The sequence below is a fragment of the Drosophila teissieri genome, chromosome 3R, assembly GCF_016746235.2.
Source record: "Drosophila teissieri strain GT53w chromosome 3R, Prin_Dtei_1.1, whole genome shotgun sequence".
In the NCBI taxonomy this organism is placed as follows: Eukaryota; Metazoa; Arthropoda; class Insecta; order Diptera; family Drosophilidae; genus Drosophila; species Drosophila teissieri.
In genome coordinates, this window is record NC_053032.1 from 18,249,250 (window position 1) to 18,380,838 (window position 131,589).

A 131,589-nucleotide genomic window follows, 5' to 3' on the forward strand; every position below is an offset into this window, starting at 1 on the left:
GTTAATCTGCTCGCAGACGTTCCACGCGTTGCGTGTCTCCTGCTTGAGGAAGCGCGGCAAGGAGACGGGGGTAGAAGGTCCTGGCTGGACAGGACTGGACAGGACAGGACTCATCATCATCGTCGCCGGCAACAACCGCAAAAAGGGGGGCAAGGACTCGTGTCACGTAGACGAAAGTAAATCCACTTTCACCCTTGCTTTTCAGCAGTTGTGTTCCTCCGCTCGGCGCCTTCTGCCCCAAAACAGCCTCCATAATTCGTCACTTTCCCTCGCCTGCCATAAAAGGCAGGTTTTTATGGTTTCACAAATTTTAGACAGGATACGCCGGAAGCGTTTTACAATTTATAAAATTACATTTTGGCTCATTAATTTTACTTATTGTAGCGCTATTTCGTACGCTCTCTTCGCCAATTTGTTTTGGCCCCCAAAAATGGTTTCTAGCGTATTTTGCACATCTCCGGCTGATATATTACCGGGTTCAGACAATGGCTGACAAATGGCTGAAAGCTGAAGCGACGTCGGGAGGATTTACGCTTATTAATTACACCAGTCCATGCTCATCTCCGGGCTAAGGAGCTGTTTTCAGCGGAATTTTCGACAGTTACAAATAGTCGAAAATAATACGAATAGCCACAGTGGTCGGCTTAATGAGCTGCACTCGTAAATCACAGTAAATGAATATTGAAAACTCAGCAGCCATATTATTAACAATTTCCCAACAAATCAAATAATATTTGGCAATATTTGCGAATAACTTTGCCTCTAATACATCAATTGTGCTTGGAATAATATTTAATTTTCTATTTATTGCCAGAACCCTTTACAAACAATCAAAGTTTACCTATGAAAGCGTTTAAAATTTCACATTTCTATTGATAAATTGTGTAATCAATTTATTTGCCTCCATCTCTTAAATTTTGTTGAGCTACAAAGACAATTTCCAATTTATATTGCACAAGCAATGTTCAAAGAATAATTGACTTTGCTCCAGGGAAAAATGATCTTGTAAGAAATTACTCTCTGCAATCAAACACGATTTTATTAAATCAATTTGGCAAAACTCCTTTGCCAGCCAATTTGAACGTTTACAATTGAAAATTCATTACAACCCTCAAGCATATTAAATGTATCTATATAACTAACTCTGTTGGGCAGCCGGAAAATAATGTATGTAGTGCTGGCCACTTATTAAATGAACAGTTTTCGGGAACCGCAGTCACAAAACCCCAGACCCTTCGCAAAAAAAGGCAGCAAACCCAAATGGTCTGCAACGGCGGCCACTCGCACTAATTAAACAAATATTTAATTATAAAATATTTTACTGCAAAATGCAAGCAGACGCATAAAATTTATAGGCAAACTATTATGCGACGCACACGCCCAAACTCATTTGCCAGCTCAGCATGGACAGAGGAAAACCCACCATGTCCCCCAGGTGCCGTGCCCACAAAAAATCCGCATGCACACTATATTTTCCAACTAAAAGCGCGCAAAAGTTTTTAAATTTAATTAAATTAGAAGCAATTAGCGGAAAAGCTAATAAAAGTTGGCCCAAAACTGCAGCAGCCAGTGAATCGCGCGGAAGTTTCGCCAAACTTTCAGATTACATTTACATGGTGGGTTGAAGGATTAGAGCTTGGCTGGAGTCCTTTTTTATTTTGTTTTTTGGCCAGCCAAAAAGGCAGAGGCCTTGCCAAGTAATTGAGCAAGGAGCCGCAGTGATAATTGAGTATCACTAAGTGTCATTAAGTGCTCCACTCGATGTCCTTCGGTGCGTGCAGGAGGCCTTGCTTTAGTTAGTTTGCCTAGTGCGCCCCCATGTCCTTTTACGGCCTCCCTGTTTGCCGGGTCGCCGCTTGGCAAATAACTAAATGTGTTTACTAAACCACTTACTAAACACTCAACAACTGCCCACCGCTCAGCGGACGTGGGAACGCATTGTTGCTGGATGCCAGGATGCGAGTGCAACGTGACCAAGCGGCTAAAGTTGGGCTATGGCAAAAGGAATAGGACCCCAAGTGCACGCAGAGAAAAGATGTGTCTTATGGGTTTTAGGCTCCATGCATTTTACTTGATATCAGTAGCTCTAAATTGGCAATTTAATTACTGCATTCAATTAAAAAATTTTCAATACTTTGACAAACCTATTTGATATATATTTAAGTTCTCCAAAAGTAAAGACTCAAAGAGTGTTAAGTGTTTTTCCATTTCAAAGCATTTTACAACATAAGTAAAGTTACCTGGCTAAATATATTTTATATCTTAAAATAGCATAGGGATTTATTATAGCACTGCAATTATGGATAGATATCCTATTCAAAGTTGCAACATTTTTCTTCGGTGCATTGTGGGTGGGGAAATATTGAGGAGACGCACCACAGACGCGTCTACTCGGCCGAAGGAAAAGCGCAGCAAAGGGAAATCGTTTTCATTTTTCATAATGCTGTTAACTATAGTATATATCCCTCAATGCCCTGAGTGTGTGTGTGTGTGGGTGTGTGTTTTTCTGTGTGCACCGCCCGTCACCACCCCCCGCTCTGCTCCTTTGAAGCCTGTTCATAGAACACGCACGCAAAATATAAATGTTAAAAATAAAATGTGAAAAAGCAAACAACACAGAATCAAAGGCGTCAGTGGTGCAGATGTGTGTGTGTGTGTGTGTGTGTGTGTGTGTGTGTTTGTGTGGGTGTGTGTGTGTGCTTGGGGTTTTTGTGTGTGCCGAGTTAGCCTTTTTTCCCCCTTTTAGCCAGTTTTTGTTGTTTTCTGCTGCCGATGCTGCAGCTGCGGCTGCTGCCTGGTTTTTCCTGCTTTTTCTGTTTTTCGCAGTCGACTGCGAGGCAGCAGCCAATGGCAGAGCAGCAAGTAGGTGGAGCTTAAAAAAAGACAAAAAATTTCCCCAGCGAAAAAAGCAAAAACTGGGGGCGTCAGGTGGGTGGCTTCGACTTTTTGCCACGTTTTTCTATACGAAGCCGAGCGCTTTGTGAGAGTGTATGCATGCGCTTGTGTGTGTGTTTGTGTTTGCTTGTGTGTGGGAATGAAACTTCCGGAGTGGGGAGTTTTTCCGGGACGAAGAGGTTTGCAGGCGGGGAGGCTGTGGAGCTGGAATGGCAAGGCATTCATGCTTTTCTTGTGCCGTGCATATTATTTGATTTTATTTTATTCAAACTCCTCTGCTTCTTCAGTCACTCGGCGAGAGAGAATCCTTCGGCTGGCTGGCTGGCTGGCTCTCTCTCTCTCTCTCGCTCACAGGACTCGCTCTCTCTTTTGCGCTCGGTTTCCGTTTAGTGGGTGGTGGGGCGAAGAAAGTGCAATGGCAGATTGCGTAAATTGTTTGCATCCTGGCCACAAGGAAGGCAAAGATGCAGAAGAATCTTCAAAAGAGAGAAGAAAAATGAGAAAGAAACGTCAAGGATGCAAAAGTATAAAATGAGTTTTATCAACCAATTTCTTTATTTATTGTTAAATATTATGATATTCAACGTGAACAACAAAAATGAATAATTTAATCGAATTAATTTAAGCACTTAAGGCTTTCATTAAATCAAGATACTTTACCATTCAATGGAAATGAGCGTGAATTTAAATTAAAGTTAAAATGTAAATGTATCGGTTACAGCAGTTAAGCGGGGCAAATTAAATGTTGAAATTAAATGCTTCAGGCTTATCTTTCCCAAAGTCAATAGCCTTTATAATAAAAACCATTGTATTATAAAAATTTATATATAAATATATATATTTCTTGTTAGTTACAACTACTTTAAATTATACAAACGTTGGTCTTTAAATTATACAAAAGGAATGAATAAAAGGTTACAAAAAGGACGAAGCTTAAGTTGCATTAAATATTTTTTGAACTTTAATAGGTATTTATGAATATTTTCGTAGGAACTTAGTAATCTCATGTAAAATGAAAAAAAAAGTAATATAAAAAGTAAAAGACAAAAACATCTTGACACCAAAACCGAGAAACAAGATTCTGCAAAAAAGATCCGACTTGACGTGCAGTTTAACCTTGGACTCCTTGACATCAATTCCATTTTTCCCACATAGAAACAGCATTTTCCAAAACCCAATTAGAGGGCGATGGCGAGAAGGCTGAGCAAACAACCTCAAAATGCGTAAATTCGCCACGAACGCAAAGTAAAACTCGCATTTTGTCGCAACTGTACTGTTTTTATCCTTTTTTGTTGTGCACGCTGCTTTTTCTCTTTTTTCGTTAATTTTGTGTACACATTTCGCATCCTTTTCGCCGTGCGGCAGAGGAGAAGGCGTCAAGGGAAATGGCGAGCGGACTGGCGGCCAACTCCAAGTCATCCTTAAATGTTAATTTTGAATTACGAAATTTTCCATGTCAGGACTTCCTCCCTCTGCACGACACAGGACCCCCACCCCCCCAAACCAAAAACAGGAAGGGGGGAAAACTGGTAGACAGGGCAGCGTGAATAATTTAGGGTCTTTGAGCGATTCCCCAAAAAAAGCGAAAAATACAAAATGCGGCATATAAACAGATAAACAAGGAGCAGGCAGGCAGTTCAAAACCCTTTTGGCGAAGGACCCAAGCGAAAACCCTTAATGCCCAAATAGAGCTTAAGGTCGGACGGTCGGGGGGAGGGGGGGTGGTGTCAGTGGGTGGGTGGGTTTTGAAAAATAAATGAGCCAAGGGGAGCATCGCATTTTCTGTATGCAGCAATTTGGATGCTTGTTGTTGCTGCTGCTGCTGCCACTGCCACTGCCTTTGTATGTTGCGGCATTTTATTTTCTATATGCGAGTGAAAGGGCGAAAATGAGAAAATAAGTGGAAAAAACAAAATGGCGGCTCTTTTTTCTCTTTTTATGCGTACTAAAAAGCGCCCCAGAGTCCGTTGGCCAAAGAAAAATGCGAAAAACAAAATGCAGCGCTCGTAAGAGCGAGCAAGCGAGAGAGAGAGAGACAGCAAAAAACACTGAGCGAAAATCGCGAGTGGTCTGAGCAAGTAGGGAGATGGGAGGTGGAAAACAAAAGCATGAAAAATGCCGTGGAGGAAAAGCTCATGATTTATGATTTAAATTTCGAGCGCGTGGTGTGAAGAGCAAGCATCCTAGCCAGCCACTCACCCACATCCCGTGCTGCCGTTTCAGCACTTTTCACGTCAAATCCAGCTCTTTGGGGCGTTTTTAATGGCAAAACACATTAAACCTATCTGTTTTTCGCTTCAGTTGTTTTTCACACACTTTTTTAGACACATTTTATGGCCTTAGTATTTGGAAAACTAAGAAATATACCTGAAATATGTGCGCTTATGATGGGGCATTAAAATCGAAGCAACTTTGACGTTGAAACTAAAAACTTGATTTAAGAAATGCTCAAAATCTCAGCTCCGATGGAATTCTATGCAAAAATATGCAGCTGTATTTTTTAAAATTTAATTGGCAGTTATAAGACTTTATGTCGTACCAACCATGTATTTATTATTAGTACAAAAATGTGTTTGAACCTGGCAACACTGCGCACATCCCTCGCCGGCAAGGATATCTGTGGGTGTGTGCGTGTTTCCGCTGCTTTTGATGTGTGTCGCCTGCAGACGCAGGACAAGGGCAGCCAAATACTCCTTTAATTGCCGACCGCCCAACCCCACCGCCCACTTCCACGGCCACGCCCCCTGCCGCCGTACGAACTGTCGCGTTTCAATTGAAGCTGTTTGTTTTAATTAATTACATTAATAAGTTTTCCTTGTTTGTGCCGGCTCACATTGTCATCATTATCGCGGCAGCTTCATCAGGTAATCGGCTCCACCTCAAGAGATAACCGACGTGGAATAATACCCCATGAATTGAGAAGTGGAAAACGCATTAAAAAATTGCTCGGCAAATAACTTATAATTACGTGGGGTACCCGGCAATCTTAAGAGCTGGCAGTTCAAATAATAAGGGATTGCGAAGAATTTAAGCCAAAGATGGCGCATATTCAGATACATTTGTATCTGTATCTAACAGATATTTCGCAGCTGCAAAAAGCGCGGCAAAGGTGATTTCATTCTGTTGCCAATTTAATCGTTTGCATCTGCACACAGTGGCTGTAACGTTTTTTGTTTTCTGTTCTGCCAGGCGAAATTGAATTGAATTTAAAGTGAAAACTGAGGTTTCACCTTTTTGCATCTTTATGCGGTGGGCTGCGAATCCAAAATGGCCGACCGGCGAACTTACCCCCTTTTTTCGGTAGCTTAAGGGTTTGTTTAGATTTTGCAGCCCATTCCACCCCTTTTCGCTGTTCGCCACAAGGGTTGGGTGTATTTGACGAAAAAGCAGCTGGGAGTTGCAATTATTTTTGCCGTGAATAATAGAAACCGCGGATCCTCGAAGGCAGCTGCAGCTTATTGTTGGGGATTTAGGGCTAGAGCATACCCTTCGAGCATTTGCGAGGCCTTTGATTAATAGTACTTTTTGCGCAGGATTGCCATTTCCTATCCATCAGATACTTAAACACAAAAGTTGGAGCTTTGGCACACGCACGGATTACCCATCTCTTTGCACATTTATCAGAGCGTATGGCCATATATATATTTTCATTTTAAATGCAGCCTGCGTACGCCAACGTCAAATTACAGACGACATTACATAAAATTCCCGCAAAGCCCCCCCCGCACACACACGCACACTAACACACACCCATCAGATCTGCGAGTCCTGTCAGTGTCGGCCGCTCCAGCTGCAGCTGTGTGCGTGCGCTCGTCGTTAATTTAAAATTTTACCATTTTTAGTTTAAGCCGACAGGCAAAAAGTTGGGGGAAAAGCTTCAAACTGACAGCCAAAACGAATCGGGAAAGTCCTACAGAAAGAGGAGGCTAAATCAAATACGCTTATTTCGCTCGTTTCGTATTCTTTAATTAATAAAACACTGGGGTAACTCCAATTAAGACGCCATTTTTCCAAACATTGCTCGTATTCATATTAATTTTTAATTGGATCTAGCAGACCATGGGGTTCACATAAGGTTGCTTGCAAGCTATCCAATTGTAATTCACTTAAGTCGGAAATTAGATTTTGTTTGTAATTTATAGCAAGATCCGTGTTAACACTAATTTGAACAATAAGAACCTTGTTTAATACCTATTTAAATAATACAAAGAGAAATTCTATCTCTGAGTTTATGTAAAGGGAAATATGCTTGGAAGCTTCAAGAATTTTAATGTTTTGTGAGTCTGTTTTATAATAATATAAAAAGCCGAGAAATTCTATCTCTGAGTTTATATATGTAAAGGGAAATGTGCTTGAATATGCTTCAAGAATTTGAATGTTTTGTGAGTCATCTTCATATTTTCCGATATTATTAATAGTTCATGTCATATCCTTGTCAATTTAGCGTATACTTCTTATCTAAAGTCCATAAATTCAGTGAGAAATACCTCCTAGCGAAGTGACATCAACTTCAAAATGTAGTGTACGCCCGGTTCCAATAGATATCCTGAAAAATGGCCCCAAACGCACAGGCACGCACACACACGCACGCACCCACACACATGCAAGCTGGCGAATAGCCAGGACGATAAAGGTTAGAGGGAAGCACTTCACGCGGGGGGGAGGGGGGAAGTGGGCCTGGTCGAGATCCTGATCCTGGGATGCCAATGGGACTGGGACAGATAGCCACAGAGGAAAAAAGCGCCAACCCAAAAACCAGTTGAGTAAATTATGTACTGCAACAACAAAAGACACATCCACATCGGTAATGTAAGCCCACCACACACGCACAACCACACACTCACAAGGACACACACACACATACAGCGACATGGCGATATGGCAGTTTACGAGTATGTGTGTATATGTGCGGAAAAAAGGTCTATGTACAGTAAATTATATTATATGCGGCGATGTGTGTGCACTAAATAAGGTAATTTGCGTGTGCGGCCGCCCAGCGGCAACCTGAAGCAGCAACAACAAGCAACAACAAGCAACGTCAACAACATCGGAGCGGCAACAACACAAATTCATTAAAATGAAAAATGAAATTCAACATTTTTGAAGTGTGATGGAAATTTGTTGCTTTTGTTTCAGGGGCCGCACACAGCCCTGGGAATTTTGCCCATCCACCTGCTTAAATTTCTACCATTTTCACTCAAACGTCAAATGTGTGTATGCACCTGACACTTTAGTTCATTTTTCCTGCCTCGCAATAATTTAAATTTAATTAAGAGCCTACTAATATATAAACTTAAGTCTCACAAATGTACTTCATTTTTTGTTTCATTTTAATCTAAAGCTTTATATTTGCAAAGCATAGTTCGTTAATTGTATTTACTTCAACATGAGTATAAATGCGCGCTTCTTAAATTGATAAATTATCAGTAATTTTTACTACACAACAAGATCTAGCTTTGTTTAAAAAAATATTTGAGAGCGGGGTAATCAGGCTTTCAAAATTACTCTACATTTTCCCTTCAAATATACCTTCAAATCTAATGTAAAATATAATTTTCTTATCATTGTTTAACAATTATTGCATTATGAAGAGCTAAATCTAATTTAAGATTGATCCAGTCTGAAAGCAATCCAAATATTGCCCCAAAATGAGTACACACTCTCCCCAAAATCCATCTGATGAAACGTATGCAGTAATCATCGATTAACCGTCAATTAAACTGCAAACAGCTGATTTTCGGCCTGCCATCAGTTTTCAGCCAAAAAGGATACAACGAAAACATTGGGACACTCCACATACACATACACACACACGCGCACATTTCCCGCCCGTGACGTCATAATGTAAACATCATAAAAGTGTCAAAAAAAAAAAGAACTTAAAATGCGCCGCTGCAAAAGTGGCACGCGCCAACAAAAAACAAATTGCAATTAAATAAAATAAAAATAAAAATGCGCTGCAAAGAATGCGGATATAAAATAAAAATACAAACGAGAAAATGGGGAAAAAAGCAAATGAGGGAAAAACGACGACAACTCAAATGGCAACAATGACATTGACAATGTCAATGAACGGCCAAAAAAAGGATAAAAAATCCCGCACACACATATGCGGAAAACAAACAGCCGAAAAAAGAGAAACCCACCGAGTGGGTGGAATGGGTGGCTGAAGAAGAGACACGTGCCGGAGAGCCAGAAAACGCAGTGCAACCGGCAATTATCATAAGCAGCAGATGCAACAGCCTTCCATACAAAAATATATACATATACATATGTACGTGCCTGTGTGTATGTGTATTTATGTATGCATGCGGATGTGTGTGAGTGCCAGCCGAAAAAAGAATAAACTAAAAATGTCCTGGAGAGGAGAGACGAATGCCAGACTGTGGCGGGTCATTCATTTTTTTCACACCAGACGGAAAATGGGGGGCGGCTTGGGGGGCTGGCGTTTAATTTAATGCCAATTACGTGTATGAGCCGCATTAACACACATACACTCTCGCACCGAAATGCATACTGCTGCAGCCCACACATACACGCACACAGATACTTTCGCCGGGGCGAATTCGCCAAAAAAGCTACAAAAAAAACCGTCGCCAGCCGAAAAGTATGCAGTGAAAAATTCGAAGAGAGAAATGACTTTTATATGAAGGGTCCTTTATCCTTTTTCCTCTTAAGTTTTCAGTTTATTGGTCAGGATGGTGTGTAACTCATTCCATACTAAATATTAAGTTAAATATTAAATTAATTATTAGTTCACTATTAGTTTCTATGGAAGGTTCACATATAAAAAAAATATGAACACATTGAGCTTTGACGTTTTCAATTTGGCGTTTACCCGTTTTCATTTAATTGAATTAAATTATTCGTGTAGTTAAATAAAGACTGATTTTGCAATTTGGGTTTTTTTTTATGTCACCAATTAAGAGTGATATTGATTTTTTTTATAGAGTCATTTTATACCTACTACCCCTTCCAAGTTTTCAATGAAAAAGTCTGCATGCTAACTGCTAAGCACCGATTAACATCTAACTATATAACTAAGTTGTAGCAATTCATGACGTTAAATACTTAAATGCTGATTAAATAAATCCAGATTCCCCGATATAGCCAGGAATTTATCAACCGATTTGCGCAAACAATTGCCATGCCAATTGGGTCCTTGGTCCTTGGGCGCGGGAGTTAATTTCTGTTTTCCCGTCCACAGTTTATTGCACTTAATGAGTGGAAAGTGCGGTGGGGACACCGTGCGGGGAAGTGGCCCGGTGTCTGCCGCTCGTCTGCCAGCTGTGATGATGCATGCGGAAGCGCCGGACTCCGGTTACTCCGGCTGCACCACCCGCAAGCCAACGCTCAACATACAATGGGAATGGGGAAAAGCGAGAAAAATGAGCGAGCATCGCAGCAGTGGAGGAGGATGCACCCGCCGGCTGGCCAGTGTCCTCGTCCTTCACCCAGAATTATTTTTGTACACTTTTTTTCGGGCGCGCCCCACCACCAGCAACAACAGCAACAATAACAACAACAACAGCAGCAGCATTGCCACAACATGAGCAGCGCCCGGCGCCGCCGCTCTTTACATAATATGCAATTTTTATTTGGGTTTTTCCCAAAAAAAAAACCGAAAAAATAAAAAACAAATAAAGCGCAAACACGACGGACGTAAAAAGAAATAATAAAAAACAAAGTGGAACCGCCTGCATTACGCATGTGTCCGTGTGTGTGGGTCAGCTGGATGGGTGTGTGCGTATTCCATCAATGCACGCATTAATAAGCCGGACTGTCCCGGATCCCCGGATACCCGGAGCTCCGAATCACTGAATCACCGGACTCTGTCCCGGCATACGCATCCGAAACACGGAATCTGGGCGCCGGGTGCCGATGCGGCAGCGAAATCGAAAGTGCCGGGTAGCCAAAAAACAAAAAACCAAAAAAGAAGAAGGCCAAAAATAAATCAGAAAAAACGTGTAAAAAATGCAGTGGCAGCGAGCCGAAATGAGGGAAAGGTTGGGGAACCCCGAAAAATAAATATAATTGCAGCCCAAAAAAAAAGCAAATGGAAATTGTGCACTCGCGAAAGAGAGAGAAAGGCGAAATCGAATGCGGAGAGCCGTCGACATTAATCGACTCGAAATTGGTTTAATTCATATTTAAATGGAGCAGCCCAACCGACCAGCGAATCCAGCGAGTCCTGCGAATCCTGCGAATCCAGTGCAGAATCACGGGGGTCAGAAGCAACAGTTGAGTGCCGCTCGCGCTCTTTTCGGCTTTCCGTTCAATAATTCAATTAAGCTTTATTTATGGCAAATCAAAATTGACCGTTCAACTGTTGCCCTCGCCACGCGACTAATTCGCACCACCCGGCCTTTCACCCACAGTGACCCACTGCGGTGGCCATCAGGTGTCCTGCGTGGAAATTATTGTTCGCAATTGCCCAAATAATTGGCCAGGCGGGGTCAGCCCTTCGGTTCCACCCATTTCATTTATGATTTACGATTTGAATATTACTCTAATTGTTGCTCCATTGTCGAATCGCAAATGTTTGCTGGCATCCTTCTAACGTATTTTCGGTTTCTAATTCGTTTCAGGACAATGGTGTGCAGCGGATGTATCTGGGCAATCATGAATGGAACGGAAAGCAGATCAAAACATATCTATATAAATACTGGAATATAATAATAAACGACTTTAAGCTTGAATAAGATCCCGCATTTGTTTGCATATAATTTAAACTTCCTTGGCATATTATTTCATTAAGAGCTGTCCTCGTTTTTCTTTGCCTTTTCCGCTCTTCCGCCCTTTGGTTCGCTGGCTGCGCAATTTTAATCAGCAAAAGGCATTCATCTTGTTCGCCAAACTAATTTTTTATCTTGCCAGCCAGCCAGTCCGCCGGCAGGAGCCACTGAGTGGGAGCGAGCCAGGCAGAGTTGAGGTCCTGGCACGTCTTTCAGCCAGCGAGACAAGGCAATGCTCTACGTCCTGGTCCCCAAAGAAATGCCAGCAAAACACAGCAAACACAGCAAAAAAAAAAAAAGAGAAGTGAAACAAGGCTGGCAGGACGAACAGGATGCGGCACAAGTAAATGGTGGAAACTTTTAACGCCCTCGTCCTGGGCCCTGGTTGCTGAGTCCTGGGTCCTGCGAATCCTGGATCCTGGGTCCTGCGGTGCCAGCTGCTGCAGCTGCTTCGCATTCGCATTTATTTAACTAACAGTAAAAAATTACTTTTGCCCAGGACGTTTCTCTCCCAGGGAATTGTCCGACCAACTATGTTGGCCAAAAGTGGCAGCCGGAATGGGAATGGCAACGGGTATGGGCATGGGTATGGCTATGGATGTGTGGGAGTCGTAGTGGCAGTGGTCCCCGGCGAGGACATTCGTTATGCTTAAGCAGAAGAATACGAAACTGTACTTGACAGGGCCCACAACCAACCCTGCAGCTCTTGCTAAACTAATAGCAAAAAGGATCCCTTCGGGTTTCTATACATACATATATACGGAGAAATATAAAAATAAATGAAAAAGCTGGAAAAAGTAATGGCCAACACGGCGCATGGAGACCATCATCTTGGGGGGAGTGCAGGGATGTGTGTGTCCGCATGTGTGCCACTGTCTGTGCCTGTGTCTGTGTCTGTGTATCCTGCAAGTCCTGGTCCTTGCTCGTTGGTGCTCAGCTCGGGGTTGTTTGCTGAATGCTCTCGGGGCGAAAGGAAAATGGCGTCGCCTTAATTTATTTTAAGTGGTTGATGGTTTTAACTTCGAGCCAAGGATGCCCGTACAAAGGAGCCGAGCCCTTAAAGCCACTCGTTTTCCGGTTTTAGAAACGAAACGGGCGTGGGCGATATAAACCACAACAAAACCGAGAAAAATCAACCCGGCCATTGGATGGCATTGTGCCGTGTTCTTTGTCCAGAACCCGAGGACTCGGGACTTGGGGAACCCAAAACCTGCTCCCCAGATCCCAAGCCCCGGCTTTGTCTTTTCTATAAACCATTATGCAAATAGCCTCAGTGGGTGCCCCATAAAGCCCCAAACTGCAAGAACAAGTCAAATTTATGGGCGACTTAACAATTTGCCGGACCCAAGCAAGAGTTCGCCGAGGACGAAGACCCCGAACACGGAGCAAAACTGCAGGGGAAAATCACGAGAAATTGCAAAAACGATTAAATATAGGCTGGCAGGCAGGCATCCAGGAGCCACAACATCCTGCAAGCCCTGCAAACGAAAGCAAACGAATGCAAATTAAAATCTTCCCCTTAAGTCGACGGCTTCAGGAAGCCCAGTACCGCTCCACATCCTCGCCAGCCCTCGGTGGCGCCATAAAAAGTATGTGCTCGTTCACACAGACGTTCCACTTGCCAGGACCTCCTCGTCATCCTCGCCGTCATCCCCAATCCTCGTGCATCGGGCGTTTTATGCATAGGGGAGTCATTATATTGAATTGAACGTTAAAGCGCTGATAAAATGTGCAACAAAAGGACCAAGGGACAACCGGCGGGCCAAGGCAAAGTGAAACGTGAACGAATTGGAGTCCATTGACTCACCGCCTTGGTTGCATAACCCAGCCAACAGCCATCCTCGTTCTCGTCCTCGCCCATCCCCCCCAGACTTTAGCCCATCATCGTCGTCGTCATCATCATCGCCATCGCCATCGTTTCTCTGGGCAGTCGAAAAGCCAGTAAAGCAATTGAGGCCTCAGACACTTAAAATGTAAGCCAAAGGCCGACTGTCTGCCTCTGTGTCGGTGTGCTCGCCCAACTGTAAGTGTGTGCAGCTGCACTGAAAAGAACACTTAGACATAAGAAAGATAACAATAAACAAATATCTGTTAAATGTTTAAACTGTAACTTGTATATTCCTAATATCATTTGAATAAACGTAATTTAAATTTATAAACGTTATTCTACTGATTATATTTATCCTTTTCATTTCAAATGGCTATAGTATGCTGTCAACTAAATGCAACTCTTTTTTCCAGTGAATATGCCATTGTTGTCCGACGATGCTCGTAGATGTCAGCCATAAGATATTTCCATAGACACGCAGGCAGCGAAGGAGCAGGAGGAGCAGGACACCCGTATAGCAGCAGCCACGATTGAGTTGCTAGCTTCGCCAGACACCAGGCCAGACTTCCAGGAGCATGGGGAGCAGAAGGATACTGGCTCAGAATACTCGAAAGTAGGCTGCTACTGCAAACGGGTATCTCAAGAAGCAAAACATGAAAATATAAAGAAACTAACAATAGGGGCAGCATATAAATGAGCTCTTAATTACATACAAATGATTACATTACTAGACCTATTTTCTGATCAGTTTAAAAATAAATCTGTTTTTGGTATTCAATTTATAATTTCCTATTCATCTAATTTAATAACCCTTTTAATATTAAGTGACCAAGTACCTTGACTTCCGTATTTTACTTCGTAGTTCCAAGTGATTTTAGACTTAAAACTTGTTGAGATGACCGTTTGTATCACCCTACCGATTTCCATTTGCTCCCTTTCCCTCGAGTGGTTTACTGCCCGCTCCAGTCGTCGTATCGAAGTAACTGCCTACTTCCTCGATGTCCTCGAATGCCTTCCAGCTGGGGTGGCCCCTCGTCCTTCGCTTCATATCCTGTCAGGAGCTGACTTTTTCCTGTTGCCGCTGCTTCCTTCCTTCCTTTCTTCTCGCTCTTATCTTCGTTTAACTTTCTACCATGTTATGGCCCGTTATCTGTCTGCCCGTGTACGTGTCCTTCGTGTCGGTGTGCGTTTGGTTCCTGTGTGTGTGTGGGTGTGTGTGTGCTTCCTCGTCTCTTCTGTTTGCATTTTTGAGCAAATCAAGTGAAATTACATTTTTCTATGCGATGCTCTTAATGTTATTTGCATACGTATCCTGCAGGCTACAATATTTACAAATGAATGCAGTCCGGTGCCGGGCGCTTGGTCCTTGATTCTCGGTCCTTGGGGCGCTTGGTCCTTTGGAGAATCAGACAAGCGGCTGTTGAACCAACCACCTTAACTGCCCAACATCGCAGCCACCCAACCGCCCAGCCGAACTAACTACGTTTGCGAAAATTCTTTCATATCCTTTTCAACCATCGTTACGTGCCCTCAAAGTGCCATTTTGTCACTGGGTCCTTTTTCTGCTACTTCCACTTCTTCTCGCACTCATTCCACCAGCTGTCATTTGCATTTGCCTTTGCCCCCTTCCCATCCCCATCCCCTTCCCCTTAACTGGCATTAATATTTGTTTTCGTTTGATAATTTTCTTTTGCTGCCTTTTATACTTTTAAGTGCACGTCCTGCCATTTCCAGGACCCTTTCTCCACCTCTCAGCCATTTTTCCAACTAGTTTCTATCTGCGTCTCTGTCGCTCGCCTCCTTGCCTTGGCCTCGTCTTATTGGACTGCGGAGTAAGTGGCAGCAGCCAAGTGCAAAAAAGGACGACAAGGACGACGAAGAAGCGGAATGCCGGGGAAAAAAACCAAGCCACATTTAAATGTGCTCCGCCCCTTTTCTATTTTAAAAATGCAAAGCATTTGCTTGGCTTTGCTTTGCTTTGGCCTGCCTCCTGCTTCTGCTCCTGCTCCTGCTCCTGCTTCTTGTCCAGGACCTTCTCTCTTCTTCTTCACGGCTTCGTCCTGCTGCTGGCTCTTTCTTTTAATTTATTTTATATCGCTGCCTCCTTTTTCTGCGCGACGACGAATGCGAAGCCAAAACCGAACGCGATTGCAAAAGAGGTGGAAACGAAGGACTTGGCTTGAGGTCGCCTTGACTCGCCTTCACCAATAAGATTTTCGCTAGGTAACATGGAAAAAAGGACATCGTGGAATGGTCGGGCTATATGACAGGAAAAGGAGAAGGCAGGCGGACAACGAGTACACTTAATTAATTGTTGCTAAGCAATTTTATTCAGTTCAATAAGGTTTCACTGAGAGTACCTCTATAAGCAAATAAGACTATTTTCAAACTTTCGATTTATTATATAAAATAAGTAAATAAATTCAGATTAGGGCAAAGAAAACATTATTTTATGTTTAAAAGTTTAATTAATACCATTTTTTAATCGTAACTTGAATAAAATACTATTATTTATAATTTGATTTTGTTCAAATATTTTTATTAATTAACAGTCTTATAAATTAAGTGGGATTAATTCCACATAATTGAATAATTATTTTAAAATATGTAACTGTACCAGATAATGTTTAAAGTATGTGAATAAATACCTACAGTTTGAAAAAAAAAAGTTGCATTTTATCCATTTCGCCAAGAGAACTGTGCTCTCTCACTTCTGGATAACTTAATTATCCGGAGTGCCACCACCTGGTGGTTGAAAGCTGAACCCTTAAAGCATTTATCCGAACTGACTCGGGCAGCCAAGCAACAGAGGGCGCCACTTTTAAAAAGCAAAGGAAACACTGAGGGAGTTTGAAGGAAACTGAACGAATTCTGAATATGCAATATATTGTCCAAATGGGTGTTCTTTTGTACACACATTTTAAAAAATTTGGTAAATATATAATTAATTATACACCCAAACCGATGATGTATCTTGTGCATTAATTTAAAATAAATGGAAAAAGCCGGTGTGTCTTTTCCTCACATTGATTTTATAAAATCGTCATAATATATTTATTTTATTTTAATTGTAATGTGAGACAGGTGCGCAAGCAAAATGTACTACTTTTCAAAATATCCTTGCCGAACGTTTTACAAACCCCTACAAGGTAATGATGCCTCTGCCAAGCTGTAGCTGTCCGTTAAAACCACCCTTAGATGCCGGTCAATCCTTTGACCCGTCCAAGTCCAGCCACTGACCAGTTTGAAGCGAAGGAAATCATGAGAAAATCTGAGAAATCTGCGCAGCATCTTCGGAGGTTTTTACCCTTTTTTTGGGAAGCTGAACTTGCAGTGCTTGGGCCAAAGGGCCAAAGGTTACTGACCATCAGGACCAGTTCAGGTCCCAGCCGCTTCCAACCAGTTGCAAGATGCAGAGCGGCCAGCACATATGAGTGCGGAGCCTGGGAAACTTGCCGGATGAGGAGCGGGATATGCTGGTCCAAAGTCTCGACAGGAACAACTCGTAGACCAATTAAATGGAATGCCAACAAAGAATGCCTTTTTTTCTCGTTTCACTCGTTTTAGTTTTGCGCTATAAATAAATGCATGCATTTGCCTCCTCACTAGCCCCATTCAATTGCTTTCTATCTCTTTTGTCCTTTTCGATGCCGTCGCTCTAGCTGCGGAAAGTTTTTGGGCAGAAAATATTCTAATGAGCTACAAAGTTCCACCTCCCGAATGAATCTGTGGAAGGATCAGAGACATGGCTGAGCTTCCTGCCAGGACTGAGACAGCTTCCGCTGGTGAATCAAATGGAACTTCAAGTGGATTGGCTATGCAGGCTGAAAATAAACAATTGTTGGAAAATTACAAATGCTTTTTTAAAGCAGCAGAGACTGTTTAATTTAATTTAATTTAATAAATCGAGCTGTAAATCATCAATAAACCTGTTTAGATACTTATTCACTTTAATTTTTGGTATTACATTATATAGCGTTGTAAACTTGGATCCGTGGAGGCCAAAGACAAGTTGGTCGCAATTAGCTATTAATATTAAAGCAAGTTTCAGCGCTCAGCAGCTCACGTGTCTTCGCTCGAGGACCTCTTTCCTTTGGCTTTGCCATTACAGGACACCAAGCGAGGCGACTAGGACTGCGCGACTAATTAGTTTTGGGGCTCTACTACGGATAGCTCCATCCCATCGCAGACCCATTCAAAGTTTGTTATGCAAAATACGGCGCGTATCTGGGCAAGCAAATGAAGCTCATTCAGCCACGCTTTGGATATCCTGCAAGGATGTGGCCAAGGCAGCGTCAGAGATTATGGCCAATTGCCAGCCAGGAATATTTGATAAGTTGCAGCATCAGCAGCAGCAGCAGCAGCAGTAGCCGCCAAGCTCCGTTCGAGCAGCAGGTCCAGTGCATAAAGTATCATATTTAATATTTATGGCTGTCCCGCCGCGCGACCTCCTCGTCCTGTTCGCCCAGTTCGTCCTTCCGCAGGAAGGCGTTTGCCTAACTGCACAATTTGTTGAGAGCCCCGACCACTAATATCGAACTCGGCGCCAGCCAAGCCAATAAATCGAGCTGGCGAACCCCAAAACGAAACTCCAACCTGGACTGGAGTTACAGTGGCAAAAAACTCTTAGATTGGAAATTTAAGAAATTTAAAAGAAAATGTTTTAAAACACTTTCATGTACTATAATTTCCATATTAAATATAATAAAATTAGTAAAGACAGTCTGCTTGTTTTTTCATATTTTATATTCAATAGTTCGGTTGCATTGTCGGTTTCTTTCAGTATACTATCCCCAAAATGCACCACTGGCTGTTGTTGCTCGGTGGGTTGGCTGGTAATTATAATTCGCCCAGCTCGTGAGCAAAATAAATTAAGAAAAGCAAAGTTCTGCATCGGAGTTTGGCCAGGACACTGTTTTGCTTTGCGCCGCTCGAGGCGAACGGCATGCTCCACTTTTATGCAATTTGCCAGGGGCGAAAATTCTTGCCTTAGGTGCAGCAGCAGCAGCAGCATCAGCATCAGCATCAAGGAGGCTGGAAACGGAAAAGCCATGTCCTGGAAATTGCATTTTCGCCAGGCAGCAAATAAAATTGCAACAAGGACGACAGCGTCGAAACTTTTATTGAACTTGTGAGTTGAATATTCGAGCTGCGCTCCAGCAAAGTCATCCCAATATTCCACATCCTTTGGCCGCCTTCTCCGTGGCTCTGCTCAAATTTTGCCAAGGCACAACATTTTTCGATGCTGGTAAAAGTTAACTATGAAAACCAAAGGAAGTTAACTGTTGAAATTAGTAAAAATGCAGAAAAGTTGATGAATTTTCTGGGGGACATGGAGCGGATTTGATGGGCGCCAGGATATGCAAATAAGCGAGCTAATACTGTATTCTTTATATCAGTTAAACATTTCAATTATGTTTATGGCAGAAATGGTAGAAATGTTACTGAAGATAAGCATCTGTATACTCGGTACATGGTGGATTTTTCTATATATTACTTTTATATATATTTCAAGGATTCGCTCCTGCTTCGATCTGGCCACAAAATGCTGCCAGGCTTGGGCGAACGGGTTTGAGTTTCGAAACTGCAGAGTACGAGAAGCTGGCCAAGGCAAGGCACCCCATTGACATTTTGCCCAAACTTGATGTTGATGTTGAAAATTTTCATCAAGTTGCATAAAAATAACAACGAAAAACAGAATGTTCCTTCTTGCTGGTTTTTCTTGTTGTTGCAAACAAACTGTGAGGAAAACTCATCTAAAATGCATAAAATTTGAGTTGATGAACTGGCAGAAGAGTGGAGTGGAGTGGAGAAGCTGTGGAGGCGATGGAGCAATCAACAGCAAGCTGCTGCCAACGGCAAGAAGAAGGAGGCGGCCTCCGATGACTTATGGCCAGGACATGCAGGATGTGGACGAGTGGCGTTCAAAGTTATTGGCTAATGCAAGGCTGCCAATTGAGGCGAAACGAAGGCAGGACTGGCGCAAATTTGTGAATAATTCAGAAATCAATTTCAAATGGACCCCAGACAAAAGATGAACAAGAATCACACACTTTGCGCAGACAAAAGAGTACGGCCAACTTGGAGCTGGAGTTGAAGATGGGGAGGTTTGAGAATGGAACTGGAGATGTCCAGACAATGGCCAAGAATGGCAAACAATTGAACCGAACATGGCAGCTACATGGCAGCCCAACAAGAAGCAGTTAGAATCAGACGAGCTCCGAGCCTTGGCTTTATAAATAAATAAGAGCGCTGGAAATAAATGCAAAAGGATCTGGCTGACAGGCGGAAGGACATGTGCATATATTTGAACAATGCAGCAACGGCAAAGGCAAAGGCAGCCATAAAAGACAGCAACAAGAAATCAAGAGCAAGAAACAAGGATGCACAAGGACCAAAGCGTGCGAAGGACAACATCCAGAAGACACACACACACACACATATTTAAAGCCAGGAGGAGTGATGCTGTCTGGCCATAAGTAAATACACTCTAGCACACACCGAGCTGAATTTCTTGTTTTATTTCGGCATTTTATTGTTGGCAAATTCCTCCCCAGCCCCAGAGCCTTTGCTCCTTTTTGCACAAGACGTAGCCAAGGGCAATGACAACGGCGATGGCCATGCCAACAGCAGCGTCAAAATAAACCTAAACCTCAACCAAGATGCAGACTCCAGAATCCAGAGTCCAGAGTCCAGACTCCACTTCCTCACCCTGCAGTTCGGCTTTTCCAGGCGAACTTCGTTGTGTTGCCAAATTAAAGTTTTCAATTAAAATTTGGCCATTGTTGTCATTTGGCTGCCTGCCCTCCTCAATCTTCCCAGCTTCTTGTTGTCATAGGATAGAGCCGAAAACTGCCAAGGGGCGTGAGATGCGCTGAAGGACTATCTACCACTGAGCCTGCAAGGACAATCAAGAATAAGTTCAAAACTTCCGAAATCTGATTTGATTACTGTCAACTCACTGAGCAAAAAGTGGCAAAGAAACAGCAGGTTTTGATTAAGCAAAGGAACATCTCTCCATGGTTTACTAATTATTGAACTATTTATATATATTTAATAAAATGTTGTTATATGATATGATAACATTCACGAAACTGTATCAATACTAATCAATTGAATCAGACCTTCCAGTAATGAATGAAGTTTGTGCCTAATTATGGTATACTCTTATTTTTTTCAGTGCCATCTAACTGCGAGACAGCTCTATCTCGGCTGATTAGTCAGCGAAACCCACGCACAAAAGCGCGTCATTAATATCCATAAAGGCCGGGACGACTTCTGCCCAGATGGATCACTTTAAATCAGAGGGACAAAGGCTGCATTAGCTCCGTTTGACGGGTCGGCGTTTCGTTAATTAGCGGCTCTTTCATCAATTTTAATATAATTTTGTAACATTCAACGGGGGCCGCAACCGCAGCCGGCCAAGAGAAATGGGGGTCCTCAAAAAGATGCCATATACGAGTATGTATTTATATACTCGTACAAGTATAAGGCAGATATGTTGTACAGCATAGTTCTTTACAGTTGAACAAGCTGGTCACTGGTAGGTGGATAGGCCTGCGGAGTTGGGGATCCTGGGGAGCAGTGGGAGTTATGATAACATTCATTTGCCTGTGAATTTCCCAAAAGGCGTGTTACAAACTTTGGGGCGCTGCTCGAACTATCCGCAAAGAGGGAGGTTTGGGTCCAGAAAAACACGCATGGGCAAACATAAGATGTGTGGGGGCGAGGATGGCTGGATGTGAGAAGACCAGGACCAGGGTCGGGTGTATTTCAGTACAAAGGATTATTTCGTCTCGACCAAACATGCAATTAATTATAAGCTTAAGGCCTTGGGTCCCGTCCCTTTATGCTTTACGGCTCGTTGCATGTTGTTGTTGCTCCTGTTGTGGCACTTCCACATGGGGCTTGAAAACTTGAAAGATAATAACCTTAGCTTACAGCCAGACGGAAACAAGGACATTGTGCCTGCGGGGTGAGCGACAGCAGGAGGAGGAGCGGGAGCACTACAACTATTATTTATTCCCAAAAGTTTAAGGCAACATCATTATCTTTTATGCACAACGGCATATCCAGCTCCTGACAATCCCGTCCAGTCCGGCAAGGATGTGCCCTTCCAACCCCTTTTCCAGCTTCCAGCCTGGGCTCCTTCAAGAAAACGTTCCTGGGGTTCAAACTTCTATCTGGGCGAGTGTGTGTGTGTGTGTGTGTATGTACACTCTTTCATTAAAACCCACTCGCACACGCCCGCATAAAAGTTGCTGCGGCCATATTCCTGGCCAACAACCCCCGAACTATATCCTTTTTCAGGGACCTGTGGGTGGGCGGTCGAAATTCTGTGTTTAGTTTCACAAAAACTTTTCAACACCATCAGCTCAAGACATAAAAACTTATCGCCTGCCAGCCTACCCACCCTCTAAGCCTTTTTCCCCCCTCCCACCAACTCTGGAATCGAGTTTGCGTAGAGTCCAACCCCCAATTTGATAAATTTTCGGAACGAAGAGCTCTTGGAGCTGGTCATTGTGGTTGTTCCTTGGATATTGGACAACTGAATATCATACTTTATTCTGAAACCATGGAACGGGGCCAAGAGCCCTCGGATATCTTAGCAGACGTCACTTGGACTTAAGGGTTGCGACAATCGATTGATGAATTCAAAAATAAAACCAAAATTTATCATATGAAAATTTAATTTAAAACAATAAATTAAAGCATATTTTCCAAGTTCAATATTGAAGTAATAAAAAGGTTTCTGAGACAATAGCAGCACTACTGTGTTAGGGAAACGTTCAAAAAACCATGTGATACCTTGAGTCATGCAGCATCTTAGAATTTTTCCAACCCCTTAAGGCATCTTTCCTGCTAGCCGGTCAGAGGTCAAATTGACCAAGATTTTCTCACACTGTTTTGGGCAGCTTTTCAACTCTTTTCTCCGGCCGGCAACCGGACAGGCAGGTTTTTGGGAACCTTCGAGCAGCCTCCTCTTCGCCTGTGGGAACGGATGCTGTCCAGTTGTGGAATCACCTCCGTGTGGGAAAGAGCATCTTCGAGGAAAGCACTCCTAGCAGTGGCAGTGGCAGTAACAGTGGCAGTTGCAGTGGAGTGGAAGCAGCCAAGACTAGCTGTGAGTAATGGCAGGGTCAAGCCTTATCTAATAGCCGGGGCCAAAACGAATTGCAGTGGCAAAAAAGGGGGGCATCCGTTCGCCTCCACCCACAATTCGTGTGTTGCAGAAGAACTATTCAAACTTTCGGTCATGGCATAATACCTCCAACAGTTGAACAATCCAACAATCCAGCAATCCGGCAGTGGCCAGGACGAGGCACGTAGCCGGATTTAATGTCCCGCAGTGGTACTTGAGAAAAAGTAGTTGGCACATTTGGTAAATGGCCATGGGAATGGGCGGCAATCGGGATGGAGGTGCTGCTAAGAACTTTTACTTTGCAGCTGAAAAGTAATGGGAGATCCTGAATGGCTCCTCTCCGTCTCGCTCTATTCGCAAGAAACTTTTGCCAAAGCAAAAAGTTTGCTCAGCAAAAAGAACCTACATATATATACATACATATATATATGGATATATATCTATCTATGTGTACATACGAATCGTATATAATGTAATGCAATAAAACGAAAACTGTTTTGGCCTCGGCACCCAACCCAAAACCAAAAACTCAAACGGAGGGCCTTGGCAAGAAAACTTTCTCGTGCAGAGGGAGCTGAAATTTAATAGAAAACGTTCTTGTTGGAATTTTCATTTATAAATATTCCGGAGACGAAGTGGAGGGGGTGACGGCAGGACGAGACTCCAACTATTTGCAGCAGCAAATTCCAAGAAGTTTTAGCCAAGCTTCGGTGGCAGAAGTGGCCGAAGTGGTAGAAACGAGGGAAATGGGAGAAATGGGAGAAACGGGCCAGGAAATGGCAAAGGATGAAAGTCGCATCTAGCATGGCTTCTAAATACATTCATGTACATAACATTTTGTCGACTGGTAGTTTTTTGCAACTCTTTGCTTATGATTTATCGCAACCATCAAGAAGAAGCCCCCAGCCTCAATTTCGTCTAAGTGGAAGGCCAAATGGGGGACACTCGACAAAAATATCAGTTATATCTGGTATATGCTTTTAAACATGATGGCACAAAACTAGCAACATTCTTAAATATATTATTTGCACTATGTTGAACAATATTCCATATTCATTTCGAGTATATATCTGTAGAAGGAAGTGTAACCTAGGATAGATCTTTTATCGATCAAAAAACTCACTTTAACCGTATTGAAATAAATTCATTGAACTAAAATTAAGTGCTTAAATTCCTACATTTCTTTGAAAGCAATGGTGCATGCTCTCAAACATGTAAAGAAACATTTCGCTCAGTGCACAGTGGGCCGATTAGGTGGGACACACGCAATTTGCATGCTGCTTTGGGGGATTGGTGGGTGGTTTTGGGCGCACATACTCCACGGCCGAGTGCTTTTCATGTTCCACTTTTGATGTTCGACCGCACGCATTACGGATCTGCCTTGGACGGAGCAACTATTCCGGCATCTCGCCGCCTTCTGCGGAAACTTTCCCCTCGTCAAAGTCAGCTTAATTAATGAACAGCCTCCCACCCAAAATCGAGGTGGTGGGGGGTGTGGTGGCAGTGGAAAATCAATATTCAAATGCCCGGATGCGGAATCCTTTTTGTAGCCCTCGTGGCGACATCAATTAGAACACGTCATCTTGGCCGCCTCCGAGACTTTCGACCAGCAATGACGGTACAGTCACACACACACACACATATGTACACCCATACACCCATGCCCATGGCCAGAAGTAGAAGAAGAGGCGTGGCATGGTCGAGGGGTGAGGGTCTGAGAACTGGTTTTTGCGCTTGGTGTGCGAAAACTCACCCCCGAAAACGCAGGAAGATGCTGCCGGCTGAACAACCTCCGCCCCTAAGCGATTCTAATAAGAAAGCGGCGCCATTTTGAATTTGAGAACAACCCCCGGTTCTGTAGGAGGATAATAAGTGCGGGCTGAGTAAGCGTGCTTCTTATTTATGACATTTTTATGCTAATGGAATCTGTCCTCATGTCCGTATGTGTGTATGTGTGTGAGTACGTGTGCGTGGTGTGTATGTGTGTGGCCCTCGAGGATTAAGGCCTCTGATAAGAAAACACTGCGAATCCTTAATATACTCGTTCGTCTGAACGTGTGTGTGTGTGGTGTGTGGTGTGCTGATTGTTGCAGATGGCGGCAAAATAACGGACATTTTATGGCGGGTATTAAAATATTCATTAAGGAATATGGAGCAGTAGAGAAATGCAATCGAGAAAATAATTATATAAATTATGCAAGGGCGAATCGCTGAAGGGAAATTAATTAAGAGTAAGGTATTTGGCATGAGAAGAATAGGGTAAAATTCAATTTATATAAGACAAATTAATTCTAAGAAAACTAATCTTTCTTATCTTACTACTTAGAACCAAAATGTATTATCTTCAGCATTTTACAAGATTTTTTTAAAAACTCTAGCAATAAAAGTAATAAAGGAAAAGGAGATATCCTGCGCATCTTCTGGCATTTAATTCGGCATAAAAAGTCTGCAACATTTCCGTGCATTTATTAAAGCACAAGTCTTGCCATTTCCTCACATCCTTTATTAACATTTTTATTAGTTGGAAGGGAAATTTTCAACTCCCGAAGCAAAACAAATCCCAACTCACAGCGTTGAGGGGACAGAGCCATTAGGCACTTGTGTCTTTATGGCGCTGATAAACTCTTTTGTAGGAGCAATACTTGCAGCTGACATAATTATAAAAGGAAACAAATGTGTCACACACGGACACACAATCGCAGAAAAACACATACACACTTTCCGAGGGACTCTCGCAGGACCCACAGATACAATTACAGCAGCAGAAACAGAAACAGAAGCAAAAGCAAAAGCAGAGACACATATCTGAAGGGTTCAAGCTGAAACAAAAGGATTCTTCTTTGGCACACAAAATCGTTAATGATAAAAATACAAAAATGGGTAACACACATGTTTAATGCCAAATGTGGCAGCCGGGCAAACACTGCTACATTAAGCTTGGGCGGAGGACGAAAAAGGACACGTACACAGACACACGCAAAGGACTAATGAAAGCACGGTGAAAAGGGCGGTGAAGTGAGAAAAAATGGAAGAGAAAAAATGTTAAGGATGCTAGCAAGGAAATCAAGCAAAAGGCCAAAAGATTACTTTACTTTACATTACTTTTATTTTAATTTCAGTATTTGAATAATAACAAAAAATGTAATTCATATAATCAACTTAATACATTTAGTTCAGCTTCTTGATACATTTCTTTCAGATTTTCCTTTCCCACAGTTGGTTTCAAGTTCTCCAGTGCCAGCGGTAGGATCCAGAAATCCCAACCACATTCCAGCCACGCCCCCATTTAAAGGCTGACTCGATCCAGGGACCAGACACAACCGGAAGCCATTTCCTTCGCCAGGCTAAATCAGCCAAAAATTCCCAATTAATTTGCACATCAATTTTCAGGCGTAAATAGAAACCGACTACGTCGCCCAACCCCTTGACCAAATTAAATTGCCTTGCGAAGCATCAATAATGGCATAAAAATTGATTACATTTGCTGGGGACAGCAGCCAGAAGTCCAGTAGTTATAGTTGAGATCCAGATCCACTGTTGGCTGCCCAGGAAATGGGCTAGAAGGAGCTGAGGCTTAGCCCATTCCAGGCCACTGGTCCCAAGCTTTCCTCCCTCCATTTTCTTGCACTAACACCAACTATTAAGAGGGGGGAGCGGGGGGAATATCCTTGAGGCCCAAGCGTGTCACAGTAGTTGTGTATCCGTGGATGAAAATGGGTCTTACGCTCGAGCACTGAGAAATAAGTTTTGGATTTGTTTTAGATTAAAATTAAATATTTATACAGAAGATAAAAACTAAGTCTATTTATGCACAATATCTTACTATGAGAAATTCTTAAATAAATGTGTTCTCAATGAGTAACTGTTTTTGTAAGCATCCAATCTACCTTATTCTCTGTTTAATCAATAAGTTATATAATATTATATATAAATTATATTATATTCCAATAAACGCTTAATAAAGTGTGAACTTATCAACCTTGCCTTGTTTTTAAAAGAGCCCCCGATTTTTTTGACTGCACTGCCACTCTGGAGATAGTTGCCATAGAACAGGCAACATCATTTAAACTTGCACTGATGAGGGTGAATACAAAATACAAAATACGAAATACAAAGTAAAAAAATGTTTCCGTTTCTTGTTGTCCTGTTTTGATGACTCTCTCTCTGTCTGCCTGTGGGTGTATAAGTATTTATGTGACCGTGTGTCTGTGTCTGTGTGTGTGTGTGTGTGCGTGTGTCTGGGCCAACTAATAAATATGAACGAAATGAAACTGCCCAAAAATTTCCACACAATCACACATTATGCACACCCTCGCACACACATGCACACACATTAGCTGTATAGTTTTGCCTGTTGGCTTTCAAGTTGACTGCAAAATCCGCAAAAGAACGCCACACGCACACACCCACATAACTGCCCCCCTTAAGAGTCTGTGCCTCTGTAAGTGTGTGTGCGCATGCCAACTTTCGCTTCATAAGTGGTTGCCTCACATGTCCCTGCACAAGTATGTGTATGTGTGTGTGTGTGTGTGTGTGCGTGTGTGTATGGGTGCTGAAAAATGAACCCATCATGGCCGAAAAACTACAGCCGGAAATTCGGTTAGCAAGTGTTGGCTCCCAGTTTCCAGCGTGGGTGTCCTGTATGTGTGTGTTTAATGAGTGTCCTTGTTCTCATACCCTTCAAGTGGAAGACTACGCGCCGATCAACACCATCCGCACTATATTGATAGTTATTTTCTGCACCAGCAAGGGGCACATTGTCATCAATGCCAAGAAATATGGGATGCCTATATTAACTATCTATCTAACAATACTCCATTGAAGGATTGTTATCATTTTAGGTAATTAAAAATAATGTTTAAATATTCAAAACGCATCATATGTAATAACATTAAATACAAGTTATAATGAAATGTAAATCAAAATATAAATAAATATAAGAAAAACTTGAATATGTTACATATGTTTCAGTCAGAGCGTAGCATATTTTTCCATGGACAAAAGGAAGAAAAAGGGATTTAAAATGGATAATTAATCGTCAAAGGTCGGCTACAAAACCTAACTCATTCCCCAAGCATACAGATTCAGTTACATAAAAGAGTATGCCATCTTTCCTTGTCCGCAGTTTAACTTGTTTCATTCTGTATTTTTTTCTTGAAGTCAAATTATGGTAACATAAATGTGGGCGGCAGGCAGGCCAACAACATGGCAAAGGATAAGGATGAACCAAAAAAATGGTTGGCCAACCAAAAATGAGGGTCTTCGGAGCTGGGCAGAGATAGGAACTTGTGTGAGTATTTTTAGGCGCCTTTTTGATCCAAACAATGCCAGCCGACTCGACTGCCCTCCTTCCCCCCGCCCATTTGGACCCCCTTCTTCTTAAAGGCCAGCATTTTCTCTGGAAAAGCCGTTTGTTGAATTTATTTTCCCCATATCTGTTCGTGTGGGTTGAGCAGTGTGTTGGTATGTGTGTGTGTGTGAGCGAGTGTGTTTGTGTGTATCTTTTGCTGACTTTTCAGGCACTCAGACGCTCGGCCTGGATACACACGGTCAGGACACTTTCACAGGATAAACTGGCACGCACAATCCTTCTTGGCAAGGACCTCCTTTGTGTAGGCCCTGTCTGTGTCTGTGACGGTGTCTGTGTGCGAGTGTGTTGTTGTCCTTCTTGTGCCCGTTGTCCTTAGCAGGCATCCCATCCTTGGCCGCATCCCCAAATCCATTTTCTCTCTTTCGGTTTTTACTTGTATTTTATATGAAAACTTTACAACATACAAATTTGCATATATAGAAGTCCCCTCGTCGCTGTGTATGTGTGTGTGTGTGTGTGTATGTGAGTTTGTGTTAGTGTTTGTATGAGCGAGGAAAATGTATGCAAATTTCAAGTGTTTCCTCTTCGTTATGAACCCAACTTCAATGCAAAATTAACAGAAATATGCAAATTTTCTTTTCGTCCACTCCTCCCCTTCTCAAAATTTTAGGTGGCCAAAGGACCCGAGCCTAACGGCAGCCTTCATCTAAAGTTTAGGCATTTTGTACACAACTGTACCACAAAGTTTCCTGCAAGAAAATAAATGGAGAAACAGTCTTCGGGCGCCAACATTTTTAGATATCAAAAACTTAATATAAATAAATTATCGTTCGGAGTTCAATGCTGAAATAAGTTGACATGCAGATGAGGCATAAAGTAATTAGTTAATATTAATTAGTTGATATAAAAGTAACATTTTCATTTACCATATTATTTCTTACATTTTTTCAAAAAAAAACTTCTTAGATACTTAATATTTAAAAAGGCCCTTTTATAATTGCTGTCCATACTATAGTACCTAAATCTAAGAAAATTAAGATATTATTAAACATTTATTTCATTTTAAAGAGCTGAACCATTTCTTTTAATTAAAAATAATTCCTATTGATAGATATATATTTATAATTAACTTTATTCTCGGAAAAGTGTTTTTTCTTCAAAGGAAGTTTTACTGTATTGACGGCAATTTCAATTTGCACACGGGGCGTATCATTAACGACAGCCAAACGGTTCATTCACAATAGACCGCCAAACCTAGTCGTCCTGGCACCTAATGTCCCATTTCGGAATGCTCTCTCACACTCGCAGACATGGATAGATGTCGTGACCCCACCTCTAACCCAATGACCGGGACCAACCCGGGCCAAACAAGGGTTAACAGCAATTTAAATAATAAAAGTGCTCGGCTCCGGGATTCGGGGAAACGGAAAAGTACAAAAAAAGTAAAGCGGCGCAACCCTTAACTTGTTGCTATGCTCGAAAGATGGCATCCAAAATGAAACTAGCAAAGATGCGAAAAAAAATAACGGACGAAAAGGAGTAAGGATTCACCGTCGGTTGGCGACCAAGAAAAAGGTTGACCCACAAGCGGAAAGTTCCAGCTGATGTGGGTGATGGATTACGGATGGATGCATTGATGGTTGGGAGTCTGGGGCGACGGCCTACGCCAAATGGATTACATGGGGAAATCTGGGTTAGAAGAGCCTTTCGCTTGAACCGCTATTGACCTGAGCTGGTCATAAATTTAAAGCTGACAAATTTCGTTGCCGCAAGCAAACTTGTTTCCATTTCCAATGCGAGACGCCTAGGAACTGAGTGTGGAAAAACATGTTCAAATGAGGAATTTTTCCCATCATCAGGGCCAGACAATTGCAGTTCAAATGGTCAAGGATACGCCAGGAAGTAACTGAAGAACCCTCGGACCCTCGGAAACCAGTTTGGTCCAGCGGCTGCTGCTGTTGCTGCTGCAGCTTTTTTGAGCCCGCCAGGTGTGCCAACTGATGCTGCTGGCTACAGATCTCGATCCTTGGAACCACCCCGCGATCCCAGACCCACCACCACCACCAAAGGGAAACGCGAGCGTTTTCCGATCTTTTGAGCGTTGCTTTTTTCTACAATAAACTTGTCCAACGGGTTTTCATTGTTGCCAACGGCGTCCTTTGTCCACATTCTGGCAGACAATGGACAAAGCTCTAGCATCCTGATTGCGATCGGATCGCCTGGCGTCGGTTCGACCGATCTGGCGGGTATATAAACTGCGGCTGCTGCGCAGAATCAATCAGTTTCATTTCAATCTTCAAACGCTGAGGATCAACAGCAGCAGCAGCAGCAGTAGCAGCAGCAGTAGGAGCCGCACAGGAGCAACAGAAGCACCAGGATCGAGGACTCCTCGCAGCGCCATGACCAGGCGGCGCTAAGGAGGCTGTTGCAGCATCTCCACACCGACAGAACAACAAATTCAACCAAATCCACCGCAGCAAGCCCAACAAAATTCAGTCGAAAAAGTTGCAAAAATTCAACCGCCGAATGTCAGATTAATTTGTATAAAAAAAACCCAAGTACCAACAAGCCAAACAACAAACGAACAATTTGCGAAAATTGTTAATGTGACATTTACACATTTTCGTGATATGGTTAAAGTATAACAAAAATACCCAACACAAAAACCCAGAGCCTAAGTTTAAGCAAAAGTTAAACCAAATTCAAAAATTCAAATCAGCGAAATATCAAATGAAATCAAAGCAAAATTGAAATATTTCCACAACACACAAACACGATACCAACTTGGATTAATAATAATTGCAAAAAAACCAAAAGCAAAATTCCAAAGTAACATCGAAATTCACAACGGAAAGCTGATAGCCAAGAAAATTGTTAAACGCCTGGAACCAATTGGAAAGTTTACAACACATCTGGCCAAATAGCACGAGATGAAAAATCTTTAGTGAAGAGAGATAATAATATCGTTTTTATATCTTACAGGTAAGCAAGATTTTTAAACTTGTCAGTTTTTTAATGATTACATCCTTCCTACATACGAATACTTAAATATTTTAAAAAATATTTCTTTAAAGGAACCCCAGAAGCTGAAGAAAGGAAAGCTATTATGGATCGAGCAGTAACCATACATCTTGCATCCGGATCAAACTCACATCCCCATCAACGAAATTGTTATGAAACTCAACAAAATTCTTAAGTGTTTACTGCTCATAATTCTCTACTGCAATGACAATCTCGCCAAGAACGAAATTCAAAATCCACACTGCTATCAAAATCGAATCGAAATTCCCAACCAGCCAAACTGCCAGTGTCTTAAGCAACTGCCACGCCCCGTCGCCGCCCACCGAAGAGTCCTGTGCCCCGAGCAAAAAATCCGGCCAGCAAATCACACCGAAATCCGACAGAAACTGCAAGGAAGGAAACCCAAATTCAAGTCCAGGCGCAAACCAAATACCCAAGTACACTTTTGCTGGGGCCAAAGCCGACAAAGCTGATGATGATGAACTCGATGGCGAAGAGAAGGATCGAGCATTTGACGGCGAAAGCAGCAGAAGGACGAAAAGGAGCAGCGACGCCGACGCCGGCAGAAGCAGCAGATAACCAAGAGAAAGGAGAAAGCTGCCCCGCCGTAGATATCCAGCTGAATATCTAAGCAGGGGCAGTGATTTACCCCAAGCAGCAAAAGCCACCCCTCGACAGGAAGCACACACACATACAGCCCACATCCTGCGGCGAATTCACACACACAAGCACAAACCGAGACATAGAGAGAGAGAGAGCCGAAGCAGCAGCAAAAAGAGAGAGAGAGAGCGACTGAGTGCCCACCTTTTGCTCTCCGAATTTCGCAAGTATGTTTTGACTACTGTTTAGAAGCTTATTTCAAAAACAGATTTGAGAAACCCCCCTGGAGCCTTACTAAGTTAAATTCCAAAAACCAAGAAATTTTAATCACATTCAAAAATATCCAAATTCGAAAGCCCAAAAACCCAAAAACCGAGCCAAAGGTGAGCCTCCTTTCACTCTCGTTAGCAGCCCAGAAGCAAAATTTCAAAATCCCACCGACACAACTCAAAATCCAAAAACGAACTCTTCTTCTACGGCATCGCAGAAGGCTTCATTTCCAGAAGGCAAATCCAAGTATCCATGAATATCTTATTTTTGTTATTCAACCAAAGAGTTCGCCCCTGCCCCGCCAAATTCCACACACACAATGCAATAGTTTATCATTTTGTGTCCCAAAACGCAAATCGAAACAATACAAATTCCAAATTCGCGTTTCGTCCTTACGAATCTTTAGTTTAACCACAATATTAATGCAAAAATCAAGCAAATGCCAAAAGACAGTTTCGCATGGCCCAGAGCTTTAGGCGCAAATCAACCACCCAGCCACACTCACTCACACTCACACTCACACACACACACCCCACACACACACTTTAGGCAACACACACACGCGCAGGGGTATGCTCACCAATACACTCACCCATCAAACACTCACACCCCTTTGGCAATAAAATGGCTGCAAAGGAAGCTGCTTCTACGATTCCCAAGAAGAAAAGAAATAGCCTGACCCCAAAAGTTCGATAGAAAAATACAACGAAATCGAGTTATAGGTTATAGGTTAGCGAAAGGACTATAGCCAAGCCGAACTCAAGTTAAATAACTCAAGCATTTCTCAGCGCTTTCAATATTTCGTTGACATTTTCATTAAGGAAAGCAAAGGCGTTGCGGCATTATTTAATCACACGTTTTTGAAAGTTTCAAAGAAATATTAAATGCGCCAGAAGTGCTGCTAGAAATTTGTACAGCAAACGACGGTACAAAACCCCAGGAAGTCATTTAAACCACCCCCAACCCTTAGGAACACAAAAATGTCTTCTGGTCATTGACTTAGAAACAACTTCGACCGACGAAAATAACATTCAAACGGAAACCTCAATACGATAAGATCAGACAAAATCAAATCAATATAATGCCAAGCCAATTCAAATACTATATTCCGGTTAAAAATATTCTATACTTTTTTTATTCACTTACCCTCGGCGTGAAATTACCAAAAACGATATCAAAACTATTACAACCAAAAAATTCAAAATCAATCCAAATTCAAACAGAGTTTTACTATACAAAAAAATACAAGAATACAAAATACAAAAAATAATCGACCTTCATTATCCAAATCAAACCTAACAAATTAAAATCCGGAAAATCTCTAAAATTCAATCCTAAGTTCAAACACAAAAAATGTTGTTTATGAAAATTGTTTTTTAAAACTTCTTATTCAAATTCAATATCAGGTTAAACAAATTAAAAGTTATGGTCACACGCCCTCAATACAAAATCAAAAAAAAAGCAATTTAATCGGCCTGCTGAATTAAAAAAAACAATATATTCGAAATATAGTCAAAATACACAAAATTACATTACCTTCGCTTAAAATTTTTTAAATTTTTTAAAAATATTTAGTCAAAATCTAAAGCCTAATGATACAATATCACAAAATTACAAACCAAAAGCAAAACAAATCATTAACTTGTTAATCAGCTCGAAAATATTTATCTTCCATCCAAATTCAAAAAAGAACTATAATGAAATTTCAAACAAAATTAAAATTGAAATTCTAACTCATTAACCAAAATTAAGAAAAATTAAATTATTTTTTATGGCAGTACTGAAAATTATAGGGCACCCAAATTAAAACAAAACTTTAACTACAAATTTACTGATAAAATTCAAAATTTCAAATTTATCACAAATTCAAAGATTAATAGTTAACCATATTTTCAATTACAAAAATTGCTTCCAGTATAGAAATTCAAATCCAAGTAGAAAACAAAAAAATAATTAGCCTCTAAACTATTTTAAATCCTAAAATTTTCTTTTTATATAAAATCAAAGAGCACAACATTCACAAATTCAAAACCAAACAGCTAAAAATATAATAATCCAAATTCAAAATCAACAAAGAATATTACAAAATAAAAACTGCAAAACGAAAGATCAGTTCCGAAAAACATTCGCGTCTAAACTATTTTATATCCTAAAATTTTCTTTTTATATAAAATCAAAGAGCACAAGATTCACAAATTCAAAACCAAACAGCTAAAAATTAAATAATTATCTATCCAAATTCAAAATCAACAAAGTATTTTACAAAATAAAAACTGCAAAACAAAAGATCAGTTCCGAAAAAAAATTCGCATCTAAACTATTTAAAATCCTAAAATTTTCGTTCTATATAAAATCAAGGAGCACAACATTCACAAATTCAAAACCAAACAGCTAAATTATCCAAATTCAAAATCAACAATGAATATTACAAAATAAAAACTGCAAAACGAAAGATTAGTTCCGAATTCAGATTAGCACAGAACAAAATATTAAATTCCAATTCAGCGAAAATAAATATCCCGCAATTCTAAATTACAAATGTAAATATCCGTTTTCGAATTCAAAATCATGCTTGAAAATTAAACAAATTCAAAATCAATTTAAAGTGAATAACCAAAATTTCAATTCCAAGTCAAAACGTCAAATTTGTACTTTCATAATATCATTAAAAACCAAAACATCTAAGCAACCAAACTAAATCAGAAAATTTCAATGTTTGATTATTAACATTTTGTTAAAAACTCTAGCCAAGAAAGGACACCAAAATCAACCAAAACCGCAGTTGAAAACCTGAACATATACCAAATTTTTATTTCTAACTTAAAAACCGAAAATCACGATACATTTTAAAGCAATTTAAGAAAGTAAAAGCATTTTGAGAACCAATATCTAAAAACAAAAGTTCGAACCAAATCCAATATCAATATCCCAAAAAATGTACCTGTTTTCTCAAAAATTGTTTACAGATTTAATATTTTTAAAGATTAATTTTTATAAAATTTATTTTTGAAAACACCACGTTAAATGACCAAGTTAAGTTTCGATTCAAATATCAAGCAATTCGCTGCCTTTAAAAATAAGTTCCATAATTCAAAAAAAAGAATATTTTTCGACAAAGACAAAATATAAAATATTAATAAATTCAGTTAAGAAAAAATAAGCAAAGAAGCAGAAATAGAAAATTCCATTTCATATACCGTTAGAACAAAAACCATTTAAAATCACATTTAGTTAATAAATTGAAGATGAAAACAAGCAAAATTAAAATATTAGAAAATCTAGTCCTGAAAAAGTTTGAAAAACATTTCTTCAGCTCCTTCTTCATAAATCCTAATGACTGAAAATATCTAAATATCAATCTGAAAAAAACGAAACAGAATTGCAATGATAAACACAATTCAAAAGTCAACAAAACCAGTTCCTAAAAAATTGTATACATAAATTGACAAAAGGATTTCATTTGTAAATATCCAATCAAATTATAATCTAAATGAAAGGAAATTATTATGGCAAAGAAACATTTTCAATTAAAATTTCTTATTTAGGCTGCAATTATAAAATGTTTTATTCTGTGAAATACAGAACAAACAGCAATACAAAAATCAAAAATTTTGAAAAAGTCGATGTAAAACAAGTTAATTTAATTTAGAACAAAACTATTTACTTTCACTATTCACAACTTTAAAAACTTTTATTTTTACATTTCATGAATATATACATTTTTAACATTTCGAAATATTCTCTAAGGTATCTACTTAAAATTTTAAAAACTTTTCAAATTGCTTAGCTCAATTTATCAAATTTAAAATATGTGCTACCAGTTTAAAATTTTCAATATTATTCGCAATTAAAAAGGTCTGGAATACCAAAATTACCCGATTTGAATCTCAAAAGAAATCAAAATGCCTTAAACCCCAAAAATAATACATGTATTCAGCAAAATATTTAACAAATCATATGAGAAATATTATTCATCCAAATGCTGTTAAATTATTTATACTTTTAATAGACAAAGAGGTCTCCTTATTCAGAACCAAAAATAATAATAACATATCTAAATTACTTTATTTTAGAACCAGCCAAACCAAATCCAAAAATCCAAATTCAACTTTCGGCTCCTCTGGCAATCAACAAAATTGAAAAACGAAACCCAAAATTCAAATCAAAATTGAACCACATACCGGCCACAAAATTCAAAATTCAGACCAAAATTTAATTTAATGCATTTATCAGACCAGGTAATCAAAACTCTATCCAAAATCATACAATGCAGCATAGTATTTAAAAGTAATCAAAATGACAATAAGAAAAAGTGCACATTCAAAAGTCCAACCAAACCATTGCCAAATGAAATAAGTCAGAAACAAAACGAATCCTGTTCAGAAAACGCAGCATTTCGAGGAACCTTCGGTGCATAATTATTACCACATTAAGATGATTAAGTATTCGCAGCCCACCCATTAAATTCAGCAAACAAAACCAAGCCGCCAAAAATTCAAAAACAAGAGCGAAAAAAAAGAACTCCAGCTAAATTTCAAAAAGGCAGTATTATAAATTACAAGAAACTGCGGAAGTTTTAATGCGACAAATGTCAGGAGCAAAAACGGAGGCCGCCGAAAAGCACCAAAAATTCCAAACTGGAGCTGGCGAAGAAGACGCGACAGGAACAGGAACATGGTTAGGGAAACTCCTGGCAACTTTCTGGCCAAAATCTTACAAATGGCGGCCAAAGGGCGAGGCGAGCGGCCAAAGGGCAGATAAATCACAGCGAAACAAAACAATTCCCAGCTCTCGTGAAAATTCCAAATCCACAAGAACAAAAACTGAAACTGAATCTGAATCTGAATCTGAGCACTGTATACTGTAAACTATAACAAAAACCGAAACAAAAACAAAATCAAAGGCACGCGATTTCAAAGAAGAGGGTTGCAAGACCAGAAACCAAAATCAGTTGAGCCGGCAAAATCAGAATCCCAGGCAGCATCCATCCTCAAAAGATTCCACGATGACCATGACCACTTTGATCCGCCCCAAGAGAGGCGAAGTCCTCAAGCCCATTACTTTCGCCCGAAGGCCGCCGCACAAAAATCTCAAATTCGAAGACACACAACAACTTAACCCAAATCCAATTCGTAATCAAAATTATTATCAAAATCAGTATCTCAAACAAAATGAAGGCATCAGCAGGATGGCCAGCAGAACCGCAACTTTAAGTAATATTTGGCACGAGTGTCACGAGCACAGCTGAAAAACTTGAAACTCAAAACTCGCAACTCCGCACTCCAAACACCAAACTCAAACCCAGCAGCTGCTGACTCAAACCCAAACTCTCATTTTCAAATTGTGGTCAGACTTGGTTTCTTTGGCAAAAGTTCGAACCATCATCATAGCATCATGCAGCTGAAAGCACATCAAACAAAACTCCAAATTTATATAAACTACTGGCAATAGCCGAGGTCGAGGCATAATTGCCATCAATAAATAAAATATGGCTGGCATGAGAGCATGAGCGCACAGAAACCCACTACACGCTGCACTGCAGCAGACCCTCTGCCAAGAAGACAGGACACCCAATCCGAGCAAGAGACACCGACCCATCCTCCACAGCAGCCAGTCAATGGCCACTAGACAGCAGAACGTTTTGATTTATAAATTCATGGCAAAAGTTGCCCGGCCAAGTGGCAGCCGCCGACTATGACGACACATACTACAACCAACTATCCGACTATCCGACCAGCCAACCAACCAACCAACCACCCAGAGACTTGGCAAACAAGAAACTGCAAAAACCGTCTTATGAAATTACACATTTCCGACTTGTACTAGTAAAAACCCCTCGAAAACACCCAAGCCGAAGCCCCAAAAGAAAAAACCAAATTCAAGCAACCAAATTTACAACGAAGCCCCTCCTCCAAATCCGGCACAGAAATTTAGTTATGAATTTTATTTACACACAAGCCCATTTATAGAGCGCAGCATCTTCCCACCTTTGGCTAGTAGGACTACAAAAATCAAAGAAAAAACAAAAAAAAATCAAAGAAAAATCTAAGAAAAATCTTAGAAAAATCAGAAAAATCTAAGAAAAATCAAAGAACATACAGAAGTACCAAGAAAGTTTCGGGCAATTTGGAAATTTGCAAAATCATTGAGACAAACGCGAGAAGCACCCACGAAGAGTAGCAAATGGAATCTTGTACAATAGTTCTATTGAAAGACATTCGAAAAGCAACGAAAAGAAACGAAAAGAAAAGAAAGCTAGAAAAGCATATCCTTCCCGACCGATTAGATCTACGCAAAGAGAGAGACAGATAGAGATAGATAGAGAGAGACAGCCAAACGATAGGACAGGAAGTGTGCGAATACAGCACATATTCCATAGCCAGAACAGGAGATAAGGACCAAAATCGCGAAAAGTAAACATTTCGGACACAAGGTTGGGGATACCTAGTGTAATTGCTTAGACTTAAGAGTGTTGCACTCAGCCGAGTGCAGTGCCGACTGACCCCGCCCACAACAACGCCCCCAGCTGACCCCAAAAACCCCTAGATAATGGAAATTTCCCATCGGGCAGACCAAAAGATACACGTTAGCTTCACCTTAGGCCTTCACTTTAGACCCAAAAAAAATGAAATGAAGAACCGCCATCAGGAACTACGATTAAGCGCGAATTGTACCACGTAACTACACTCTGTATCCCCTTAGTTAAGCTAAAATTATACGAGATATACGAGAAATTGCTCCAAAAAAAAACGCACAAAATGCTAAAGAAAGGAAAACTAATGTAGATAATGCCAATCCTTTTGCCTAAAATTTCAACACTTGGAAATTTCGCAATCGAATTGCGAAATGTTTTAGACGAAACGATTGTCGCATTTTTTATGTGATTTTATACACACAATTCATTTGCACACAGAAGTATATATTTTTATATATTTTATTTCGATAATCTCCCTACTATCATTATCGTCGTCAGATTCAATTCTTATTTTTTTTCGACACATGTGATAAGCAAAAATGTTAAGCAAAGCATTGGAAAAACTAAATTTAACCAGGAAAAACCAAACAAAATCAAAACTGTGTTAATCAATCTTTGATAGATCTAAAACAAAAATTTAAGTTTCACTAAGTAAGCTAAAAACACGAATTTAATGTATCCAAAAGTATCATTTAGCAAAAATCCATCAAAATCACAATTAATCCTTTGTACGAATATATATTTTAAATTGTTATTTCAACCGCACCACCTCAAAAACACATAAATATTGTAAACATTAGAAATAGAGAGATTACTAATATCAAACAAAAATCAATAAAATTGTACAAGCCAATTTGCTCTAATAACAAAACAATAAAAACTGACTTTTTCTTAACTTTGCTGTTATAACGAGGATTCCGAAAATGGATTTCCCAATGGAACTTTTGTAAGTCACTGGTATCTTTAGAGGGATATTTACTAACACGCATATATATTTGCCAGAACTGCTTAAAATGATAAGAAAATATAAACAGTTTTTTAATCCAGTCAGACATGTTAACCTTTAAATCAAATTTCATTCTCATATTTCAATATCTTCCTACAGGCTTTGTTCATATCTGGAGCCTTCCCAATTTGAATAAATCCTTCTGGTTTGCTACCCAATAAGATGGTATTATGTGTCTTTCTCTAAAAGATGTTTTTACTCTAGCAGTGCATTAATGGGTACACTTGCGACCATATATGTAAGTCCACTTGTACAGATAATAGTCTCTTGGTTTTCAAGCTATCTGTGTGATATTTTGAAAAGTTTCTTTTCGTTGTTAATATAAATATAATGGTTTTTAAGCTTCGTCTTACATCCTTTCTTATTTTATCTTTAGCAATTGTTCATGTGTGGAGCCCATTAAGAATGTCCTTTTGCTGTATGTAGCTGTACTCATTTAGTTTTAAATTTAAAATTGCTTAAAGATTTTTAACAAATTCTACAGACCTATTGCAAAAATCATTTCAACCAAATAAGTGCCACTGCAAACACATTAGATAATTGAGCATAAGAAATAATCACCTTTGGTAATCGCAAGCCTCATTAGGCTCAATTAAAAGCCATCCTCACATGACAAATTATTTGATAAGACAGTTTACAGTTTGTATTAAGATATTTATATTGCTTCAGATAAGATTACGGAGACATTCTAGACGATCAACAATAGTTTCTCTACAAGGTGCCAATAAGAATCGTTAGTAGAAAAGACAACCACTTTCTTCAACAATCGAATGCATTGAGGTTGGTCAATATTCGTCATCGATTTATTACGAAATTCCATCGCAGCGTCTTAGGTTAACAATAACATTCAGTGCACAGTTTATATTTAAGAAAAGATCCACGTTTGATTTATTATACTCCTTCCGATGCTAAGAGTAGTTTGAATTTGTGTTGATTTTGCTATTCTTTGTGACGCTGGCAAAATGAAATAATAAATAACCAAAGACAGTTTCAAATTAAGAAGGCTAATATCAAATTAAGGCCGTGGACGTGTGTTAAGACAATTCACTTTACAATCCGGCAACAATGATTGCTGGGTTCTCTACAGCAGCCTTTATTTTTCGCAGGAACAGGACCGCCTCACGTCCATCAATGATTCGGTGATCGTAGGTCAGGGCGATGTACATCATAGGACGTACCTTGACCTGGTTGGACAATACAATGATTAATAAAGTTGGTAAATATGCGTATGTGGTGGATCGCTTACCTCGCCCTTGACAGCAATTGGCCGCTCAAAGATGCCGTGCATGCCGAGAATGGCACTCTGTGGCGGATTGATGATGGGCGTACCCATCAGGGATCCGAACACTCCACCATTGCTGATGGTGAAGGTGCCGCCGTCCATGTCTTCCACGGTGATGGCATCCCGCCTTGCCTTGTCGGCCAGACCGGCCAGCGCAATCTCGATGTCCGCATAGTTCATGCTCTCCACGTTTCGGATGACGGGTACCACTAAACCGCGGGGCGTAGCCACGGCCACAGAGATATCAACGTAGTCGCGGTACACGATGTCCTGCAAAATTACGACAATTATGAGCGCTTGGCAACACAGAAAATTCCACATTCATCATATCGCCACGGGAAATTGCATAAACAAAAGCGACAATAAAAGCTAAATGTTCGCCTGATAAGAAATTTTTAACAGCATGGCAATCGAAACTACGTCACGGGCGATAAGAAAATGATAAGCGGAGGGCGGGGCGGAGGCTTGTTTACCGTGCCATCGATGACGGCGTTCACCACGGGCTGATCCTGCAGCGCATAGGCACTAGCCTTCGCAAAGATGGACATGAATCCGAACTTCAGTCCATACTTCTTAGTGAACGCATCCAAATTCTGCTTACGGAAGTCCATGGCATAGCTAAAAATAATAATGTCACATTTGATGAACATAATCACTTAATTGAAATAAAGCTAAGAAATACATAAATATGGAACCATTTTCGTCATTTCACTCACCTCATATCGACCTCGTTAAAGGTGGTGAGCATAGCACATGTGTTTTGGGCATCCTTCAAGCGGGCGGCAATCTTCTGACGCATGCGGTTCATCTTAACTCGCTGCTCGGACCTAGTGCCTAGGATCTGCCGCGATCCGTCCGCTGGTGGCACCTTCACCTGGGCAACGGCCGGCTTGAGTGAGGCGACTGGAGCAGGTGGTGGTGGTCGGGGGGCTGCCTTTGGTGGTGGCGGTGGTGGTGGCTTAGGCGCGCCTGCGGCCGGTGGTGGGGGAGCCGGCTTCGGTGCAGCAGCGGGTGCTGGGGCTGCTTTGGGGGCAGCAGGAGCGGGCGCAGCAGCCGCTGGAGCAGCTGCCTTGGCGGGCGCCGCACCGGGCTTAATCTTGAACAGAGCCTGGCCGGGCTTGACGGTGTCGCCATCCTTTACCAGAATGTCGGTCAGACTACCGGCAAAGGGAGCTGGCACAGCCACCGTCGTCTTGTCGGTCTCGATTTCCATGACGGCCTCGTCGGCGGCGAATGAGTCACCCACCTTGCAAGTAAACCTGTTGCAGGAATTGATCGTTAATGCATGCACGCGCATGAACCTGTTGCTTGAAACCAGCTCTGTGGCCTGGTCTTACTTGATGTCACCCTCGGCGATGGAGTCCGCAAAGGGTGGCACATTGACGGTCTGCTCCGACCTCATGCTCGACGTGGTGTGGAAGCCCTGCCAGGTGAGAAGCCTAGAAATGAACGATTTTGGATGAAGGGTGTCTTGTGGACTCGTAGTAAAGGACTTACCTGGTGGCCTCCTGGCAGCGATTCGAGCCATCTTGGTTGAACAGTTGCTGCTGCTGGGCGGCACAGGCAACTAACCGGGAATATTGGCGGATGCAGCGCTTCAGCTGGCGGAAAGAAGCGATAATTAGTGATTGCACAACCAGGAGACGTCGGCTGACGGATCACGTGCAGCGGGCGTCCCAAACAAAAGTTTTTCCCATTTTTCAGCGACGCACGCACACACCCATACAATTACATAATAGGCGAGTGCCAGGCGGGCAGCGAAGATGGGATAAAAATGGATATATGTACATATATATCGGCGGAGCATGTATCACACACCAGACGAGCCCCCTCCACCCGGGAATCCCCATCCCAGTGTGAATTTTTACCTCATTACTCCGCAGGGCTCGCATACCCAAAGTTTGGGGCAGCCGTCTCGTTACGATCGAAATTATTCCCGTCATTGCTGCGACTCTGTTCCGCGAATTTCGGGTCGGCGGTTTTTCTACTTGTCAATTTATTTCCAAACACTCGAATTTAAACAGAGTTAGCGGCCAAGGCAAAGCAACGTCGATTTCTGCAGTCCGCCCCTTTCCCTTAAAAAAATACCAATTTCTTATGTCATGACAGAAACGGCAAAAGCGTCACCTGGCGGAAAAGCGCAGAAAGCTTGCCAACAGCTGAGAGCGGCTTTCGGTATTTTTCATGCTGTGTGGCCAGAACAAACTATCGATTCCCGCTTCGTTTTAGTTTGTATGAAATAAATAAATTTAATGTTTAATAATAAACTAAATGATTAATTAATATACATTTTTATAAAATAGCCAGTTCGGCTGAACCATATTACACTTACATGAAAATGTAATATATTAGTCTCGCAAACTTTTCTGTGAGCGATATGTTTTCGCGCTGGTCACATCGCCTGAATCTGCTCATTGCAGAAAGTTTCGCGAACGTTGCAAAGCGATTAAACCGATCCGAACCACCCGCGTACATAACATAATATTCGTGACAATGAGTTCCAAGTCCCTTTTCGACAGTGAGGAGGATGCCGCCCAGGCCAACAAATTCTCTAGGAAAGCCAAGGAATCGCCCTTCATGCTTGTGGGTGAGTTTTGCCAAATTCCGCACAGCGGAAGTTTTGCCGCCGTGACGTCACATGGAAACTTTTGGCTCTGCAGCCAGCTAAATACACACATATCTATACAAATCTACGAATATACAATGCGTGTGCGGAAAAGTCGGCTAATCTTGACCTTGGCCATGAGGTTAACAGTAATTTGGGGTCACTTTTCGAAACTGTGTGACATAACGACCATTGCTCTGTGATCCGTTACTCTTTCTGGAGAGCGAATGATGTAACAGGAGAATTTCGCAATTCCCACGAAGTGCAAGGGAAATGGGATTATCACATCCGTGACGTCACGTCGCCATCTGATCTTGGCGCGTGTTCGAATGTTCAGCTCGCTTGTCTGCCTACATACATACGTATGTGACAATTAACAGCTGACGCTGACAAGTGCTGCCCATTTGACCGATTTAACTGAACTAGCTGTTAAATAGATAACAGCAAAAGCAGCGCACAACATAATATTTTGAATATTTTCGAAGATACACTTTTGAGCTGATGAAATCCCAATTGGTTATACATACCCATAATCTATATTCCCTAAAAAGCATTATATATAAAATAGTTTCTGGAATTATTATCAAAACTACTACAAATGTTTTGAAGTTTATTTACTTAATTTTACTTTCCTGTCTAGTCAAACATGTTCAATTACTTCTGATATAAAAGATTACCTTATTTCCTGATTTCATTAGAAAACTCTCTAAATGTGTAGCTTAATTTTTGGCAGCACTATATTCACACGCATATGTAGTTTGTATTTACTTGTATGCTTATATTTGTGCGACGTCTGGCTTTTATCAGTCAGCTGTGTAGCAACAACAAGCCATCCGCCGCATGAACGATAACAACTAATCGGTGGTTTGTACTTTCACTCACAGGTATTGGCGGATTCGTGGCTGCCGGATTGATTGGAGCGTACAAGTACCGGAACCGTGGAACGATGAGCACCAGCGTCTTCCTGATGCAACTGCGAGTGGCCGCCCAAGGAACCGTCGTCGGATGCCTGACCCTCGGACTGGCCTACAGCATGGCCAAGGAGTACCTGTTCGACAAGGCGCCCAAGGAGAAGTAATGGACAGTTCCTACTTAGTTAATACGAGCTGTAGTTTAAGTTGTTGTAAAGCGTACACAAGAAACCTGAAATCCCAACTCAATCTCTCCTCAATACAATTGTTGCTTTATGTATATTTCCAAATGCTTTCGGTTTCCACATGTTTATTTACATTCACTTGAACGCACTATATCCATTTCTGTCTATTTAGTTTCCATATAATTCGATCACCTTATTTATTTCCCCTTATTTGGTTTATTCTTCATTTTAGTACAAAGTCATTGACTAACTAAAGATCATCTGATTGCACGGCGTCCCTCTCTAGAAATCACAAGATGACATCGGCTAGACAACTAACACCTAAGCAATCAGACCCTCTATTTATTGCATAATCAAAGGTTCATACCGATCCAAATGGATAGAATCACTGGAGGGCTGGACTCTCGCCAGTATTCCCGAGCGTCCAAGCCCACCAAATTAGATATTGTTTTGTATACCTGCGTAAGATTGTGATATTGTGTGTTTTAATTGTACAAGTTGAACATCCAAACGAAAGCTGTCGAAGCAGACGACAAGATGATGAATACCTCTCGCATGATATGATATACTTAAATAAATCAATTTAGACTAAAAGAAACAACCCATACTTTTTGTTTTACTAACCAGGCCCAAAATGATCAGAACCATCATAAATCTCTAAAATAAACGGTCGAGTTTTCCAATGTTAAGCTCTTTTAGCTTTTTATTTGCCAACTTAATTATGAATAAAAGCACCTTGGATAATGCTAAGAATGAAAAAAAAGGGTCTAGAACATCTTGCTGTTCTCAATGACCTTCTCATTGTCGTAGATCTCCTTGGCGTAGCACAGGTTGGGATAGTCATAGGCGGCTCCATATCGGTTCTTGCACCCGGTGGTGGACTTCTCTCCCGGAGTATAGACAGGCTGACCCACAATGTTGGAGGTGGCGAAGTTGCAGGTGAGCACGAAGTGGTTGTAAAAGTCCCGGGAGAAGCGCACGGCGGCACATCCCACGTGGGTGTTCTTCTCGGCCACCGCGATGGTGAACTTGCTCACAGCCTTGTTGGGAAGCTCCTCCGGGAAGCTGGCGAGGATCTCGGGCGAGGCATTCGATCGCTCAGCAAACCAATTCTCGATCTGCTCCTTTATTATTTCCGCATCGGTGTACTCCGTCTCGGCTCCACTGTACTGGAAAATGGCGTTGTTCTGGCCGGCGTAGGCGAATCTTTCGGTGCTGCGACACTTATCTGGCAGCGATTCACAGGTCTTCACGTTGAGCAGGGCCAGGTGGGAGAGCTCCTCGCACCAGGACATCTTGGCCATGCGAATCGCCTTGGGCAAGCCTTCTATTTTGCCTCCAGCCACGTTGTTGCGCAGCTCGTTGAAGAGGGTCAGGATCAGTTTGTGATGAGGCTCAATCTTCACCTCCCGCACGTCCTTGGGACAGTTTTCACTGAAGTTCTGGGCGAAGTAGGGTGATCACCAAGAGGAACAGGATTTGGGTACCTAGCACTACTTACTCCCTTATTGTTGCAGGCAATGTGCTTGTCCAGGCAGGTGGGCAGAGCACAGTAGTCCGCTGCAAGGCTTAATCCCAGCAGGGAACTCAGCAGAATCAGAGACTTAATGGCCATTTTCAGCGCTGGTTGTGGACTGAGGCTTAGCTACCCAGAGTACTCTATTTATAGGATAGCAATGGTAATTGAACCGCAGTTGCAACAAGTCTTCCAGTGTTTCTACAGCTGGGATTCGAGGAATGTCTGACAAGGAACAAGTGGTCTAGCTCTATTTGAATGCCGTATAAAAGCAGACCCATTTGCTGTGCAATCCAGTAGGCAAGAACCAGCATCATGGCATTCACCAAGGTTCTCCAATTGATTCTCCTAGCTGTGGTTGCCATTTGCTCTGCCGTGGATTATTGTGCGCTCCCCACCTGTCTGGACAAGCATGTGGCCTGTAACCACAAGGGAGTAAGAACGATTAGCATATAGGAATTCACTCGGTAATGACTTATATGCCCAACAGAACTTCAGTGAAAACTGCCCCAAGGACGTGCGGGAGGTGAAGATCGAGCCTCATCACAAACTAATCCTGACCCTCTTCAACGAGCTGCGCAACAACGTGGCTGGAGGCAAAATAGAAGGCTTGCCCAAAGCGATTCGCATGGCCAAGATGTCCTGGTGCGAGGAGCTCTCCCACCTGGCCCTGCTCAACGTGAAGACCTGTGAATCGCTGCCAGATAAGTGTCGCAGCACCGAAAGATTCGCCTACGCCGGCCAGAACAACGCCATTTTCCAGTACAGTGGAGCCGAGACGGAGTACACCGATGCTGAAATCATAAAAGAGCAGATTGAGAACTGGTTTGCTGAGCGATCGAATGCCTCGCCCGAGATCCTCGCCAGCTTCCCGGAGGAGCTTCCCAACAAGGCTGTGAGCAAGTTCACCATCGCGGTGGCCGAGAAGAACACCCATGTGGGATGTGCCGCCGTGCGCTTCTCCCGGGACTTTTACAACCACTTCGTGCTCACCTGCAACTTCGCCACCTCCAACATTGTGGGTCAGCCTGTCTATACTCCGGGAGAGAAGTCCACCACCGGGTGCAAGAACCGATATGGAGCCGCCTATGACTATCCCAACCTGTGCTACGCCAAGGAGATCTACGACAACGAGAAGGTCATTGAGAACAGCAAGGTGTTCTAGGTGATGGTAGATGCAAGGAACTTAAACATGAATGCGTAACGGAAGCTTTATTAATATCAATTCGGTATATATAATTAAAATGCAATTGACAATAATGAATTCAATTCGTTGAACAATTTCTTCGACGGGAACTGGAGGACGCAGCGGCTTTGGCTCGCGCTTCTAGAGTTTTGTGGGCGTTGGACTTCAAATGGGATTTGTAGTGCTTGACTGTCTTGAAGCCAATGCGGCAGATTTCGCAACTAGAGGAGAGAGATTGGGGTGGAAAAAATGGTTTATTCAGTGTTTGTTCATTAGCATGAGGCATCAAAGAAGCAATTGGATTAGTTTAAAGTACGTAATTTGCATATAAAGTGCAGTTTATCATATTCAATAGAAAACGATGGAATTTCTACAGGAATATGTAGCTACAAAATTGTATATGTATACAAAGAAGTTTGACATACTAGAATGATAGGTCATTGAGTTGCGAATAATTTAAATCTGTTCTACTTGTATTTTTCTTAAATAGTCAACAACTTGAATATCGTACCCGTGATCGCGAGTCAAGTTGTGATACTTTTGATGAGCTCTGCACTCGCTGGGTGTTACATACGACTTGGGGCAGTACTCGCACTGGTAGATACGCTTGCTGGCGTCCATGTGAACCCTGCGGATTGGATGTGATGGGTTATGTGAGTGTGTGGTGGTAAGTGACGATGGAGTTTTACCTTTCGTGCATGCTGCGGGCACTGCAGAAGCGGAAGCTTTTTCCACAGTTGTAGCGACAGGTGTAGGGACGCTCGGTTGTGTGGGTTTTCTGGTGGGAGCAAAGTTCGGCGGCTGTGTAAAAGGATGCGCTGCACTGGTCGCATTTGTGCGGTCGTTTGCCTGCGTGGCGAACCAGGTGATTCTTCAGATTGAAGGCCGTTGTCAGCCGCTTGCCACATATGTGGCACACATGCTGGGATGCCGCCGGCCTTGGACATCGCTCCTTGTGGGTCTGCAGCAGGATCTGATTGTGGAACTTGCCCTTGCACGTGGAGCAGGGGTGCTAAAGTGTTTCAAAATGCACGCCATTATTAAACCTTAAATGTAAACCATATAACGAGCATATTACCGTCATTGGAAGATTAATTATGTTGCAGTGCCGCGTGAGTGCGGCGGCTGATCGGAAGCCCTCGTCGCAGTGGTCACAAACGAATCTGTAAGGATGATAGTGTTATTTGTGATAATTAATTCGTTGCTCCTCTCATACTGTGAATAAGCTGTGGACGACTGTTCTAGTCGTTCAGTGATAGGGTTTAGGGGATTCATGAAAAATCTTTACTTCCATTTCTAAATGCTCCGTCTTTGATTCCCATCAAAGCAGCAGGAATATATGGAATCATATGCAAAATCGTTCTAAAATAAAAATCAAAACAGAAAAGAAAATTAATACGGAATGCATGTAAGCTAATAGTCAATTTTGCAATGTAACCTAAACATATTTTGAGCCCTGACGGAATTGATTTGATTTTTTAAGATTTTTACACATGCTGAATTAATCAAATGGGAAAATCATGCTGTCATGCCTAGCGAATGAGTGTATTAAGTGTTGATGTGTAAAGCACATTATTTACTTGGTATCTGGAGGGACGTCGTGCAGATGGTACTTGTGCAGCTTCAGTTCGTCCACGTTTTCAAAATCTAGGCCACACTTGCTGCAGGTGTGACTGGAAGTGTCCGGATTGTCGATTGCTTCACTTTCTGAAGGACTTGCCGGCTCCGATTCGGGAAAAAGTACTATGTTAGAGTGCTCATCCGACAACTGGCTATCTGTAGATAGTTCTGGAGAGCATTGCGGACTAGCCACTGGCTGAAAATCATTCGCCATGGCAGCCTCCCCTCCATTGTCCTGTGGCTCCGGATCAAAGAAAAAATCCACTCCATCATTCACCTGCAGAGCTGGCGACAAGTTGGATAGCTCCTCCGGACAGTCATCCAACCATTGCTCCGCCAGGCTTTCGAAAGCCTCCTCCTCTTTTTCCACCTGCCTCAACTGAAGTTCGAGGAGCTCCTGGGCCTCGATGCAAACCCGACGAAAGTCGATGGCAATCTGCAGGTCGTGCTGGCAATCCTGGCACATGAGCCTGGGCAACTTGTCGTCCTCTTTTAACTGCAGAGTAATTTAAGAACTCGGGTTACATTATGTTTTTTTCTTCTTTGAAACGCCAGCACACTCACCTGCAAATTGGTTAAGGTCTCTATTTGCCGCAAAACGGAAGAACTCGATGGCTCGAAGAGATTCTTGGCTGCCGCAGGATCGGCCATACGCGAACAGGTCCTGCAAATGTACCTCATGGCTTGTGTAATGAGATAACACAGCTCCCCGATCGATTGGAAGTGTATCTTTTTCTGTTTGTTTGGACGGAAGAACAAGAAGACCGGCATTCGCATTTTGCATTTTGCAGCAACACTATTTGGAGAACCGATTTCGTTTCGCAGCCCTTAATTGACAATCGCCCCGCGACGCGGCCAATCCACCGAATTTCAAAATGCTGAACCCAATTTTTTCATTTAGGAATACTGTATTACTTTGATATTCGGCAGTCTTAAAAAATTAAACTTAAGTCTGTCTTCTTGTATTTTAGACAGTCCTAGCACTTTGAGCTCTTCGCTGGTGAAGTTTAGTGCTCTGGTGCAAGGTCAAATGGGAGGAGCGCAGGAACCACTGGTCACAGATCTCGCAGCTGCAAAATAAATTATGTTAATACAAATTTCAAGCAGGACACCTAGTGCTCCCACTTACTGGTACTTTCGCTGATTTGTGTGCAGCATCTCATGCTTTTGGCGCGTCGACGTGGAAGTGAAGGCCTTGTCGCAGTACTGGCATTGAAAGGGACGCTCGTTGGTGTGGGTCCGCTCGTGGACCACTTTACTACTGCATCCTCGATAGGTCTTGCTGCAGAATCGGCAAGCGTACGGCCTGGCGTCTGTGTGAAGGATCCTGTGGCGACGCATCTCGTTGTCCGTGTAGTACTTTGCCTGGCAAATGTCGCACTCGAAGGGTTTGTGGCCGGTGTGCCGCTGCAGGTGTAGCTTGAGGTAGGTGGAAGACTTGAACACGCCGCCGCACTGGTCACAGAACCAGGACTTGGAGTTGCGCTTCGCACGGTTGGGTACGCGTGCGCCTACTCCCTTCGAGGGGCCGCAAGTGTTATGGAGCTGCTCCTGATAATGCTCCGCCTCCTCTGTTTGTAGAGCTTGCTCTGGATTGTCCTCAATCTGAGTCCCATTTTCCATCTCCTCTATTTCGTTATCATTTTGGTCTTCCTGCAGAAGCCCAGCTGTTTCTGCAAGTGCTATACTTATTTCCTGACTCTTGTGGTCCCTCATATCCTGCAGTAGCATCTCATCCTCCAAATCAGCGAGTTCCTCGTAAACTACCGCCTTTGGTCGCAAAAGTTTCCTGTTGGCGGCCAAAAATGACTGGTGGACCTCCAAGCACTTACTGCGAAAAACCAAAATCCTGTCCAGCTGCAGTTTGCACCATTGGCAAATGAGATGTGGCAGAGTAGTGTCCGATTCCAGCTAAGTAATCATTTAAACCAATTTAATAGACGGCATAGTTCAATTTTATTTGATTACATACATACATGTCGGTGATATTTTCCAGCAAACTAATTAAGTGAAAGTTACTTTTGTCGAACAGTTTGGTGGCCCTGGCCTGCAAATGGGCCACACTTTTGCCACAAGTTCGGCACATCGAGCGCAGTTGAGACATTGCAAATAAACCAAACAAAATGGAACTGTTTTCAAAAACCCTACTCTATTGTGCTGCATTATGTTTAAGTGAATGGCAAAAAAAACGAAGAAGAAGCACATCAGCTGTTCTTTGTTGATGTTGTGCATATTCTTGGTGTAAACACACTCTGGCTAAACCATTTAAATAAATATGAAAAAATTATTGTTTTCAAGAAAACATAAATGTTTATCTATCGAAACACTTTTTTTCGTTCTAGGCAAAAATTAGCTTGAAATCGGATTGTATTGGTTTAAATACTTAGCGTAATAAGGCTTACCATAAACCATCATTATCAGCAGATTATAGGTTTACCTAATATATTTATTAGAAAATTTACATACATAAATATGCGATAACTCAATACAAACGCGTTAGTTATATTTGAGACTTAAATTGTACAACAGACTTCGATTGCTTATATGTTTCCTTATGTTGGTACATCGTTAGCATATGTTTATGCTGATATACGATTGTGTGTTGATCACCTTCTACGTTGTTCTATAAAGCTTGATATCCATTCTGCAGACCGGGCAGTTGCGGAACCCCGTTGCCATAAACTTATTGAGGCAGTTCTTATGAAAAGCATGGTTGCACATCACATGAATCATAGTGCGTGTACATAGTGGATCCAAACAAATCGTGCACAAGTCGCCGGGTAGATTGAAATTAACCAACTTATCGCAGACAGGGCAGTTTCTACGACTACGGAGAAATTGGAAGAAGCAGTCCTTGTGCAGAGCATGCTCACACTTCATGTAGTGCATGTCGTCATGATTCATTTCGTCCAGGCACACGGAGCACCTATCTCCCGGCCGGCTGCAATGAAACAAGAGACTTTAGCAAAATGACGCTCAGAATGGTTTCTTCCCGCAGTGCCAACCTGCGCACAAATCGCCGTCCCTTTGATTCCGAGCTGTGGAAATCCTCGTCCTCATCTCGGCGACGGCGCTGGCGATGTGGAGGAGTCTGTTGGTCGTTGGGCCTGTTGAAGTAAACGGCCGCGACAAAGGACACAAGGACCACGCCCACGGTTAGCATTATGTTTCCGTAGACCATTCTCCGCTGGTTATTATTATTATATATCAACGCAATTCAAATGATTAAGTAACGAAGCGATAAGGCACGGCAGGATTTCAGTGAATTCCCCAAAAATAAAACAGAATTCCCACTTTGGTGTGACAGCAGCTGGTCGGCACTGAAATGACAAACGGATCATAATTATTTGTATAGTATTTACCAGCGCTGATTGTTATTATTCTAATAGGGAACATTTGTTTACATTTAGGTGTTAATTTGATCGGCTATTGAAAACGGAAAATGCCATTTTAATTTTGCAGAATTACTAAGAAGAAAGGAATAATTCATTTGTTCAAATCGTTCCGCTGAGCTGCGTGGAATGTGTATAAATACCAAATAACTGCTATTTGTATTAGTTTATTAAAATACCAATTCGCACAGCCGGTATGCAAGCAGTCCAAGTGTGGTATTTAAGCACCTACTCACGAACAGTCACACGGATTTTCAGTTTTCGAGAACACAGTTTGATGAACATTATCCGGAATTTGAGAAATTTCAAAATTTCAACTAATCCAGGCAGGGGTTACTAAAGTCTCGCCTCGCCCAGCGTGCGCCATTGACTTTGGCGTGGAAATCAAAGTAAAACAGCCTGCTCCGTTGCCCAAGAAACCCACACACACACACACACGGGCACACACCCACAAAACGGGCAGACAGGAGGATTTTCCGCTTGCAATTATTTCGTTGAGGGTTTCCTTGAACTAGACTTAACGACGGCAATTTCCATGACGGACCGCGAGCGCAGCATTCACGAGATGCTGAAGGATGCGCCCTCGCTGAACGACAGCTGTGGAGCGGTGCACACGGGCACAGAAGGCGGCAGCCTGGTCCTCGGCAGCGCCAGCAGCCACAGCATCGCCGGAGGAGGCGGTGGTGGAGGTGGCGGTGGAGTTGGCGGCCCTTTTGGCGCCCCCAACAGTCTGCCACTAAGGAACCATTCAGGTGAACTATTTAGGAGTCCTTGTTGCCTCGCCCAACTAACCAAAGATCGATCTTTTCGTACAGCACCCACCACACCCATGTCGCCCAGTAGTCCACCATCCGGAAACGGCATCCTTAGTCCCACGGACAGCGGGAGCGGCAGCATTATCCGCACTAGCGCCTCCAAGATCGACAGTCTTAAAAACTGGAGTATATCGACGTACAAGTGCACTCGACAGATTATGCTGGAGAAGTTGGGCAAGTCGCAGCGCACCGTCGACTCGGAACTGGAAGCGCAGATTGAGCAGTTGCGCGAAACGCAGCGCAAGTATCTGTCCATCTTAAGGTTAACGCGGGCCTTCAGCTCGCACTTCCAGCACGTAGTCGTCACACAGCACGCCCTGGCCGACTCCTTCGCCGATCTGGCCCAAAAGAATCCCGAGCTGCAGAAGGAGTTCACGTGCAATTCGGAGACGCAGCGCAACCTCACCAAGAACGGCGAACTGCTGCTCAATGCGCTCAACTTCTTCATTTCGTCGGTAAACACGCTGTGCAACAAGACGATCGACGACACACTGCTGACGATACGACAGTACGAAACGGCCAGGTAACCAAAGTTATTCCTTTTCGGTATGATGCAACATTACAGAATATTTTATCAAGAATTATTAGTCTTATACGAGTTCCTGGATTCAAACTCAATATGAGTCATTTCATAAAAATTGATATGCTACAGCTCTTATCTGAAATGGACTTAAACTGGCTTTGTATAAAAGCTTGAAACATTTCTTATCGTATTTTTTGCTTCTTCTGCCTTTTAGAATCGAGTTCGATGCCTACCGCATGGACTTGGAGAACACCAAGCCGGAGCTGACGCCCTCGGCTGCCGCGCTGGAGGAGACCCAGCGTAGCTATGCGCAGCACAAGGAGCAGTACGAGAAGCTGCGCTCTGACGTGGCGGTCAAAATGCAGTTTCTCGACGAGAATCGCGTAAGTGACAAGGAAGTATACATATGTATATTCAGCAAGACTAACCATTGATATTTCTTGAATAGATTAAAGTGATGCACAAGCAACTGATTCTGCTGCACAATGCCATCGCTGCCTACTTCTCGGGCAATGCCATGGCACTGGAGAGCACTCTTAAGCAGTTCAACATAAAGGTGAGAGTGGCAGCAGACTGCAAATTGAATTGTGTTCAAATATTTTACTTCTCCTCTTGTGGCCCACAGCTAAAGTCACCCAATGCCGTCACTGGATCCTGGCTGGAGCAGTAGAGTCAGTATAATCACGAGCACGTTGCAGACGGCACTTAGGCGCGTATATTGGAGGAGACCAGGATCCGGCGTCCACATCCTCTACATCCACTCACTTGCTGAACGAGCACGCTCTCTAAAAAAAGAAATCGGAAGCAGAGAAAATTCAATATCCAATGCAGTGGACACTGCACGAGGAACCATAACAATATTTTCGTGCTAAGTTTAAGTCGAATTCCTAAGCCGTAAGCAGAAAGTGGTAACTGTATGTTATTTATATATTTTTCCAACCGCTTTCCACTGTATGTAACTCTTTACTACTCACATTTCCACAGCTGCTACGCTGAAGTTCCTTTAGTTTGTGTTTCCAAATTGTCAATTTTCGTTCGAATATCATATTGCACTCTGCTTGTAAAACATCAAGAACACAAAAAGTTCTCTGTGCAATATGAGTTTTTTAACCCTCTGTGTTTTAGTTATAGTTTTAGATATGCTACAATGTGTGTATAAATCATTTGTAATTCACCCAAACGAATAGTCCATAACAAATCGAAACGGTTTTTGCGAGCTTGCATAATTTGAAATCATTGTTTTACTAGTCAACGTATTATTTACACTAAAATGAAGTCTATATATATATAAAAAATATATAAATAAAAACTATTTAATTACACCAAACTGTGTGCTAGTTCTTCTCCAGCTTCAGGTCGCTCAGCTTCTCGTTCAGAGCAGTTTCTTCATCCTCCTCAGCTTTGAACATGTCCTAAAATTTGGAAACTTTCATTGCTTCTGTGTCTTGGGAATTGCTAGTTGATCTGAATGAGTCACTTACCGGATCGTATATGACCTTGATGACTAGGGAGCAGCTGGGACAGGTGGCCACCTCCTCGCCCTCGATCAGCTCCTCCTAGAGTGGAAATTTACCAAATGATACATGCATAAGTAGGGCCCAAAGAAGGTTGCGTATACGCCTAGTTACCTTGGAGATCTGAAATCGATCGCCGCATGGACAGGGATAGTAGTACATCTCCTCCTCCTCGTCGTACTCGAAGTCCTCGATCTCCACCTCGTCGTGATAGATGCTCATGCCGTACTTTCTGTTCACTTCAGCGCCTAAAGTTCATTATATTTCAGGATTATTGCGATAATTTTGATAAATCCACGCCAAACAAATGGGCACGTTGTGTTGCGGTGCTGCCAACTCGCTGCGGTAAACAGCTGATCCAGTAAACAAATGGAAATGTTTTTTTTCATATTTGCATTTTTGGACCGCCGGCTGCAATTGTGAAATAAGTCTCGTTTCTGCGCCTAAAATATATTGAGAAAAGAGTATATTTTAGCCCATTTATAGCTGGCTAGAGTAGTTAATAAATACTGCATAGAGGAGAAAAGCTGAAAAACAAACCAATGTCCCAGTTGTGAAATAAAAAGAAGTAGTATAAAACACTAAATCGAAATGGCCAGCAAAAAGTACAGTGACGTGAATCTATACGATCTACTGGGCATTTCCCTCGAGGCCGATCAAAATGAGATACGCAAGGCGTACCGCAAGAAGGCCCTCGAGTGCCATCCCGACAAGAATCCAGACAACCCAGCGGCAGTCGAGCGCTTCCATGAGCTGTCCAAGGCCTTGGAGATTCTCACGGATGAGTCCGCACGCGCAGCATACGACAAGGTGCTGAAGGCCAAGAAGGCGGCGGAGCTAAGAAGTCGCCAGCTGGACGGGAAGCGGCAGAAGCTGAAGCAGGAGCTGGAGGAACGCGAACGGGCGGCACTGCACAAGCTGGCGAAGAGCCAGCCCTACAGCACGGTGGCCAAGAGCGACGAAGAGGTGCTGCAGGAGCAGATCGAGCGGCTGCGTCGCGAGGGTTCCCGCCTGCTTGAGGAGGAGCAGCGCGCCATGCAGGAGCAGTTTCGGCGCAATCACGCCGAGAAACAAAAACTCCAGCAACAGCCGGCGCAGTTTGATTCCGCCCAGCATCGCATCAAGATGAAGTGGAAGGCCGAACCCGGCCAGGATTACACGCAGGAGGAGCTGCTCAAGTACCTGAAGAAGTACGGCGACGTGGTGGCGCTGGTGGTGAACAGCAAGCGACGCGGACGCGCCATGGTGGAGCTGGCCACGCGCGAAGCCTGCGACATGGTGTTGGCCTACGAGAAGGGCGATCCCGCCAAGCCACTGCACTTTGAGTGGGTAACGCCGCCGGCGGCAGACAAGCAGGCATCCAAATCCGCCACCAGTGGGTGCAGTGCGTCATCCACCGACTACGAGGACCTGGTCATGCGGAAGCTGCGCCAAGCTGAGGAACGCAGGCGACTCATTGAGCAGATGATGAAGGACGAGGAGGGCGAATGAAATTGTGTTGGTTTAAACCACTAGTTAACTATAATTAGGCTACTCTTAATCTTTGATTGATTAACCAAAACAAAATTGAGAAACTAGCTGATTTTATGATCAATTTACTTCAAACAAGAGAAGAAAACCTAACTTATTTTACTGCGAATATATAAAAAATAAATATTTTTAGGCAGGGAAGCTTAAGACAGAAACTTGAAAGTAAAATAGTTTCAATTTAAGCCTTTTTTTAAGACAACTTGCTAAATCTGCAAGTCATAAAAAAAATATAATTACATTAAATAACTATAAACTAAACTAATTAGTTTTACGTGTTCAATTATAATGAGAAAGGAAGCAAACAATTTAATTTGTTGTATAATTGGTAATTAATTATTAATTAATGATGGGAAAACCTTAATATAAAAAAAACATTTTGAATCAGAATACTGGCGATATTTAGGTGCTGAGCAAACACCACAAGTTGGCAGGCCGGCGTGCCAGCTGCTGAAATTTGTTAATTGAAAAAGAAATGCAAAAATGCCACGGGAGAGAAATAAATTGAATTACTAAGCCAACTAAAAGTAAATAGACTAATTCCCACTCGTGGCGAAATGGATAGACGACAGAGGGAGCTGGAGGAGCTGGTGTCCAGCCAGAAGGAGCAACTGGGCCGCTATGAAAAGCGACTGAAAGGTGAGCAATGCATGAATTTCCATTGCAATCGGATTAATGAATCCAATTTGCAGACGTGGTCACTGCCTACAAGGGTCTGTTGAAGGAGAAGGAGGCATTGGAGACGAGTCTGGCGGCGCATGCGGAGGCCACGGCAGTGGGCGAGTCCGGATCGCCAGCTAGGCAGGTGGAGTCCCAAAACACCAGCACAGACTCTGGGGATGGAGCAGCCGATGGTGCTGTAGCAGGTCCTCCTGCTCCACCGGCCGAGGGCCAACTACAGACCCAAATTATCACCCTGATGAACTCGCTGGCCACTCTTTCTGCTGAGAAATCCCGCATGGAGGCTTCGTTTCAGGCTGATAAAAAGCAATTGCGCAGCCAAATCGCCCAAAAGGAGCAGAGCATTCAGGAGCTTCATGTGCGCTCCAAAGAGCAGGCAGCGCGGGCCAAAGGGGACGTGGATGAGGTCAAGGCCAAGTGGATTGTGGAGCGACAGGAGCGCGAAAAGGAGACCAACAACCAAATGCTCATGATCCGCGAACTGCAGAAGCTTTATGCGGACGAGCGCCATCTGAAGGACAACATCGAGATGCAGCTAAACAACTTTAAGACCCAGTTCGCCAGCAACGAGGCTGAAAACAGCAGACTGCGCGAACTGCAATCCCAGCTGAAGGAGGCTCGCTCCCAGCTGAAACAGTTCCAGACCAAGGCAGAGCACTCGGCAGCAGCATCAGCGAGTGCGGACAGCGCTGCTCTGCTTCAGCAAGTGCGCCTCGAGATGCAGCAACTGAAGGAGCAGCATGCAGTGGCCATTCGTCAGGAACAGCGACGCGTCCTGCGGGCAGAGGAACAGAGTCGCAGACAGGCGGCGCTGCACGAGGATCGCGTGGCCAGTCTGGAGGCACGCCTAGCAGAGCTCAGCACCACGGTCGGCAGCTACGATCGCCTGCGTCAGCAAGATCAGGACAGCATCCATGATTTGAAGCACCAGCTGCAGGATCTGGAGCAGGCACACGTGCGTCCTACAACCAATTTAAGGGCGCTGAATGAAGACGTGGACGTAGCCACTCTGGTTGACGAGATGGTGCGCTTGAAGAAACTGCTCACGAATGCCAATGCCCGTTCTGCCAATCCTCTGGATCTCGGCGAGATTCTATCACTTAGCGGCCAAACAGCAACACGAGTCGAAAGTCACGCACACTGCGAACAGCAGCTGCAGGGAGTGCAACAAATGCTAGAGGCATCCAAGCAGCAGCGACAATTACTCGAACAGAAGGTGCAGCTGCAGCACTCGCACATCCAAACGCTGCAGGAGAAGGTGCAGGTGCTCAATCGCAACATCGACGAAGCGGAAGTCGAACTAAAGCAGCAGGGCGAAAAGCTGCGCTTGGCATTGAAGAACGAGCGAACCAAGTGGCAGGAAGCCAAGGCTGAACTGGAGAACGAGACGCGCTGCAAGCTAAACGAGCTGGAACAGCTCTTGCAGAAGCAGCGCCAGCGGTCACTGCAGCTTCTTGATGAGAAGGAGCAGGAGATCAAGACACTGCAGACCTCCTTCGAGGTCTTTCATTCGGCCAGTGGTGTGGGCAGCACACTGGCCACACCCACACTGGAAGCAGGTGCAGACTCCTTCCACTACTCCTCCGACACCGACAGCGTGGAGGGCGAGCAGCGGGAAAGGAAGCTGAAGGTGCGCTCCAAGAAAATGTCCATGGGTGAGAACTGTCACATGCTGCACTACGCCAACGAGTTGGCGCGCAAGGACATCGAAATCACCACGCTGCGGAAAGCCAAGTACGCCGCTGAGTCGACCCTGCGAAAGGCGATTCAGGACAAGGTTACATCTCAGCAGGAAATGCACGAGAAGATCGAGTGCCTGGAGGAGCAGGTGGACAGGTGTGTCGTTGTCATTCAGCTAACTTAAAAAGTCATGCCATAATCTCTTCTCCCATTTCAGACTCGAACGTTGCAAGACGCGCGAAGGTGCCAATCTGGAGTACCTGAAGAACGTTATTATCAGCTACATTGTTACCCGAGACGCGGACGGCAAGCGTCACATGCTGAACGCCATCTCGGCGGTACTGCAGTTCACCACCGCAGAGATGCAGGCGATCAACGCATCATTTCAGAAAAAATAACATTCGTATTTTGTTTAACAATCATGTGCAACATATTTAAGTCCCTAAAATCAAAACCTAAATTTCTAACTAACTGAATCCGACGACGGGATATTTGTCTAGGTGGGGAGCCAGCACGCCGGGAAACATGGCCAGGAACTTAAAGCGACTGCCCATCTGCGCCGGATCCGTGAGCATCTCGTAGCCAGAGCGAATAATCTCCTGGTTTTCGGGCAGCGCATGTGCCAACAGCTGCTCCAGTCGAGCCTCTCCCTGCATTCGCTGCAGGAACAGTCCCTGCTCCACGGGACCGCAGCAATGGACATTTCCGCGCGTCTCAGCGATGTGCCGCACCAGCTTGAAGTCCACATCGGCCGTAAGATCAGCACTGCCCGGCTCCAGCAGCGGATCGTGTAGCTTGTGCTGCTTGAAGGCCCGGAAAGTATCCGTTTTCTCGCCAAAGTGTCCGTAGTCCATGATTAGAGCGATGCCGCCATCCCGTTCAATGCGCTCGGCGAGCAGTCCCACCTGACGTTCCGTTTCCAGGGAGTGCTCCAAACAGGATCGTGTCTCGCCGGGCATTGGTCGGTAAAGACTTGAAACGGGCGTTTGGCTGCGTGAGAGCACATACCGAAAGCCAGCGTCTTGTGCGCCATCAGAGGATGCCACATCGATAAGCACTTCCTGCCACTTGCCATCCACCAGTTGCAGCTTGTGCACTGGCAGGGCATCGAAGAACTCGTGGGCGAGCACTAGGGAGAATCCCTGAGGAACATCCTCTAGCCGGCGGTGCCAGAATGCCTTCGTTCCGGTGCCCGTTGTGCCCTCCTGGTAATGGGGCAGCTGCGCGTCCTCCGGCAGAGTTTGGTGGGAGTAGCAAAAGCGCTGTGCCTGTGCCTTACTCAGAAACGGACTAACCTCCACCATGTGCATCGAGAACTCGGCGTCCTGCTTGAACTTGGTGAGCACCTTCAGCACATCCCTGGCCAGAGTGCCGCGACCTGGACCGAGTTCCACTAACTGAAAGGGCGACGGACTGCCCATCTTGCGCCACTCGCTCACCAGCCAGATCCCCACGAGCTGTGGTAAGGGGACACGATCAGCAGGAGTTGGTTTGTGTGTTTTTTCTCACCTCTCCGAAGATCTGTGATATTTCCGGCGAGGTTATGAAGTCGCCCTCCCGTCCGAACACATCCCGGTTCATGTAGTAGCCAGCTTGAGGATTGGTCAGCACTTCGCGCATGTACTCGGCCACAGGAATGGGTCCGGTGGCCAGAATCTTCGCCCGCAGCTGTTTGGCCAGGCTGCCATGTCCGCTCTCCGCTTTGGAGGACTCCTCCGGCTGCTCCTTGGGCGGCTCCACCTTTGGAACACTAGTGGCACCCAGATTCGGACGACGGACGGACTTGTAGCTATACCAGCGCCTGCTGCCGATCCTAAAAGCTTCGCGTAACATTTTGGGCCGGCGAAAAAGATGGGACAAAAATAAATGCAATGTGCGTTGATTGGATGGTGACGACAGGTTACCCTGCATTTAACTTTAAACGATTATAAAAAGAGCAAAGTTATTTATTAAAAGTTGTTTATGAAAAGGGTGTGTTATAAAATAAAACCTAAAATATAAATATAGTTTGATTAATTTCCAGAACTAGAAGTTGTTTTTTCTTGAATTCATCAATAAATAGGTATACTCTATACACAGCTACAGGGTATAGCAATGTGCACTAAGGGGGCTGCCCACTTGCTGGCCAAACAGCTGTTTGGATATCACAAAACCGTTACGTACATGCAAACTTAAATATTTCAAATTTATTCTTTCAGCACACTTAAAATTAAAGGGTATAATTAATCAAGTTCCGTCGTCTGTCATCAATCCAAGCCCGTTTCATGCCTAATACACCTGGGCGTTCTCAACGACCTTCTCGTTGTCGTAGATCTCCTTGGCGTAGCACAGATTGGGATAGTCATAGGCGGCTCCATAACGATTCTTGCACCCGGTGGTGGACTTCTCTCCCGGAGTGTAGACAGGCTGACCCACAATGTTGGAGGTGGCGAAGTTGCAGGTGAGCACGAAGTGGTTGTAAAAGTCCCGGGAGAAGCGCACGGCGGCACATCCCACGTGGGTGTTCTTCTCGGCCACCGCGATGGTGAACTTGCTCACAGCCTTGTTGGGAAGCTCCTCCGGGAAGCTGGCGAGGATCTCGGGCGAGGCATTCGAGCGTTCAGCAAACCAGTTCTCGATCTGCTCCTTTATGATTTCCGCATCGGTGTACTCCGTCTCGGCTCCACTGTACTGGAAAATGGCGTTGTTCTGGCCGGCGTAGGCGAATCTCTCGGTGCTGCGACACTTATCTGGCAGCGATTCACAGGTCTTCACGTTGAGCAGGGCCAGGTGGGAGAGCTCCTCGCACCAGGACATCTTGGCCATGCGAATCGCCTTGGGCAAGCCTTCTATTTTGCCCCCAGCCACGTTGTTGCGCAGCTCGTTGAAGAGGGTCAGGATCAGTTTGTGATGCGGCTCAATCTTCACCTCCCGCACGTCCTTGGGGCAGTTTTCACTGAAGTTCTGGGCGAAGAAGGGTGAGCACCAACAGGAACAGGATTTGGGTACCTAGCACTACTTACTCCCTTATTGTTGCAGGCAATGTGCTTGTCCAGGCAGGTGGGCAGAGCACAGTAGTCCGCTGCAAGGCTCAATCCCAGCAGGGAACTCAGGAGAATCAGAGACTTGATGGCCATTTTCAGCGCTGGTTGTGGACTGAGGCTTAGCTAACCAGAGTACTCTATTTATAGGACACCTATGAGTAGGCTTTACCTCGTAACTGGAACGGAATTGCAGCCAAGTATTGTTACAGCTGCATTTCCAAGAATGTCTGGTCAGGAAAGTACCCGATCCATGCTCAGGTGTCATATAAAAGCGGAGCCAAAGACTTCGGACTCTCAGTTGCCAAGAGGCAGTAAGATTGCAGCCACTAATGCTCCCCTATGCTAGCCTGATTTTCCGGAGGCCACCCAAATATTCTAGCATCACGTGGATATGAGTGGCGACTTCTAATCCCATATGTTAGGCAAAGCATTTGCAGATATACTGCTAAAAAAGTTTAGAAACCATTACATTGTGGGTACTTTTTTTATTGTGGATAAACTATTTACTAGTGTCCTAGGTTTCTATAATAAATAACAATTAAACCTACAAGTATGTACATATTTTAAACTAATGCAGAAGTCGTGAACCAGTCTACATTATTGGATTGTAGAATCAATCGTCAGTGAATGGTAGTAAATACCATAATTGGCAGTCTTTCCCCATTAGACTCAATTCAAAAGATTTATGAGTTAGCTTAGCCAAAATCTTTTTATTGATCGCCGCCCTACCACAGCAGTTGGCGGTAGAAGCGAGCAGACAATTAAACGTTGACACGACATTTTGTTTAAGCGGTGGTAGTGGTGGCGGCGGCAGCAGCAGCGGTGGTAGCGGCGGCCTCCTCCTTGAGACGATCCTTCTTGAGCGGACCCATGAAGGCCAGCTTGTCGGCAGGGGTCTGGAAGCGACCGTGACCCATCTTGGACGAGGTGTCGATGAACTTGAGCTTGATCTGCTCCAGGGCAGAGCGCTTGGTGTGCTTCAGCAGGGACTTGCGCAGAGTGATGATGCGCTTCTTGGAGCCGATGCAGCAGCCCTTGATCATGACGAAGTCGTTGTTGACCTCACCGTAGTGGGGGAAGCCTCCCATGGGGGTGATGCTCTTGTCAGTCAGATCGTACTCGGTGGAGGCGTTGTTCTTGATGACCTGCAAGCGATACATTTTGCATTAGATTACTGTAGTCTTGGATAAGGGGACTCAAGATTCAATCGTATGTAGCTGAGATCTGTTATCAGTCCTATCATTATAAATATCATGGTTTTTCAAGCTTTTTTTGTTTCGATGTCGATATTATTTTTAAGGTTTTTATCATCAGAGCAACAGATTTCTACAGCCAGATTTAAGTCCAAGTGTAAAGGATGGGTACTAGTGCTTACCTTGCCGTCCTTGGTGTGGATGCCAGCACCGATGCGGTAGATCTTCTTGTTGATCTCGGTACGGTGGTGGTAACCCTTCTGACCAGCACGTGCCACGGTGGTGGACACACGCGACGGATGCCAGGCTCCAATACAAGCCACCTTGCGCAGACCCTTGTGCGTCTTGCGGGGCAGCTTCTTGGTGTGCCAACGCGAGGTGACACCCTTGAAACCCTTACCCTTGGTCACGCCGACACAGTCGATCATCTCATCCTGGCCGAACACGTTGCTGACCTGGATGGGCTTCTCCAAATGCTCGCGAGCCCACTTGACCTTGTCCTCGATGGAGCCACCGTTCAGCTGGATCTCCATGACATGGGCCTTCTTTTGGCGCTGCTTGATCAAGCGGATCTGAAAGCGAATAGAGAGTAGGACTCCAGTTAGTTTCATTCACACTGAGGCTTTGAAAATTGGGACTGTACGTGATATGGTTTAACCGCGCTATCATCGCCTAAACGGCTCCGCACCGTTACTGGAATATATCAAGTCCCGCCACCCGAGGGGCAGTTTGCTCTGCGACGTTGCATCCCTAAACCGTGCATCGAAAATCACGGCGCGAATGCTTTTTAGGCCAGGCGCACCAAAGGCACCGAGCCCGAGGACCCAGCACCAGTGGCGCAACAAGGCCAAGGACGTCGGAATGGAATACAATAGAATAGGAAACAAAGAGAATTGATATTTACCTGCGAGTGGGCAATCACACGGATCACCTTGCAGTAACGCAGCATCTTGCGGAAGTCATTCTCGATGCTCTTCTTGCCGAGATCATCGGTCCACTTCTTGCTGGCCTTGGTGAAGGCCTTCTTCTTGCTCTTGTACCTGATGGACGATGGTCAAGTTGGAGACGCAGTGGTCAGAAACGAGCGTAATGTAGCAATCCATTGGGGTGTCGCAACAACTCCAACTTCTTAGCCGCGCTGTTCATGTGGGGCGAGATAGAACAGGAAGTGCACCTCATCGCAAACTAATGGCGAGCGGAGATGCGGTCTTCCTTGTCGTGCTCACTCGTCAGGCAATTTCAATTAACCAGGGGCTGCTTGGGCCCCATGATCAAAGAGAACCTGACAGCTCACACAACGTTCAGCGATTTGAAAAGCTCTCTCAGCAAGCTGATCGAAGAACTTTATGATTTTGTTTTACATTTAATAGGGAGTTATTTAGAGGAGGGAAGCACTCTTCAACGGAAGTTCACACACACAAAATAGCGCACTAATCAGCGTTGTTCACAAGTGAAACACTGACAAGATAATTAATAGTGTTGCAGCAAACAAATTGTTTTCTAAGAGGCCGATCAGAAGGAAGGCAGCAGATGCTCGAAGGTTTCAACAATAATTTGCTCATTCAGATACCATTTTTTCATCATCCAGACTCGAGTAGAAAACAAGGGACCTCCATTTTGTGTGTGTGTACACCCGGTGCAAACAAAATGGCGACAAGAGTCAGGGAGTAGGAAGACCACGTGGTCCTCGATACATACCAGTTCTTGTAGAAGCGACGACGGCACTCCTCGGACAGATGCTGGGCCCAAACGTTGACCAGGGCACGCAGACCGAAGGGAGTCTCGATGTAGCCCACAGCACCGACCACAATCATGGGTGGGGTCTCCAGAACGGTGACGGCCTCGACCACCTCCTTCTTGTTGATCTCTGCAAGAGAAAGAAGCCTTTAATAACGTGTCATGGTGTTCCCTAAAGGCAATGTATTGAATGGGCTTAGTCAGTCCGCCCTAGTTGAGATAATCACGGTTAATCAGTTGTGTTCTAACCATAAATCTTCTAGTAACTCATCATGGAAAGGAGTTAGATTTTGAGAGTTGTTGGGAGATTGTGGGTACTTACTGGAACCAGGACGATCGGCCTCGCGCACAATGTGCGTCATGCCGGCCTTGTAGCCGATGAAGCAGGTCAGATGGACTGGCTTGCTGGCGTCATCCTTGGGGAAGGCCTTAACCTTGCCGCGATGGCGCGCTGAGCGCTTCTTGGGGTAGAAGGCCATGGAACCATGGCGAGGTGCCGAGAACTTACGATGAGACTGTAAAATGAATAGAGAAAATCCATCAGCACACTCCGTTTCTTCACTTTGAGGTTAGGTGAACACGTGGATGTTGCAAGTGCAAATTGTGCACAAAATTATCTCGTTGCTTGTTTTAGTTGCATTAAGTCTTTTCAATCACTAATATTTTGCAACTTATCAATTATTTTTACTTATTTATCCAACTTTACTGTTCACTTGTAATATATCTAATTAAATTTAATCGCAGTGCTTACCATGTCTGTTCTCTTCAGACGATGTAAAACGGAAAAGAAACGATTCCGACTTCCTCCTCCTTATATAGCCTACAATGTGCCCAGTTATGGATTTACTGAAAATTACGACTCTGGTATATTTTTCGTGGTAAGTTTAAGGTCACTCTTGGTTGCACGGTCACACCGGCATATAGTCATAATTCCGCCGCCATAATTTCGCGCAGTACAATTTGTTTCCTATATTGATTCGAAATTCGAGTATCAGCCAAATGTCAGAGTCGGAAATAATCCAACAGAATCCATGTAATGTGTACTTGGTCAGGGCAAAATCAGTTTTGTTGCGACCTTGCAACCATCTAAACGTCTGCAATCAGTGTTGGGATTGCATATTACAGAAAGCATTTATACATAAAAAATTGCATTGCAATTGTTGTCATAATTCGTAAAAAAAAAAATGCGATTATTTTTGTTTAATTAATAAATATAAATAAATTAATAAATACACAAAATGTTGATTATTTTGATCTTTTTTTGTGCTTATTCTTATGTTTCATAAATTAATTCAGTATCTTATATTAGGTGAGCTAATTTAGAACCGACATTAAATTGAAAATGAGAATTATTTTTTAAACGATATAAGTTCGCGCGATCTTATGGCGCTTAAGGGCGACATAATGTCGCCGGCGGCGTTCACACCGCATCCCACGCAGTGGGATAACAGTGGCCCTATTCTTACCACTTATGTTTTGTAGTAACACACACATATTCACAATGACAGAGGATCTATTAAGCCTGAAGAGGCTTAAAATTACAAAACAGGAACCACCACTTTAGCGGAAATCCACAGATAATGGGTTTAACCCCGGTCACTTTTAGCAAGGACATAAACCGCCTAATGTCATGCAGCCCTGAAATGTAAAATTTAACATTTTTGTCATTTTCAAAACTTTGTTTATGATATTACAAAAGAAAGATTACAGATCCAAAAACGATACTTAAGTTAATTATCTGTCAGGGGTTTTGTGGCAGCAAAAGCTACCATTTTCGGAACCCGAAAATGATTGAGTTTGCGGACCTTTTACGATATCAAATGCGGGCCGAATCCTATATCATTCGCGATACCCTTGTAAAATTATTTACGGGACATATTTGGTATCTTTTGCGATACTTTTATAATATTATTTTCGGGACGTATTTGGTATCTCTTGCGATACTTTTATAATATTATTTACGGGACGTATTTGGTATCATTTGCAATACTTTTATAATATTGAAATACTAAAAAAAACTTTAAAAATTTATTACAGAACAGTTTTTATTTTCTTATTCGCTGGAAACAAGTCAAAATTTTTGTCTCGTACCGCCAGTTTTAGTGTCCGTTAGCGAGACATTTGCGACATTTATAGTTTTCGTCCGTTCTAGCGTCCGTTTTCGGGTCATGTTTCGATAATTAGGCAAACGTCTTGCGATAATTCCGCTATTTGCCCGCCCAGTGTCCGTTACCAATATTTTTTCTGACTTTTTTTGAGGGACGCCGCAGTTTTGATTTTTGTCCGTTTTAGCGTCCGTTTTTGAGCATTCACGGAACCAAGTGCGGAAACTCCGATTCTAAGTCCGTATTTAATATCTTTTCGCGGAAATTTTTCTATCCGCATTACGTCCGCTCTTTGTCTGCTGGTTTGCATTGAGTTACTTATCACAAAAAATTATTTATCACACAGGTTATGAGATACTCTCAGAAATCATTAAAGGTCAAAACACAATTCAATGAGTCAACGAAAGTAAATCATTATATCCATAATTTGAAAGAAAACTATCTAGATAAAAGTAAATAATAACTAAATTGCAGCAAAGTAAATCAAAATCAATGTCATAAGAGAAATATAAACATAGCGAAGACTTGCGCCATTGAATTTGGAATTTTCGGTTACTCCACGCACGGCCACACTGGCGCGGCGTTTTGGCGCATTTTGTGGTGTGGTAGTGTTTGTGCGAAAAATAAAAATACAAAATAGGAAATACGAAATTCGCTATGTCGACGCTTGAGCTGTGCGAAAAGTACTTTGGGACGCGTGATGTGTACAAGCTGATGGACCTGGCCAAGGGCGCCGGCGAGAAGGAGGTGAAGAAGGCGTACCACAAGCTCTCGCTGCTCGTTCATCCAGATCGAGTGCCGGATGAGCAGAAGGCGGAGTCCACCGAGAAGTTCAAGGTGCTATCGAAGCTCTACCAGGTGCTCACCGACGCCCAGAAGCGGGCGCTGTACGACGAGCAGGGTGTGATCGACGACGACGATGAGAGCGAGTCCAAGCTGTCGTCGTGGCTGGAGCTGTGGAGCAAAATCTTCAAGCCCATCACCGAGGAGGATATCAACAACTATGAGAAGGAGTATGTGGAATCGGAGCTGGAGCGCACCGACCTGAAGAAGGCGTATCTGGGCGGCAAGGGTTGCATCAACTATCTGATGAATCATGTGCCATTCATGAAGGTGGAGGACGAGCCGCGCATTCAGAAGATCGTGCAGGAGATGATTGCCAGCGGTGAAGTGCCCGAGTACAAGATCTTCACTGAGGAGCCGGCTGCCAAGCGCAAGAAGCGCCACCAGAAGTACGCGCGCGAATTTAAGGAAGCTAAGGTCATCAAGGAGCGTTTAAAGCGCCGCCAGAAGGAGAAGGACGACCAGGATCTGGCCGACAACGGTGGCGATTTGCAGCAAATGATCCTAGCGCGACGCAATCAGCGCGAGTCAAACTTTGGCTCCCTGATGGACCGCCTGATGGAGAAGTACGGCAACGAGGACGACTCTGACACGGTTGACTTTAGCGCCTTCGAGAAGAAGAAAAAGAAGTCCAAGAAGCCCGCCGCCAAGCAGGAGCCCAAACAGAAGCTTAATGGAGTCAAGACTGGCCGGGTGGAGAAGGGAAAAAACTAGTGCCAGTCCTCCTCCTTCACTCCTCATTGTACTCCTCTTAATATATATATCACGTAGTTTAGACTTAGTTACTCATATGTATTTATCCATGTACGTATACTTATATTTTCGTTAGATTCATACTAGATGGGAATAGAAATGCGTAATTTTAATCACCATTATGTTACTCCAGTACCCAAAAGTTTCTGCATAATAAACATAAGTTTTTCAGTCCCTTGGTTCGCAAGAAAATCAAATCACATATTAGTGTTTCCAATTTAAAAAAGTACATTTGTTCTAAATTACATCTATTAATGGAATAAATAATGAAATACTTTTCGTGTGGGTCAAATGAAGCGCATTCTTCATAAAATTATAAAATAAATGTAGTTTTCAGCATTTTGTAATTTCAAATATTTGCCTGATTTTGTGACGTCACCAATGCAACCACCTCGATTTGTGGGCATCGTGGCAGTGCCACACTTGGTCACACTATCAGATTATTTAATATAAACATTGCGCACTTTATTCTAAAAATATGCGATGTGCGGTGCCCCAATGCCGAAACTCCTCTGACTGCCGATCCAAAAGGAATGCGGGTCACCAGCAGCGCTTGGGCTTCTTCCGCTTCCCCAAGTGCCCGGATGCATTCAAAGCTTGGCTCGCATTCTGCGGCCATACGGAGGAGTCCTTGAAGTCCAAGAATCCCTGCATTTGTAGCGAGCATTTCAATGATGAGGACATCGAGGGATCCCTAAAATTTGAAATGGGTGAGTTCCATACGTGAACCCACATAGATGATTAACTAAAGCCTTGTCCTTCACTCAGGATTGGCCAAAAAGCGCACTTTGCGACCAGGTGCAGTTCCCTGCATAAACAAAAGCCAGGAAAGCAGATCGGAAAGAGCCCACAAAGAGAGGACACAGCGACGCAGGAACCAGGAACTAGTGGCTGAGCTGCTGGCGGAGGAGGATGCCAAATCAATCCCCCCAGTGGCTGCCTCATTTGAGCACGATAATGTGTATATATCGGAAACTGTTGAAATGGAATTGGATCCACTTTCTGGCGCGGAAAAGCTGGAAGAGCTCCAAAAGTGTCGCACATGCTACAGGGACTTCGCCGCGGACTCCACGGCCAAGGATCTCTTTGACCCGGCCAACAGTGTCCTGCTCTTCCACATTGAAGTCATAAGCGGTGTCTGGGTTGGTTAAGTCTACATTTTATAGATCAAAACAACATTTAATATTCCAACTGTCCTGTAGATCAGTCACAAACCAGACGAGCCGCGCTTCATGTGCCCTGCCTGTAAATTAGCCCTGGATCAGGCCATCGATTTCCGGGAGATGTGCATCAGCACCGAGCTCAAGATCAACCAAGCCAAACCTTTAACTGATGAGCTGCAGCTAGAGGCTCAAAATGAGGATTCAATATCATCAGAGCACGACTTGGTATCTGATTCGGAGTACACCAATGTGGATGAGATTGAAGATGCAGGTGAAGAGCACGTTGAAGTTGAAGCTGTAACAGATGACCAATCAAGTCCAGAGCCAGTCGTCGAATCCGCTGCACCCGCCGCTCAGGATCCACTTAGTGTGGCCCTGGGTAACAAGATCTTCAAGGAGCTGATAGATCAATACACAGGGCAAGAAAGAGCAAAGCTCAAGAAGGCAACACCAATTGCGAGGAAACCCAGAGCTAGGGAACAGGCAGCTTGTGAGCAGAAACCAAAACGCAGTGCCAACCCAAAGACCAAAGAAGAGAGGAATCTCATACGGCGTGCCCAGTTACGGGCTAAACCGCCGAACTTTGTGTGCGATCAGTGCGGCCAGGCCTTCCGCATGTCCCACAATCTGCGGATCCACATGCTCCGACACAGTCGCACCAAGAACTACCAGTGCAGCGAGTGTCCGAAGACGTTCTACGATGCCTACATGCGCAACATGCACATTCGCATCCGCCACCGTGGCGAAACTCCCTTCGGCTGTGGTTTCTGCAGCGAAACATTCGCCTATGCCGGGGCTCGCCAAAAGCACGAGAGGTGAGTGGTAAATATCCAAATGACATGCATAAACTTTCCCTGTACTTATTGGTATCCATTACAGTGAGGTGCACAATGCGGCACCCCGTCTCATTGTGAAGCGAATCAATCCGAAGCCTATGCCTAAGCCTCGAGAAGATGTACGCTATCAATGCAAGCTGTGTCACAAGCATTACGCCTCAAAGTACGCACTGGGCTGGCATATCAAATCGCACACCGATGCGAACGCCTTCAAGTGCCAGCGGTGCAGCAAGAGCTACTCAGATCCCAACAAGCTCAAGCGCCACGAGATGACCCACGAGAAGAGGCCGCTGCAGTGCGACGTCTGCTTGAAGGGATTCTATCAGCGCACGCGGCTGCGGGAGCACGAGCTCATTCACACCGGCGAACGTCCTTATTGGTGAGTTATGAAGCTATTCGTGAACTGGTTAGGTAATCATATAATTCCTTGTTCATTCTTGCAGGTGTGAGGTCTGCAATGTGCACTTTCGCTACAAGTATAACATGAAAAGCCATGCAAACAGCAAAATGCATCAGGATAATGCTCGCAAAATGGGATTAGGACAAATTGTTAAAACCGAATGAAACGAGTGCCTTTTTTTCAATTTTCACTTAGTTCATTTATGAATTTATGGCGGATGGATGCACTGAGTTGGATTTTCTTTTCTTTCTGCGTTCATTTTCGATGTGACTCGAGGAGTTGATGTGCTGCGTAAAGTTGCCTGCGCGCAGGAACCAGAGATCGCACACCTCGCAGCTAAGGAGAAAAGGGAAATTAGATAGAGAAATACGCATTAGCCACGGGAAACTCACTGAAAAGTGCGCTCGCCCTTCTTGATGATCTCCCACTTGGACTGCGGTGCTCGTCCTTTCTTGCAGGCCTCCCTGTAAACCGGAAACATTTATATTTCGTGGCTTAGACAGTTGTGAATGACCCACCTTTCATGTCTCACGCGAGAGCTGTTCGTGCTGTACTCCAGGCCGCAGAAGGTGCAGGCGTAGGGACCCTCCGTGTGCTTCAGCTGGTGGCGCCGCAGCAGGTGGAGGGTGTAGCACTTCTGATGGCACTGGTCGCACTCGAAGGGCTTGGTGCCCGTGTGCCGTAGCAGATGGACATGGAGATTGCTAGTGTCTTTGAATTGCCTGCCGCAGTGCTCGCAGATGCAATGCTTGGCACTGGGTCCATTTCGGTCCACAATGCGCTTTGGCTGCTTATCATCGATGACTTTCACATGGATAAGCTTACGGCCCATGCGCATTGTGTGCTTCTTGGATTTGATTTTGGCCGAGTTCTTGATTCTTCGCTGTGCTGGCTCGTTGGTGGTGGAGGTGGTGCTGGGCGCCACTTCAGTCTGTGCCTCTCCATAGTCCTCTGGCAGGGGTAGGAAGTCTTCACCCGGTGCATTCTCATAGCTTAGACTTTGTTCAAGCTGATTTTCGGGATACGACAGCTGCGGGTCCTCGTCCATTTGCAACTGGGTGGGTTCTATTTTGATTTCACTGGTTGCCATCAGCTCGTCAATGCCCAGTGGATCCGGAGCAGCTGCCTGCTGAACGGGAAGTTGCTCCATGGCTGCGGGAGCCTCGCCGAGATTCATTCTCCTCCGCCTCCTGGCGAAGTACTTTTCGATCTTTGCACATCGCCGCCGGAACTTTTGCACCTGCTTGAGCAGCACCTGGCAGTCCGAGCATATGTGATTGGGCAAATCCTGGGCATTCTGCAGCTGCAAGATGGTAAACAAATTCTTGTTGGAAACGGAATCTGAGTGTAATCTTTCGCTTACCCAGCAGTTTGTTATGGAGCGGACGCACTGCAGCAGCTTCCTGCCCTCGGGCGAGAAGATCTGAAGGCACTGTTCGGCCACGACGGTCTGGCCGCAGGTGCGGCAGAACTCTTTCATTTTATGGAATTGATTTGCCAATTATTTAAATTTATTTGTTTGACATGCATGAGAGTGTGACCGTTGGTCAGAATGACAAATGTCACATGACAAACGCAGCGGTCACACTTTATTTACAAATGTTGCGATAGTCAAAACAATTTCTTTATTCCATGGGTAACGATTTAAAGAATACTCATTTTGAAAAGAAAATAATATAAATTAACCTTAAATGCTAAACTAAAGAATATCAATACCTATTATGTACGAAATGAATTACAAAAAGTGTTTAGTATTTTTACACACTTCATAACTAACTATCGATAGACAGGCGAGCAACCCCATACGATGGATGGTAACTCTGGCCGTTTCCGCCCTCCATCTTTCTGCATTGACTTTTCACGATGGTGAGTTCGCTGCTACCAAATTCTGCGAAAATAATAGTTTTTTACTGTGAAAGTGGCCCGCAAATGGAGGCAAAACATGACTGAAGTGCCGCCTCAGGGCTGGGCCATGAAAACACCACCCACCGCAAGGGGGAAATTGTGAAAATCCGGTCGAAAAACAAAAGCATGCCTTTAACCTCGAAAGCGGCCAACTCCAGGTGCTGCTCCGGTGGTCAATGGAGTTTACTTATTTACATATGACCGATTCAAGTGCCAGCAAATAACACAAGCCTTCTCTTTTCAACATTTTAGCCGCCTAAGAAGGACGCAAAGTCGTCGGCCAAGCAGCCGCAAAAGACACAGAAGAAGAAGGAGGGATCCGGCGGCGGCAAGGCCAAGAAGAAGAAGTGGTCCAAGGGAAAAGTCAGGGACAAGCTGAACAACCAGGTGCTGTTCGACAAGGCCACCTACGAGAAGCTGTACAAGGAAGTGCCCGCCTACAAGCTGATCACCCCATCGGTGGTCTCCGAGCGTCTGAAGATCCGCGGCTCCCTGGCCAAGCGTGCTCTCATCGAGCTGCGCGAGAAGGGTACGTTTGCTGGCTGCACTTCACCACATCACAAATCCTAATTTACAACTCCTCCACTTTCAGGTCTGATCAAGCAGGTTGTGCAGCATCATTCCCAGGTCATCTACACACGTGCCACCAAGGGTGATGAGGCGTAAATGTTTTACCTTTTGCCCATCTCGCATCGCTGTAGTCGCGGTCGCCTTACAATAGAACTCTGTATCGATAGCACTACGATGCCGCTGTGTGTGAAACGTTGAATAAACTTGCTTTCTTATTGATGTAAGGGACATTTGCGTGATGTTTAATTGATGTTAAGATACCCCTTTATCGGGAGGTAGGTGTATCACAGCTGTGAGCTGTGGTCTGAAGGAGTAGACCGAGTTTTCCGGCTGGGAATGTATAATGTTAACCGTGATAATCATTGCAGTGCAAAGCAGTCTATTATTCTCGCGAATTGAACGGCAACCGTAAGCTATATTTTGATATCAGAATAAAGATAATTCTTATAATAGCGATATTTATGCATTGCAATATGAACTTCTATGAGTGTGCAAATGTCTTCAATATCTTGTAAGAATCTATTCAATGAGTAATAATTTTCAAAACCGCTGTACAAATTTGTTTATCAGCTGAATTAGCACTTTAAATGGTTATCTTCTTCATACTAATAAAAAGAGCATGGATTATTAACTTTAGCTCACTTTTAACAGCAAGAATTTGGTTATTTTTAATAAGTAAATGTATTTATATTTGTTTATAAAAAAAAAATCCCGAATTCCCAATAAGAATTAGTACTCGTCTTCTTCTTTCCCTCAAAGCCATTCACCCCTTCCGTTTTCACGTGACAGTAAGCACTCATGTGCATCTTCTTAATTTAATGTTCGGTTGGCTATCTGTATTCAACGAAAATCAATTCAAATAAATGGTTAGCCGTTATACGTAAATAAATATGAAACAAGCTTTGTTTACTTTAACAAATGATTACAATGTCGTATAATAACTCACAAAAGTTCGCATTAAATCAAACATCTTTGGAATTAGTATACGTGGGCCTTATATTCGAAACATTTTTTAAATGAAATACCAAAATATGTAAACAAATGTAACTATGCTATTAAAAACCGACCAGTAAAATGAATACCCAGCAAACTTCCAGGAGGGAGCTTACTGTGCCCGCTTGCCATTCACAACGAAGCAGTGCGTGCGCTCGGACGAAATGTTTACGTGGTTACCCTTATTTTGATGACAACACGGCAGATTGGTTTGGTGCTGGCAAAGACGGGAGTTCGGTTCTGGTATCTGGTAGCCAGTAAAAATGAATTAAGCTGTAGCTAAATCGCAGATCGACGAGCCCGCGCCGCACAACTGTGCACACAACACGACGACGACGACGTCGAGCAGGAAGCGTTTGGGTTGTGAGGTAATTTCGGAATCAAAGAAAAGAGACCTGCCGCCGCTGATAAAGATTCTCGCGAAACCCTGCCAGAAGCGGAGTGGGAATCACTGAATCAGCTGGAGCTCGGCTATAGCCACCCGATAATACCACGTATGCAAACAAATTGTGTTATCTTAGGAGCTTGAATCTCAATGTAGTTTTTTTTCTCACAGTTCCATAAACCGGCAAGATGATACCGCTTTCGCACAAGGACCGGAGCAGCTTGGGCTACCGGATCCGGGAGAAGCTCAACAGTTGGAAGCGACTCATCTTCTCCGACCGCAACTCCCGGAATCTGTTCCTCTTTCTGCTGCTTAATCTGAGCTTTGCCTTCGTGGAGCTCTTTTACGGCATTGTGACGAACAGTTTGGGTGCGTGCTTGGCCACTAATGGCTTTTTATCTTATCCGCAGTTTATAACCTACTTGATGGTTAATCCGCAGGCCTGATCTCCGACTCATTCCACATGTTCTTCGACTGCACTGGCCTCTTGGCGGGATTGGCCGCCTCGGTTATCACCAAGTGGAAGGCCAACGACAAGTTTTCCTACGGCTATGTGCGCGCCGAAGTTCTGGCCGGCTTTGTGAATAGCCTGTTCCTGCTTTTCATAGCCTTTTTCATTTTGTCAGAGGGCGTGGAGCGACTTATCGAGCCGCCGGAGGTCAAGCACGAGCGGCTGTTTGTGGTCTCCGTGCTGGGACTGCTGGTGAACCTGGTGGGCATCTATGCCTTCAATCACGGTGGACATGGACACTCGCACGGTGGTCACGGACACTCCCACGGTGGTGGCCATGGGCACGGGCACTCGCACAGCCACAATGACGCCAACAATCACAATCACCAAGCCATCACATTGGACAATGGTAACAGCAGTAGTAAAATACATCTTATTATATTGATTACGCAAATTTCGGATAACAATATTCTAAAAACTACTTGCAAATCCGTCCATTTCTAGGCCATGGACATTCACACGATCACGACAGCCATGGACACTCCCATGGGGACATGTCGGGCAGCAACTCGCAGATCATGCGCGGCGTTTTCCTGCACATCCTGGCCGATACTTTGGGATCGGTGGGCGTGATTATATCGGCGGTGCTGATGCACATGTTCGGCTGGATGATTGCGGACCCCATCTGCTCTATCTTCATTGCCCTGCTGATAGCGCTCAGTGTGCTGAGTCTGATCAAGGAGTCGATCATGATTCTGATGCAGCGACAGCCATCAGACTTGGACCGCTCACTGCCGCAATGCTACCAGAAGGTCACCGGCTTGGCTGGCGTCTATGCTGTGCAGGAGCCGCACTTCTGGACCCTCTGCTCCGATGTCTATGTGGGTGCCCTCAAGCTGGAGGTGTCCAAGAACGTCGATCCCAAGTACGTGGTGACGCACACGCGAATGATCTTCGAGGCGGTGGGCGTTAAGCAGATCTACATACAGTTGGATTATGTTTGATCCCGATGGAATCGAGCCACCGGTGTCCTTGTACAATGATCTGTATAGTTATCAGCGCGTGTTGTATGTTTGTGTGCAGTCCTCAAACATTATGAAATTTTAGTATACTGCAGCGCCACAATACCCTCCATCACTTTTGATAGTCCCCTCCAAGAGCTAAGTAAAACAAAATGTTTGATTTTCAGTTGTACTAGTAGTTTTCCGAATTTTGTTAACTTATTAACGTTCTGTATTTGTTGAAATGCGATCGGCATTCCATTCCAATTCTATACATACTGAAAGCATGGCATAACATACATATGCGATAGTCGATATCGAGGAGCATTAGTGTAATTGTAAGCTAAGCGAAAGAAATTGTGCAAAGGTAAATATAAATATTTAAAGATTTTTTAAAATTCAAAATGAACAAAACCAGAAAATAGCAACTAATTCTGACTGACATTTCCATACACATTCCGCCGTGCGGTGGAAGTGCATTAAGTGAATCGTTTTTGCCACAGTTTGAAGCATCAAAATTATGAACGAAATAAAATTTAATTTGTTATTAGCATTTTTATACGTAAACCGAACTGAAAGGAGTTTTAATTCCGGTTGGGTGGGTATTTGATATTCGTTATTTGTTGGGTTCAAACGAATAACCACTTTCTACTTAATCAATGGTAATTAATTTGATTAGATTAACCTATTTTAATTATGTACAAAGGCTTCCCAGTTAAAATAATCTCAGTTTACTCTTTGTTTTTATAAATCTTTATACGTTAACACACCGAAACTTTAACACACAAGACTTTGTATAGCTCATTGTTCTATTCATAAAAACTTTTGTGAAAACAATACTCTATTTTAATACCTTGAAAAGAATGGAAAGGTAGCTACATATATTGAAAACATTTAAATTCATCAATGTTTGTATGAACTAAAAAAAGCTGAGAAAAAAAATTTTTGCTAGTTGACCTAAAAATATGTAATTCGTATTTTCGCTAGGTTGTAATATAATAAAATATTATTCTTAAGAATTTGCTTTAAAAAATTGATTAGAGCTCAGACAATATTCCATGTTCGTCATAGCAAGTGCCCACTGTGCGCATCTCTCACGCTACGAACGGCAACAGGTCGACACGTTTCGCTGGAATGGAAATAGCACCTGGGGCGCAGCACCCCGCCCCGTAAGCAGATAAAGACGTACGTATTGCCCGACCTGGAATTAGATTATAGAATCCCAATTTTCAGCGAGAGCGGCGCATTTCGCTAGCGTTGTTGAGGTTATGGCGAAGTCAACGTGAGAAACTGGGGCAAGTCGAACTGCAACGTGCAGAAAATCGTGTGCCATTGCGCATGACCTCCAAAATGTCCGTGGGTGTGTTGGTATTGGTGCGGGGCATGTCTACATCACTGTCAAAGGTCAATAACTCCGTGACTGCCCCAAAAAGTAGCAACAACAGCACAAAACTAACTGAAGTCTGTGACTCAGACGGCGGTGGCGCCCTCTCGCTCCCACTCACGCCACCATATGGCGGCGTCTACCTACGCATAACTGTAAATTTGGAAAGAAGTACAGACATGCGGATTTACAGTTGTTTTGTATAGGTGTTCCGTTTAATTTCAGTACTGGTGTTCCCATTTTCGGTCATAGTTCTTTTTTTGATTTCTTAGCGAAAATGCATACTAATTTGTAGGTGTTGCTATCAAAATATTATTTTAATTACAATAGTTGGCGCAATTCAATTGTTTAGCTCGCTGTGATTAAACAATAAACATACATTAAGTCGAATTTATGAGTGCTCCGGCCGAAAGAAATCAAAACTAAAATCGCACAGATTGAGGGACAGGCATTTTTGTCAGCGTTTTAACATAAATTTAAGACTTTCAAAATTGTAACTAAGCATCTGATAAATATATGTGTAGAAGGTATGCATGAGTATAGGTTCCGTTTGGGGTAGAATGCTTCTGGGTCGGATAGGGATCCATCTAGCATTTCTCCTCATCGAGACCGTGCTTGAAGAACATGAGCACGGGAACGCTGTCGCCGTTGATTTCGCGGTATTCCACCAGGGCCACCATGCCGTCGCAGTCCATGGATTCGCCGGTGAAGAACTGCAGCTCCTTGAAGCGGCCGAGGATGTCCTTCATGGCCTTGTTCATGTTGGTCTTGAAGACGTCGATCTGGTCGGGCGACTTCTCCTCCAGTTTGGCCAGCACCTTCTTCATGTAGTCCTTCAGGTAGAGGGTGTACGACTTCTTGTCGCCGAAGGCGAAGCACTCCTGCAGTCGGTGGTTAAGCACAACATCCACGCCCGACTCCGAGGTGATGTCGGTACCCTCGTCGGCCTCCTCGGCGGAGGCATTGGCGCCCTCCAGCCTGATATCGTCACCTTGGCGGGTGATCAGCTTGCCGTACACCTCGTAGATCACTTCGTCCACCAGCTTCATCTTGTAGGTGTCGGCGAACATCTCGTCTCCGGTGATGATATCCTTGTAGATCTTCATGGTGATTGGGTTGTCGGGTATCGGAAGATGGCGTCTAAATCGCTGGCGAAAATGCAACTACAACTGCACCGGACCGGGAACACTGCGAAACGACCTGCCACGCGCTCACTCGAACAGCAAAAAGAATGAGCGAGAAAAAATGGCGAATGAACTGCCAACTCGCTCGGTGCTGGCGACGGTCTGGCAACGCTTACTTCGGGGTGGCAGCGCCTACTGCACGTATCGATGATTTTTTGTTTGCAATTTCTTATTTAAACGAGATGTATCTAAGATATATATATGTGCATGCTAAATTTAAAAAATGGCATACTGTATAATAATGCATAAGAAAGCAGAATATAAAAAGCCATATCATAAAAAATTCTTAAAAGCACTGCTTACGAGTTAATATAAAATCATACTATCGAATCTTGTTTTTTTTTAACGTAGTGGCATCACTGCTTGCGGTAATATCGCGCAGTCAGTGTACGGTCCCATCAATACAAGTTCGAGTGAAAAACAGGGAAATGTACGTAATTTCTGCGATGGCACTGCGAAAACCCTGATTTGTGACTGCTTTTTGCAGGTATGCACTCTCAAGCTCGTTGATCCGCTCGCCGGCGCTGCGCCAGGGCCTCCAGATGGCCGCTGCCAGCCGCCCGGTATCGATGAAGGTGGTCTCCGTGGCCGAAACCCAGAAGGACGAGTCGTTCTTTGAGAAGAACGAGCGTTTGGGCAGGAAGCTTTCGCCCCATCTCACCATCTACCAGCCGCAGCTGACCTCCATGCTCTCGATCTGCCATCGCGGCACAGGATTGGCATTGGGAGTGGGTGTCTGGGGCCTGGGACTTGGCGCCCTGATCTCGTCCCACGACATCAGCCACTATGTGACCATGGTGGAGGGCCTCCAGCTGAGTGGCGCCACTCTGACCGCCCTGAAGTTCATCATCGCCTATCCGGCAGGCTATCACACCGCCAATGGCATTAGGCATCTCCTCTGGGACACCGGACGGTTCCTGAAGATCAAGGAGGTTTACTCCACCGGTTACGCAATGGTCGCCACCTCTTTTGTGCTATCCGCTATCTTGGCCCTGCTCTAAGTCCAAGTCCCCGGCTAGACCTATTACATTTTAGTGCAAACACTGTGTGAAAATTGTTATATACTAAATACATGTAGTGTGTATATTTATAAAGGTGGTTGTTGTGTTACGCAATCCCTTTTGTTGCTTTGGGTGCGCTGTATGCGCTTATTGCTCGCTGCAATTTGCAGGGTGTGCGTGTTTCTAACGATTTCGGTGATTTGTATAACGATCTCGGTTTGCTGACTAGTTTAGTAGACATTTTGTGGTCCATGGACAGCGAAATCAAGTATACGCCCCGAACGACCGATTTCCGATAGCAGAAAATTACATGCCTGCGCCAAAAAGTCGGCAATGCTTTTTAATGGTCTATACATTCCATAAAAAATCTAAGAGATAAGCAACAGTGCTTAGAAAATGTATTTATTTTAGGGTAGCACTTTGGTTTTATTACTTAATTATAAAAATGGCTATTCTACAGATCCCAGAAATGTACCTTTAGAACTGAACAATCTTTATGATAGAAAAATGATTCAGTTCATATGTAGAATTGATAGGAAAATATGTATTTCCTTAATTAATTGTTGCAAGCCTTAAATAATGTTATGGTTCATTAAGTAAATTAAGTAAATTTCCTCGCACGATCGTAGAAAAAGCAGTTCAGTTAACTTTCTTCCATACTTTAATTTATTAATTGTGAATTTTGGATTATCATTTGTAAAAGCTGCAAACTGTAGTGCAACGGTTGTGTATGAGGCTAATATGTATCTAACAACTAATATCACAATCGATGTAATGTTATTGAAACTTCTTCTTCGGCGAATTATAAAACTGGTGTTTTCTATTGAATGGATCCATGCTTGCTGCCCTCCACTTCTGTTTCATTTTCAGCATCGCTCCCACTTCCGCTTTCCTTTCCGTTTTCCGTCGGGGGCAGCAGTTCAAAGTCGCACACCAGGGAAAAGTGATCCGATGGATACTGGAAGCTGGGTGTGCGGTTCTTGCCAATTTGCTCTCCGACCGGGAAGTCTAGACAGTTTTTGATCTGAAATCGACAAAAATATTTTTAAAGAATTTATTACCGCTTGATGCTATCTTAGTGATCCTACCTTGAGGCGATCGGGTGTGTAAAAAACGTAGTCGATGGTGTGGCACTCCTCGCCTTCTTCGCGAATCTTCCAGGTGGTGTAGGGTGGCTCTCGTTTCATCGATTTCGAGACGAACTCACCAACATCCTCGCTGGGATGCAGTACCTCCTCGCGCTCTAGCTTCACGTCGGCATAGGCACTGCCCAAGCGGAGGAGATCACACCCCAAGATCGTGGCATAGATGGGCTCCACCGGTTCGGCATTGAAATCGCCGCAGAGCAGCAGCGGCGTATCGCCGGCAAACTGCTTCACAAACCTGATGAGATCGCGGCCCTGTTCGTTGCGCAATTTGGCCAAAAGGGCGCCATGGCGGGCCTTCAAGTGGGTGGTGGCCACACAGAATTCCCGACCACTGGAACGCATTCGCAGCCGGGCCGCAATGGCCACCTGGTTGCTCTGCACTCGCCACACCTCCAGGATCCTCGTATCGTAGCCCTGCAGCTGCAGTTTGTCCCTCTTATAGAAGATGGCACAGCCATCGGGTCCATTGTTCTGCTCGATGTACAGACACGGCGAATCCGGCTTCGGGAAGAAGATGCCTGCGTAATTCTGGCTACCCAACACCGTCTGCAGGAACTTGAAGTGGTCTACTTCCTGTTTGAATATATCACGTTAAAGCGCAACTGCCTTACAGATCGGGTGGATGGTGTGAATATACTTGCAGACAAATCACATCGGGCTGGTTCTGCAGGATCTCCTGGACAATCAGGTACTTGCGGTGCTCCCAGGTGAGAGCCTCCTCGGGACAGCGCACAAAGCCATCGTTGTGCTGGCCGAGAGCTAGGTTCAAATCAAGAAGTTAAAGGGAGAACATTAAAATATGATAAAAAGTTGTATCTACATTTATGTTTAATTCCTTTGTAAATTTAAAAAACTAACATATATATATTTTTAAACAAATTAAAGCACACTCTTTAAACTCAACTTAGAGGATTTCATGGATTTTGATTACGTACTTTGTGATAGGATGTTCCACTGCAGCAACCGAATGTCATCGCCCTCAACTGGCGCACTGCAAACTTCAAAAATAGATTAGAACAAAGCCCGCTGATAGGACAAGGATGCAATCCTACCCCTCGATACGGAGTTCAGCTGCAGGCATCGCAGTCCGTCGGCGACATCCTCGTCCCTCAGGAGCGGTTTCAGGAAGCCGCGGGTGAGCAGCGCTGGCTGCTCGATGCCACCGCCCCGCAGTTGCTGGACGTGCTGAAGGAGAGCCGAGGTGCTCAGACCGGCGGGCAGCACCAGGCCATCGTCCTGGGAGTCCACATTGTTGATCTTTGGAGCCGAGTTAAATGAGCCCATTCTGTAAAACGATTGTGTGACTCAATTAGAGTAAAATCTTAGGACAATCAACTGTATAAGAACTCGACTAAGCAAACGTGTTCAGCACTCACTATTCGATTATATTGCTATTTCAAAACACAAAGATTAACCCAATTGTAAAAGTCTTTCGTAGGCAACTCTTTGAATGTGTTTTCTCTTAGCATTTCAATCGAAAACAAATTGATTAAAGCTTCTTGCAACAAACAAACAACTTTCAGCGAATAACACCAAATAAACAACATCAAGTAAAACAAAGTTCACATTTTCTGGTACTCACAAAGCATCGGGTTTTCTATATAGAATTTTTCTCAGTATTATGCTGAAAATGAATAGACTATGACTATGACGCTGACTCGTATAAAATTTTCCCATTTTCACTTTGCTGCTAGGAGTTATTTGATTGGCGTAAAGGTTTTGTGTGTGGGGAAGAAAAATATTAAGAATTGTTAGGCTTTTCAATCTGATTTCATAAACTTAAAGTGTACAAAAAACATAAAAGTTTATAATTTAGAAAATGGGCGATTGAAACAAGGAGTTATTGATAAGCTGCTAAACTATCCAAGCCTTTTTAAAACTCTTTCTCAACTAAAGATATGTTTACTTTTCTTTTGAATCATTGTTGCTGGGTAGCTTAAAGATAGTTTTTGGCCATGTTTTCACTTTCATGTCGAACGTGAGTATAGAAAGGACACTTCAAGGGGTCTTGAATTATAATAAGTTATTTACTGCTTAGAAAGCAAAGCTGATTTGCACTCATTGTTGTTTCCTTTATCAAATAAATCTGACTTCCTGCTGCTGAATTCGAACACAGTAATCTGTGTAGCCTACAGCTGAAACTGAGTTCTCATATTGATGGATAGAACGTTTCTGGTTTTCGTGGGTCTCAGTTCTCGGCAATTAGCACGTATGCTCCGATTCTAAGAAGATTACCAGCCACCAGAGAGGGGGATTAGATGCGGGTGGGGGTAGGGGTGGTAGAATCTGGAACGCCCACGCGACGATAATCCCGCGAAACAAAAACAAAGGCGAAAATGTCGCTCGGTCAATAGCTTCGCAGCTGTTCGTCTGGTTTGCAGCGATCCGCGAGAGAATCGAAACCAGTTCCCGCCGGGGATTGAGTGGCGAATGGCGACTGGATTTGGGGCGTACGGGTTTCGGCATGTCACCGCAATCAATCACCCGCCGCCGGTGGATCAGTTGCCCCTCATCTCTCATCTCACAGCTCGCATCTCAGATCGCAACCCATCTCCTCACCTGGTCAGCATCACTTTTTGCAGATAGGCCTTGCGATCGTTTTTGCAGGGCGCCTTGTTGGCTCGCTTAATGGGTACTGTTGGCTCCATGTCTGCGGCAGGATCAAAGGATTCGGACTCGACTGGGTATCACTTTGGTGGGGGATGCGATGTGGTGACTTTGCGATCTTGGGGGCGCCGGAACGAGGTGCGCTTGCAAGCGACTTTGGCGAAACTGAATGCCAACTGAAGTGCGGGGTTTTATTAGAGAGATCATTCGCGCTGGAGGCAGCGAAAAGATCGCGAGGAGAGCACGCACAAACGGGTATTTCGCATACGAGATGTATCTGCAAGATACTAAGCAGATACCGATACAGATACCCCCAGAACGAGATCAATACGTTCGGCTCACGTGTGGAGAGCTCCCGCGCCGAAATGCTAAACAAAAGAACGATTCTATAAGTACGACGGACCGACTGGCTGACTTTGCTGGCTGGCTGGCTGTTTGGCTGGCTGGCTTGTTAAATATTTATGGCTATCAGTTAATGAAAACAAAAGTGCTGTATGTATGCATGCATGCATGCAAAAAAGTGGAGAAAATAGCAGCCAGCATCCAAGCCAGCATCCTTAGATAAACAATCGCGGTGTTGTATGCCTAAGCAGTGTCCCAAGTGTTCTCAAATGCAAATTGCGCAGACAAAAGATACAATTGTATCTGCACAATTTATACAGCAACGCAGTTACATGCCTAATGAGCTTTCCACCCAAGCTATATAGAGTAGCGATATCTGTATCTGTAGCCGATTCGGCATGCGGGGGATTTCGAATATAATTTCGTTTTCTATTTCGATTTCGTTACCTGGGAATCGGAACGGCCACACGTCTTGCGAACGTCTTCGATGTGACGATCAAACGCGACGTTTTCATTAGAAACTCCATTTTGAACTGTTTGTGCAAACTTAACGCTTGTCCCAAGTCAAATATCACTTTCAGTTTGTTATCTTTCGGTTTCTGACTTTTGAACTGGGATTCTTGGTTTCTTGGTTAGATATTAGGATAACTTGAAATGTTTTATATTTAGTGTCAGTATGGCAATGTCAAAGAGACGCGGCCCCATCTGTGTTTCCTAGAAAGGTAAAATGATTACGAGGTTAATGTTTAATGTAAATAATTATTTGGGTTCTCTTCGCTGAACGTCACTTGCAAAATGCCCACTAATCTCGGTGCGGAATTTCGAACCTGAGTTAATCAAATTAGGCACGTGCCGAAACACTTTCGTGACCCAAACGCCATTAATGCGTTCATTGATAAAATCTTTTTAGTTCATTTACACCGATATGACGGTCATTTAGTTGCCACTTGTGAGTTATCACTTAATGGAAAGCCATTAAGTTTTCAGCTTTGCGATAGATAATGATAGATAGATACTAATGCCCATGAAAACTGAGTTTGATTGGGAAAACTATCACCATAAGCACTACACTAATTAGAATCGCAATTGTTTGAAATCCGCTATTCATTAAACTATAAAATTCTGAAAGTGCCGCTGCTAGACTTTATATTTTTTTAAAATCTGTCGTTTTTCCGCCTTTCCTGGCACACAGCTATATACTACCTATATACGCGTATACTGTCAGTTTTGTCATGATCACTTTCGCGCAAATTGTGCAAGGTTAGTTTTTGTTGCTCTCGGGGATCGGTTGTTGCTGTTGTTGTTTCTGTTTCTGTTGTTGTTGCTGTTGTCGTTATTGTTGATTGCCGCTAAGTGGCTTTGAGGCCTGGCCAATGGCTAAGAACACTTGACACGCTGCCAGCCATGAACTTGATTTATAAGCGCGACAGCCGCGCTACAGCATATGGTTATGGTTTATGGTTATGCTATATGGTGCCTGCCTGCCTGTAAGAAACGAGTCTCTCACCTCACCAGATACAAGAGCAAATCGCGAGGCGGCTCGAACTCAAGCTCTCCCATGCCAGTTGCAGTGGCGGAACTCCTCTGGCCGAGATTGATATCGATACGGGATGGGCTGGCCACGCCCAACTCTTCGTCCATTTCCATTTCCTTTTCGAATTCCAGTTTTCGCGCCGCCAGGCGCTGTTTCATCTGAACGGTGGAGGTCATGGCCGAGGTCTTGGCCACAGCTTCCGCGATCTCGTACTGCCTGAGGAAATCCTGACGCACACCATCCAACGTGAGACCTTGGGGCCGTCTGCATTCGGGACCACACAGGCGCTGGCACATCTCATTGATGGCCGACTGGCGATCGGTCAGATGATCGGGTGCCGTTTGCAGGCAATTCGAACAGGGTATATCCCTGTGCCCATCGCCAGCCAGTTTACTATCGTCCTCTTGGTGATTGGGTGGCTTGAAATCCTCATCGTTGGGCGAGGGTGGCTCATCCGTTACGCTGAACAGTTGCGGTGGCTTGTCATCCTCCTCCAGCACCTCGGCTCCATTGTCATTTCTTCGGTAGTCCAAAGGATTGGCCTCCAAATTCAGCAAAAGAGCCGTCACTGGCATGGCCTTGCCCAATGCGGGCTGACGACGATGGCCATAGTTTTCCCGTAGTCCCGTATTGCACTTTTGATCCATTGTCACTTGGCGCTGCTAGTTGTGAGCCAGTTTCAGTCACTTATCATTGGCCACGCTGCGTATGCGTAATATGCGATGCACTTCTGGCCGTTTAGAACAGCCAACAATTAATACGCGCGTGCGTTGCCTTTCCTTATTTATATCTTCTGGCCGACTCTAGTCGAGATCGAGGCAATCAAGTGCCAACTGCCAACAGCCAACTGCCAGTTGCTCAGTTCCCTGATCGGATCTCTCTCCGTAGTTTCTCATTAAAAGAGCAGACAGATTGCCGCTGTTCAGTCATTCAGTCATGTAGTCATTCAGCCATAGGTTTAATAAACGGCATAAAATTGAAATCGCCGCTCTCGTTCGGTTTCGTTTAAAGGCAAACCACATTTTGTTTTATTACTTTCCAAAATGTCAAATTTGTTATTTGCAAAATAGAGATTTGATATCGATTGACCAAAAAGTCAGCAGCTCAATGCCCAATAATACTTTCATCTTGACGTGACTTTAAACTTGACCCGATGATTCAGAATCGGAACGACAAGCGTTGTTATTATTTCGAAATCATAACAAACAAGATTCCACTCGAACTTTCAGCCGCTTAAGGTTACATCGAGTGTGAAATAATTGCAATATATTTCAAAAATTGTGTTTACACAACCTGATAATTAAAGGAAGTACTTTGTAATACGCTCAAACATTCCGTTCTAATCAATTGTAAATGGGTTTCTTAGTTCCCAAGTGCTGCACTGGAATTCCGTATTCCGCAGACTCAATCAATTACAGATAAATAAAGAACAATTTTCAATCAGCCGCGATTGATTAATTACGCCCTATGTCAGCTGCCTGTCACTCGACTTCCACACAAACATAATTAATTTTACGCCTCAGTTTGTTCCTCCACCCAAATTGCAATCAAAACCGAAAGAGAGGAAAGGCAAGAGCCTCCAATGCTAATTTGTAGCTAATAAATTATTATGCACTTTCATGATTTGCATTAATTCAAGAGCAAATTGATTGCAATTCATTTGGCTAATAAACTAAAAGCAAATTGAATGAACACAACGACTTCCATTCATTTCCGCAGTACGACAAGTTATAGTATCTATTTATCTCTTAAATCGCTTGAAGTCAATTGCAAAAATTTTTAAATATATTACTTAGCTGTATTACTTCAAAGTGTAGCGCTTTTTGGCGAGGAATTAAGTAACATAAGTTTTCTTTATTTAATATTCTCATATATTTTTAAATGTTCTTGCAAATCAGCCTAAGAGTAGGCAACAATTTTGATTTTACATAGCTTTTACATAATGAAAAGTTTTTTACACATAAGAAACATTTTATATACATATATACATTTTATGAACTTTAAAATACATGATAGATACATGAATTCTATTAAGAAACTAATAAAAATTAAAACAAAAAAAATAATAATAATAAAAGTAAATAATTTGGACTTGACTACATAAATATATATTCAAAGAACTTGTATTCTTCTGTGTAAAAACGGTTTCCCTAATTCTTTGTTTGCGCAGCTGTTATTGAACTTGATCTACTTCCATGTTTATGTACTATATTTTTGGCTCTACATACCTACATACCTCGTATATAGCTTCAGTCAATTTTCGATGTAGCACTAATGAAATATAACAATCTCTTCCCCTTCCGCAGGTGTGACTGCTCTGCAAACGTTTAAACGTATCTCAATTTTTTCTGGCAATGCACTGCGGAAAGTCGAGCGAAATCACCAAGAGCAGCGGCCGACATTGAGTTTTATTTATATGGCTATATGTACATACATACATATGTATGAACCTGGGGATTCGGCCAAATGCCACATGAACTTGGCAACAGGTTCGCTCAATTTATGACAGGCCTTTTCCTCGTGGGAGTGATAAGAGGCGTTTGTGAAGCGAAACTGAGTAAGTTTTTGTAAATTCAGCTGACTTTATTGTAGCAAGACACCTGCTGCCGCTGGCTGGTCGGGTCATCGATTATTAATTTGATATAGGCTAATCTAATGCGAACCAAAAACGAATAAAAAAGGGGGAAAACGCCAGGGATGTGATAACCTTATCAGGGTATGGTACCCACGACCAGCTGGGATGCTCGACTATCAGATGACCTGTACTGCTCCCAGATGTTACAGAATATACCGATTGTAAATACGCAAGCTGCGCTATCTCCCAATGCTTACTCAACTGATTTAAACATATAAGGCTTCTTATCACATCTTTCGGGAACTCTTATCAAAACATTTGGATTTTTTGTACCGCACATCAGCATTTTGCTTGTACATTTGCATTTGTACAGGGTATAGACAAAAAGAGTACGCGATTATTTTTGTTATACAACAGCAAAGCGACAGATTGGGACACATACTCGTACTACATGCGGTTGGTGAGTATCGCAACGGCACTGGCTTGGAAAAAACTGGTTCTACTCCGGCAAAAGCTGATTCCATCTGGAGGCTTGAACCTTGAAACTTGAACCGCTTTTCCGGGCACTTTGCAAGTGGTTCGTTCAGTGGAGCAAACTGACTAGGTCCTGCATCCCGTCAACTCACCATTTTGCAGCCTGCACTACAGAGCACTACCACACATGGTTAGCTGGCGATCGAGAAGTATCCAAAGTGTCCGCCGCCGGGCTTTCACGCGAACCGAGTGGGCGTCTAATGCGGACTGACAGGCGGTTCAAATGCTCTGGCGAGCTGAAAAGAACTAAACGCGATGGTACGTGCCTTGCGACATTTATATCAACGCTCTCAGCGCCCGGCTGCTGATAAGGATAATGCCAAGAGACCTCTCTCTGTTTGTCCGGCCGACTGAGGCAGCACTCCAGCAATACACCATCAGCACACCCATCGGCACACCATCAATACACCATCAGCACAACATCAATACACCATCATTACACCATCGGTACACCAACACCATTGCACAATCGACCGGCGAGTGGACCCCTCGCTCTCTCTCGGAGATTCTTGCTCTCCACCTCATTATCGTAATGAGTTCAATGGCTCGCGCTCTCAGGGTTTGTAACACTAGTGTGAATTCGGTGGTTTCCATTCTATTGGGCACACCCCGCGTATGAGTGATGCAAGTATGGTGCGGTTGATAGCTTCTGGATTTTAGGGTTCTTGATCATACAATTTTCTCAATATTTAAACTTTTTTCTTATACATATTTCTCTTTGAAATATTCCCATTTATTATTGAATAATGATGTATTTAAGTACAGAATAATCTTTATAGGATACCATTATCTGCTATTCCACATTGACCCCATATATCATCTTTTGGTCCTCCTAAATACAAAGGTATCTTTATTTTTCTACTATATTCCTTATTTCCTTATTTGCTTTATAAGGACGACACTTCAATGTGATCTTCATAAGTCTGTAATCTTATATTTAAAAGGCACTTCCCAATCGCTTTCCCCCTCAAAAGCAAAGACTCAAAGACGTCAATCAAGTGACTCACTTACTTTTTTGTCCCTGAGTGGGTCAATTGTGATCAATTTGTAATTCCGCGCTGATAACAATGCCATTGACATGAGGATCGTGTCTGGTCTAGTGTCTGGTTTTGTGGGCATATCTTATCGGGCACGTTTATAGGGAAGGAAACCACTTAGAATCGTTTCGCACAGCATAATTCGTTCGAGCGGGTCAGTTATAAAACTTTCAAATGGAATGTGATTTATAACTTATCGATTAGAACGGGGAATGCAACCAAAAGTGACGTAGGCCGGATCTTGTTGGTTTTAATTAGTTTGGGGCGGTTGGTTTTGCGTAGTTCTCGCAAATCCTATACTCCCAGTTGGGGCCTGTCAAGGTCACTGGTGAGTGTGAGTCCGTTTGCTGATTAGGTGGTGAATACAACTATTTAGTTCCATCATATAGCTGAGTGTATTTAGTGCTTTATTACGCGCAGCCAGTGGTCTAGCCACTGAGATTAGATAAGGATTTCGAGTGGACCAACCGCGGCCTTCGGTATAAAGTTCACTTTTTAGTTTATCTTCTATACTATGTGGTTCTAATTAAGGAGGTTTGTTGTCATGTATGCCGCACCAGTCTGCTGGTCTTATACTCGCACCTTATCAATTGGTGAGTGAAAATAAGAAACGCGTGCCGCTCACATACTGTGAATACATACCCACACATATTTACGAATGCAAATCATAAATACTTCAGTAAATATTTTGGAATTTGAACTGTTTTCTACAACTTAAAGTAAATATTTCTTATCTCATGTTTTTAACGGATTATATGAACATCTGTAAGTGTTACATCTTTTACTGAGTCATACCAGCTGTGTCGGGTTTTCGTTAGTTAGTTTTATTTAATCTATCTGATTTTCTATGTCAAATGTTAGGATTAATGCAGGGTGCACACTTTACATACACATATGTATGTACATACATATGTATATGACAATGATGGATAAGAAGATAAGATAGGCACTGCCCCATAAGCTTATCTGTTTTTATATATTCAAAGACAAAGATTAATTGGCAAATAATAGCCGTTGTTTGCACATTAATGCTGATTGGTTAATAAATGAGTATATTGATCGATTGCATTGATGAAAGGGCACAGGCATGTTAGCTTACAAACAATCTCAGGCAAATCGATATATAATTGATACTAATAACCACTGAAAAGGACATTTAATTTGCTTCCACCGAATTACCCACAGTAACGAATGCGCTCAACAAGTGGAATATTTCGTAGGCGGGAAATTGCGGTCAATTGTAATGAAATTACGGTTTCCTCCGACAAGTAATATCCACTTTAATCAGAACAGATCTTATGTGCTCATTGTTGAATTATGAGTACAACGCCCTTTTCAACTGAAGAGCACAAAAAAAAAAAAACGCCCTCCCAAAAGGACAGTTATAGTAATTAAAAACCCATTTCTTTGCCAACTAAAGTCACACACACACACAGGCACTTTGGTAAATTACAATCTCCACATGGAACAAAGCACATCCAATTTCCTACCGACCTCAAACCCAAACAAAAACGTGGCGCTACATCGGGGTATTTTAGCGGGTGGGTGGGGAGGTAGCGCGGGGAGCTGCCGTCTCTTTCGCGCTCGCACTAGTCAGCAGATTGGAGCAAAATTTGTATTTTTGTGTAATAAACTGCAGGTCCGCAAACAAACCGCATAAACAATAAAGAAGAAACTAAAGGAAAAACAGCAAACAAAGAGCGAGACGCAAAAGCTTCACAAAGGAAACTTAATTTATGAAAAGCAGCAACAAACAACGAAATGTTTTCCCCCATTTGTTATATCAATAAGCTTCCAGATTTCCACAGTTTTGAGGGAGGAAAAAAGAGCGAACAAAAAGGACAAAGCCCGGCACACCCAAAAATCAAAAGTTTGTAAGTAATATTAGGTAATTGGGGCCACTTACAAGAGCTTCTTGGCGAATTTGTAGAATGCCACCAGTAGGTAAACAAGTGTGGAAATTAGCTTCATTGTGCACTCAGCCCTTTGTTTATGTTAATTGAACTTGTATAATTGGTGAAAACTAATTTTAAAGTGTCTTAAATCGAAGTTCACTTTCATCAAATTGAATTTGGGAAATTTCCTCAATGGCTCGTTTGTTTGTCGAAAATTTGGAAAAAAAACACAATCCCGAAAATTTGGTTAAAATTTCACTATCAATGTCATTTCCGCGTTGAACACGTTTTCCACACTAAGCGGGCACCACGAAGAAAAAAACTTTGAAGATAACGCTTTCTGTGACGTATTGGTATTGGTGCAAGGCGGCAGAAAGTAAAAACCAAACTGCAGAGCTGCACCGACTACCGAATGCGCTTTTCTAGGACTAAACGAAGCGGAAAGCCAATTTCAAAATATGTGCAAATATTTGTATTCTGAAAAATAGAGTAGAATCAGAGAGATAACTTATGTTAGTTATTAAATTATTTATTGGTTTTTCATTTTATATTAAAACAATGCTGATCCCAAAAGTTTGTTGTGCAGTGCCTAACAATCCAATTAAAATATATATTACTAATTACATATTCTTTTTAAAAAAGTTAATATACTCGAATGTAATGCACAAAGTCGCGTCAATAAACTTTTGTTATGAGCTTAAGAGTAACACAGAGCTTTCGTTGCTCTGTAAAGCTCTACGATTTCATCAGCTGTTGCAGAGCTTACGACATTCGTGTAAAGTACGGTAAAAATGCAACTTTTAATAACAGTTTACAGCGGGCACTTAACAGTAACATTACATCTTGAGCTGAGTAAGAAGTTAACAGAGCTACGAAATTCGAAGAACTATATCCTTATGTAATTTGGCCGATCGGTCAGAAATTCGATGGCCTATAGTCGTAGGCAGGTCCCATGCGAATGTATATGTTGCCGGGCTCGTTCAGACGCTCTTTCATCAGCCTGCAAATGGAATATTTTTAACAACTTTGTTTTTATCTGTTGAAGCACATATAGTATCTCAAAGATTGTATCTTAATTAGAGCACTCAAGTTTTTTTAATCTTTTTGTAGGCTCATGCTGATTCGTTTAAAGTGTCAGCTTTAATTACATATGCCCATTTTAAACTAAAGTCAAAACGTTTAATTGATAAAAACGGTTTATAATGAATTTAGTTTTTGGTTTATGTGAATTTAAAATATCGCAGGAGAGATAGGTTTTGCCTTTGAAAACACTTAAATTTAAGAATTAAGAATTTTAGAATAGGGCCTCTCTAGCAGGTGTACATAGGCAAACCTTGGCGTAAACAATAACAATGGGCTTATCTAGGCCACTCGATTATTCTATATGGTATGTATGTTTATCATGCGTACCGTTTTTCTGCCTCGCTCTCGCAACTCCGATAGCCTTTCCTGCGTGCCGATTTGTTAAGACGTAACGATCGCCTCATTTCTTTGGGCAGCGGCTTATTCGTTTCGCGGCGCAGAAAACTACCGAACTTGTGGCACTTCTCGGCCAGGTTGTGCCACACCAGCAGGATCAGACGCGTGTGCCGCCGCGAGGATGCGGATGCGGATGGGGTTTTGGCACCTTTGGCGCCACAGTCGCACAGTTCGGTGGTGGAGACAACCCACGACGACATTTTGACACTGACTGACTTTGCCAGACTCTTTAACGTTCTAACACCCGCCAACGGCCACTTGGCCGGCCAATTGATAAGATTCCAGGTCTCGCAATCGAAGCGTTTCAATGATATGCCTTCGCATTTAACCAAGTGCCGGATGTGGCAGACAATAAGGCTAAAACTGAAGCAGTGCCGATTGCAGCTGAATTAGCACGGCATTCAGTATTACAGAACATTTCGCAAAACCGGCATAATTCCCTTTGCCATGAGAGCAGACGAAGTCTCGTTTTCTGCCCGAGGGACAGGACTCGGCAGTTGTGATTCCAAAATGAAAACCCAAATGAAATGCACTGAAAATGTGTATGTATAATGTGCATATCACTTGGTTTCCCTTTGTCCTTATTTGTGAAAATTTGAATTGCTTGCTTTTAAACTTGTATGTGTGGTTAATTGTGAATTTTTTTGGTTTTAATTTGATGCGAAACTGGAAGTAAAGATGTACAATTATATGCACATTTTTCCCCGTGCACTTGCTGCAGTTATGAATTTTGGCCATTGAACATTTTCAATAAAAGTCTCTGTCTGATGTCCAACAGCCCAAATAGCCAGCCTCTTTGGGCGAGTTAAGGATATGCCCATTGAGAGCATGTCCTGTAACAAAATACAAATAGATGCGTTCGTCCGGCTCCCATGTGGCCAACACCTAGGGGGATTTTTGAACCAGCCGCCGCTCCCTTTTACGAGGCGCCCCCATTTTATACCCCCAACCCCTCTGCTACGCCCATCACATCCATGGATATCTGTATGCCACCAAAATTGCATGCGGTCGAACGATGTTTGTGTGGAATGGGGGTTTTTTGGAAACAAACCGGCGTAGGTCAACTGTATTGTTATAGCCGAAATTCGTTTATTGCCATACTGTTGCCATTTTGATTTGGTCTTCGAGCCGACTATGAAAACAATAATGCAACAACCATGCTGATTTTTCTGCTCTCGAATTCTTTTCGGTTTGTCTTGGATTAAAAAGTTATACTACAAATAAATAAATAAAATCTGTACATTTTGGCCTAGTTAAAACCCTTTTACATTTTTTGTATTGTTTGGCCATCGAAGTAGCATACATTGTCCGCCTAAAAGTTTATGAAATCTGTCTGATAGGTTTTACATTTCAATATGAATACAAGCATAACCACTTCCATTAGCAGTTGAAAGGCATTTGCAACTATTTTCCTTCCAGCCGCACTTATTGATTGGAAAAGTGCAAAGAAATCGGATGACAGAAGGCAGTTGGAAGGCAAATCTTGGCTTTGGCCTCACCTGCGGGCGGATTTGTGTCAGCATACCTGGTCGGCTACTTGACAACCATTCCGGGGAGAAATACTTTCTAAATTCCATTTAAATTCTGAAAATGCCAAGCAGCCGGCGTGAGCGGAAAATCCTTTATGGAATACACATACACGACTGCATTGGCTGCTGATTCCCGAGCCTGATGCTTTGATAGTAAATTGAATTGCAATAAAGGCAAATAGCATATTTATTTGGATATTTCTTGTTTCATGTAGTCGCCGCCGCATTCATTGGCATTTTCCCTATTTTATCTACCGCTCCCCGCATTGTCCGCTCGTTTGTTGGCTGCACTTTATTAAATTTTCAATAAACTACAAAGCGAGTTTACATTTGTTTGGCTTCTGCATTTGGGGGCCATCCCTCCCCTTGGCCTCCCTTGACATCGGCCTGCTTCTGGACTATATTTATATGCTCGGCCAAGGGATATTTTGGCAATTTAAATATTTTGCATATTTTTGCAGTAATTCACTTCTGTTTACCGTTGTGCAATAAAATTCTGCAAAATATGCAAATAAACTGTTGAACTTACTCGAATCAATCAATTCGACTTTCCACTCGGCTAAGGAGGAATCAATGCGAATGCAGTTCTGACCCGGCAAACATTTGATCAAAATGTTAGCTCGGCAATATTCTTGCACCACCCCATAAAACACATATCAAAGCATTTAAAATACAAGCAGTCAATTATTATTTTACTTGGTGGCTCTAATCAGAAATGGAAATATATGTTTTTCATAGTTTTTTAAGCACTTTAAATCCGATTTTGACTGGCCGTTTGCCATTAGTAAATTAGTTGCATATAGTTGCATATTAGTTGCATTCAAAGATACAGATACTAAATACAATGCATTAGCAATATCTGGGTGTAGCTTTAAATATTCCCTTGCAGTGTCCTCTTTATCTTGCAGCCCCAGCCTTCAAATGGGATCTTCTCTTTTCGCGTGCCATCACATTAAGGGGCCAACAACTGACGGCCGGCACTGTAGACAGTGGGCGAGATAAATGTATGCCCAACGCTGATGTGCATGCAAATCTACATTTTTGGACGATTGTCAGGGCCGGAAAAGTGGTTGGCTTGGGGTCTGTGGGCCCGGTAGACAGATGTCAAGACATCAGACTCGTATTCGTATTCTATGTATTCGGGGGCTTAGCATGCGGGACCCAAGCCGAGTATGATGGCAAGGGGCGTGGAGAGGGGCAACTACATGAGCGCATTACAAGCACTAGCAACAACGGCTAAAGCAGCATAAATGTGGCGAAAAAACAAAAAGAATATATATATAAAAGCAGCAAGAAAAACGAAAGAAAACAAATGAAAGTTTATGTTATAAAATGCCAAAGTGTGGTGGCACAATCTATTGGCGAAAAAGGCGAGAAACAACAACAGTCACACGAGATGGGAATGGAATGGTGGGTTGGCGTGGTGTGGTGCAGGCATAAAATAGCGCATAAGATAAAGGATATGGCCCAACCCCAACCCCCAACACCCAACTCCCTACCCCCAACCCAGTGCCCCAGTTTTTGTGGGTTAGCTAGAAAATTGTAGCAAAAGTCAACATATGGCGTTAAAGATGCGAACGTGCAGCGAATCCTTGAAGTTTTCTCTATATTGCCGCAGCTCTGGAATCTACTTTCTCTCTCTTTCTTCATTATTTTATTTCGCTAAGTGTATAGTGCTGCCTCAGCTGCGCACTTAAAATTGCTCGTTCTAAAATTGTACACCTAACTCTTCTTAAATGGGTAGTATATATGTTACTGTTTACTTTGTACACCATTCCAATTTTTAGGATTGAGAAAAGACAAAAACTCCTTATTAAACTACAGAAATCGATTTGTGCACTACTTAAATGTAGTTTTTCTAGCCCATAATTATTTCCACCATCGTTTCTGCATAGCAGAGTGTTATCCCCACTTAAAAGACAGGATACGCATTTCCATTATAGCCTGTCTCGCACATCGAAACCGCAACTTTCGGTTAGCATACTCTATCCCCAAGGCCTGTCAAGTCTTCAGACACCAAATCCCATCAGCTTTGCGGAGGCCTAAGAGTGTGGGGATAATTCAGAAGATTTTTTTCCCCACATTTCCCGGCCGTACGTATCGACCGACCATTTGGCTTAAATATTTTATGCAAATTTTCAATGTAATAAAAATTGTTTCTCCTCCGGCCAACACACACACACACACACACACATGGCCGTGCAGGCAAATAAAAATTGATGCCAATGCCGTTTGTCTTTCAATACATTGTTTCAGCTTTCTTGTTTTTTCTCTATTTTTTTTTGGCATTCCTACCCGCCTGAGTGAGTGTACGAGTGTGTGTGCAATGATTTTCAATATGTCGCAACTCTCGGGCCGAACTTGCGCTATCTGTCCACCCGCCAATACCCGATGCCTGGCTACCCAGCTACCCAGCTACCAAATACCCCTTAACCCATACCCCTTGGCCCATGTCGCCCATCTCGGACTTGCCTCAGAGCAGCTTGCAACAAATGCCGAGTTAATGCTTTGGCATATACGTCGCCATCGCCATCGCCGATGTCGACAATGAATGCCGCATGGACATGACCTCAATTGCGTTGGATACAGCCGCACACATACGGGCACATCTGTATGCACATATATCGGTTTGATCGACATCAATACGCAAGGGCCGTAATATGTGTTAACCCGCCAGGACCTCGTGTCCTTTCGCTCGCCATCCCGCCAGTCTGCCAGCCTGCCAGTCTGCCAGTCCGCCATCTCGCTTCCGCAACCGCACCGTGGCAGGAATAACACATCGCCATCACTGTCATCTTTTAGGCTGACAAGTGCGAGTGCGGCATTACGAGACTTTGACGTCGATATCGACAAGTGCAGTAGTGGCAGTAGCAGTGGGACTACACTGCAAAAATCGTAGTAATATATTACATTGATATACGAAATTGCAATAAGGCTGGTATCAAACTTATGCGGTTTCAAGGGCTTCTTAAATGTGCACAATTTGCAATTGCTTTCTTTTAGACACCTTTGAATATATTGACAACAGAGTAGTAGGCACTTGCATTTCACAGTGCACTACTCCTGCGACTCTCCGAATTTTTCTTTGGTGCATCTTAATCCAAGTCAATGCCACCTCGTCACTCCATGCCACCATTTGGGTTTAACATATTGTCAGTTGGCTTACGTTTGGGTGCCATTCCTCTTGTTGGTCTGGGCTCCGATTTCTTCCTCCATCTGCGCTCTTATTTGGCTGTGATGAAAATTGAGGCGTCGACACTTTGTGCCCAGGTAGATTCCCAACCCAGCTCAGTGCCACACTCGATGGCTGTCTCAGTCGGCTGTCTGATGGGTTCATTGTTTGCGTTTATGATGCACTTAAATTTAATATTTAATTTTAATGTATTTCGCCAGCAGGTGTATCCATGGGTGGAGCATGTGTTTGAATGGCACACATGGCAAATGTGGCCAGCACAGTGGCAGGGAATAGGTGAACGAACTACCTTTTGAGAGCAAACCTGGTCACGCAATTGAATTATTGGCTGCTGAAAATTAAAACATTGAAACTTGTGAAATTACTATATAATATATTTTTTGAACATATTAAAATCTGTTTGGAATCCATGGGAAATTAATTACTTCATAAAGCGTAAGTATTTAATGTGGGCAGTGCAAATGTTCCTGTTTAATAGATTGAAATTTGTAAAAGTCACCCCAGAATCCCAGTTCTTTGTTCTTTGCCTTTGCTGACTCGCCATTTGTTGCATACTTTCTGGCGTCTTGATGGTCCTTCATTGTGTATTGCCATCTCGTCCTGATCCTTTGTGCCTTTGTGCTCGATGGCGCGTGGGCATAATTCCAATCAACAGCTTGCATCGATAAGTACATAACACTTAGCCAACGAGCCATCGAGACCTATCTAAATGTGTATTTATGTATGTGTATAGAAACAGTCTGTCTAATGAGGGTCCTGGCGCTAAGCTACCTGCCAAATTGGCGAAAGGCGGGCGATGCGCAAAAAGAAAGAGGCAAACATAACTTTGAGTGTCTCGTAAAAATTTCAATTATCCTAAATGATTAACTTTGTTTATTACAGCCGTTGAAAAACTGCGTAAACTGGGGCAGCGGTGGCATCCTCGTCCTGCCGCCGTTGGTGGCACATCATTTATCAGTTTATGACTTGATTCTATTATTTATTGGCACTCGAATGGAAGTCGTCGGTGCTCACGGCATCCTCGCAATTTCAATTATAATTATGTGCAAATCGTAAAAAAAATGAAACAAAAAACACACTGTGTGGGTGGTTGGCCCGTCTAAGATAAAAATCACTTAGTGGAGGGCACACACACACACATACACACACGTACGCATGAAAAGTTTATGGCTTACAAAAATCGTTAATAAATTAAGCGGAAATATATTTTCCTGTCGTGGCTCCAGGGTGATTCCACCCCCACATTGTGTTTCTCTTTCCGTTTTTTTTTTGGCAAATAATGCTTTTTGGCTCTTGGTAATGGTTTTTTAATTTTAGTGTCGTTGAAATTATGGTCTAAACAATAATTTAATAAGTTTGGGTCTTATGCTGCTGGCAAGCGAACTCCGTGGGCAGCGTAAACAATTTTCATTTTCCCATTTTTAGACCCCCATTTCCCACCTTTTCCCTCCCCCCTCTCCCCTCCCGCGCACTGCTCATATTCAGTGGCAACATTGTTATTTATATGCCCTCGTTGTTCCTGTTGTTGTTTTCGTTGTTGGTACGGCCAGCAGGTGGGAAAGTTGTTTCAGTGGGTGGTGTGGGGTGGTCATGGGGTGGTGGTGCTCTTCTTAGCCAGAGGGTTGAAATAGTCGTTTGTATGCGAGAGGTCTGTTACACCAAATTGTTTTCCCCCCACCTCCACCCCCCCAAAAACCAGGACACGCACACATAGCCAGCGGCTATTAGCTATTGAGCATACAATTGACTTTCGCACAAAAGTTGTACCTGTTGGATTTTAATAAATGCATTTTTTCGGATTTCCCATTCACAAAAACTTGAAGCGATGCAGCTCATCAGTCTGCATTGAGTATTCAAAATTAAACCGCATTTTTCAGATACAAAATTTCTTACATTAAAGCTACCTTTTCCACCGCAGTTAGCCAACTCATATATCATACGGGCATTCGCCCCATAATCGAGCTAATCAAATGCAATTTGTTCTAGTTACTTTTTAAGGAGAGACTGCCAGCCTGTCTTCATGCAGCCATTTCCATTTCGCTGAGAAATCCCCAAGAATATGAACCCAGCAGCATCAAAGAGTGGAGCTTACGGAGTAGCAAACAACTTTATGGCTTGATTTTTTATTATATGTAATTTCATATTTTATGTTGGGCTATGCTGGCCTGGCCAGAAGGCTAGCAAGTTATTTTTTTGCATACATTTTCCAGTATTATGCTTTATGGTTTTTTACGATTTTGTTTTTATCCGCTTTGGGGTGAGCTGGGAAAATGTTGAAATGGATAGAGAGCCAACCGAATGCCAACGAAACGATGACAAGCCCCACATGCCATGTATCCTGTCTGAGTATCCTGACATTTTGGGTTGTTAGAAAACCAAAAAAACATAAAAAAAACCAAACGAAACGAAACGAAATATATATATATAAATAAATAAAACCAACTTCAAGGCAGAACAAAAAACAAAACACACATGCAGAAACATAACCAATTTGTGTCATCATAATTGTAATTCGTCGTTCTCTGCCCCGCCCCCCCCTTCCACCATCGCCCTCCACATGTAGCTGTCTCGCTCTCAGCAGGAGATGGCTGTCAACTCTTTTGCCTGCCAGCAATGTGGCAACATATTCAGCATATTTCGCCCAGCTCCAGTGCTCCAGAAACATATATCCGAAACATATGCACACGGCAAGATTTTAAAGAAATTGTTATGGTTAAGAGCGGTGGGCTGCTGGCAGGTGGGCTGATTTCGTTTGGTGGACAGGTGAGTCGAGGTAGACAGACATGCCAACCATTAATTTGGAAAATTAATTTGGTTAAATGAAACTTGGCCTTAATCCTCGTGAAGAATGATTGGCATTTGGCTTTGGACAGAAGTTCAACTGGAAAAAGGTTAAGAAGAAAGTGCGCCACGAAAAGGTAAAGGTATCGAGTAGACCTTTGCGGGCAATCAGCCGGAAAAGTCGTCATTATACCCTTACTTAAGATGTGGCCCTTTAAAATGCGCAAGAGTATGAATATATAAATGTAAAAATATATCTCGCAGAACAAAAGCTTAACTTAAAATATAAAACTCTAAACTAAACTATTCTATATTTTAAGTTATACAGATTTTTTACAAATTTAAAATAGGATGACAGTTAATTTTGGCAAACGTAGGGCATTCTTATTTTCACCACTTGCGTCTATCCCCAAATCCAGTGATTATGATTGCCCGAAAAATATTTCCCCTCGGGCATCGTGCGAATAATCACCAATGCCCCCGCAAAAGAATTTACAAAGTAATAAAAACATCAAAACAATGTTTGATAAAGAGTTTCGTTGCTTCAGCTCGCAGTCAGAATGAAAATAAATAATAAAAAGGACAACTATGTGGCATTTAAACCCCCGAAAAAAAGGGAATCCAAATCAAACACACAAAAGGAACGAAAATAGAAACAGAGATAAAAGTACAACCAATAGCCAATAATGATGGCAAAGTCAAGCTGCCTGAAACAATCAGTGAGGCGGGAGCAATGTGGCAATGTAGCAATGTGGTAGTTGGGGCTAATGGGCAAGACCGAGTGAATGGAACTCATAGCCAAGCAATCAGCGCATAAGCACGCCCTGTAATCAAGCGTGGCGCCCGAACAGGGACCAGGACCCCCAAGGACCCTCCTCCCTACCCTGAAAAGTTTTGCAATTAAAATTGGAAAAAGGAGCAATGCAGAAGAGCGAATAAAGAATGTTTCGACCCCACTTTCGGTGTATTGTGTGGTGTTTTGAAAACTACTCGATATAATTTTTGCAAATTCTATCTCATAAATGTTTGATTATTTTAATAAAGCCTTCAGTATTTGTTGTTCTGCCCAAGCAAAGTAATTTTAATTAAGCCTGTTATGTTGAGGTTAAGGGCAAAATGAAAATGACTTGGAAATATTTGAGCGCACGTTTCCAGAAAACCGCACCTGAAAACCATAGAATAACTGGTGCAAAATTGATTTTCAGCACAATGAGCGGGAATTTGAAGTGTGGCACTTAAGCATATCAATCATACGCAGTGTGGGCGGGTGATAAATTTCAATATTAGCTCACAATTAACATTAATTTGCGTGATAAATGCACAAAATCAATTACTGACCAAAACCTAATATCTCCACTGACAGATGACACATTTTAGCAGTTATGCGCAATTCATTAAATATGCATTTGTTTCAATTACGCCCCACGTACCACCTACCATGTACCATGTACCACGTATGTACATATGCAGGGTTCTACGGTGGAAATTCTTTAAAGTTCTGCCCATAGGTGTTGCACAAAGTTATTTTCATGCTAATTACGAAACTGAGCCACCGACAATTGCAATCGCTGCCAAGCCAGCGAACAAGATATACATATAGTGACACAAGGAGAGACTTACATGCTTATATGGCCACTTATAAGACTGTTGAAGTTGCATCACTTAGGGCATTTAAATTTTCAAGTTTTAATGCAAGCCCAGGCTGGCTGACACACATGCAAATGCAGGCATGCATATATGAGTCGCAAATTAACTTATGGCAACATCGTCTTCGTCTTCGTTTTCGTCGTCATCATCGCCATCGTCATCATCATCACTATCACCAGCACCATTGTTGTCGTTGGTTGCCGTTGACAACGCTGGATAATACCTAAGGTATACAAGTGCCGAAGCTATGGGCGTTGGGCTGCAGTGGGCGTGGTCGGCAGTTGGGCGGCTGAGTGGCTGAAACTGTGAGGTGAATGGCTGAAGTGACACAGTTGTTATATCCAAATGTCTTGACGAGGCTGCCAAAGCGGGAAAATTGCACAATGCTGCACATGTTGCAAGTAAGCCAACGAATGCTCTTTCGGAAATGTGGGTTATCAGAGCTGATAAATAAGAAAATATCATTAAATTCGGATTAGGTGCAGTGCTTAATCTGCTTAGCTGGAATTGAAATGTATTTAAATATGCTTAAATACAACTGAAACACCATAAGCTTCGAATTTGAACGGTAAACTTGTTACATATTTAAGAAAATCCTTTTCTTTTGTTAAAATATTCGTTTGAAATAATAATTTCGGGATTTATGCGAGTGAAGATGCCCGGCCATCAATGTTAGTGTGCATATGCTTTTGCATGCTCACGGGCGTCTCTGTGAAATTGTGGCAATTCCAGCGAAAGTACGCGCATGCAACTTACTTTTTGCCTTGTTTTCATTCTTAATTAATAATTAAGGAATAAGCTCAAGAAGCGAAACGGAAAGCAGAAAAGGAGGCAATGCCAGCAATTTCATTCTTCTTCGCTATATTGTTGTTCTCGAGTGTGGCATAACTTAAGGCGCACAATTCGCGTGGTTTAATTAGCCAGTTTTGAGGGCTTAAAGCGCAGCCACGGCAACGACAACGGCAAAGGCAACGGCAAAGGCGAGTGCAACCTGCGATTTAATGGCAATGCCAATGGCTAACTAATTGCCGGGCTAAGTCTTCATGCATGCTTAGCACTGATTCATTTGCGGCTTGCCGTTTCATTTCCCGATCCGCCTTTCATTCAACTCAATAAAATGCAAAATAACCAATAAACTCCATATAGAGTGAGAAAGAGAGAGAGATTGAAAGCAGAATTAAATGGAATGCGAGTGCAGGGGAAAACCTCATAAAAATGTAAAAATCCCCAGCTTGGCGCAGCACTTAAAAATCAAACCGCAGAGTGTGAGACCGGGATGCCAATACATAACCGAGCGAGATGGCAGTCGACGCACTTCCGGTTTAATTAAACGGAAACTGATTTAATTGCATATTTGATGAGCTACGAAGCAGGCGACTCGAATTGTGGAATGTGCGAGAAGCCGTAGCCGTTGCCGTTGCCCCCCAAACTAGTGGCTCTATGCCATAATCCGCCCAATGCCACACCAACCTTCCCCACCCCACCCCACCCCTCACCCCTCATGGCGCGCTTAGTTATGCAACAGAGTGGCAAGATACAGGCCCACTTGCTCCACCCATCGCCTACCACCCACTTCCAACCACGCCCCCCTTTCGCTGGCAAGGAATGCGAAAAAGATTCTGGCGCCTTGTCATAGGCAACTTGATGCTTTGAGAGCTTAGCATAAATTGTGATGAATACTAAAAAGGCATTTTATTTATGCCTCACTTAATTACACACACAAAGCGCCAGAGCAAGCAGATTGAGGGGCAGCGAACGGGGGAGATGGAGAGGTGGAGCATCGGAAAAGGAGCTGGGAAAATCCTCTCCAATGTCCTTGTCACCTAAGCGTAATAAATAAATAAAATGTTCGTGCTATTTTCACAGGCCACCAAAGGACATCTTTGTCCTGGCTAACAAGTGTTCCCAAGCCCGAAGGTTTATACGTCGCCTTTTCGATTAAATTCGGCTATGGAATTCTTATATTTTACTGAAGCTAGTAAAATGAATTGACTTCCTCGAGTAGTTTTCGGTAAATTAGTTAAAAATGTAAATTAGTAAATAAAATGCCCACGCACGCATACTAAAGTGCGACTTAAAAAAGCGATTATAATGCAAATGGCGCAATATTTTTCTTTATAGTTAAAGGTGTTTGCTTTATTAATAGTTGAGCTTCCATTATGTAGTATTAAACCATATAATGTTAAATTTTTCCGTATATTTGCCCAGTGATGGCCATTATGCGAATTAAAATAATCCGATCCCATAAACGTAGTTCGCTGGTCTTGGAAATCTGCTTTTATATCTTTTTTCTCCGCCTGCTGGTTAATTTTTATTATTTCCTCTTCACGCCACAGCCACTGAAATTGGTATTGGTATTCGCATTGGACTCCGACTTCTTCTCCAACTTCGACTACGACTTCCTTGGTCGTCCTTGGCTGGCGAGCTGCTCCTCGATTCCCGCTCTTAATTTAATGTGCGCATTTTTATGAACATGTTAATTTGATATTCAATAAAGTTGGTTTGATTTTCGGCTTTTAATGGATTCTCGCATTTAATGACATGGCGGTTGGGTGCCTCGCAGTTTTCTCCTTCCTCCATCTCACTCGGTTTTAATGCTTGTCACTTTCGCAACGCTTCGCTGGCGATGGCCAAGGATTCCAGATTCCCGATTCCAGATTCCCAAACCCAGAGTGCTTACTTCGGCGTCCTGGGGTGTGAGTAGCTGCACAGCTTGTTGGATTTCAGATTTGTTAGCGAATTGGTTTCTGAATTAAGGACTTGAGGTGGATATAGCGCTTAATTTAATATTTTCAAATCCCGAAAGTATACAATGCTTGATTGGTTTTGAAGGCTAAGTGAATTCAGCAGTTAGCTGCGACTGCAAACGTAAACACCGAGTCCATTGAAAACTATTTTACAAAAGTTTGCACACTGTACTGGGCCAAATTTCATGGCCATCATAAAGCGTGCCAGGTGGCCGTGGCTTATGGCTCCTCTTTTGGCGTTAACAGCCTTTTTCGGCGGTGGGCGGGGCTTTTGCCATTTTACGATTTGAATGCACATTATCGAGTAATTATGCGGCATCAAAGGGTGAGTGCCTGAGAGTCCATGAATAGCTGAAGAGATGCCGCGACTCAAAACTCCACTCAGCATGCACTCGTCCATTTTATGAACACTCAAAAGCGCTAACACACAACGTTAACAGACTCATTAACTGCCGAACAAAGCAAATATAATTTGTAGACCAATAAACTCCTGTCCACCCCCCATTGGGTGGGTCAAAAAACGTGGGCTGGAGATGAGCCTTTTGAGAGTTTTGGGGCAGGCGGAAGCCACCGAACAACAAAGAAATGGGAAGCAAAACCACCCACTAGACAAGGAAACGAATGAATGAATGAACGGCGAGCGAATGAATGGTTGCAAATGGAAAGAATCCTTTTATTACTTTGGCGCGGCAACAGATTTCGGAGGCACAAAAATGAATTTAGCATAAATGAAACATTTTTACGAGCTGCCATTACGGCCAAAGCAACATGACAACAATAAAAACGCTCAGGAAAAATAAAACAAACACGAAAAGAAAAATAAAGTGTACTGGATGGAATATAGCATACTGTGGACAACACTATATATATAATGTAAGTAAAATTAAATATGAAATATTAAATCATATGTTACTAGCTTGTAAGCACTTATAGGAAATTTTCTTCATTTAAAGTTTAATAACTAAATATTAAATGATTCCGCAGTTATTCATATGTAAAATGTAAGTTAATTAATTTAACCATGAAATTATTAGATTAATTTTTGGATGACAGGGAATAAAACAAACTCTATGAGAAGGATATTCTTAAAGACCAATGAAGAAGGGAAAAAGGAAAACAAATATTTGACTAGACCAACAAAAAAATGGAGTTTCGGGTAGGACGAAGTCTTCGTCAATTGTAATGAACGAAATATGCCTCACAACATGAGGATACATCAGTGTATATATACGTTTGCAGCCACATATATGGATGTATATATATGCCGGCTATATAACAATGTCAGCAGCCGTGGAGACACACAGTTGAGTCAGATAGGTCTGGGCAATAAAAAACATCATCGAAGCCATTTGTCAAAAGACAACACAGCGAAGCGAAGCGAACTGTTGATGAACAAGTGCGTGGAGTGAGATGTACGAGGACGACAACGAGGACGAGAACGAGAACGGAGACGTTCGGCATTTCGTATTCATTGCCAAAAATCACAATAACAGTCCCTCCGTCGGCATTTTATAGCACTCCAAGTGCTCACACCTCTCGGTAACCACCCACATCCTTCCGCCTTGCTCCTTCCTCCTTGCTCCTGGCTCCATCATCCTCCATTCACCACTCACAATGTAACAACGCCGCGAAGTAGGCAATGGACAGACTCCCTAACTTGTGTCCAAACACGCGCGTCTACAAAATGCGTTTGGCCTCGAACGGACCGCGAACTCTCGATTCCCGACTCCCGACTCCCTGCTCCCTACTTCCTGCTCCGCGCCACGGAATATGGAATACGGAATGCAGAGCAAGGACGACGGGCCACAGACCCGGACACGGACATGGACCCGGGACACGGGACCATTTTAAAGCGTGCTTGGGACTGGACGAGAAAAACGCATAAATAATCTTGTTGCTCACGGCTGTTGAAATGGCGTGAAATAATAAAAGAGACGTGAAAGCAATAGCAGACCCTGGCAACGTACTTGAATATCAGTGCTGGCCACTGCTACTCTGGCCAAATCGAGTGCAAACAGTTCCGGAAAGTGGCCAAAATCTATAGCTAAAAGATGATCTGCATGGAGATGGAGGATTGGTGGAAATTGGTTTCGTTGTTTCAATTACCTATATTGAAACATATATCGCTTTACTCAACTGCTACTACTACTAGTAACTACAACCTGAAGAAACTTTACTATTTGCATACATACATATATATGCTTTACAAGTTCTAGGTACTCAGCAATAAATCCCAATAATTCCTACCTGTTCAGCAGTATATCCTCCGTTTTAGTTTATAGCCAAGTCCACAGCACCGTTGGTAGCGAGTAGAAATCGCAATCGCAATGGCAATAGCAGTGGCAATAGCAACAGCAAAAGTGGAGGGCAGGACGTGGCCCAAAGCCTTTTGAGTTTTGCTGGTGCTGTAGTGGTTGTTGCTGTTGCCGTTGCCGTAACAGTTACCGTTAGTGTCGCGCCGCTGGCTATTGTCGAGAACCGGGCTCAAATCGCGATTTTAGTGGGCTACAATCGAAGCGCCAGCGATTTTACCCCACTGAATTAAGTGAGAGCGTAGATTGCGTATACGCAGCGTGTGTCCGGAATGCCATTAATAGGTAGAACATCGCATGACGTTGATGTTGGGTGGGGGGAGCAGTCGAACTGCATAAGTCGTATCTCTATCGGGATTAACCAGACATTAGCCATATTCAAATATATATGCAAGAGCAAAGATACATTTTTTTAAATATCGCATAGTTTCTTTCAAAGAATAAATATGGCGAGCTTACTTATAAGCTCTTTACTCAGGCCAGAGTCAATCAGCAGATAGTCGGTTGATAGAACTTTGCCGCTCGCAAAGCTGGCCAGATTTAATGCAAGAAAGCGGTTAGTTCATCCGCGACAATCTGGGCTAAAAAAAAAGCAGAAAAGTAGCCTGAGCCACCTTACATTACGAAGGCATAAGCTCTGTCAGCAGGAGCGATCCATGTGATTTATGTATTCATTGTTCCGTGGCTACAAATCCCATATAGATAAACGTGGTCTGGGTGTATTCAAGCAATTTATGAATTCCCATCCCGGGGCAGAGTGCAGACCCACTCGGCTGGCAGCCACAAGCCATTCAATGTCCAATGGGATTAGAGACAAATTAAAATTGTAATATTTTATTTATGTGCGTTTGTTGCTATAACCACAGCCAAGGCAAGCCGAATTGGAATTGCGGCACGTTGTCCTTTTGGTCCTTGGCTTGGCCTTGGGTATTACGGGTTAATTTGTGTGTTTATTGCAGTTGGCCAAGTTCGGCTCCGGGTTTCGACCATCTTTGGGGAGTGCAGAGCACCGACACTTAAACGTATTTACCCGCGATGTGCCCCAAACAACAAGTGGAAGTGGCAACCGAAACAGAGATGGCCAATGGCAAATGGCAAATGCCGAACGGCAAAACGAAATATTGTAGACTATTTAAAAAATTTATGTCCGGATGTTTTGCCGTCGGGATATTTCCGGTTTATGATGATTATGTTTTGTGTGCGCTTCCTCTGCTCCCCCTGCTCCCCTCGCTCCCCCTCCATCTTTTCGTTTATTTTTAACAAGCGGATTACTTGGCGCCACCTCCAAGCTTTTGCTTTTCTTTCTTTCTTTCCTTTTTCAACACCCCATACTTTACTTGTGGCTCTTTGTTTGCTTCCACTGCCATCCCATTCATCGTGCATAATAATAAACATAATTTGGTTTATTCTTTATTTTTTATTCACTTTTTTATGTACACATTTGCCTAGCCAGAAAATTGTTGCGTGCGCATTTTAATTATTGTTGTGCAACTGTATAACTTATTTTTATTGGTTTTTTGTGCTGATTTTCTTTGCCTGGCTGAATAAAAGTATTTTATTCCTTGGGAATCTTTATTCAGAGGCATATCCATGGGAATAGGGCAATGGTAATAAGTAATTACACTTTAAAAATGATGGCCTTATGAACATATATCTTCTTTTTAATATTTAAAGAAGGGAACTGCCTATAGAACAATTTTTCCAGCTCTTAAGAACCCCGTTTTTAAAGTCTGACAACGACAAATAATATGTCGCGCCACCAAAAAAAGAAAGGAAAATAATAAAGCAAGTGGAAATTAATTTGCCTGGAAAACCACCGAAAAAGGGGAAGGCAGAAGCCGTAGAGTAGCAAAGCGAGATACCAATAACAAGGGCTGGAACACAAAACCAACAAAGAAGTGAGGCGGCTTCCCTTCCCTTCCCCTCCCCTTTTTTTTGTTTTTGGGTAGAGCTGGGTATTATTTTTATTCCTTTATACAAAAGGCGACATCGTCTGGCTTTTATTACGCTCGGCCATTCGCTGCTGTTGGTGGTGCTGTATGTGGCAGTGGTGGTGCTGGTGATGCTGCTGTTGCTGGTGGTGGTGGTGGTGGTGGTGGTGGGGCTTGGTCAATGGCCAGCAGCCACAAAAAGTAATCTCTGAGCATAAACGCATATCCTGGACTGCAATTATGCCAAATGTTGAGCATAATGCCACCGCAATTTTCATTACCGCACACGACATGGCCAACGGACATGTGTGAGCGACCCACACACACAGCGCACACCCGTCCGCCAAAAATAAATGCTAAATTTTGATACACATTCCGTTGGCGGTGTTAAGCTCTGAAACGCTTATTAGGCCAGGCAACAAACGCGGCGGCAAAAACAACACAAGGGAGTTTAGCGGTAGAAAGGAAAAAAACCAAAAAAAACAATAACTGAGCCTTAACCCAACAATGCCCGAGCTGCATGTACGCCTCATAAAAGTCTAATTAATTAAAATCGTGCCCGACCAGCCAGCGGCAATCCCACAGCCCATGTGCTCGCTCGCCTCAGCGGCAACCTCGGCGTCAACGCTGCGTATGCGTAATGCGCTCTGGGACTTTGGCCACGACGGCTGGCTGACTGGTTGGCAGGCGCTAATTAAAAGCCTGCCGCATAACTTTACTAACCCAAAAAAAAAACAAAAAGGGAATAAAAATAATAATACGAGTGTAAGACTCATAGGAAAATGAAAATTACCGGCCTTATCGATGTGGCGCATCGGATATGCTCTCTAATTGGATTTTGTGGTGACAAATCAGCTAATCTGGATACTAAAAGAGGTCTTAAAATATGGTTTCTGAAAATTTAGAATATTGGGAGAATTGCAAAATTGATTTTGAAGTACTACATATTTAAGAAATAGATTAGCTATATATTTACTATACAAACCTAAACCACATTTATTATTAGCAGTACAAAACAAATACTTTATCGTCTTGAATACTTTCTGTAATATGCTTCTTGAAAAGAGCATATTCCTAAGACTCCACTAATCCCTCAGCTCTAGAAAAGTAGTAAGGCCTGCTAAGTCCGGTCATGTGTTGTAAAGTCAATCGTCCCGGAAAATGTTAGTTCCTACATGAGTGCCTATTTTCCTTGCACCAGCATACACCCACAGAGTCTTGGACGCAGTGAGGAAAATCACTTTTAATAAACTTCTTTCCCACTATTGATGATTTTTATTGCGCGAGGTTTTCTCGAGCTCAGTTCGGGATGTTAATTAGATTTTATTATGCCTGTGTCTCTGTGTGTGTGTGTGAGTGAGTGTGCTTGTGTGTGTCTGTGTTTGTCCTTTGTGTGGCTAATGCCAGCGGGGATTATGGCTTATTAAAAGGCTTATGAAAGTCAAAAGAAAAGTTTGCTTAATTTCAGTTAGTTAAGCGCCAATGAAAGCCGCCCACTTGATTATTGGCCAAGAGCAGCGGGCAAACACCAACGCCAACAATGAGGGACAAAGTTTGCCACGACGCCTCCGCCAAATGGCCAATAAAATGGGCTGACTTGGGTCAACTCCTCAACCTCATCCGCATCCGCATCCTCATCCTCATCGCCCTAGTGACTCGCGAGGCTTTTTGGCAATTTTACAAGAATTTTCGGATTAGAGTCGCCGGCAGTTTATGGCCGGCACATAAATTCAAATGTTGCAAACATAAAATCAAATAAAAATCTGCAATAAACATCAAATTGACAACACGTTGAGTGCAATTTCGGTTTCGTCCTTGCCGCCTAACTTATTAACATGCCAACGTTTGGCACACATTTTATATTTCCTTTTAGGTTTCATTACGGTATAAATAAATAGACATTCTTGTGGGTGCAAAACCGCTTTTTATAGATTTTTGTTTTCAATTACTTGCATCGGCATCCCGAAAAAATTGATGAGCTGGAAAATACGGTGACCATTCACTAATTACACTTTTAAAAATGATTACATTAATTACTCTTTAATGAAAATAGTACGCAATAATATTAGTGTTAATCGAACTCCGCTACTATTTTGAGTGAATGGTGGAAAATCGAATTAACTTTTTTTCCGGAACTTTCAAAAGCTCGCTTATCAAAGGGAGCTAACTGAAAATTGATATGAACAATCAGCTATCAACCTATCTAATCAGTTAACAAAACAAACAAATGCAGAACGCAGTATCGAAGCGCTTGCATTTAATTATCCATTTTACTGATGGCTCACCGTAGCTGGGTCAGTTTTTATGCGCGGTGCGTTTCGTTACCTTGGTTATCGAAGGACGGCCACAGACCTTACGCCTCAATGGTTATGATGGGGACGTTATACACTTTCGGATTCACCTTCAACTTCTGTGGACTATTCGGCATCGACTTCATTTGGTTCAGGTTTCAGGGGGAAACCCCATCAATTGGGGGAGCAATTGTGCGCATTTTAATGTCCCTTTTTCTTCCAGTACCTCCCTTTTTATTCCCTTTTTTATTTTCCATTTTTTTTTATTTGTGAAAAAGAGTTGAAAACATGCTGTGCACGTGCTGATGGATGTAAAGTGCGTAATGAGCGCGGTTATGTTTATGGGCAAAAAAAAATGAAGGGCCAAGGAAAAAGGTTTGGATAGATAACGACTGAAGGAGGAAAAGTTTTCTAATTATAATATACATGGCAGTGAATTCTCGTTTTTCCTTGCTATTTTATACGTAATTTAATCCTAATAAATAAGCACGAAAATTATTTAATAACTTCTAGCTAGATTTAATCTTTTAAGTGTAAATTCAAGTTGAAGGATTTTCTTTGGCGCCTACACGGTCATTTAACAGACTGATTAGATAAATCGCTATCAATGCAATGATTACACCTATTTTCGTTACGCTCATATCAGCATACACATACCATACAATATTATAGATTCAGCTGTTGTAAAGTTAAAAGCTGTGAGGTTGATAGGTGAATCATTGAATAAAGAGTTTGGTTGAACCGCACAATATATCGTTAAGACCAGAGCATTTTAACTTTCAATCTGCTTTTTATTTAAAACTAATTAGTCATATACAGTTCATGTATGTAAAGCTACAATAACACAGAACACCTTTGCCTAATACACTTTTTAAAACAAAAGGGGGCCGATAGGCAATGTCTTGGATTTTGCTGTTGCTAGGAATAACTTACTTTTATCTTACCATGGGCACATTCAATCGGTACTCAAGGTTTCTTGTTGCTAGTGAGACTAGTTTCCAGCCGAGGAAGATAACAATAATAGCACTTAGTCCGATTCTGCCGAAGAGAACCGAAATAACATCGACGTTATAGTATTGCATCAAGGACATTTCCTGTTCGGCGATTCTCATGTGGTCGGCTCCTTTGTGCCGCAGGATATACTCAGTCCACCAAATCGCGGTTTTCATGGCCGACATGGGTTGGTCATGGAATCGTTGCGATAAATCCCTGACATTTTGTTTATAACTAGCATTGTTCACGAGATCCTCAATGGCCAGGACAATTTCGTCGCGGGAAAGGTTTGTATAATCCAGGGTCCTGGCCACGCCCAATTTCTCCATTCGCTTGGTGTTTTGAAACTGATCGTAAAACAAGGGTATACAAAGCACGGGAACCGCATAGTGAACTGCCTCGATAAGGCTCAAGATACCAGCATGGGTAATAAAGAGCTTCACATTTGGATGATTAAGGATCTCCCGTTGGGGAAACCATGTTCTAGAAATAACATTCCTTGATTGGTTCACCATCGCTGGATGGTCACTCTTCCAAATCACTTGCAGTTTCAACTGCGCAAAGGCGTCCGACATGGTAGCTCGCATATCTGGGGGCAACCAGTTATCCACTACTTGCAGGCCCATTGAGAAGTAGATAACACCCTGTTCGGCTTCATCCAAAATCTTTTTAAGTTCAGCATCCAGGGGATGTGATGTTTCATCCAGATGCATACCCGCCACTTCCACGATATTGGGCACATTGCTGCGCACGCGGCCCATGCTGAAATGCTGATTGATCAGGATCAGTGAGAATCTGCGTAGGTCATGGATACTGGCGGTCAACCCAGGGAAGTGTTTCTTGTACAGATCTATTTGGCCTGGCAGGTAGATGAATCGCTCCACCAGGCGCTCCTCGGTTATGAAGATCAGGTTGTGCCACTTCTCCAGCAGGCTGTGGCCAGGTGAGTAGCCCAAGGCGGACATCGGTTCGTAGACACTTGGCGCCGAGTTCCCCACCAGAAAGTCGATGTTCCACGACGATCCGAAAGCGGCAATCCCCACCAGCGGTGCATTGAAGTGCTGCGAAAATCCGAAGAGGGCATCGTTGTGGGCCGCCTCCAAAATAATCAACGAATACTGCGCACTGGCGTTGTGGAGCAGCTGCTGCACGCCAGGATCCTCGAGGACGAACTTTGAGCAATTGTAAAAGTATTCGGACACGAACTGAGCCTCCGTCCATTTAGTATTATGAACGTCATAATCGACTTCCAGGAGTGCTGAAAGCATAAAACAATTGGTTCGATTATGTATTTTGAAGTTTTTCTATTTATTTATTTGTACACTGTCTGCCTAACTTTTAAAACTAATGTCAGTGCACTTAAAATCAAATTTAAAAAAATTGAATCTATAACTAAGTTGAACTAGGCTAACAAATTTTATATTTGGAAAAGGCCAGCAAGTAGTGTAAAATAAATGGTTTGATAATTCGAACGAATGCGATAACAAATCGCCAAATCGCTGTTGCTGTTGTGATAAGCCAAGATTATTTTGTTATAATAATTTAGTAAGGCACATTTTCTGTTCAGCAGTTCTTTGTGGTTATAGAACTGTATATGTTAGGCGTTATTACCTTCCATTAGCATATCCAACTTGTGCACTCGAATGTGATGGACACCCTCTATGGTGGGCATTATCGTAACGGCCGATATCAGAGTGACCTGGTGACCCCGTTGGACAAGATTCCTTAGGTACGGAGTAATCAGCAAGTAGGACGAGCCAAAGGTGTATGAGAATACGGCCAAAATATTTTCCGCATTGGCCAGCTTTGGACACAGAAGGGCCAAAAGCAGATTGGTGAGCAGTAGACCAGCAATAACCGGGCCGCCCAACATCTCACGTAATTCGACCGCACATGCCGATAGACGAAATGATACTACTTCGGTTTTGGTCAAAATAAATGCTCTTCGGTGTAATCTAATCAGCGAACAAATAAAATGAGCAAATATGCACAAGAGTTCGGCTGGAAATCTCTTCAGTCAGTCAGTTTTGAAGCGGTCGCTCAATCGATATGTTTCCTTCGGGCCGATGGCTTGTCCCGATGTTCTGGCTCATTTCGAACTCGATCTGTTGGATACGCGGCTCGCGAATCCTCGTCATCGCCCCCTTTGAGACCCACTCGCAATGTATGCTGCTGACACCCTACATACAAGCTCTAAAGGATCGGGGTCACCAGCTGACGGTGATACACGCATACAAGCACTGCATGCCGCCAATCGAAAGCGTGACCTTCATTCATATATGGAATAATAATTACACCTATGCAGGTAAGGAACTAAATCTAAATTGCCCTGTGAATCATTATCTTAGATCAGCTAATTCGTACTTTTACCGTACTCAGACGCAAGATAATGAATTCCATTCTGTCGCAATTTGAAAATATCGAATTACAGTCTTAACTACAAAGATAAAGACTTCAAAGCTGACCAGCAAACAGTCTATGTTATAAATGATTTTATTTTCTATATCTACTGCAGAGTTTGAGGAATCCATGGTAATCGCTTCAGCTAGCAATAAGTGGGAAGAAATACGTACCATTTCGAAAGTCATGGCTAATGTCTCATTCAATGTACTCAATAACGTGGAAGTTCGAGCACTGATGCACTCGGGAATCACATTTGACGTGGTTGTCCTGGAAGCAGGATATAGTGACGTACTGTACGGCATGGCCGCCCATTTCAATGCCACACTGATCGGAATTTGCACCTGCGTGGCAGATTGGAATATAAACAATCTGGTGGGTTACACCACATCCACTTTAACAGAGCCAATAGTGCCATTTGGTGTGAAATCTGTGAAAACCGTTTGGGATCGCATCTACAATTGGTTCTACACTTCCGAAGAGTGGCTGCTGATGAACTTGGTATTTCTTCCGAAGCAGCGACTTGTCCACGATCACTTCTTCGGCCATCTGGAGAAGAGCTTCCTGGAGATCCGGCAAGACTTCGCATTGATGCTGCTGAATCAACACTTTAGCCTATTTCGGTCCAGGCCAAATGTGCCGGGAATGGTTGAGGTGGCCGGTCTACACATTCCCAAAAAGGATCCACAGCTGCCCATCGATCTGCAGGTGTTCATCGATGAGGCAGAACATGGAGTAATCTTGTTTTCGCTGGGTCTGGAACAGCAAATCAACGATTTGCCCACGAAAACACAGGAAATTCTGGTGGAAACCTTCAAATCGATTCCACAGCGTGTGATTTGGAAGTTCGATGGTGAATCTGCGGTGCCTCTCGATAGTAGCATCTACCACGCCAGTCTTTTGCCACAGCAAGCGATTTTGGCGCATCCAAACGTAAAGCTCTTTATAACTCATTGCGGCATCATGAGCGTTATTGAAGCTGCCTACTATGCAACGCCAGTTTTGGGCCTGCCATCGTTCTACGATCAGTTCACCAATTTGGAAATCATGAAAGAGGAGGAAGCAGCGCTGCAGTTGAACATCAATAGCTTGACAGTACAGGAGTTGAAGGACACTGTGGAGAGTCTTATAAATCAGCCAAAATACCGAGAGAGTGCCTTGGCTATTTCGCAAAGATTTAGGGATCAGCCCATGCATCCCATGGATACGGCCATTTATTGGACGGAGTACATTATACGCTACAAGGGTGCGAATCACATGAAAGTATCTCGCTCGCAGTTGAAGTTGTTCGAATACTATTTCCTGGACAATTTCATAATGGTCGGATTGCGACTGTCCTTGGTGGTGGCTATTGTTTTTGTGGTCCTTTCTAAAAGCAGAAGATGGCTAAATCATTTGTCTACAACCTCATGCTGGTATTCAGAATAATAAGAAGGCAATATCTTAAACATTTAATTAGGAGTTATCTTTAGATAAATACGATTTTAAATGAAAACGTAGTTTTTTAACTCACGAGAGATTATTTAATATACCTAAAAATATTACTGTAAATATAATACAATTTAAAAGATTATTATATAATATTTATATAATGATATAAATACGAATAATAAAAAAATGTGCTTAGCTGCGCAGTGGAAATAAATATTTTGAACGGATTGTAATTATTTTATGTCTGTTGTTCAGCTTGATTACAGCAGGGACAATGAATGATAAGCGAAATGGTAGCTTTATCTAATCTTAATAGCCCCTTTCGAGTGTTTCTAAGTGTTTTTTTTAGACCTATTTTAGTGCACGTCTGTGCCGTTCTGTATAATTAGACAGAAATATATATGATTGATTCCAATTTTCCAATACCAAATTATTAAATACACATATGCTTTGTTTTTCTATGAATAAAAGATAATATATTTCTGTAAAGAGAATAAGATACAATATTTGAGCTAAAGCCAAAAACTGAATTTACAAAAATATTCTATTGAGTAGGGAATGTGTATATCTCTACGCGGAATGAATTGTTTTCAGGCTCTCAGAGAACACAAAAAAATGTTTAATAAAAGATTCGAGAACTCGAAAACAACTGGAGAGTTTGAGAGCCAAAAGTTGATAAAGCGAGAACTAAAGAGAACCAGATTGAATGAAAGAGTGTTATTTGTTTCTCCTATCACCTGCGTAACATCTGAATATTGTGAGTAAACAATCAACAAAGCTGTTTGAGTCAAGCCGGTGACGCTAAAAATATATATGTATAAAATATGTATATACAAACATATGTGTGCACTATTTGAAAACAACAAAAAGAGCGAACTGCGAATTTGTTTGGGTATGAATTAATAGGCCAGTGCCTCGCTTCGTTGAACTTGCTTTGTGTAGAATGAGCAAATTTCGGGCGATTCTTCTAATCGTCATTCCCCGATAATTGTATATAGAAAAGTTCTTATGTTAGATTAGTTGTCGTTTGTAAGCGAATCGCTGTGGTTGCCTTGCAAATGGGTAGAATATGTTCTGGAACTGCTCTTGGCCTTCTGCTAATTGGCCAGTTGCTGCTGTTTAGCGCGAATGCCGATGAGGGGGTTCAAAGTTCGCGCATATTGGCCGTGTTTCCCTTTCCCGGCCGATCGCAGTACATTTTCGCCGAGCAGTTTCTGAAGGAACTGGCCCATCGGGGTCACAATGTCACCGTGATCAATACATTTGGCAGCGATGCAACTGAGCCCAACTTTCGGGTGATTGGTGCCAAGAAAATTCACGAAATTATGGCGGGTACGAAAAGTAGTAGGTATTATTTTAATAAATTTATTAAAATTTGCACATATTACAGCATTCGGAAATGCCGACTACAATCAGGCGGCGAGTCAGTGGAAAGTGTTGACCATGACAACGGAGTTTCTCAACCTTCTGACCACAAGCGTCCTGGATGAGCCGGCTGTAAAGGATTTGCTGCACAGCGGAGAGAAATTCGATCTGGTTGTCATGGAAACGGTGCAAACCGAAGCACTTTTTGGATTGAGCCAGCATTTTGGCGCAGAGACCATAGGTATCTCATCGTACGGCACAGATACGCACATCGATGAGTTAATGGGCAACTTATCGCCATTGTCCTACAATCCCCTGCTGCTCTCATCGCGAACGGAGCGAATGGACTTCAATGATCGTATGCGAAATGTGTTGGCTGCTTCTGTAATGTGGCTGCACAAGAGAGTTGTCCACCTGCCGACTCAGCGGGATCTGTATGCGAAATACTTTCCCACGGCCAGGAAGTCATTGGATGAAGTTCTGGACAGCTTTTCGCTAATGCTGCTGGGTCAGCACTTTTCCCTCAGCTATCCACGCCCCTATTTGCCCAATATGATCGAGGTGGGCGGACTGCATTTGCAACAGCAGCGAAAGGTGCAGCCTTTGGCAAAGGAACTGTCGGAATTTGTAGAGCAATCGGAAGAGGGAGTGATCTACTTCTCCATGGGTTCCAACATCAAAAGCAAAGACCTGCCGCCAGCCACACGAAAAGTGCTAATGGAAACCTTTGCCAGATTGCCGCAAAGAGTGCTGTGGAAATTCGAGGATGATCAGTTGCCGGAAAAACCGAGTAATGTGTTCATCAGCAAATGGTTCGCCCAACCCGATATTCTGGCTCATCCGAATGTTAAGCTATTCATCACCCACGGCGGTCTATTGAGCACCATCGAGAGCATTTACTTTGGCAAACCCGTACTGGGATTGCCCATTTTCTACGATCAGCACTTGAATGTTCAGAGGGCCAAGCAGGCGGGCTATGGTCTCAGTGCGGATATATGGAGTGCCAATGCCACAGAACTTACGTCTCTGATCCAGGAACTGCTGAGTAATCTCAGTTATGCGGCAGCAGCTGAGACTAAATCCATATTATTCCGCGATCAGAAGGAAACCGCCATGGAGCGCGCCATTTGGTGGACCGAGTACGTGTTGCGACACAAGGGCGCCAAACACTTGAGATGCGCCTCGCGGGATCTGGACTTCATTCAGTTCCACGGACTGGACACCTGGGGACTGCTCATCGCAGTCACCTTTGCATCCATACTGATCGTCGTAGTTGCGCTGAAACGCCTACAAAGGGGTCTCACTTATATAATCGCAAAACGTCGTGCGGGGCCGAGTAAATTGAAGACCCAGTAACCAATTAAAGTTGATTAACCATTTCAGTTTATGCCGCCACCGAGTTTTTAAACAACAAATTTCTTACAAGCACCTGTGAACATAATAATAATACTAAGGATAGTTGTATTTCTAAATTAAACGTATATAAATAAGTAAAAATATTAAATTGTTTATGTTGACTATTAACTAAAAGACAAAGTAAAAAAAAGGTTTGTAAGGGTAACAACTTATTAACATGCATACAAAAACAACTACTGTCAAAACGTGAAACGCTATCATTATAATCATGTTGAGCACGCATGAACTTTGGCCTCTACTTAATCATAGTTCAAAGCTCTATTATAAACTGCACACTTAAAATGGTATGTAATGCACAGTACAAAAAAATACACATTTAATTTTATATGATTTATGTTATTAACCTTAAGGAAGGATCGAGACTTCAAAGTAAAAGTAATCACTTTTTTTGTTGAAATGCAGTTGTATGAGTTTTTTACCTCAAAACGTAAACTGACAACCTTTTTTCTTTGACTGTACACAATTGCTTATTCAGTAGAGCGATGTGTTTGGTTACGGGATTACATGGGATAGGATAGAGGAATAAATAGTGATAGGGTGCGACGGTGAGATGTGGATCGCCTACGAAATTTTCGTAATCTCATCTGTCCGGAATTGCTATTGCATGTCAGTGGCTCAGAGTGTTATCTAATAGCCTAGAACTATGTTGTGATGCGTTTGCCCATTCAGTTTACAAAGTAAGATTGCGCAGTGCACACGAGATGCTCGCTCTACGGATAAGTTTTCTGTTACTAACTCTGCCAGGCTATCTGCAGGCTGCCAGGATACTGGCCATATTTCCGTTTCCGGGGCCATCGCAGTATATAAATGTGGTACCCTATCTAAAGGAACTGGCTGGTCGGGGTCACCAGGTGACCTCGGTTAATGCGTTCCCGCAAAAAAAGCCAGTGGCTAACTTTAGAGATGTTTTTATCTCGAAGGTATTTGAGAATTACAATGGTAAGACGATAAAAACATATATATTACACATTTTAGGATGCGTAAATTTTAAAAAATCTTTTAGAATTGGTAAACGACCTAAACGAACCCATGAATTTGTGGCAGGAGAACAACTTCATTAATAAATTCTTTGCGGACGTTACGCGCTGTGTTCTTACCAACAAAGAGGTTACAGAAACCCTTTTGCCACCTGGAAAGGATCACTATGATCTCATCATTGTGGAGGCTATACGCTCGGACGCCTACTATGGATTTGCGGCCCACTTCAATGCCCCTATCATTGGCATCTCCACCTTTGGCACTGATTGGAATATTGATGAGCTAGTGGGCAATGTATCGCCTCTATCGTATACTCCGCTGGTAACGGCGGGTCTCACGGATCGAATGACTTTCGTGGAGCGTGTGTCCAACTTTGTGGATACTTCGATTGCCTGGCTTAACTACAAAGTGGTTCATATGCCAGAGCAGGAAAAGATGTATGCGAAATATTTTCCTGAGGCCTCGAAAAGGGTTCGACTCACCGATTTGAATAGAAACTTTTCCCTGGTATTGCTGAATCAGCACTTTTCGTTGAGCTTTCCGCGTCCGTACGTTCCGAACATGATTGAGGTTGGAGGTCTGCACATATCCCACAAGCCAGCTCCACTGCCCAAGGAATTGGAGGAGTTTATTCAGGGTTCCGGAGAGCAGGGTGTGATCTACTTTTCGCTGGGCTCCAATGTTCTGAGTAAGGATCTACCGGAAGAAAGGAGAGATCTTATCCTGAAAACCTTCGCCAGTTTGCCACAGCGTGTGCTCTGGAAATTCGAGGAGGACAAGTTGCCTGGCAAGCCGGCTAATGTTTTCATCAGCAAATGGTTTCCTCAGCCAGATATCCTGGCCCATCCGAAGGTCAAGCTCTTCATCACCCACGGCGGATTGCTGAGCACCATCGAAAGCATTCATCACGGCAAACCCGTCCTGGGTCTGCCCTTCTTCTACGACCAATTCCTGAACGTAAGGCGGGCCACGCAGGCAGGCTTTGGATTGGGACTCGATCACAAGACAATGACACAGCAGGAACTTAAGAGGACCATCGAGCGATTGCTCAAGGAGCCGCAATTTGGCCAGATTGCCAGGCAGATGTCGGAACGATATCGGGATCAGCCAATGAGTCCACTGGACACCGCCATTTGGTGGACGGAATACGTTCTGCGGCACAAAGGAGCCCATCACATGAGAGTGGCTGGTCAGGACTTGGGTTTCTTCGCCTACCACAGCTTGGATGTCATTGGAGTCCTTTTGGGCGGAGCTCTGCTGATTGTTGCGATCATTGTGGTCGTCCTTTGGAAAGCTGCCAAGTCTTCAGGTTTGGGAAATTCCAAGAAAAAGCAAAAAACCAAGTAAAGCAGAAGGTTTTTGAAACAAGGTATTTGTGATATTTGTAAATGGAACTTTGAAACTCAAGCAATTAAATCTAAATAAAGGAAATAAAATAACCTTAGTAAGATAATTAAAAGTCTAGCTAATGTCTGTCATTTTATATGGAGCAGATTAGCAAGATACTCGTATGATTAAATTGCTTGATAATTTCGCACATGTTTTCTATTGCAATGACTAAGTGAATCCAGAGGGAGTTTCGAAACCAAGTATAGCACGTGTTTTTTTTAATACATAGGAATTTAACACATTTATAAGCTTGGGGTATAAATAATATTTGACTTATTTGTAGAGGCCAGATAGTTATGGAGCAGATAAGCGAGTATGTTGCTTTATATAAAAGTTAGTATCTCATGGTAATAATTTGTAAAATCTCTGTCTGGAGCTGATAAAACATATCAGCCAGACGGAGTATGTTGAGCTTAGTATTCAGTCTTTCGGCTGAGCTACAGGCAAAAAATACCTATGAGTATGTTGCTTCTGAGATTGATAGTTCTGGTGGTGGTCCTTCTGCCTGTTTTACTGGATGGAGCCCGTATCCTCGGCTTGTTTCCCATACCCAGCCACTCACATTACTATCACGCCTTGCCTTATCTTAAGAAATTGGCATCTTTGGGCCATGAAATAACTTCTGTAAGCCCATTCCCATTAAAAGAACCTGTGAGTAATATACATGATATCCCCGTTCCGGAATTATTTGACAACATAGAGGGTAAGTAATACTTAAGCTTTACTTAAATATTCATATTCGAAAATAAACCTTAAATATCCTTTAAGAAATTGTTGGAAATTTAACCAACCGAAAGGGCACATGGAATGAATATGAATATATCAACAAATATACCCTGACTCTTGTAAAGAAAGTGCTAGAAAATGAAGGAGTGCGTCGCGAGATTTTGCAGCCACGAAATGTTCAGTTCGATCTGATCATTGTGGACCTTTGGCGGCTGGATGCTCTCTATGGTTTTGCGGCCCATTTCGACGCTCCAATAATTGGAATTGCTTCCTTTGGAACCGACTGGAAGATTGACGAGCTAGTGGGCAACGTATCACCATTGTCATACCTGCAGTCTCCCTCTTTTAACTGGTTTGATCTTGATACTTATGGAGGACGTGTGGCACACTTTGTTGATCAGTCCCTAGCTTGGATTAACTGGCATTGGCGGCACGTGGAAAAGCACGAGGCACTCTACAGGGAGTACTTTCCAAAAATTGCCGATAAACGACCTCTGTCCGAGATCACACGAAACTTCGCCCTGATTTTGGTTAACCAACACTTTACGCTGGCTCCACCACGACCATATGCTCCGAACGTTATTGAAGTCGGAGGAATGCATATTAATCAAGAACCTAAAGCTTTGCCGCAGGACTTGGAGGACTTTATCCAAGGAGCTGGAGAGCATGGAGTAATTTACTTTTCGCTTGGCACCAATGTTAGGAGTAAAAATCTGGCTGAGGACCGCAGACGAATATTGATAGACACATTTGCCAGCCTGCCACAGCGCATTTTGTGGAAATTCGAAGCTGAGGAGCTGTCGGATGTACCCTCGAATGTTCTAATTAGCTCATGGTTTCCGCAGCAGGATATCCTGGCTCATCCAAAGGTAAAGCTGTTTATCACGCACGGAGGTTTACAGAGCACAGTCGAATGTATTCACCATGGTAAACCGATGCTGGGATTGCCCTTCTTCTACGATCAGTTCAGAAATATGGAACACATCAAAGCCCAGGGCATTGGTTTAGTTCTAAACTATAAGGATATGACAAGCGATGAGTTTAAGGACAGCATTCTTCGGTTACTGACAGAGAAAAGTTTTGATGTCACGGCAAAAACAACAGCGGACAGATATCGGGATCAACCCATGAATCCTTTGGATACGGCGATCTGGTGGACTCACTACGTCCTACGTCACAAGGGAGCACCATATATGCGGGTAGCGGGCAGGGATTTGGACTTTATAATTTATCACAGTTTGGATGTCTTGGGTACTTTTCTCCTTGGCTTTTTGGTTACCTTGGGTATTGTTGTCTTTTGTGTAATTCAACTGCTAAAGACTATCCTAAATAGTAAAAAATCAAAAAGGTCATCTAAACAGAAAGTAAATTAAATTAGAAATAATCCAACAAAATTTTACTTATTAAGGAATATCTGTGCACAATCAAAGAAATATGGATTTATTAGATTGGGGAGATGTAAGCATGTTGACTTAATGCTGTAATAAATAATATTTCCTCATACTCTTATCGGTTTAATCTTATCAATTTTTACGTTAACATAGCTCGTGGCTTAAATTATATTTAGTCTTCGGTGAGATCCGGTCTGAAAATGATGGCGTCTAGTTTGTTTTCCTTGGTAATTTTACAACTGCCTGGTTTCTTGTATGGAGCTCGCATTTTGGCTTTGTTTCTCACACCCTCCTACTCGCATTACTATCATGCTCTCGAAAACCTTGCCTCATTGGGGCACGAAATAACTTCAGTAAGTCCGTATCCATCTGAAGAGCCAGTGAACAATATATACGATATTCATATTCCGGAAGTTGGAGTTTTCAATTAATATTTGAGAGCGTAAAGGGTAACATCTAGATCATATCTCATGCATGTTCGCAAATATTACTGAGAGCAGCTGAGTGCTAGAATATTCAGGGTCAGTTTCTCTTCGTCGCTGATCTACCCTCTCGCTCACACAAAATGTTTAGTTGCGACCAAAAAGTCGAACGAACGTCAATGTAAAACGCGAGGAAACGAAAATATCACGCCAAATCCCCGTTACTTTTCGTTCTTGCACTTCCAACGTAAATTCCTGGAAGCGAAGTTAGCCACGCAGTCAGATTTCCAAACGGCGCTCGCTCACTTGATTTTCGCTCACCCCAGTGATCAGACATATGTACGTCTGAAGTTATTGAAAAGTAATAAGTATTACAAGTGATAACGTGTAACTTGACTAATAAAAGCAATAAGAGCAGCTAGCGATTGGCAGCCGCAAATAATTGCAGATCAGTAATTGTAGTATTAATTAAGGTTTATATTCGCCTCACTAATGTTCGGAAATACGTCTCGATAGGCGATTACCCTAACTCGGGACAAAGAATATCGTTGTATCTGAAATGTTATAGCACCATATACATACCTTCATATCTTGTACGAACTGTCTTAATTTCATCCTACAGAAACCAACAACTACTTCGATGGGCCCAACGAACGGAACGATGGATAAACCTCTTAATTAAAGAATTAACGTGAGTAATTATTGTGAATGATATGACGTAGAAGGGAGTTTTCAGGTGCTAAAACACATCGAGTATCGACGCGATATCTGCCGAGCGGCATAATCACTATTCTCGCGTATTTTCGTTTTTATACCCGTTACTCGTAGAGTAAAAGGGTATACTAGATTCGTTGAAAAGTATGTAACAGGCAGAAGGAAGCGTTTCCGACCATATAAAGTATATATATTCTTGATCAGGATCAGTAGCCGAGTCGATCTGGCCATGTCCGTCTGTCCGTCCGTCTGTCTGTCCGTATGAACGTCGAGATCTCAGGAACTACAAAAGCTAGAAAGTTGAGATTAAGTATACAGACTCCAGGAACATAGACGCAGCGAAAGTTTGTCGATTCATGTTGCCACGCCTAATCTAACGCCCACAAACCGCCTAAAACTGCCACGCCCACACTTTTGAAAAAGGTTTTGATATTTTTTCATTTTTGTATTAGTCTTGTAAATTTTTATCGATTTCCCAAAAAAACTTTTTGCCACGCCCACCATAACGCCCACAAACCGCCCAAAACTGCCACGCCCACACTTTTGAAAAATGTTTTGATATTTTTTCGTTTTTGTATTAGTCTTGTAAATTTCTATCGATTTCCTAAAAAACTTTTTGCCACGCCCACTATAACGCCCACAAACCGCCCAAAACTGCCACGCCCACACTTTTGGAAAATGTTTTGATATTTTTTCATTCTTCTATTAGACTTGTAAATTTCTATCGATTTGCAAAAAAACTTTTTGCCACGCCCACACTAACGCCTACAAGCCGCCAAAAACTGTCAGTGTTAAAGACTATCCTTCGCACTTCCACTAGCTGCGTAACGGGTATCAGATAGTCGGGGAACTCGATTATAGCGTTCTCGCTTCTTTTACACTAAGAAATTTCACATTTATAAGGTCTAGACTTATTTGTAGAGGTCAGATAGTTATGGAGCAGATAAGCGATTATGTGGCTTTGTATAAAATTTGGTAATAAGTTGTAATCTTTGTCTGGAGCTGATAAAACATATCAGCCAGACGAAGTATGTTGAGCTTTACGATTGCTTGAACAGTACGATTAACTCTTTCGGCTGAGCTAGAGGCCAAATATACCTTTGAGTATGTTGCCTCTGCGATCGATATTTTTGGTGGTGGTCCTTCTGCCTGTTTTACTGGATGGAGCCCGTATCCTCGGCTTGTTTCCCATACCCAGCCACTCACATTACTATCACGCCTTGCCTTATCTTAAGAAATTGGCATCTTTGGGCCATGAAATAACTTCTGTAAGCCCATTCCCATTAAAAGAACCTGTGAGTAATATACATGATATTCCCGTTCCGGAATTGTTTGACAACATAGAGGGTAAGTAATACTTAAGCGTTAATATTCGAAATTATATCTTAAATATTTTTTAAGAAATTGTTGCAAATTTAACCAACCGAAAGGGCACATGGAATGAATACGAATATATCAACCAGTATTCCATTACTCTTGTAAAGAAAGTGCTAGAAAATGAAGGAGTGCGTCGCGAGATTTTGCAGCCACGAGATGTTCAGTTCGATCTGATTATTGTGGACCTTTGGCGGCATGATGTTCTCTATGGTTTGGCGGCCCATTTCGATGCCCCAATAATTGGTATTGCTTCCTTTGGAACCGACTGGAAGATTGACGAACTAGTGGGCAACGTATCACCTTTATCATACCTGCAGTCTCCCACTTTTAAGTGGTTTGATCTTGATACTTATGGAGGACGTCTGACACACTTTGTTGATCGGTCCCTAGCTTGGATTAACTGGCATTGGCGGCACGTGGAAAAGCACGAGGCACTCTACAGGGAGTACTTTCCAAAAATTGCCGATAAACGTCCTCTGTCCGAGATCACACGAAACTTCGCCCTGATTTTGGTTAACCAACACTTTACGCTGGCTCCACCACGACCATATGCTCCGAACGTTATTGAAGTCGGAGGAATGCATATTAATCAAGAACCTAAAGCTTTGCCGCAGGACTTGGAGGACTTTATCCAAGGAGCTGGAGAGCATGGAGTAATTTACTTTTCGCTTGGCACCAATGTTAGGAGTAAAAATCTGGCTGAGGACCGCAGACGAATATTGATAGACACATTTGCCAGCCTGCCACAGCGCATTTTGTGGAAATTCGAAGCTAAGGGGCTGTCGGATATACCCTCGAATGTTCTAATTAGCTCATGGTTTCCGCAGCAGGATATCCTGGCTCATCCAAAGGTAAAGCTGTTTATCACGCACGGAGGTTTACAGAGCACAGTCGAATGTATTCACCATGGTAAACCGATGCTGGGATTGCCCTTCTTCTACGATCAGTTCAGAAATATGGAACACATCAAAGCCCAGGGCATTGGTTTAGTTCTAAACTATAAGGATATGACAAGCGATGAGTTTAAGGACAGCATTCTTCGGTTACTGACAGAGAAAAGTTTTGATGTCACGGCAAAAACAACAGCGGACAGATATCGGGATCAACCCATGAATCCTTTGGATACGGCGATCTGGTGGACTCACTACGTCCTACGTCACAAGGGAGCACCATATATGCGGGTAGCGGGCAGGGATTTGGACTTTATTACTTATCACAGTTTGGATGTCTTGGGTACGTTTATCCTTGGCTTTTTGGTTACCCTGGGCATTGTTGTCTTTGGTGTAATTCAACTGTTAAAGACTATCCTAAATAGTAAAAAATCAAAAAGGTCATCTAAGAAGAAAGTAAATTAAATTAGAAATAAATAAAAAATGTTGACAAAAAAATGTCATTAAGGAATACATATCTGTGCACAATCAAAGAAAGATAGATTTATAACATATAGATTGGGCAGATGTAAGACTTAATGCTGTAATAAATAATATTGCCTCATACTCTTATCGGTTTAATCTTATCAATTTTTACGTTAACATAGCTCGTGGCTTAAATTACATTTAGTCTTCGGTGAGATTTTGAGGAAAGAACCGTTCCGGTTTGAAAATGCTGGCGTCTAGTTTGTTTTCCTTGCTAATTTTACAACTGCCTGGTTTCTTGTATGGAGCTCGCATTTTGGCTTTGTTTCCCACACCCTCCTACTCGCATTACTATCATGCCCTTCCATATCTCAAAAAACTTGCCTCATTGGGGCACGAAATAACTTCAGTAAGTACGTTTCCATCTGAAGAACCAGTGAACAATATATACGATATTCATATTCCGGAAGTGTTTAATAGTTTTGACGGTAAGTAAGGAAACGACAATAAATAATAAACATAAATTCTTATAAAATTGTTTCGTTTAATTAAAAACAATCATACAAACAATCCAAATATTTAAGGATTTTGTTTATATTTTTATCAGAAATGTTGAAAGCATTCACAACCCCCAAAAGCATGTGGAAGTTGTGCGACGTAACCAATGAATTTTTGTACAATATTACCAAAATTGTATTTAACAACGACGGAGTGCGGCGAGAGATACTCAGGCCGGGAAAGGCTCAGTTTGACCTTATTATTGTGGACATATGGAAGTACGATGCTTTTTATGGCCTTTCCGCCTATTTCGAGGCCCCAATTATTGGATTATCTCCCTGTGGAACCGACTGGAAAATCGACGAAATGGTTGCTAATCCATCGCCGATTTCCTACCTTCAGTCCCCCTCATCTTACTTTTTCGACCTGGACACTTTTACGGGTCGCCTGTCACACTTTGTGGAACGATATTTAACTTGGATAAACTGGCATTTGCGTTATGAGAAAAAGCATGAGGCTCTATACAAGAAGTATTTTCCGAATATAGCTGAAAGAAAGCCACTGTCTGAAGTTAGCCAAAACATTGCTTTAGTTCTTGTAAATCAACATTTTACCTTGGGGCCACCGCGTCCATATGTTCCGAATGTAATCGAAGTCGGTGGAATGCATATTGATCAAGAACCAAAGGACTTGCCCCCGGAATTGGAGGACTTTATCCAAGGTGCAGGTGAACATGGAGTAATTTACTTTTCTCTGGGAACCAATGTTAGGGTTAAAAACATGGTAGAGAACCGGAAAAGAATATTGATGGAAGCATTTGCTAGCCTGCCACAGCGCATCTTGTGGAAGTTCGAGGATGAGGAGCTGTCGGATATACCCTCGAATGTACTAATTCGCAAATGGTTACCGCAACAGGACATCCTGGCCCACCCGAAAGTAAAACTTTTTATAACCCACGGAGGAATGCAGAGCACCATTGAAAGCATTTACTATGGCAAACCCATGCTGGGATTGCCCTTCTTCTACGACCAGTTTGGCAACATGGAACACATTAGGAAACAGGGATTAGGCCTGACTTTGAGCTATCAGGATATGACAAGTGAGGAGCTGAAGGACACCATTCTCCAGTTGCTGACAGAGAAGAGATTCGAAACCACGGCAAGGATAGCAGCTGCTCGGTATCGAGATCAACCTATGAAGCCTCTGGAGACGGCAGTCTGGTGGACGCACTACGTCCTACGTCACAAGGGAGCACCTCACATGCGGGTAGCCGGAAGGAAATTTAATTTCTTCACCTACCACAGCCTAGATGTCCTCGGCACTGTCCTTCTTGCAATCATAGTTATCCTTCTTATTCTGGTTATAATTGTTCTTAGTGTCTGTAAGACTTTAAGGAATATCTTACCACGTGCAGTTGTTAAAAGAAAACGAAAGCAGAAAGTTTGTTAGCTACTTAGTAAAACTTATAATATATGTTTGCACAATAAATATCTTTAGTGCACTGTTTTTCTTGCTAAGGGGGCATTTTCCGAATGGGTATTAATCGTTACCAGTTTATAGCTACTACCCCCGCGATAATGGCCCACGTATAACCAACCACCTATGGCCAAATGAAACCCAGTGAGACGGCGCGATTCCCAGTTTGCTTTCACCGCAGATAGAGCACCAAAATGATGATGGGGTATTATGTATGATGCGCGTATTTATATTATAACGATGCTTTTCTGGTCGCACGCAAAGCTGCTCGATTGGCGTCCAGTGAATTATGGAATACGCATTCAAATATTTGCATGTGTGTGGGCTGGGCGTGAGCGCCGGTTTGAGCGCATTTATTAACCGCTGCCAATCAGTTGCATACGCTGCGTATGCGTAATATTAAATTGCACGGAGTCACTTCCGTTGGATTGGTTTGGTTTGGTTCATTTGGGTTTGGGCTGGTGCTTTTGACCGTATTTGGCCGCATTGCCAAATGCGTAATCAAAAATTCATGAGCTATATAAATGTGGTGTGGCTGGAATTGCCATTAGCTCTGTGTGTTTTGTGTTGGCATGCAAATGTGGATAATTTCATGCGATTTAGGGCTGCATTTGCCAACCCCCATTGCTCCGGCCCTTAACCCTGCTGACCCTTCAAATGTCCCCCGTGGTCGGTCAGCGGAGACGGGGCTGTTTAATGATGTCCTGTTTTGTGGTTCGACGCGTTTTTAATGAGATGTTGATTATCGTCAACGGAAACAGCTGAATTGATTATTTGACAAAAACCTAGCCAAAAATCGGACGCTTAATTGCAGCCAAAAAAAAAATGCTCACAATTTGGTTTTTCAGTTCTTGAACTGAGCTATTATTTACGCAATGTCAGCAATTCCAATTTGCAGTCTCGGAAATGTTTTCAAATATCAGCTCACTTCTTGACTGCATCTAATCGGTAACTTGTCCAAGCAAATCGGTCGGTTCACTGGGTTTCCTCTTCACAGTTCGCTTTTTGTCTCGTGTTTTTACAACAATTTGTGCTGGCGACAAGTCGAGAAAATCCGAACTGCTGCTGCAAATTGCTGAAAATACACTCAATGCTCGTTCACCTGGCGATAGTTATGCGTTCAACTATTTTGTCATTTTTGTTTGTTAATTTGTGTGAATTGTGTCCCGAAGAGATGAGTATGTCACCTGCATTCCGTTTCGATTTAGCTTCCAAGGTTGCAAATTGAAGTGTCAGCTTTAATCAGAAATAATGTAGAATATTGAGGAAGTGGGTAACATATTTTTTGATGGAATATTTAGTATTTAAATTACATGCTTAGTGAAAGCTTGAAAGTGGATATAGTTCCTCCCAAATTTGAAACCGATTCAAGAAGAAACCGCCAGTTTTTGCAGTGAGGTTATTGCCAATTTCTAGATATCCTTTATCCTGCGAATTGTACAGCGGCCAGTTCAAATCTTTCAGATATTCATCGTTTTTGTTGTGAGGATCACTAAGAAAACCAAATATATTAAAATTCTTAAAAGAACCAAGTATTAAACTCACCCCTTTTGAGCAAACTCAATCCACATACGCGTCAATCGCTCAATCATCAAATTTTCGGGATCCTCTCGCTTCAACAAAGGACTCAAAAGGCCCACATGGAATAAATATATAAGCTCATCGTGGTGAACGGGACCTATAAAATAATAATAAATATAAATTTGTGTATTTACCCAAATTATAGCTGCTCACCTATGGTTTGCTGGTTATCGGGATTTTTCAAGAAGGTACGAGGGTCGTTTGATAAGTCCGTGACTTTTTGTATTTGCCGCGCACCTGCTCTAAATACAACACTGCTCCTGTCAGCAGTTATCGATTAACAGCTGACTGTAAAATTTTGAGAAAGCTGCGTTTTTTGGTTTGCGTTTTATAGGCATTGAAAGCAGACGATCTCGTGAATTTTAACGAAAATGGAAAAAAGTGAATTTCGTGTGCTAATTAAGCATTATTTTTTGCGTAAAAAATCCATCACCGAAACCAAGGAAAGACTTGATAAATATTATGGGGACTCTGCACCATCAATTTCAATGGTTAAGAAATGGTTTACTGAGTTCCGTTGTGGTCGTACCAGTACAAGTGATGCCGAACGTTCAGGTCGCCCAAAAGAGGTCGTCATGCCAGAAATCGTCGACAAAATCCATGGAATGATATTGGATGATCGGAGAATGAAAGTGCGTGAGGTAGCTGAGGCTGTAGGCATCTCAACTGAACGGGTACATCACATTTTACATGAATATTTGGACATGAAAAAGCTTTCCGCGCGATGGGTGCCGCGATTGCTCACACACGACCATAAGCGCAACCGTGTGACCATTTCAAAGGAGTGTTTGGCGATGTTCAACCGCAATCCAAACGAATTTTTGCGCCGTTTCGTTACCGTAGACGAA

General features: G+C 43.0%; 30 protein-coding genes, 2 non-coding genes and 2 pseudogenes across 43 annotated transcripts; 18 read left to right on the forward strand and 16 right to left on the reverse strand.

Annotated features, from left to right (window-relative positions):
• Window positions 1-14,353: 14,353 nt before the first annotated feature.
• On the forward strand, window positions 14,354-14,937 carry LOC122618891 (annotated as a pseudogene).
• Window positions 14,938-18,256: 3,319 nt separating this feature from the next.
• On the forward strand, window positions 18,257-32,425 carry LOC122618892 (annotated as a pseudogene).
• A 7,639-nt stretch (window positions 32,426-40,064) lies between these two features.
• Window positions 40,065-42,663, reverse strand: LOC122622649 (dihydrolipoyllysine-residue succinyltransferase component of 2-oxoglutarate dehydrogenase complex, mitochondrial). Its single transcript, XM_043801262.1, has 7 exons — window positions 42,434-42,663; window positions 42,063-42,166; window positions 41,903-42,004; window positions 41,282-41,824; window positions 41,039-41,183; window positions 40,530-40,835; window positions 40,065-40,467 (listed from the first exon to the last, which is right to left on the reverse strand). The coding sequence occupies exons 1-7, from the start codon at window positions 42,506-42,508 to the stop codon at window positions 40,333-40,335; spliced, it is 1,410 nt and encodes a 469-aa protein (XP_043657197.1). The 5' UTR covers window positions 42,509-42,663; the 3' UTR covers window positions 40,065-40,332.
• Window positions 42,664-42,964: 301 nt separating this feature from the next.
• On the forward strand, window positions 42,965-44,860 carry LOC122622653 (HIG1 domain family member 1A, mitochondrial). The gene is made up of 3 exons (XM_043801267.1): window positions 42,965-43,152; window positions 44,055-44,244; window positions 44,499-44,860. Exons 1-3 carry the CDS (start codon window positions 43,059-43,061, stop codon window positions 44,518-44,520), a joined length of 306 nt encoding a protein of 101 aa, XP_043657202.1. The 5' UTR covers window positions 42,965-43,058; the 3' UTR covers window positions 44,521-44,860.
• Window positions 44,861-44,941: 81 nt separating this feature from the next.
• On the reverse strand, window positions 44,942-45,918 carry LOC122622652 (antigen 5 like allergen Cul n 1-like). The gene is made up of 2 exons (XM_043801266.1): window positions 45,768-45,918; window positions 44,942-45,708 (listed from the first exon to the last, which is right to left on the reverse strand). Exons 1-2 carry the CDS (start codon window positions 45,879-45,881, stop codon window positions 45,034-45,036), a joined length of 789 nt encoding a protein of 262 aa, XP_043657201.1. The 5' UTR covers window positions 45,882-45,918; the 3' UTR covers window positions 44,942-45,033.
• Window positions 45,919-46,057: 139 nt separating this feature from the next.
• On the forward strand, window positions 46,058-47,046 carry LOC122622651 (antigen 5 like allergen Cul n 1-like). The gene is made up of 2 exons (XM_043801265.1): window positions 46,058-46,217; window positions 46,273-47,046. The coding sequence occupies exons 1-2, from the start codon at window positions 46,098-46,100 to the stop codon at window positions 46,945-46,947; spliced, it is 795 nt and encodes a 264-aa protein (XP_043657200.1). The 5' UTR covers window positions 46,058-46,097; the 3' UTR covers window positions 46,948-47,046.
• On the reverse strand, window positions 46,978-49,365 carry LOC122622648 (zinc finger protein 70). Of its 3 annotated transcripts, none has more exons than XM_043801260.1 (6): window positions 49,153-49,365; window positions 48,549-49,084; window positions 48,047-48,131; window positions 47,658-47,980; window positions 47,480-47,596; window positions 46,978-47,189 (listed from the first exon to the last, which is right to left on the reverse strand). In XM_043801260.1, exons 1-6 carry the CDS (start codon window positions 49,363-49,365, stop codon window positions 47,048-47,050), a joined length of 1,416 nt encoding a protein of 471 aa, XP_043657195.1. In that variant the 3' UTR covers window positions 46,978-47,047. The 3 variants fall into 3 exon arrangements, 2 of the variants coding, with proteins under 2 accessions (XP_043657195.1, XP_043657196.1); XM_043801261.1 differs by lacking the exon at window positions 49,153-49,365 and adding an exon at window positions 48,185-48,330 and having other exon boundaries at window positions 46,986-47,189; window positions 48,549-48,687; XR_006326311.1 differs by lacking the exons at window positions 46,978-47,189; window positions 47,480-47,596; window positions 47,658-47,980 and adding an exon at window positions 48,185-48,330.
• A 156-nt stretch (window positions 49,366-49,521) lies between these two features.
• Window positions 49,522-50,743, reverse strand: LOC122622650 (transcription factor Ouib). The gene is made up of 3 exons (XM_043801264.1): window positions 50,561-50,743; window positions 49,718-50,499; window positions 49,522-49,658 (listed from the first exon to the last, which is right to left on the reverse strand). Exons 1-3 carry the CDS (start codon window positions 50,690-50,692, stop codon window positions 49,556-49,558), a joined length of 1,017 nt encoding a protein of 338 aa, XP_043657199.1. The 5' UTR covers window positions 50,693-50,743; the 3' UTR covers window positions 49,522-49,555.
• Window positions 50,744-51,013: 270 nt separating this feature from the next.
• Window positions 51,014-52,298, reverse strand: LOC122618962 (E3 ubiquitin-protein ligase RING1). Of its 2 annotated transcripts, none has more exons than XM_043795560.1 (4): window positions 52,160-52,298; window positions 51,993-52,100; window positions 51,594-51,908; window positions 51,014-51,529 (listed from the first exon to the last, which is right to left on the reverse strand). In XM_043795560.1, the coding sequence occupies exons 3-4, from the start codon at window positions 51,767-51,769 to the stop codon at window positions 51,202-51,204; spliced, it is 504 nt and encodes a 167-aa protein (XP_043651495.1). In that variant the 5' UTR covers window positions 51,770-51,908; window positions 51,993-52,100; window positions 52,160-52,298; the 3' UTR covers window positions 51,014-51,201. The 2 variants fall into 2 exon arrangements, with proteins under 2 accessions (XP_043651495.1, XP_043651496.1); XM_043795561.1 differs by having other exon boundaries at window positions 51,993-52,055; window positions 52,124-52,254.
• Window positions 52,299-52,515: 217 nt separating this feature from the next.
• On the forward strand, window positions 52,516-54,082 carry LOC122618960 (arfaptin-2). The gene is made up of 5 exons (XM_043795557.1): window positions 52,516-52,732; window positions 52,796-53,318; window positions 53,533-53,701; window positions 53,767-53,874; window positions 53,944-54,082. Exons 1-5 carry the CDS (start codon window positions 52,516-52,518, stop codon window positions 53,986-53,988), a joined length of 1,062 nt encoding a protein of 353 aa, XP_043651492.1. The 3' UTR covers window positions 53,989-54,082.
• Window positions 54,083-54,590: 508 nt separating this feature from the next.
• Window positions 54,591-55,171, reverse strand: LOC122618963 (DPH3 homolog). The gene is made up of 3 exons (XM_043795562.1): window positions 54,947-55,171; window positions 54,800-54,874; window positions 54,591-54,730 (listed from the first exon to the last, which is right to left on the reverse strand). The coding sequence occupies exons 1-3, from the start codon at window positions 55,052-55,054 to the stop codon at window positions 54,653-54,655; spliced, it is 261 nt and encodes an 86-aa protein (XP_043651497.1). The 5' UTR covers window positions 55,055-55,171; the 3' UTR covers window positions 54,591-54,652.
• Window positions 55,172-55,224: 53 nt separating this feature from the next.
• On the forward strand, window positions 55,225-56,498 carry LOC122618961 (dnaJ homolog subfamily C member 17). The gene has a single exon (XM_043795559.1). The coding sequence runs from the start codon at window positions 55,424-55,426 to the stop codon at window positions 56,321-56,323; it is 900 nt and encodes a 299-aa protein (XP_043651494.1). The 5' UTR covers window positions 55,225-55,423; the 3' UTR covers window positions 56,324-56,498.
• Window positions 56,499-56,789: 291 nt separating this feature from the next.
• LOC122620881 (GRIP and coiled-coil domain-containing protein 1) lies at window positions 56,790-59,196 on the forward strand. The gene is made up of 3 exons (XM_043798553.1): window positions 56,790-56,998; window positions 57,052-58,876; window positions 58,938-59,196. The coding sequence occupies exons 1-3, from the start codon at window positions 56,917-56,919 to the stop codon at window positions 59,116-59,118; spliced, it is 2,088 nt and encodes a 695-aa protein (XP_043654488.1). The 5' UTR covers window positions 56,790-56,916; the 3' UTR covers window positions 59,119-59,196.
• LOC122620883 (protein arginine methyltransferase NDUFAF7 homolog, mitochondrial) lies at window positions 59,135-60,594 on the reverse strand. The gene is made up of 2 exons (XM_043798554.1): window positions 60,230-60,594; window positions 59,135-60,177 (listed from the first exon to the last, which is right to left on the reverse strand). Exons 1-2 carry the CDS (start codon window positions 60,551-60,553, stop codon window positions 59,188-59,190), a joined length of 1,314 nt encoding a protein of 437 aa, XP_043654489.1. The 5' UTR covers window positions 60,554-60,594; the 3' UTR covers window positions 59,135-59,187.
• Window positions 60,595-60,880: 286 nt separating this feature from the next.
• Window positions 60,881-61,880, reverse strand: LOC122620884 (antigen 5 like allergen Cul n 1). Its single transcript, XM_043798555.1, has 2 exons — window positions 61,723-61,880; window positions 60,881-61,663 (listed from the first exon to the last, which is right to left on the reverse strand). The coding sequence occupies exons 1-2, from the start codon at window positions 61,834-61,836 to the stop codon at window positions 60,989-60,991; spliced, it is 789 nt and encodes a 262-aa protein (XP_043654490.1). The 5' UTR covers window positions 61,837-61,880; the 3' UTR covers window positions 60,881-60,988.
• Window positions 61,881-62,433: 553 nt separating this feature from the next.
• LOC122618764 (60S ribosomal protein L3) lies at window positions 62,434-65,515 on the reverse strand. 2 transcript variants are annotated; one of them, XM_043795299.1, is made up of 6 exons: window positions 65,425-65,514; window positions 64,996-65,188; window positions 64,635-64,803; window positions 63,841-63,976; window positions 63,119-63,508; window positions 62,434-62,888 (listed from the first exon to the last, which is right to left on the reverse strand). In XM_043795299.1, exons 1-6 carry the CDS (start codon window positions 65,425-65,427, stop codon window positions 62,529-62,531), a joined length of 1,251 nt encoding a protein of 416 aa, XP_043651234.1. In that variant the 5' UTR covers window positions 65,428-65,514; the 3' UTR covers window positions 62,434-62,528. The 2 variants fall into 2 exon arrangements, with proteins under 2 accessions (XP_043651234.1, XP_043651235.1); XM_043795300.1 differs by lacking the exons at window positions 62,434-62,888; window positions 63,119-63,508; window positions 63,841-63,976 and adding an exon at window positions 64,074-64,278 and having other exon boundaries at window positions 65,425-65,515.
• Window positions 64,445-64,523, reverse strand: LOC122622734. The gene has a single exon (XR_006326333.1). It is a non-coding gene; the product is annotated as a small nucleolar RNA U83 (small nucleolar RNA).
• On the reverse strand, window positions 64,870-64,947 carry LOC122622733. Its single transcript, XR_006326332.1, has one exon. It is a non-coding gene; the product is annotated as a small nucleolar RNA U43 (small nucleolar RNA).
• Window positions 65,516-67,160: 1,645 nt separating the features above from the next.
• Window positions 67,161-68,571, forward strand: LOC122620657 (J domain-containing protein CG6693). The gene has a single exon (XM_043798235.1). It carries the CDS (start codon window positions 67,436-67,438, stop codon window positions 68,333-68,335), a length of 900 nt encoding a protein of 299 aa, XP_043654170.1. The 5' UTR covers window positions 67,161-67,435; the 3' UTR covers window positions 68,336-68,571.
• A 242-nt stretch (window positions 68,572-68,813) lies between these two features.
• On the forward strand, window positions 68,814-70,957 carry LOC122622695 (zinc finger protein 184). Of its 2 annotated transcripts, XM_043801346.1 has the most exons (5): window positions 68,814-69,084; window positions 69,143-69,516; window positions 69,577-70,352; window positions 70,417-70,752; window positions 70,817-70,957. In XM_043801346.1, exons 1-5 carry the CDS (start codon window positions 68,853-68,855, stop codon window positions 70,935-70,937), a joined length of 1,839 nt encoding a protein of 612 aa, XP_043657281.1. In that variant the 5' UTR covers window positions 68,814-68,852; the 3' UTR covers window positions 70,938-70,957. The 2 variants fall into 2 exon arrangements, with proteins under 2 accessions (XP_043657281.1, XP_043657282.1); XM_043801347.1 differs by lacking the exon at window positions 70,817-70,957 and having other exon boundaries at window positions 69,577-70,359; window positions 70,417-70,544.
• A 10-nt stretch (window positions 70,958-70,967) lies between these two features.
• LOC122622696 (protein krueppel) lies at window positions 70,968-72,354 on the reverse strand. The gene is made up of 4 exons (XM_043801348.1): window positions 72,137-72,354; window positions 71,292-72,076; window positions 71,166-71,237; window positions 70,968-71,109 (listed from the first exon to the last, which is right to left on the reverse strand). The coding sequence occupies exons 1-4, from the start codon at window positions 72,251-72,253 to the stop codon at window positions 70,974-70,976; spliced, it is 1,110 nt and encodes a 369-aa protein (XP_043657283.1). The 5' UTR covers window positions 72,254-72,354; the 3' UTR covers window positions 70,968-70,973.
• Window positions 72,355-72,550: 196 nt separating this feature from the next.
• On the forward strand, window positions 72,551-73,476 carry LOC122622697 (40S ribosomal protein S25). Its single transcript, XM_043801349.1, has 3 exons — window positions 72,551-72,639; window positions 72,931-73,207; window positions 73,271-73,476. Exons 1-3 carry the CDS (start codon window positions 72,637-72,639, stop codon window positions 73,342-73,344), a joined length of 354 nt encoding a protein of 117 aa, XP_043657284.1. The 5' UTR covers window positions 72,551-72,636; the 3' UTR covers window positions 73,345-73,476.
• A 902-nt stretch (window positions 73,477-74,378) lies between these two features.
• Window positions 74,379-76,650, forward strand: LOC122620314 (zinc transporter 7). The gene is made up of 4 exons (XM_043797721.1): window positions 74,379-74,735; window positions 74,798-74,995; window positions 75,067-75,486; window positions 75,582-76,650. The coding sequence occupies exons 2-4, from the start codon at window positions 74,815-74,817 to the stop codon at window positions 76,079-76,081; spliced, it is 1,101 nt and encodes a 366-aa protein (XP_043653656.1). The 5' UTR covers window positions 74,379-74,735; window positions 74,798-74,814; the 3' UTR covers window positions 76,082-76,650.
• Window positions 76,651-77,648: 998 nt separating this feature from the next.
• LOC122619899 (translationally-controlled tumor protein homolog) lies at window positions 77,649-78,699 on the reverse strand. The gene has a single exon (XM_043797107.1). The coding sequence runs from the start codon at window positions 78,566-78,568 to the stop codon at window positions 78,050-78,052; it is 519 nt and encodes a 172-aa protein (XP_043653042.1). The 5' UTR covers window positions 78,569-78,699; the 3' UTR covers window positions 77,649-78,049.
• A 287-nt stretch (window positions 78,700-78,986) lies between these two features.
• LOC122619790 (succinate dehydrogenase cytochrome b560 subunit, mitochondrial) lies at window positions 78,987-79,740 on the forward strand. Its single transcript, XM_043796924.1, has 2 exons — window positions 78,987-79,076; window positions 79,134-79,740. Coding segments are annotated over exons 1-2 (516 nt in total). The 5' UTR covers window positions 78,987-79,074; the 3' UTR covers window positions 79,648-79,740.
• Window positions 79,741-80,290: 550 nt separating this feature from the next.
• Window positions 80,291-91,596, reverse strand: LOC122619789 (nocturnin). Of its 7 annotated transcripts, XM_043796917.1 has the most exons (8): window positions 88,480-88,634; window positions 84,192-84,458; window positions 82,378-82,482; window positions 81,848-82,080; window positions 81,731-81,793; window positions 81,433-81,554; window positions 80,736-81,368; window positions 80,291-80,671 (listed from the first exon to the last, which is right to left on the reverse strand). In XM_043796917.1, exons 2-8 carry the CDS (start codon window positions 84,269-84,271, stop codon window positions 80,468-80,470), a joined length of 1,440 nt encoding a protein of 479 aa, XP_043652852.1. In that variant the 5' UTR covers window positions 84,272-84,458; window positions 88,480-88,634; the 3' UTR covers window positions 80,291-80,467. The 7 variants fall into 7 exon arrangements, with proteins under 7 accessions (XP_043652852.1, XP_043652853.1, XP_043652856.1 ...); XM_043796918.1 differs by lacking the exons at window positions 84,192-84,458; window positions 88,480-88,634 and adding an exon at window positions 91,331-91,596; XM_043796921.1 differs by lacking the exon at window positions 82,378-82,482.
• A 504-nt stretch (window positions 91,597-92,100) lies between these two features.
• On the reverse strand, window positions 92,101-93,017 carry LOC122619791. Its single transcript, XM_043796925.1, has 2 exons — window positions 92,730-93,017; window positions 92,101-92,319 (listed from the first exon to the last, which is right to left on the reverse strand). The coding sequence occupies exons 1-2, from the start codon at window positions 92,996-92,998 to the stop codon at window positions 92,235-92,237; spliced, it is 354 nt and encodes a 117-aa protein (XP_043652860.1). The 5' UTR covers window positions 92,999-93,017; the 3' UTR covers window positions 92,101-92,234.
• Window positions 93,018-112,029: 19,012 nt separating this feature from the next.
• On the reverse strand, window positions 112,030-114,131 carry LOC122619850 (UDP-glycosyltransferase UGT4). Its single transcript, XM_043797046.1, has 2 exons — window positions 113,834-114,131; window positions 112,030-113,480 (listed from the first exon to the last, which is right to left on the reverse strand). The coding sequence occupies exons 1-2, from the start codon at window positions 114,093-114,095 to the stop codon at window positions 112,165-112,167; spliced, it is 1,578 nt and encodes a 525-aa protein (XP_043652981.1). The 5' UTR covers window positions 114,096-114,131; the 3' UTR covers window positions 112,030-112,164.
• A 132-nt stretch (window positions 114,132-114,263) lies between these two features.
• LOC122619849 (UDP-glycosyltransferase UGT5) lies at window positions 114,264-116,148 on the forward strand. Its single transcript, XM_043797044.1, has 2 exons — window positions 114,264-114,527; window positions 114,738-116,148. The coding sequence occupies exons 1-2, from the start codon at window positions 114,272-114,274 to the stop codon at window positions 116,048-116,050; spliced, it is 1,569 nt and encodes a 522-aa protein (XP_043652979.1). The 5' UTR covers window positions 114,264-114,271; the 3' UTR covers window positions 116,051-116,148.
• Window positions 116,149-116,841: 693 nt separating this feature from the next.
• Window positions 116,842-119,170, forward strand: LOC122619852 (UDP-glycosyltransferase UGT5). Its single transcript, XM_043797048.1, has 2 exons — window positions 116,842-117,385; window positions 117,444-119,170. Exons 1-2 carry the CDS (start codon window positions 117,112-117,114, stop codon window positions 118,772-118,774), a joined length of 1,605 nt encoding a protein of 534 aa, XP_043652983.1. The 5' UTR covers window positions 116,842-117,111; the 3' UTR covers window positions 118,775-119,170.
• A 353-nt stretch (window positions 119,171-119,523) lies between these two features.
• Window positions 119,524-121,280, forward strand: LOC122619486 (UDP-glycosyltransferase UGT5). Its single transcript, XM_043796459.1, has 2 exons — window positions 119,524-119,773; window positions 119,838-121,280. The coding sequence occupies exons 1-2, from the start codon at window positions 119,536-119,538 to the stop codon at window positions 121,157-121,159; spliced, it is 1,560 nt and encodes a 519-aa protein (XP_043652394.1). The 5' UTR covers window positions 119,524-119,535; the 3' UTR covers window positions 121,160-121,280.
• A 138-nt stretch (window positions 121,281-121,418) lies between these two features.
• On the forward strand, window positions 121,419-123,300 carry LOC122619487 (UDP-glucosyltransferase 2). Its single transcript, XM_043796460.1, has 2 exons — window positions 121,419-121,904; window positions 121,970-123,300. The coding sequence occupies exons 1-2, from the start codon at window positions 121,658-121,660 to the stop codon at window positions 123,298-123,300; spliced, it is 1,578 nt and encodes a 525-aa protein (XP_043652395.1). The 5' UTR covers window positions 121,419-121,657.
• Window positions 123,301-125,388: 2,088 nt separating this feature from the next.
• LOC122618893 (UDP-glucosyltransferase 2-like) lies at window positions 125,389-127,186 on the forward strand. The gene is made up of 3 exons (XM_043795489.1): window positions 125,389-125,409; window positions 125,540-125,801; window positions 125,856-127,186. Exons 1-3 carry the CDS (start codon window positions 125,389-125,391, stop codon window positions 127,184-127,186), a joined length of 1,614 nt encoding a protein of 537 aa, XP_043651424.1.
• Window positions 127,187-127,416: 230 nt separating this feature from the next.
• Window positions 127,417-129,133, forward strand: LOC122618894 (UDP-glucosyltransferase 2). Its single transcript, XM_043795490.1, has 2 exons — window positions 127,417-127,674; window positions 127,794-129,133. Exons 1-2 carry the CDS (start codon window positions 127,434-127,436, stop codon window positions 129,131-129,133), a joined length of 1,581 nt encoding a protein of 526 aa, XP_043651425.1. The 5' UTR covers window positions 127,417-127,433.
• Window positions 129,134-131,589: the final 2,456 nt, after the last annotated feature.

Bases quoted from the DNA above. Each gene is read 5' to 3' on its own strand.
- LOC122622649 (XM_043801262.1), bottom strand. From the start codon at position 42,508: ATGACGGGAATAATTTCGATCGTAACGAGACGGCTGCCCCAAACTTTG. The intron at 42,167-42,433 runs GTAAAAATTCAC...TCTTTCCGCCAG, and splicing joins GAGCCCTGCGGAGTAATGAG to CTGAAGCGCTGCATCCGCCA. The intron at 42,005-42,062 runs GTAAGTCCTTTA...GTTCATTTCTAG, and splicing joins CGCTGCCAGGAGGCCACCAG to GCTTCTCACCTGGCAGGGCT.
- LOC122622653 (XM_043801267.1), top strand. From the start codon at position 43,059: ATGAGTTCCAAGTCCCTTTTCGACAGTGAGGAGGATGCCGCCCAGGCC. The intron at 43,153-44,054 runs GTGAGTTTTGCC...TTTCACTCACAG, and splicing joins ATCGCCCTTCATGCTTGTGG to GTATTGGCGGATTCGTGGCT. The intron at 44,245-44,498 runs GTAATGGACAGT...TCTTCATTTTAG, and splicing joins GACAAGGCGCCCAAGGAGAA to TACAAAGTCATTGACTAACT.
- LOC122622652 (XM_043801266.1), bottom strand. From the start codon at position 45,881: ATGGCCATTAAGTCTCTGATTCTGCTGAGTTCCCTGCTGGGATTAAGC. The intron at 45,709-45,767 runs GTAAGTAGTGCT...TACTTCGCCCAG, and splicing joins TTGCCTGCAACAATAAGGGA to AACTTCAGTGAAAACTGTCC.
- LOC122622651 (XM_043801265.1), top strand. From the start codon at position 46,098: ATGGCATTCACCAAGGTTCTCCAATTGATTCTCCTAGCTGTGGTTGCC. The intron at 46,218-46,272 runs GTAAGAACGATT...TATGCCCAACAG, and splicing joins TGGCCTGTAACCACAAGGGA to AACTTCAGTGAAAACTGCCC.
- LOC122622648 (XM_043801260.1), bottom strand. From the start codon at position 49,365: ATGCGAATGCCGGTCTTCTTGTTCTTCCGTCCAAACAAACAGAAAAAG. The intron at 48,132-48,548 runs GTAAATAATGTG...TCATCCTTACAG, and splicing joins GACGTCCCTCCAGATACCAA to ATTCGTTTGTGACCACTGCG. The intron at 47,597-47,657 runs GTAAAACTCCAT...TCCAATCCGCAG, and splicing joins GCCCGCAGCATGCACGAAAG to GGTTCACATGGACGCCAGCA.
- LOC122622650 (XM_043801264.1), bottom strand. From the start codon at position 50,692: ATGTCTCAACTGCGCTCGATGTGCCGAACTTGTGGCAAAAGTGTGGCC. The intron at 50,500-50,560 runs GTATGTAATCAA...ATGATTACTTAG, and splicing joins AAAATATCACCGACATGTAT to CTGGAATCGGACACTACTCT. The intron at 49,659-49,717 runs GTAAGTGGGAGC...TTTATTTTGCAG, and splicing joins ACAAATCAGCGAAAGTACCA to CTGCGAGATCTGTGACCAGT.
- LOC122618962 (XM_043795560.1), bottom strand. From the start codon at position 51,769: ATGGTCTACGGAAACATAATGCTAACCGTGGGCGTGGTCCTTGTGTCC. The intron at 51,530-51,593 runs GTTGGCACTGCG...GTTTCATTGCAG, and splicing joins GGACGGCGATTTGTGCGCAG to CCGGCCGGGAGATAGGTGCT.
- LOC122618960 (XM_043795557.1), top strand. From the start codon at position 52,516: ATGACGGACCGCGAGCGCAGCATTCACGAGATGCTGAAGGATGCGCCC. The intron at 53,319-53,532 runs GTAACCAAAGTT...TCTGCCTTTTAG, and splicing joins CGACAGTACGAAACGGCCAG to AATCGAGTTCGATGCCTACC. The intron at 53,875-53,943 runs GTGAGAGTGGCA...TGTGGCCCACAG, and splicing joins TTAAGCAGTTCAACATAAAG to CTAAAGTCACCCAATGCCGT.
- LOC122618963 (XM_043795562.1), bottom strand. From the start codon at position 55,054: ATGAGCATCTATCACGACGAGGTGGAGATCGAGGACTTCGAGTACGAC. The intron at 54,875-54,946 runs GTAACTAGGCGT...TTTCCACTCTAG, and splicing joins ATCGATTTCAGATCTCCAAG to GAGGAGCTGATCGAGGGCGA. The intron at 54,731-54,799 runs GTAAGTGACTCA...TCCAAATTTTAG, and splicing joins TCAAGGTCATATACGATCCG to GACATGTTCAAAGCTGAGGA.
- LOC122618961 (XM_043795559.1), top strand. From the start codon at position 55,424: ATGGCCAGCAAAAAGTACAGTGACGTGAATCTATACGATCTACTGGGC.
- LOC122620881 (XM_043798553.1), top strand. From the start codon at position 56,917: ATGGATAGACGACAGAGGGAGCTGGAGGAGCTGGTGTCCAGCCAGAAG. The intron at 56,999-57,051 runs GTGAGCAATGCA...TCCAATTTGCAG, and splicing joins CTATGAAAAGCGACTGAAAG to ACGTGGTCACTGCCTACAAG. The intron at 58,877-58,937 runs GTGTGTCGTTGT...CTCCCATTTCAG, and splicing joins CTGGAGGAGCAGGTGGACAG to ACTCGAACGTTGCAAGACGC.
- LOC122620883 (XM_043798554.1), bottom strand. From the start codon at position 60,553: ATGTTACGCGAAGCTTTTAGGATCGGCAGCAGGCGCTGGTATAGCTAC. The intron at 60,178-60,229 runs GTGAGAAAAAAC...CCCTTACCACAG, and splicing joins TATCACAGATCTTCGGAGAG to CTCGTGGGGATCTGGCTGGT.
- LOC122620884 (XM_043798555.1), bottom strand. From the start codon at position 61,836: ATGGCCATCAAGTCTCTGATTCTCCTGAGTTCCCTGCTGGGATTGAGC. The intron at 61,664-61,722 runs GTAAGTAGTGCT...TTCTTCGCCCAG, and splicing joins TTGCCTGCAACAATAAGGGA to AACTTCAGTGAAAACTGCCC.
- LOC122618764 (XM_043795299.1), bottom strand. The intron at 63,509-63,840 runs GTAAATATCAAT...ATTCGCTTTCAG, and splicing joins GTGTGATTGCCCACTCGCAG to ATCCGCTTGATCAAGCAGCG. The intron at 62,889-63,118 runs GTAAGCACTAGT...TATCGCTTGCAG, and splicing joins TCCACACCAAGGACGGCAAG to GTCATCAAGAACAACGCCTC.
- LOC122620657 (XM_043798235.1), top strand. From the start codon at position 67,436: ATGTCGACGCTTGAGCTGTGCGAAAAGTACTTTGGGACGCGTGATGTG.
- LOC122622695 (XM_043801346.1), top strand. From the start codon at position 68,853: ATGCGATGTGCGGTGCCCCAATGCCGAAACTCCTCTGACTGCCGATCC. The intron at 69,085-69,142 runs GTGAGTTCCATA...TCCTTCACTCAG, and splicing joins ATCCCTAAAATTTGAAATGG to GATTGGCCAAAAAGCGCACT. The intron at 70,753-70,816 runs GTGAGTTATGAA...TCATTCTTGCAG, and splicing joins ACCGGCGAACGTCCTTATTG to GTGTGAGGTCTGCAATGTGC.
- LOC122622696 (XM_043801348.1), bottom strand. From the start codon at position 72,253: ATGAAAGAGTTCTGCCGCACCTGCGGCCAGACCGTCGTGGCCGAACAG. The intron at 72,077-72,136 runs GTAAGCGAAAGA...ACCATCTTGCAG, and splicing joins GCTCCATAACAAACTGCTGG to CTGCAGAATGCCCAGGATTT. The intron at 71,110-71,165 runs GTGAGTTTCCCG...TTTTCTCCTTAG, and splicing joins AAGGGCGAGCGCACTTTTCA to CTGCGAGGTGTGCGATCTCT.
- LOC122622697 (XM_043801349.1), top strand. The intron at 73,208-73,270 runs GTACGTTTGCTG...CTCCACTTTCAG, and splicing joins CATCGAGCTGCGCGAGAAGG to GTCTGATCAAGCAGGTTGTG.
- LOC122620314 (XM_043797721.1), top strand. From the start codon at position 74,815: ATGATACCGCTTTCGCACAAGGACCGGAGCAGCTTGGGCTACCGGATC. The intron at 74,996-75,066 runs GTGCGTGCTTGG...GTTAATCCGCAG, and splicing joins CATTGTGACGAACAGTTTGG to GCCTGATCTCCGACTCATTC. The intron at 75,487-75,581 runs GTAACAGCAGTA...GTCCATTTCTAG, and splicing joins AGCCATCACATTGGACAATG to GCCATGGACATTCACACGAT.
- LOC122619899 (XM_043797107.1), bottom strand. From the start codon at position 78,568: ATGAAGATCTACAAGGATATCATCACCGGAGACGAGATGTTCGCCGAC.
- LOC122619789 (XM_043796916.1), bottom strand. From the start codon at position 85,925: ATGGATCAAAAGTGCAATACGGGACTACGGGAAAACTATGGCCATCGT. The intron at 81,555-81,730 runs GTACGTAATCAA...ATTTGAACCTAG, and splicing joins GTGGAACATCCTATCACAAA to CTCTCGGCCAGCACAACGAT. The intron at 81,369-81,432 runs GTATATTCACAC...ATATTCAAACAG, and splicing joins CCGATGTGATTTGTCTGCAA to GAAGTAGACCACTTCAAGTT.
- LOC122619791 (XM_043796925.1), bottom strand. From the start codon at position 92,998: ATGTCGTCGTGGGTTGTCTCCACCACCGAACTGTGCGACTGTGGCGCC. The intron at 92,320-92,729 runs GTACGCATGATA...TTCCATTTGCAG, and splicing joins GAGAGCGAGGCAGAAAAACG to GCTGATGAAAGAGCGTCTGA.
- LOC122619850 (XM_043797046.1), bottom strand. From the start codon at position 114,095: ATGTTGGGCGGCCCGGTTATTGCTGGTCTACTGCTCACCAATCTGCTT. The intron at 113,481-113,833 runs GTAATAACGCCT...TTATGCTTTCAG, and splicing joins GTTGGATATGCTAATGGAAG to CACTCCTGGAAGTCGATTAT.
- LOC122619849 (XM_043797044.1), top strand. From the start codon at position 114,272: ATGTTTCCTTCGGGCCGATGGCTTGTCCCGATGTTCTGGCTCATTTCG. The intron at 114,528-114,737 runs GTAAGGAACTAA...TATCTACTGCAG, and splicing joins TAATAATTACACCTATGCAG to AGTTTGAGGAATCCATGGTA.
- LOC122619852 (XM_043797048.1), top strand. From the start codon at position 117,112: ATGGGTAGAATATGTTCTGGAACTGCTCTTGGCCTTCTGCTAATTGGC. The intron at 117,386-117,443 runs GTACGAAAAGTA...CACATATTACAG, and splicing joins AATTCACGAAATTATGGCGG to CATTCGGAAATGCCGACTAC.
- LOC122619486 (XM_043796459.1), top strand. From the start codon at position 119,536: ATGCTCGCTCTACGGATAAGTTTTCTGTTACTAACTCTGCCAGGCTAT. The intron at 119,774-119,837 runs GTAAGACGATAA...AAAATCTTTTAG, and splicing joins GGTATTTGAGAATTACAATG to AATTGGTAAACGACCTAAAC.
- LOC122619487 (XM_043796460.1), top strand. From the start codon at position 121,658: ATGAGTATGTTGCTTCTGAGATTGATAGTTCTGGTGGTGGTCCTTCTG. The intron at 121,905-121,969 runs GTAAGTAATACT...ATATCCTTTAAG, and splicing joins ATTATTTGACAACATAGAGG to AAATTGTTGGAAATTTAACC.
- LOC122618893 (XM_043795489.1), top strand. From the start codon at position 125,389: ATGGAGCAGATAAGCGATTAT. The intron at 125,410-125,539 runs GTGGCTTTGTAT...CGGCTGAGCTAG, and splicing joins TGGAGCAGATAAGCGATTAT to AGGCCAAATATACCTTTGAG. The intron at 125,802-125,855 runs GTAAGTAATACT...ATATTTTTTAAG, and splicing joins ATTGTTTGACAACATAGAGG to AAATTGTTGCAAATTTAACC.
- LOC122618894 (XM_043795490.1), top strand. From the start codon at position 127,434: ATGCTGGCGTCTAGTTTGTTTTCCTTGCTAATTTTACAACTGCCTGGT. The intron at 127,675-127,793 runs GTAAGTAAGGAA...TATTTTTATCAG, and splicing joins AGTGTTTAATAGTTTTGACG to AAATGTTGAAAGCATTCACA.